This window comes from Odocoileus virginianus, chromosome 13, assembly GCF_023699985.2.
Source record: "Odocoileus virginianus isolate 20LAN1187 ecotype Illinois chromosome 13, Ovbor_1.2, whole genome shotgun sequence".
In the NCBI taxonomy this organism is placed as follows: Eukaryota; Metazoa; Chordata; class Mammalia; order Artiodactyla; family Cervidae; genus Odocoileus; species Odocoileus virginianus.
In genome coordinates this window covers 8188518-8332696 of record NC_069686.1, presented here as the reverse complement: position 1 = coordinate 8332696, position 144179 = coordinate 8188518, and the positions used below count along the sequence as shown (strand labels likewise).

The window sequence follows — 144179 nt, the reverse complement described above, 5'->3', positions numbered from 1 at the left end:
TTGTAGGTCCACAGTTTTCTCATTTTGCCCTACTTCTATTTTACCCTGCCCTTATTTCAGATAATCTCATAAATCTCTACTCTCTTTGCCTGCATGCTAAAAGAACATTTATTCTTCCAAAAACAAACTTCTACCTATCTCAAAAAATTTAAGTCCACATGAAAATTTTAAAAGGACACCATTCAAATTCAAGTTCAGTACAAACTGTCTTATCTGATACATCAGCATTTGTAACTGGTCAGTTAATCAAAATCAGTTGGTATAAACAGTTGAATCATTTAAAAATGTTACACACATGCTTTAAATATGTTACCTGAATTTAAAACATACAAATATACATTCATTTTCCAGTTTTCTTCATGTAGAGCAAAACTTCTGTATGTGCTCACAACTTGGGAATATATTGACTGGAGTTTTGTACGTTACCTTTCATGAACCAAACTCACAATGCTGTCTAGGATTTCTAGATTGCATTTTAGTTTTTTAATATAAAGAGAAATCTCAGGTATGTCTTTCAGAACAATCTGAATAAAAAATTTCTTTCATAGTGTATCATTTCTCTACTGGTGTCTCAACAATACTTAATCTGACAGAATTTTTTTAATGCTTTTTTAATATTCCTTTTTTAAAGTTTTTTCATTTATTTTTATTGAACTATATTTGAATTAAAATATGCCATTTACTGTTGTACAGCAAACTGACTCATTTATACATACATATACATTCTTTTTCATATTCTTTTTCATTATAGTTTATCACAGGATGTTGGATATAGTTCCCTGTGCTGTATAGTAGGACCTGATTGTTTATCTGTTCTATATACACCAACTTGTATCTGCTAATCCCAAATTCCACTCCTCCCCTCCCCATTGGCAACCACCAGTATATTTTCTATGTCCCTGATTTTGTTTCTGTTTCATAGATAAATTCATTTGGGTCACATTTTAGATTCCACATGTAAGTGATATCATATGGTATTTGCCTTTGTCTTTCTGACTTACTCTGTTTAGTATGAGAATCTCTAGGTCCATCCATGTTACTGTAAATAGCATAATTTTGTTCTTTTTTATGGCTGAGTAATACACTGGAAAAGATTGAAGGCAGGAGGAGAAGAAGACAACAGAAGATGAGATGGTTGGATGACATCACCAACTCGATGGACATGAGTTTGAGTAAGATCCAGGAGTTGGTGATGGACAGGGAAGCTTGGCTGCAGTCCATGGGGTCGCAAAGAGTTGGACACGACTAAGTGACTAAACTGACTGAATACGCCTTTGTATATATGTACTATATCTTTGTCCATTTATCTGTTGATGGACATTTAGGTTGTTTTCACATCTTGGCTATTGTGAATAGTACTACTATAAACATAGGGGGTGCATGTATCTTTTTGAATTATAATTTTGTCTGGATTTGTGCCCAGGAATGGGATTGTTGGATCATAAGGTATCTATTTTTAGTTTTCTGAGAAACCTCTGTCCTATTTTCTATATTGGCTGCACCAATTTACATTCCCACCCACAGTTTAGGAGGGTTCCCCTTTCTCCACACCCTCTCCAACATCTGTTATTTGTAGACCTTTTGTGATGGCCATTCCAACTTGCATGAGGTCGTGCTTCGTTGTAGTTTTGACTTGCATTTGTCCAATAATTAGTAATGTTGAGCATCTTTTCATGTGCCTATTGACCATGTATATTTCTCCTTTGGAGAAATGTCTGACAGAATTTTTAAGTGACCTTTCTGGTTGAGTTTTTCCAAAGCATTCAGTTTAGTTATCATGGAAACAACAACACTTTCTTTTCATTCTATATATTTATTAGTTTATAGAATATTTAATTGAAATTATTTTGTTGTGATTACAGTAAAACTGGCATTTTTTAAAATGTGGGAACAAGCTTCTTTTTTTGTGGCCATGCTACACAATCTGTGGGATCTGAGTTTCCTGACCAGGGATCAAACCTACATCCCCTCCAGTGGAAGCACAGTCTTAACCACTGTACCACCAGGGAAGTCGCCAAGTATCTTGATTTACATAAGTATGCAACTGCCCAAGGAGGAACAGAGTGCTTGAGAGCGCAGACCTCAGTCATTTGCGTTCAGCTTGCGCTGGTATGGCCATGTTGAACGGAGGGAATGTAGAGCCCCAGTTTAGTGGGCAAGCTAGATAAATCAAGGTGTGCTTAGAGAGCTTCTACTCAGCCAAGTGTGACCTCATAGACCAACATAACTCAGTAAAGCTTGAGCCAGACATGGGAAAATCCAGTTGTCCCAGGGTACTGTCTCTGCAGAAGAGATCAAAAAAGGAGGATGTATTATAACCATCCATCTCCAATATGTTTATAATACCAAGACACCAAGTATTGGAGGAAATGAAAATAGCTTCAGGAATGGGGTAGAATAAGAACACAAATGAAACAAAACAAGCAGTAGCAAGAGAACTCCTTTGCCAAAGGAGGGTTTCACACAAAGCTGATCCAATTACCATTTTCTGTGATGGTAAGGATTGCAGGTGTCACTATTATTCAGGAAATAATGTTATGCTTGCTTTGAATGCAAAATCCTCATCTCACATGGGTAGCATTTTGTGATCTTCAAAGAGAAAAACAACTTTCTAATGTCAGGACTAAAAGAAAAATAAGTCTGAAAGAATACTTGATGAAATGAGAATGAATTATTTTAATAGCAGTGGCAGATATTAGAGCAATCAAAATTCACACAGCATATATGGATGATTCATCTTTAGTAGGCCCTTAATTGCTACATTCATCCTAGTGATTGGAACCTGTTCCAGAAATATTGAAAACAGGTGCAAAATAAAAGAGAGTATAAAATGTCACTCTGTGTGAAAATAAACTGCAGTTGCAATTATTGTGAGTAATACCATGCAACTTATAGGATCTCAATAGCATAATTTGAATTTTAAAATCTAGAACAATAAATCAATTGGATACCCTTCATTATCAAAACCTCTCATTTTCAGCGAGGTTGACTACCTTTTTACATTTTTTAATTATTCATATTTTGTTATTTGTGAGCTATCTGTATTTTTTGCTCTCATATCTTAGGCTGTTGGTTTTTGGTTGAGCTCTAGGAGTTTTCTATATAATGGTAAGAGTCATTCTTTGCCTGTGATATGGATTGCAAAATTTTTGCAGGTTTGCAATTTGTCTTTTTACTTACCATGTGACATTTTTGTCATGAAGAAATTTTTTCTTTTCTGTAGTTCCAAATTCACTAACATTTTTTTTACAGATTTTGGTTTTTGCTTCATAGTTAGAAAAGTCTTCCTAATGAAAAGTAAATTTTCATCTAGTATTTTAATGGCTTCTTTTTTATATGTAAATGATTGATGCAACTGAAGTTCATCACAATAAATAATTGGGTCCAATGTGGATCCAGTTTTAGTCTTTCCAGAGAGCCACCCATCATCCCAGGACCATTTGTTTAATAATCCATTTTTACCCTCTAGTTTTGAGATAGCACCTTTGTAATATACTATATTTTCATGTATTTCTTTCTGGGTATTTCTTTATTTATATACTAGTTCTATGTTGAATTATTGAGACATGAAATGTTTTAATACCAGAAAATCTGGCCCCTACCACCATTTGCTCCTTTTCTCAGAGTTCTTTTCAATATTTTTGTCGGTAAGTTTTTTCTATATAAACTTTATAATCAATTTTTCTAGCTTAAAAACAGTTAGTACTCTTATTGGATCACTTTAAAGTTTACAAGTTATGAAGAATTGATAACTTTATGATTTTGAATCGTCCTGTCAAAATCTTGGTATATCTTACCATTATTTCAATTCTTGTTTTGTGCACTTCAGGAATATTCTAAAATTTTCTAGATATAGTTTTTCATATTACTTGATATATTTATTCCCAGATATTTTATGGAGTCATTTGTTTTATTATTTTATAGTTGTTCCTTACATAGCAAAAGCTACTGATTTCTCTAAATTAATTCTGTGTCCAAAAAAATTTAATTAATTAATTCTGTGTCCCTCAACTTTACTGAATGTTCTTATTTATAGCAGGTTTTCAACTGATTACCTGGGGAGGGATGAGGGTTAATATACAATCATATTATCCTCAAATAATACAAATATCTTCAAATATTTCTTTTCTAATAGTAGATAAAAAAGTAGATACAAAAGGATGACTTTATCCAAGCAAGGTCTGGAAAACTGCAGTAACAAGACTGGAAATGAGGACTTAAATACATGCAACTGTAGAACTGACACTGCCTATAAGTGAGCATAAGAGCAAAAAATCAGAATGTAAACTTTGTATGTTCTGAAAATGCATAAATGATAAACTAATAAAAACAGGTATCGAGTAAAGGAAAGGTAAAGAGTAAGTAAATAAATTTTCTGATTGTCTTGTCTGTAAGAGCTGGGAGTCAAAAATGTTATCTGAAACTGATAAATCAATTAATAGAAATATATGCATATTTAGCAATATAAGGGTAAATACTAAGAAAGATAATTTTATTCTATACTATTGGATGGTGAAATAAAAAGGAGAGAATAGGAAGGGAGAAGAAACATGTTTATTTCTCTTAGTAGGATTACTACTGTAGTCTTTACAGAGATATAAAGACAACCAAAGGGAGGTGGGAGAACCTGCTTAATTGTCAGAAGACATACAAAGAATAAGAAGCAAAGACAGCAGATTTCATAGTAAAAGTTTTCAAATCCATGTAAGAAAACACATGAATATAGTAAGTTTCTATACATATGTTTCCTTGTACATATATGAAGAAATTTTGGAAGGATATATAGGAATCTCAGTGCTGGAGACGTTAAGAGACTTAGCTTCAATCCCTGAGTTGAGAAGATCCCCTGGGGGAGGGCATGGAAATTCCCACTCCAGTATTATTGCCTGGAGAATCCCATGGACAGAGGAGCCAGGCAGGTTACAGTCCACGGGGTCGCAGAGGGTCGGACACGACTGAAATAACTTAGCACACACACACGGAAGTAAGGGATTGCCTATACAAGGGGAGCGGTGGGAAGAAGAATATAGAGGCGGAACTAGGCATATGGGGCAAAAAGATGGTTTAGATTTTCTGCTGAATTTAATTAATTTTACTCTTACCTAATCAAAAAATGAATTTAAATATAGTGTTAAAAATATATTCAGTCATTAGCAATTAGGCCCACTTTCTATCTGTTGTCGTATCATAGTTAAGTTATGCCCAATATTTTATACCTAATAGAAAATTAAAGTGATTATTAAATATTTCCCAATATCTTGGATACTTCAACATTCCTCACCCAAATATTTTAACCAAGAGCAAGCCTCTAATCAAAATGAGTTAATTAGGCTTATTCATTCAAGATTTTAAAAATTAATCATTATTATGAACAAGGAGAAGGAAATGAATTTATAATTAATAATTTATTATAGTTTTATATTCTAAGAGTACCAGTAGTCTTCTTTTACATCTTCATATAATGAGTTAATTTTACAACTATGATTAAAGAACTTTGCAAAGTTTTTCCAAGGTAAGAAAACCTTATTATTGTTTGCAAGTAACATTTTTATTGTTACTCTTCTTAAACAGACATGATAATCACTTGAAAAGTTTAGCACTTCAGTATAGCTCCTATTCATGGTATATGAGACAACATGTGTCTTCACAGTTAACAGTTTAAATAATCTTCAGTTGTCAAAAGACACATAAAAGAAAGACGATCTGTACGTTTTCCTAATTTACTCTGGCATACTTGAAGTCACTGTGGAAACTATTTCTTTACTGAGTGATTTCATTTAACCTAATTAATAAAAAACAAAGACCTGTATGAGAAAAAATTTTCACTATAAGCTTCATGGGACAAATTTATCTATCTGTTATTTCTAAAACTATAGCAAATATCTCAGCAGGGTCTTCATATGATAAGGAATCCTAGAATATTAAATTATTTTTAGAGAAAAATGTTTCTTTTATTTTTGTTCAGCTAGATTACAAACTATATAACATAGTGAGAAATATTTGGAGCTTAACACCATGGAACTGTTCCAACCAAAACACTTTCAGTATCAAGTGACAGAAAAAATGCGATTGAGAAGACCAAAAAGTGTATCTCCTGCTGAATCCAGGCATTTAAACAATTTCAGCAGAACTTTGTTTTCTTGCATCTTTTGAGTTTGATTCTGTTTGCCTCTGCTTTGCTTCAAATCACATGGGATTTATCTGTGTATCAGCAAAATGCTTTCAGGTATCCCTAAAACCATATGGATTGTAGAAGTTAGAAAGCTGGCAGTCTCTGAATCACCCATGTTGAGTCACATGCTGATCCCTGTATCAAGCACTGAAGTCAAGGGAACACAGTGCCTTGAGTGGTCAGACCTGAATCATAAGCCAAGGGGCATTGATAACATATGTACTGGTGAAGCCTACCTGTTATGAAATGAGAAAGGATGGGTCCCTCAAAGAGTCATGCTAAAGAGGTTTCTGTACTTTTCTCTTCTCTTATACCTGATGCGAAGACTTTGTCGTGGTTGTCGCTAAGTCATGTCTGACTCTTCACAACCTCAGGGACTGCAGGACAGCAGGCTCCTCAGTCCTTCACCATTTCCCAGAGTTTGCTCAAATTCATGTCAAGTGGATTGGTGATACTATCTAATCATCTCAGACTCTCCCACCCTCTTCTTCTTTTGCCTTTCATCTTTCTCAGAATCAAGGTCTTTTCCAATGAGTAGGGTTTTTGCATCAGGTGGCCAAAGTATTGGAGCTTCAGCTTCAGCATCAGTCCTTCCAATGAATATTAAGGGTTGATTTCCTATAGGATTGACTGGTTTGATATCCCTGAAGTCCAAGGAACCTCAATTCAAAAGCATCTATTCTTCAGCACTCAGTCTTCTTTATGGTGTAACTCTAACATTTGTTTATGACTACTGGAAAAATTATAGCTTTGACTATACAGACCTTTGTCAGAAAAGTAACATCTATGTTTTTAATATGCTGTCTAGGATGCTAAGATATCAAAACTAGTTAAATACGCTTTAAAAAGTTCTGAGTTTTGAAAAGGGTTTCTTTGAAGGCTTTCACACTCACTTTAGAATCCTGAGTTATTTCAGGAAACATGTCTGGTTTCCTCTTCTTTCTCAGTCCTATTTAAGACATAAGCAAGGCCAGTGAAACTCGCCAAAGTGTTTGAACATAAGTGGATTCTAAAATAAGGAAAATTATGTGAACACATATATTTGAAAGATAAATAATGCTATTAAGTTATTTCGATTTTCAAAAGCATAGCAATTTGAAATAGCATAAATCATTTCCTACATCCTCAGGCACACCCACATGTTCCACATTTTTTGCAACTGCTTTCTGTTATGGGTTGTTGTTTTAATGTAAGTATTCCTTTTTGCCTGATGAAATATTATTTCTTTGGGGTATTCTTTCTAATAAAATTGTCACTTATCATAAAATTATCACTGCCCATTTATTTCTTTTCACATTTTCCTCATCCATACAAAGCCACGGAAGCACGGCTAACATTTCATATTCAAAACACATCAATAATGTTGGGGGCAGGCTAACTTACCTTTTTTTCTGTCAGACTGAAGTCAACTGTAGTAATACTTGGAATATTAATGGAAAGCATGCCAGATATTCAAATAATAGTAGAACACTGTTAATCAATATCATTATGCTCAGGGAAAAAATTGGCCCAAAAATAGATATCTAAAGTAAATAAAACATGATCTTTTTTTTTTAGAATATCTTGTTTGTCTTTGATTCCTAATGAAAATAAATGTGGCCAATACTGAACAAAATATGCTAAATCCAAGAACAATATAGTTGGAATTATTAAGATGACAGATTGAAACAGTAAAAGTTATAATAGCTTCTTGTTCCATTGTTAAGAGAAATCCATGTTTCAAATACTTTCTCTCTCCTAATAAGGTAAATTATTATTCATCTTAGTGTCATCCAAAAGTAAAGAATTTTCTAAAATAAAGTTTCTGTTTTTCTAAATAGCTGAATTAGTGATCCACAGCTTTTCTATTATTTTTCAGTTGAAAATAGCTACTGAGAGTCTACTTAAGGATATAAAAGATACATAAATGAAAGTGTTAGTAGCGTTATCACTCAGGCATCTCCGACTCTTTGTGACCCTATGGACTGTAGCCCACCAGTCTGCTCGGTCCATGGAATCCTCCAGGCCAGAATGCTAGAGTGGGTTGCCATTTCCTTCTCCAATAAATGAAACGGTATAGTGTAAAAAGAAAAAGAAAAAAAGGTCTTTGGTCACTCTTCTGTATAATTAGGTCAATAAGAATACAGATCAGATTGGTCATGGATAATTACAGTAATAGTTAAACATATTGGATACTGGAGTGGGTTGCCATGCCCTCCTCTATTGTATCTTCCCAACCCAAGGGTTGAACCCAGGTCTCCCGCATTGCAGGTGGATTCTTTACCATCTGAGCCACCAGGAAAGCCCCAATAGTCAAACAAAGTCACCCCAAAAGGTATTAACTTCCAAGTCAATGAAATATAAATGTAATTCAATTAAAGCTTAAAATATAGCTGAAGAAATTATGACTTAATTAAAAGGTTAATACTGCAAAATCACAGTTGTTTACAAACACTGATAGTGCCTCCCCAAATTGTGTCAAGAAAAAAAATAGAAAATTTAGCCACACAAATAGCCACACTACATTCATTGTCATTTTTCTTGTGGGAATCTTTAGATATGTGATTTGTCTTTATAATGTGTCAGTGTTCTCTAGAATTTAACTTAAGCAGATAGCCTGGCAGCTTCTGCAAGGATGGCATAGGGTCATTTAAGGAAAAGCATGTCACCTTCTTCTGAGAAGAGGAGGAAAGAATGTAAGTCCAACACCACGTGGCTCCAAAACTCATTCATTAATATGAGCCTTTTAGAAATGCTGTGGCACAAATTATCTTGAATGGGTACATTTTCAGAATCATTTACTCCAATTCAATTCAGGACAAGGAGCATCTATAGATAGAATAACTTTCCAGATTCAAATTACACAGTAGGCTGATAAGCTATCAATGAAATTCTGTTGTTGACAGAGGAGCTAGGCAGAGGAGGAGGGAAAAAGAAAGATACTCAAATTCATCTAGTGAGGAAAGTAGTCACAGAAAAGGCAAGGAGCATGGACAGATTAATTTCACACCCTTCTAAGAGGCTCTGCTCTAAGAAGTTGATTTTCAAATTTGCGTGAGGATAACTGTCTACAACACTTGTTTTAAATTTCTCAGACCTCAGTTCAGACCTGCTAAGCTACAGCATGCCTGGGGAAGAAATCCAGTAACCTGGCAATCTGCACATATAAGAAGGCCACAGAGATTCTTCTCAGATAAGCTTGGAATATACTGTTTGAAAAGCAAATGTCAAGTTATTAGCTAAGAAGATGCCTTTATGGGCTTATTGTGAAATTCTGTGCCTTGGGAACAGTGGACCTAATTCTTAACAAGATCATAATCCAATTGTAGGAGTCAGAATAGGAAATCTGATTCTGATGAACAAAACAAAAATATCGAGGCCTCACAATGTGGGGTGAGAGCTTAAGCAGACTCTAGTTATTAAGTAACGCTAGTTATTAAGAAGTTCAGATAAGTTACAGTCTATTACCAGTTGCAGTTACTTTAAAGAAACAACCAAAGCAACCTGATATCTGCAATATGAAGACGTGGATGCAAATTTTGACTTTTTCAGTCACATTTTTATCATCTATACAAAGAAGTGATGATATCCAATTTGTAACACTTATTATTAGAGCTGATACAGTTAGTGAGTTAAATAATATGTTTTGAAAGTGCTACATAAATGTAAGGGATTATGACTACCAAGTAAAGAATATGAGGGCAAGTGTTGGGGAATTCAACAAGGTATGTCCTTAATGGTGGTTGAGGAAGTACCACAATGGGAATATAGATCAGAAGAACCGAACAATGCAGTTAAGCGGCAGCAGTTAACATCACAGTAATCTAAGTCTACGCCCCAAGCACTGAGGCTGAAGAAGCTGAGACTAACTAGTTCTACGAAGACCTACAACATCTTCTAGAACTAACACCAAAAAAAGAAAAGATGTCCTTTTCATCATAGGGAATTGGAATGCATAAGTCAGAAGTCAAGAGCTACCCAGAACAACAGACAGCTTTGGCCTTGGAGTACAAAATGAGGCAAGGCAAAGGCTAACAGTATTGTCAAGAGAACATTCTGGTCATAGCAAACACTCTTTTCCAACGACCCAACAGATGACTCTACACATAGGCATAACCAGATGGTCAATACCAAAATCAAATTGATTATGTTCTTGGCAGCCAAATATGGAAAAGTTCTACATGGTCAGTAAAAACAAGACCTGAAGCTGACTGTGGGTCAGATCATGAGCTTCTTACTGCAAAATTCAGGCTTAAATTGAAGAAAGTAGGAAAACCCACTAGGCCGTTCAGGTATGTCCTAAATCAGGTCCCTTATGATTATGCAGCTGAGGTGATAAATAGATTCAGGGGATTAGATCTGGCTGACAAAGTGCCTGAAGAACTATGGAATGAGGTTCACAGCCTTGCACAGGAAGTGGTGACCAAAACCACCCCAAAGAAAAAGAACTGCAAGAAGGCAAAGTGATTGTCTGAGGAGACTTTACAAATGGCTAGGGGAAGAAGAGAAGGGAAAGGCAAGGGGTAAAGGGAAAGATATACCCAATGAATGCAGATTTCCAGAGACTAGCAAGGAGAGATAAGAAGTCCTTCTTAAATGAATAATGCAAAGAAACGGGGAAACAATAGAAGGGAAAGACTAGAGATCTCCAAGAAAACTGGAGATACCAAGGGAATATCTCATGCAAGGATGGGCACAATAAAGGAGAGAAATGATGAAGACTTCACAGAAGCAGAAGAGATTAAGAAGAGGTGGCAAGAATCCACAAAGAACTATACAAAAATGGTCTTAATCACCTGGATATCCATATTGGTGTGGTCACTCACCTAGAGCCAGACACCTTGAAGTGTGAAGTCAAGTTCAGCCATAGGAAGCATTACTACAAACAAAGCTAGTAGAGGTGACAGAATTCTAGCTGAGTTATGTAAAACCCTTAAAATGATGCTATTAAAGTGCTGCACTCAATGTGCCAGCAAATTTGTGGGAAACTCAGCAGTAGGCACAGGACTAGAAAAGTTCAGTTTTCATTCTAAGCCCAAAGAAAGACAATGCCAAGAAAGCTCAAACTACCGTACAATTGTGCTCATTTCACCAGTTAGCAAAGTTCTGCCCAAAATCCTTCAAGTTAGGCTTCAGCCATACATGAACAGAGAACTTCCAGATACACCAGCTGAGTTTCGAAGATGCAGAGGAGCCAGAGATCAAATTGCCAACATTTATTGAATCATGAAGAAAGCAAGGGAGTTCCTGAAAAACATCTACTTCTGCTTCATTGACTATGCTAAAGCTTTGGACTGTGCAGATCACAACGAACTGGAAAATTCTTAAAGAGATAGGAATACCAGACTACCTTACCTGTCCTGAGAAACCTGTGTGCGAAGCAATAGTTGGAACCAGACATGGAACAATGAACTGGTTCCAAATTGGGAAAAGAGTACGTCAAGGCTGTATATTGTCACCCTGCTTATTTAACTTCTATACAGACTGCATCATGCAAAATACAAGGCTGGATGAGTCACAGGCTAGAACCAAAATTACTGGGGGAAATATCAACAATCTCAGACATGAAGACGATACCACTTTAATGGCAGAAAGTGAAGAAGAACTAAAGAGCCTCTTGATGAGGATGAAAGAGGAGTGAGAAAAATCTGACTTGAAATGCACATTTAAAAAAAAAACTAATATCATTGCATGCATACAGTCCCATCACTTACAGCAAATAGAAGGAAGGAAAACGGAAACAGTGACAGATTTTATTTTCTTGGGCTCCAAAATCACTGCAGACAGTGACTGCAGCCATGAAAATTAAAAGACACTTGCTCCTTGGAAGAAAAGCTATGACCAATCTAGACAACATATTAAAAAGCAGAAATATCATCTTGCTGACAAAGGTCCATATAGTCAAAGCTACAGTTTTTCCAGTAGTTGTTGACGGATGTGAGAGTTGGACCATAAAGAGGTCTGAGTGCCGAAGAACTGCTGTTTTCAAACTGTGGTGTTGGAGCAGACTCTTCAGATTCCCCTGGACTTCAGGGAGATCAAACCAGTCAATCCTAAAGGAAATCAATCCTGAATATTAATTGGAAGGAGTGATGCTGAAACTGAAGCTCTGATACTTTGGCCACCTGGCCACCTGATGTGAAGAGCCAACTCATTGAAAAAGACCCTGATGCTGGGAAAGATTGAAGGCAGGAGGAGAAGGGAGCAGCAGGGGATGAGATGGTTGGATGGCATCACTGACTCAGTGGACATGAGTTTGAGCAAACTCCAGGAGATAGTGGAAGATAGAGAAGCCTAAGGTGCTACACTCCATGGGGTTGCAAAGATTCAGACATGACTTAGGGACCAAATGAGATAACGTACCCCCCTCTAGTGGCCTGTAGTTTACCTGCAACTGCCATCTCCAGGTGCCACACTGTTTATATAGCAAGATTCATGTTACTTGGGGATGAATTGGGTAGCTGATAGGTTAGCAAGATAAGATTCAGAAATAAGGGGGGGTGTATTCAGAAATATGGGGGGGCATGGGTCAGGATGAGGCCCCAACAAAAGGCATAATAGGAGTAGGTTTATAAATAACATGTGAAGGCTGAAGCTGCCCACTTTCTGGAAATGGATGGAATTAATGATGGGAGCTTTGTGAAGCACAAGATATTAGCCCTGAAAGCAAAGTCAGAGTAGGAAAAACAAAAATGAGTTATTCCTAAAACTTCAGTTCTCCTTGGTCAAGTCTGGCAAAGTTAAGGGTACAAATGGAAATAAGATCTCAGCTTAAAAAATGGAGGGATTCAGGAAGCCAGAGATTTATACACAAGAGTCGATAGACCAAACTAAGGAGGCAGCATTTATTCACACAAAATGATGTTTAACAGAGACTTCTGCTACCAGCAAAAGATTCTGAATGTATCCAAGGGTTTTCAGAACACAGAACTGTTTAGATAGCAGGAAAGTAAGGTACAACAGTGAGGGAATGTGGCTACTGTTAGAATTTAGAATTCAATGGCTTAAATGCAGTCAGCTTCAAAGTTTTTATAACTTGTGTGCTCGGTCGCTCAGTGTCTGACTCTGTGTCACCCCCGTGGATTGTAGCCTGCCAGGCTCCTCTGGCTGTGGAATTTTCCAGGCAAGAATACTGGAGTGGGTGAGATTTCCTACTCCAGGGAGCTAAAGTAAACCCTGAGTGACGAGGATCTTACCATCACCAAATCCATGAATGGCCATTGGAAGGGGGCACAGACATAAATATCTTAACATTGAAAGATTTTTTTAACCTTCAGATTCAGATTTAAGAACATTCATTTAACACACAGTGTGGTCCAGGCACCGAATGAGCCCTTTCCATATATATTTAACGTGCATGTAATTAGGAAAGAACCAAGTGAGCGCTTTCCATATACATTTAATGTGCATGTAATTAGGGGAGGATCAAAGTAACATGATGACCTCACTGCCAGAAAAATCCCAAAATCCTGACAAAAGAATTTTAATAATAACAGTAACAATAGTATGTTAATACTAGTGATAACAATTAAGTAAAGAAATTAAACATAAGTAAGCAATGCAGGGAAAACAATTAGACCTATGCATGTTAGAATATTTAACTTTTAAAATTTTTTAAATATAGTTTTAAATATAGTTTTAAAATATTTTCCTGAGAACATCCTAACCATTAAAGAACATAAACTATCCCAAGTGAAAGCACATAAAATAAGACACAAAAGTTTGACTAACACATACTAATTTCAAGATCTTGCATAAGAATTTTAACCTTCTTTGGAAGTATTCACATTGAATTTTAGGCATACATTCATTGCTGCATTTGAAAGGAATTGTACTTCTTGAAAAGCACAGGAGCAGAGTGCCCTCTAGAGTCTTGCTTGTATTTTTAATGCCAAATCAAGGGGAAATTGTTTTGACCATTTCTGGCTACGTTCGTTAAAATTTAGAAATGTGGCAAATTTGTTTATTGCTTCTACCAAAAAAAAAAGTATGTATCTAATAAAAATTAGTATAATTATTTCCCCCCAACAGAAATCTTTGAATATTACTTATTTACATAGAATCAAAAAACTAAATTTTTTTTTTTAATGTAGCCTTTTTATTTTACTTTTGCTAGGTCTACACGTACAACTTTATTTGAAGCAAATCTAATGCCAGTAAGCTAGTTTCGTCCTTTATTTATACATGTTATTTGTTTATGCTGAGGCTGTCCAAATGCAGGTTGGAAAAGAATTTCCAGACACAGAGTAGTGCAGAAAGGAGTAGGTTTATTAAGAACAAAGAGCAGAGGGAATGTCGGCACTGTGAGCGCAGTGGGCCGACAACCTCTGACAGGCCCGGGAGGGTCAACAGTTTTCATGGGTTAGTAGCCAATTTTTATAAACTCATGACAAAGAAAACTCCTGCTGGGAGGTCAGCATTAGATGGTTGATTAGAGTGCTAAACAGCGGCCACCGGAGTGGATATCTCCACCTAATTTGGGTTCAGGAACACTGTTAGTGATGACAGGGGGAGCTTTTGGCAACAGTTACAAATGGGCTCGGTCAGCTTCAGAGGTGGCCTTTGTTCTGGGCTCCTCTTCTGTGGCTTTGGTACAAGACCTTGCACCCGTGACCTTGGGGCAGGACTCAACAGTTTATATTAAGTCCATTTCAGTCTGTAAGCTCCCAAAGTACTCTTTGTTAATGTAACATCTGAAGCCTCTACTTTATGCTGGAACAATGCATGAGAATAACTAATAAATACTTTTACAAATAAATGAATCAACCTACACTGATTAAAATAGAGTTGTGACTAGAATTGTCCTGTTTAAGACACACAAGTCAGAATGAGGGCACAAAAAAAGGCATGCTAGGAGCAGGTTTATAAACAACATGTGAAGGCTGAAGCTGCAGACTTTAAACCAGAAACTAAAATTCAAAGTCTAAAAGGATGAACAGCTTACTTCCTACAGTTTTACAAGAGGTAGGCTTTGCTTTAACATCCAGCTATTCACTTTTCATCAATAAAGTCAGGGTTCCAATTTTCTTATCTCTAAAATGGGGATAACTTTGAAATCTGAGCTTGCTTAATGTATTTTTATGGCTCAAACATGAAAATGTATAGAAGGACTTAAGAAATTATAAAGAACTGTGTGTGCGTACATGTGTGTGTGTTATTTCTGTTGTCTATATAAAATTGAGATTAGTGAGTTTGGCTAAGTAAGACCATCCTTAAAAGAAAACATTAAGCATTCTCCTGGTAGAATCACAAGCCACTTTTCAAGATTTTTGCCAGTTTTCCCTCTGCACACATATTAACTGTCCCTCAAATATAAATGTTCTACATATTCTTTAGGACATTTCCCCATGATCTTTCTGTTTTCACTTGAAATTCTTCCTATGGAAGCTCCTTCCCTCCAATGTCTTCCAATATTTTCTACAGTCTGACAACACTTCTAATTTAACTCTACAGACTGACTTCCTAGAATCTGGATCCAAATTTCAGGGGCTGATTTCATACCTCCTTTACGCATAATGTCTGAGAAGCCCTGAGCTTGAAATCAGAGACATGCAATGCATGTGAGGCAACCTGCTTTCAGTAAAAAGTGGGTCAAAAGCTGTGGTACTTATACATCATGGAATATTACTCAGCCATTAAAAAGAATTCATTTTAATCAGTTCTAATGAGATGGATGAAACTGGAGCCCATTATACAGAGTGAAGTAAACCAGAAAGATAAAGACCAATACAGTATACTAACACATATATATGGAATTTAGAAAGATGGTAATGATAACCCTATATGCAAAACAGAAAAAGAGACACAGATGTACAGAACAGACTTTTGGACTCTGTGGGAGAAGGCGAGGGTGGGATGTTTCGAAAGAACAGCATCGAAACATGTATATTATCTAGGGTGAAACAGATCACCAGCCCAGGCTGGATGCATGAGACAAATGCTCGGGCCTGGTGCACTGGAAAGACCCAGAGGAATCGGGTAGAGAGGGAGGTGGGAGGGGGGATTGGGATGGGGAATACATGTAAATTCATGGCTGATTCATGTCAATGTATGACAAAACCCACTACCCACTACAATATTGTAAAGTAATTAGCTTCCAACTAATAAAAATAAATGAAAAAAAAAAGATACTCGGAATTATCTTCTGCAGCCACAACTGGACTAGGAGAAATGACTAAGAGTGTGTAAGTATACCAGAGTCACCTTGATAAATCCACTCTGCTACAACTCAGATCAACTTGTGTGCTATTTTAAATACAATTCGTCACTAAATGGTCAAGGTGTTTGCTTCTCCAGAAAGCTTAGTACACAAGGGATAGAGGTGCAAGCCACAAATGCTACAACTGATACCCAAACCGAAATTTATGTTCATCATCTCACTTCTCTGTCACCCTTTATGTATTTTTCTCTCTGTTCTGTCTGCCAGGTTGCTCACTCCCTCCTCAGCTTATCCAAGTTGCTTGCCTAGTGGAATAATCCAGATCTTCAACCTGAGAATCTGAGATTTTATTTGCTTTGTTTTTATCATGCTATGGTCACTGCAACTGCTGGTTCATCAGTATCACCAGACTTGAAAGCATAACTAAAAATGTGTTAGTTGCTTAGTCATGTCCGACTCTTTACAACCCCATTGACTGTAGTCTGCTAGCCTCCTCTGTCCGTGGCATTCTCTAGACAAAAATAGTGAGTGGGTAGCCACTCTCTTCTCTGGGGGATCTTCCCAACCCAGGGATCAAACCAAATTCTCCTGAATTGCAGGCAGATTCTTTACCATCTGCACCACCAGGGAAGCCTGAAAACACCACTGTATCTCCTCAATTCCATTGTCTAACAGCAGTCCTAGATCTCCATGATCTTAAGGCTCATTTCCCCTATGAATACAATAATTCCTCTCCTTAGCTGCTGGTCCACTGCCATGAGGAGCTCATGATAAAATCAGGAGTTTCTACCTGAGAGACAGGCAGCTTGCACTGCAGCTTAGACTTGCTGCATAGCACCCTTTTGCTACGAGCCCCACTTGAAACTGGCCACCGTCAAAGTCATGCCACAAATGGGTCAAAGCAGTACTTTTGAATCACTCTGACTCTGTTGTCCATTGCTATAATTATATCTAATTATATGCCATCATTTTCTGAAATCAGAAGACGATTACTTCTTGGCAGGAAAGCAATGACAAACCTAGACAGAGTGTTGAAAAGCAGAGACATTACTTTGCTGACAAAGGTCCATATAAGTCAAGGCTCTGGTCTTCCCAGTGGTCACGTATGGTTGTCAGACCTGGACTGGAAAGAAGGCAGAACACCAAAGAATTGATGCCTTCAAATTATGGTGCTGGAGAAGACTCCTGAAAGTCTCTTAGACAGCAAGGAGATCAAACCAGTCAATCTTAAGGGAGATCAACCCTGAATATTCACTGGAAGGACTGATGCTGAAGCTGAATCTCCATTATTTTGGTCATCTGATGAGAACAGACAGCTCATTGGAAAAGTCTCTGATCTGGGAAAGATTGAGGGCAGAAGAAGAAGAAGGCGTCAGAGGATGAGATGGCTGGACGGCATCACCAATGCAATGAACATGAACTTGGGCAAATTCTGGGAGGTGGTGAGGGACAGAAAGGCCTGGTATGCTACAGTCCACGGGGTCCCAAAGAGTCAGACAGGGCTGGGTGACTGAATAAAAACAACAACGTATGCCATCATTAAGCTTCCCAGGTGACGATAGTGGTAAAGAACCCGCCTGCCTACGCAGGATATGTAAGAGACTCTGATTCGATCCCTGGGTCGGGAAGATCCCCTGGAGGAGGAAATGGTAACCCACTCCAGTATTCTTGCCTGGAGAATCTCATGGACAGAAGACCCTGGCAGGCTATAGTCCACAGGGTCACAAAAAGTTGGACACAACTGAAATGACTTTTAGCACATCCGCTGTCATCTGGCTTCAGATATGCTGGAAGCCTATCATTCCCATTTTGTTTAGGCCACCATAGATGGCAGGGTCCAACTGTCAACTGCAGCTTGAGAGGACAGCCATGACAGAACCTCTCGAAGATATCCATGTCTCCCTCAACAGCACATTCCATATTGCTTTAGTGAATGGCATGTTTCCTGGGCTGTCCAGGAAGCAGAGGCAGAGATGAGTTCTCTAGTCTCTCATAATAAATCTGCATGCCAATCTCCTTGAACTTATAACTCCATTCCTCACTATTCTGTCAAGGAAGACACCTGAAGGACATATTTATGTAGCAAAACAACATTTGTTACAATTAAAATCTCTGAAAATCTAAATGATTTGACTTGATCTTACTTTTATCAGCCAGCCAGCTTGAGGTTTATTTATAGTGCACATTCTATAACTTCATTTTGAAACCATTTTAATGTGTTTGAACTGAGAAAAACACAAGAAAATCATCATTTATCTATTTTGGGTGAGCCTGTGTCAGAGTTATAAACTGACAGCAAACGAAGTAAATCAGGCTCTTCTCTTCTCGTGCCCTAGGATGAGATGTTAACTTACACACAAAATGAAAACGATCCTTTAAAATGTCCTTTTACTTAGTCTTCAAAGAGTATCGACACCTAAAATATAAGACGTAACTAGCAGAAATTCAAATAATCTTTTAACTAAACTAGGCATGCCAAATAAAGTTTTCTACATCTGTTCCTAAATTAAATACTTTCATTATATTTAAAATTTGAAAATAGCTTTAAAACACATGTTAGTTTCATCCTATTTAATTTTTTTAAGTATTTATACAGTAAGTCCTGGAAATGTATACCAAAATATAGTGTTACTAGACCTAGGATGGTATGATTACAGCTAATGGTCATTTTCTTCTTTCATCTTATCTATGGTTTCTAAATACTTTGCAATGAAAATGTATTATGTGTAGTAAAAAAAAAAAAAAGTTATTTGCAACCAGATTTAGAATGCCAAAGAGTTGCTTGACACAAGTGATGTGTCATTTATATTCTACTACCCTTTACCTGGAATCAAGATTGCCAGGAGAAATATCAATAACCTCAGATATGCAGATGACACCACCCTTATGGCAGAAAGCAAAGAGGAACTAAAAAGCCTCTTGATGAAAGTGAAAGAGGAGAGTGAAAAAGTTGGCTTAAAGCTTAACATTCAGAAAACTAAGATCATGGCATCTGGTCCCATCACTTCATGGGAAATAGATGGGGAGACAGTGGAAACAGTATCGGACTTTAATTTGGGGGGCTCCAAAGTCACTGCAGATAGTGATTGTAGCCATAAAATTAAAAGACGCTTACTCTTTGGAAGGAAAGTTATGACCAACCTAGATAGCATATTAAAAAGCAGAGACATTACTTTGCCATCAAAGGTCTGTCTAGTCAAGGCTATGGTTTTTCCAGTGGTCATGTATGGATGTGAGAGTTGGACTGGGAAGAAAGCTGACCGCTGAAAAATTGATGCTTTTGAACTGTGGTGTTGGAGAAGACTCTTGAGAGTCCCTTGGACTGCAAGGAGATCCAACCAGTCCATCCTAAAGGAGATCAGTCCTGGGTATTCATTGGAAGGACTGATGCTGAGGCTGAAACTCCCAATACTTTGGCCACCTCATGCGAAGAGTTGACTCACTGGAAAAGACCATGATGCTGGGAGGGATTGGGGGCAGGAAGAGAGGGGGACGACAAAGGATGAAATGTCTGGATGGCACCACCGACTCAAAGGACATGAGTTTGGGTAAACTCCGGGAGCTGGTGATAGACAGGGAGGCCTGGCGTGCTGCAATTCATGGGGTCACAAAGAGTCAGACATGATTGAGTGACTGAACTGAACTGAACTGAACGCTTTACCTACCAAATATTCCCATTTAGCCCTCCTATTTCACACTATTACAAATATAAATCTCCAGTGATGACAGTGTCAGCTCTAACAACAAAACTGATTTGGAGAAAAGATATGTAAGAAATATTACCAAAACTCAGCAAAATTTTGAAGCGAAATTATTTTATGCTGCTACCCTCTTTCTTCATATTGTGTATCTTTCACTCTCCCACTCTAATCTTTATCACCAAGTAAACAATGTTCTTGAGCTCATAGATCTCCTATGACATCAGAAAAGAGAAAACTCTCTGATACATTTATATTTTCATAGGCATAATATGTTAATCCTTCTAGGATAATCACATTTTTTAAAGAAATATTAATTATGAAAAGAGTGAAATTTCAGGCATTAGTAGGAGACACAAATTTTGCTCCTAATGCTTCTATAATCAGACCATGTAGTGGGGGGCCCAGATGATAAAACCATTTTTAAGTTTAGCTGTCTTTTCTTATAAATGGGTGAGCATCAATAATAGTGTGATGCAATGGTTTCCTTATCAGAGAATATCTACTGTGTGACCTTGGAAAGATTAGTCAAGACTTATGAGCCTGAGTTTTTGCCTCTGTAAACAGGGATAATACTTATCTTGCAAGGCTATTATGAAAGGAACAGTAATGAGATAATATATGTATTACAGTGCCTAGCATATAAGTAGTGTCTCAGTGGGGAGAAAAGTTTTTTATGCCTTTCTTCCTGGTTAATTTCCTGGAGCTGCCATAACAAAATACCACAAATTTTGTAGCTTAAAACAACAGAAATTTACTAACAAATCCAGAAGACAACATGCTGGAGAACTTAGGTTTATTAAATTATACATGGTCACTTTGGGAATTGCTCAAGGAAATACTAATAGTAACAGTCTAAGCCCATAGGTATTATGAAAAGTACACCCATCTTGTAAAAATAATTGTCATTAATAAAGCCTTATTGCCAACTACAAAAAAAAAAAAAAACAGAAATTTATTCTCTTACATTTCTGGAACCAGAAGTCCACAATCAATGTGGCAACAAGGTTGATTACCTCTGGAGGTTCTGAAGGAGACACTGTTCAGTGCTTCTCTCCTCGACTCTGATGATCCCGAGCAATCATTGTCATTCCTTAGCTTGCAGCTGCATCACTCCATTTTTTAACTCCATCATCATATGGCTTTCTCCCTGTGTGTGGCCGTGTCTGCATGTTGCTTTCTAATAAGGACACTGGTCAGTGGGTTTAGAGCCTACCTTAATCCAGTATAATATCAGCTTAACTTGATTATATCTGCAAAGACCTTATTCCCAAGTATGATCACATTCCCCAGGTACCAGAATTTATCTTTTTGAGGTATACAATCCAACACATGACACCTCCTGGTTTCATAATGACATAAGATTCTTCCCTACCATAACTAAGAGATTAGTTCAAATGCAAATAACTGAAGGAATGGGACTCTGTTAACAAAGTGAGCAGGAACACTGTAGAAGCAGTTCAATAAAGTGATAAATGTTTGCTGTTGTTCAGTCAGTAAGTCGTGTGTGACTCTTTATGACGCCACAGACTCCAGCACGCCAGGCTGCTCTGTCCTCCACTATCTCCCGGAGTTTGCTCGGATTCACGTCCACTGAGTTGGTGAAGCTCTCTAATCATCTCGTCTCCTTCTGCCCCTTCTCCTTTTGCCTTCAGTCTTTTCCAGATCAGAGTCTTTTCCAATGAGGCAGCTCTTCGCATCAGGTGGCCAAAGTATTGGAGCTTCAGCTTCTGCATCAGTTGTTCCAATGAATATTCAGGGTTGATTTCCTTTAGGACTGACTGGTTTGATCTCCCTGCAGTCCAGGACCACAATTCAAAGCACCAATTCTTTGGCGCTCAGCCTTCTTTATGGTTCAACTCTCACATCCATATATAATTACTGGAAAGACCATAGCTTTAACTATACAGACATTTGTTGGCAAAGTGATGTCTCTGCTTTTAATATGCTGTCTAGGTTTGTCACAGCTTTCCTTGCAAGGAGGAAGTGTCTTTTAATTTCCTGGCTCAGTCATCGTCCACAGTGATATCGGAGCCCATGAAAATAAAGCCTGTCACTGCTTTCACTTTTCCCCCTTCTATTTGCCATGAAGGGATGGGACCAGATGCCATGATCTTAGTTTTCTGAATGTTGAGTTTCAAGCCAGTTTTTTCATTCCCCTCTTTCACCCTCCCAAAGAAGTTCTTTAGTCGCCCTTCAATTTCTGCCATTAGAGTGGTATCATCTGCATTTCTGAGGTTGTTGATCTTTCTCCTGGCAATCTTGATTCCAGCTTGTGACTCATCCAGCCTGGCATTTCACATGATGTGCTCTGCATAGAGGTTAAGTAAACAGGGTGACAATATACAGACTTGTCATAGTCCTTTCTCAGTTCGGAACCAGTCAGTTGTTTCCTGTCCAGTTCTAACTGTTGCTTCTTGGCCTGCATACAGGTATCTCTGGAGACAGGTAAGGAGGTCTGATACCCCTATCTCTTTAAGAATTTTTCAGTCTGGTGTGATCCACACAGTCAAAAACTTCCCAGGTGGCTAAAGAATCTGCCTGCAAATGCACGAGACATAAGAGATGCAGGTTTGATCCCTGGGTCGGGAAGATCCCCTGGAGGAGGGCATGGCAACCCACTCCAGTCTTCTTGCCTGGAGAATCCCATGGACAGAGGAGCCTGGTGGGCTACAGTCCAGAGGGTCACAAAGAGTCAGACAGAAATTAAGTGACTTAGCAGGCATGCAAGCAGGGTGACAATATACAGCGTTGTACTCCTTTCCCAGTTTGGAAACAGTCATTTGTTCCTTCTCTGGTTCTAACTATTGCTTCTTGATCTGCATCCAAGTTTCTCTTTGGACAGGTAAGGTGGTCTGATACTCAAGTCTCTTCAAGAATTTTCCAGAGTTTGTTGTGATCCACACAGTCAAAGGCTTTGGCATAGTCAATGAAGAAGTGGATGTTTTTCTGGAATTCCCTTGCTTTCTCCATGTTCGCTATGTTGTGCTAAATCCAAGAGTGCAAACCCTGGCATGTTCTCTTAGTCATTCAGCTTTGTGTCAGATTTAAGGGCAATATTGTTTTGGACATTGTATACCCAGAAGTTTTCTCTTTTTACTGCCATTTCCCTCTCATTCTTAACTCCTGATATACTTTCAAACATTAGCAAATCCCTTTTCCCATTTTGAAGAAGGACTAAACCTCTCCAAGTACTCACTGCAAGCCTCTAAAATATTGACAGGGTCTGAAACATGGGATCAGAAAAAGAACTCACTTCTCACTACTTATTCTTTTCATTTATTTGAATTTATCATGTATCTGACCCCCCTGGTGGCTCAGTGGTAAAGAATCCACATGCTAAAGCAGAAGACTGGGGTTTGATCCCTGGGTCGGGAAAATCCCCTGCAAAAGGAAATGACTTCCCACTCCAGTGTTCTTACCTGGAGAAGCCCATGGACCATTGGAGGCTGGTGGGCTACAGTCCATGGGGGTCACAAAAGAGTTGAACACAATTAAGCAACTAATGCTTAAACAATGACAACAATCATCTATCTATATTACTTATACAAAATAATTTTACTTTAAAAATCACCTGGTATCTACCAGTTTATACCATCTGTCATCATATTTGTAAGTCCCATCTACCTAGAAGAAGCTAGTTGCATAGTATAATAACCTCATATATTTCCTGGCCTTCTGAATATTTCCTTTGTGGTTACTCTTATCCTTCTTTTGTTAGAAAATTTGTCATCAGACAGTGAAATGTGGGCGATAAGGAATAGAGTCAGTGTGAAAGGTTGTGAAATCCTTGAGTAAATCTATTAACCGCCATGTTTTCCATTTGTTCCCTCTTTTAATTGAGACGATCTAGAGCTTCATAGAAATATAAGGACAGCCTGAAGCAGACAAGAAACATATGCCACATTATAAGTGCTAGCTCATAATATAAAATAAAACTAATTCAAAAACAATTTAATATGAACATAAATTGTAGGAAAATAACAGATTCACCCTTTGAAACCAGTTCAGAACTGCACAAAATAAGACTATATAAAAGAGCATCCCTTCAATTCCAGAAAGCTGTATTATTTAATGCAAATATAAGGGGTATGTTTATAAACTCTTTCTACTCATGGGGTAGTGAAGCAGCTATGTGAAAAACTCTATCTGAAGGCAAAAGTCTTGGGTTGAATTTTCAGTTCCGCCTAATCCCAATGCAGGCCTTACTTCCTCCCCTACAACAGTGTTGCTAAGCATAATGACATAAACACGTGCTGTGACACCTTATAAACTGTAAAATGCTAATAAAATATGTGTGTTGTATGTGTTAGTCACTCAGTTGTGCCCGACTCTTTGCGACCCCATAGACTATAGCCCACCAGGCTCCTCTGTCCATGAGATTTTCCAGGCAAGGATACTAGAGTGGGTTGCCATTTTCTTCTCCAGGGGATCTTCCCAACCCAGGGATTGAACCCGGGTCTCCTGCACTGCAGGCAGATTCTTTACTGACTGAGCTACAAGGGAACTGCTAATAATGTGCACATCTCCCAAAAGTAAGATAAAATACCTTTAAAATGATTTTTTCTGTCATTTCAGGATTCTCTAAGCCTCTCATCATTTTATTTATTTATTTTTGACTGTACTGGGTCTTCATTGCTGCATGAGTGTTTCCCTAGTTGCAGCAAGTGGGGGCTACTCTCTAGCTGAAGTTCATGAACTTCCCATCGTGGTGGCTTCTCTTGTTGTGGAGCACAGGCTCTGGGGTGCTTGGGCTTCAGTAGTTGTGGCATGTGGGTTCAGTAGTTGTGTCTCTCCAGCTCTAGAGCACAGGCTCAGAAGTTGTGGTGCATGGGCTTAGTTGCCCTGCAGCATGCAGGATCTTCCCTCACCGAAGGCGGAACCCATGTCTCCTACATTGGCAGACAGATTTCTTACCACTGAGCCACCAGGGAAGCCCTGTCACAATTTTTTAAAACATTCTATGTATTTAACCTGGAAGAGAGAAAAATTATGCCAGGGACCTATTACTGACTAACAGCAAGACTATATCAAAACTCTGGGACAAATCACGCTGAAATATTATGAATATGGCTATGTATGTGATGTGAATGTGTGTGTGTGTCCATATGGCTTTGAATATAGCTGGAAAAGAAGCCTAAAAGCAGTGAAACCCAGACGTTCTTGGGTTAAAATTCATCAATTATCCAAATACTATGAGGCACATGGGAAAGATAGCCCCAAGCTTACCCAAGAAATAAGGCTAAAATCAAACTATCAAGTTAAGGCACATGGAAGTTTTAAGGTATGTGCAAATATTTGGAAAAGAGAAAGATTTGTTGACACTCATAAAATGATGTTATAAAGCAAGAAAAAAAAAGTTTCTCTGAGACAATGGAAGAAGGAACGTGACGCTTTACATATGATTGTATAGTAGCTGTGATACAATGCTAAAATGATCCCCAGTGACCCCTTACTCTTGGTTACTCCTCTCCCTTGAGTGTGTGTAGAACCTGTGACTATGATGAGATATCATTCCAGTGATTACAGTACACTTTTTGGCAAAAAGAGTTTTTCAGATGTAATCAAGTTTCCAAATCAGAACATGAAGATTACTTTAGGTGATTCTAACCTAATTAGGTGATCCTTTAAAAGCAAAAATTTTCTCTGGTTGGTTTAGGATAGAAGAATCCATGTTGTGAATTGCCTACAGAAAAGAATGACTTTCAGTTCTTTAGAGTTGTCCTCTGTCAACAGCTAGCAAGAATATGAGTACCTCAATTCTGAAGCTGCAAGGAACTGAATTCTGTCAGTAACCTGAATGAGAACTGTGGCACAGCATCTTGATTGCAGCCCTTTGAGTTCTGAGTGGAAAATCCAGCTAACCTGTGCCCAGACTCCTGACCTACAGAAATTCTAAGATAATAAATTACTGTTGTTTTAAGCTGCTAAATTTATGAAAACTTTTTGCAGAGCAATTGAAAACTAATACAGAAGCGAAACTACAGAATTTGCCTTCCCTCTCCTAATGCCTAGTTTGAAGAACCATGGTTTATGAAGAAGGCAAGCACAAAAACATAGTGTCTGAATGAAATGTTTAACATTTGAATGCTTATGCCTGGTGGGTTGGTATTAACAGATGTTTAAAAATAGCAATTTTGTTATAAATCAATTCTCCTCAGTCATGGGGTAATTCCCTTATGTTTATCAAAGAGATTAGAAAGATTCTTTATTGTTTTAGAAAGATTCTTAAATATCAAGTTGACACCCACTCTGGATAATTTAAGATGTTACCATGCAAGCTGTAATCACTTTACACTTAAGCATATAATTTTCTAAGATTTTTTTATGCTTAACAGAAATGCTATTACCCAATACATGTCCATATACCAGACAGAATAATGAAAATTAAATCAACAATTATTTAATAAATATCTTCTATATACCAGATACAAGGTTAAGTTCTAGAATCAGACATTCCCAATCATTGTTTATATTTAGGAACTTCACAGTTAATGGTGAATAATTAGAAGCATTACCATTAAAATCAGAGACAAAATACTGCCTATCACTACACTGTCTGACATAGTACTAGACATTGTCCTTACTCATAAAGAAAGGCAAGAAGAAATAAAAGATGGAAGTATTGGAAAGAAGAGTGGGGAAAGTGGCATTATTATCAAACAATATTACTGTCTACATGAAAGTCCTCTAAGAGATTGATTAATCACTACAATTAATTAAATATAAGGTACCAAATGCATTCCTAAACACTACTAATAATTAGGTGAAACAGAATTTTAAGTGATATTATTTGCAATGTCACAAAAAATATCTAAGGTACCCAGAAATAAATCTGGCAGAGGATATGTAAGACACTATAAAGATTGTGAAAAAAAAGCTAAAAACACAAGGACAGAGACTCTTCCCAAATTAGTCAATAAAACTGTTACAATACCAACCAAAAATTCAGAGAATTTTTTATGAACTTAACAAGCTGGTTCTAAAAAGAATTTATGTGAAAAGCCAAAGATCATTTTGAAAACAAAATTGAACATGGGGAGGGCTTACTCTATCTAGTATCAAGGCTTATTATATAGTTTTAGATGGTGTGATATGCCCTAAAATGTACAAATAGAACAGAGTAGAGAACCAAGGAACAGATATGTCTTGGGAAACAATATTGCACAGTGAAGAAAAGTTAAAGTAGAAAAAAAAAAACACATAATACTGAAATAGTAGAAAAATAAATCCAATATAATTAAAAGCCTGCATATTAAAAGCAAAGATTTAAACTTTTTGAGGAAAAACACAAAAGAATTCAAGAAATTTTTAAAAACTTTTTACAAATTATCCATGAAATTTTTCACAGAACTAGAACAAATTATCCTAAAATTTATATGGAACCACCAAAGACCCAGAATTGCCCAGTCAGTTATGTGGGAAAAGAACAAGGCACAAAGCATCACCCTCTCGGGCTTTAGACAATACTACAAAGCTACAATAATCAAAACAGTGTGGTACTGGCACAGAAACAGACATATAGATCAATGGAACATAGTAGATAGCCCTGAAGTAAGCCCACACACCTATGGCCAATTAATATTCCACAAGGGAGGCAAAATGCACAATAGGGAAAAGACATTCTCTTCAACAAGTGGTGTCGGGAAAGTTGGACAGTCATGCAAATCAGTGAAGTTACAGCAGACCCTCACACCATACACAGAAATAAATCCAAAATAATTTAAAGACTTAGATATATATGACATGACACCACAAAACTCCTATAAGAGAGCAAAGGCAAAGCATTCTCTGACATAAATCACAGTAATGTTTCCTTAAGCCAGTCTCCCTAGCCAACAGAAATAAAAGCAAAAGTAAGCAAATAGGGCATAATCAAATGCATAAATTTTTGCACAGTAAAAAAAATAAATAAATAAAATTTTTAAAAAATAAAGAAAGAAAATGAAAAAGACAACCTACAGACTGGAAGAAAATATTCACAAATGCTATGACCAACAAGGGTTTAATTTCCAAACAGCTCATACAATTCAATAATGAAAAACAACCCAATTGGAAAATGGGGAGAAGACCTAAACAGACATTTTCCCAAAGACATACAAGTGGTCAATAATCACATGGAAAGATGCTCATCAGTGCTAGTTATTAGAGAAGTGCAAATCAAAACCACAGCGAGATACCACCTTATACCAGTCAGAATGGCCTTCATCAAAAAGTCTGTAAGTAATAAATGTTGGAGAGGGTTTGGAGGAAACAGGACCCTCTTACACTGTTGGGAGGAATATAAATTGGTGCAGCCATTATGGAAAACAGTTTGGAGGTTCCTCAAAAAACTAAAGTTGCCATATGATCCTGGTGTGCTGTAGTCCATGGGGCCACAAAGAGTTGGACATAACTGAACAACTGAACAACAACATGATCCAAAAATCTCTCTCTTAGGCACATATCCAGACAAAACTATAATTTGGAAAGATACATACATGCCTTTGTTCATAGCACCACTATTTATGATAGCCAAGGCGTAGAAACACCCTAAATGTCCATCAGTAATGAATGGATAAAGAAGATGTGGTATGTATATGATGGAATATTACTCAGCCATGAAAAAGAATGACATCATGTCATTTGCAGCAACATGGATAGACCTAGCAGTTATCATACTTAGCTAGGTAAGTCAGAAAGAGAAAGACAAATACCACATATCATTTATATGTGGAATCTAAAATACAATACAAACAAACATATCTATAGTACAGAAATGGACTCAAAGACATAGAAAACAGATTTAGAAACATAGAGAACAGATTTGTGATTGCCAAGGGGGGAAGGATGGAGAGGGAAGGATTTAGAAGTTTGGGATTAGCAGATGCAAACTATTATATGTAGGATGGATAAACAACAAGGTAACTACTGTATATAGCATGGGGAACTATATTCACTATCCTGTGATGAACCATGATGAAAAAATATATATATGTATAACTGAATCACTTCAGTGTACAACAGAAATTAACACAGCATTGTAAATCAACTATACTTCAATAAAATTAAGAAAAAACTCTAAATTAATTGACAATTTCCCCAAAGAAGCTATTCTAGACCAAAGACACTAAGTGATCTTTAATATGGAAAATCCTCCCACCCCAGCCCCACCATTTACAAAATCACAAAGAAAGATCAGTTTTCAAAATGAGAAGTTATTCGTTCTCAGTTGTGTTTTTAAGGCATAGCTTTTGTTATCATACAATGGACGAGTGGGCTCAGGTGCTCCTGTGCGATGGATTAAAGTGATGAGAGTTGTTTTGACAACATCTGAATCATTTTCCTAACCCACAGCACCTTTTGACAAATATTCCCATCAGCCAACCGATATGTGTTGAATTTTTTCCATAGTTTTAATGTTCAAAAAGAAAATTAAAGGATTGTTTTGGTTTGTTTTCTATTTTCAGTCTTTTCTCTAACTTCACTTTACATGTTAATTTCACCCTTTAAAACAACAAGGACCTTCACTAGACTATTATCCCTTTTTAGAAGCATGCTATTTCACTCTTTTTTTTTTTTCTTGGTTAAGAATTTTAAATGAAGTCACCCCATAACCATATTTTCTTTATCATTAATTCTCTCTACAGTCTCTTACATTTTAAGTTTTGTTCCCACCCCCTCATTGAAATAATACTCTAAAAAATCTTCATGATTTCCTCACCATCCAATCCAATAGTAATTTCTCAACACTCAGTTTTCTTGACCTCTCTACAGACTCTCTTGTTGTTACACCTACTTCTTACTAAGACTTTGTTTCAAAGACCTGATAATTCTTCCTTCTAAATATTTCTTCTCTCAAAATCTTCCTTTCCATTTTTACTGTTAGTGCCTCAGTAGAACAGTTCTCCATTGCACTATTATGAGTGATTTTCACACTGTTTATCTCTCTCTTTTTAATCTATTTTTTAATACCACCATGAAAATAATCTCCCACTTAGGTCCATCTCATAGGTAACTCTTCTGTTTTGAGAGAAATGTTCCTTTCATTTGTTTACACCTAACACTATTTAACTAAATTATAAGAAATAGTATGTCTTAATCCAGAGGATGAGATGGTTGGATGGCATCACTAACTCAATGAACATGAGTTGAGCAAACTTTGGGAGATGATGAAGGACAGGGAAGTCTGGCATGCTGCAGTCCATGAGGTCGCAAAGAGTTGGACACGACTGATCAAGTGAACAACAACAAATTTCTCAATCCTAAGTGCACAAGAAAGTCCCTGCAGAGCTTTAAAAATATATGGATTCCTCAGTTCCAGAGCAGTACAGGTAAATCAGACTTTCAGAGTGGAGCTCAGTGATCAGTATTTTAAAAGAGGTTGCCAACAGACTGCAATGTGCTGCCAAGGTTGAGAATCAGTGGACTGGAACTAGATCAAGTCAAAGTTGGAAGATACTGTCCTAGGCCTAGGGCAGTGGTGCACCACAATCACCTAGGGAAGCATGTTAACATTCCTGAATTTCAGGTTAGTGAATTATAATTTTTCAGTGGAGGTTTCTGAGGACTTCTATTTTTACCAAGCTTTCTAGGCATTATTATTTAGCCAAAACAGTCCTGGTTTAGTGACAAGCATTGGAAACCAATCACCTAGCAATGTTTCTCGGTCTTTAATGTGTGTATAAATCACATGAGAAATCTTGTAAAACTGTTGGTTTAATTCATTAAATGTAGGATACAATCTGAAATTCTGTATTTCTAATAAGCTCTAAGTTAATGGCTATACTGCTGGTCTATGATTCACAGTTTTGAGTACTGTTAAAGAAAAAATATATATTCAATGACATTTGTTAAAACACAATAAGGAAGACTTTATTCAAGGGCAGCAGGAGGAGATTATCAAGATGTGTACAGGGACTGCCAACATAGAATAATGAAGTGGGGGAGAGAGACTGGCTCAACTCTGTGTACAACTTGGGCAAGAGGGTGTTTATGGCCAAAGAGTTCGGTGGGAATCAGTGGATGGAAAATTACTGAAAGGAAGCATCAGAGATTAGGAATCTCTGATTAAACCAACTTAATAGGATTCTTGTTTAAGACAGGCTAAGTTGAGAGTCCCTTGGACTGCAAGGAGATCCAACCAGTCCATCCTATAAAGATCAGTCCTGGGTGTTCTTTGGAAGGACTGATGCTGAAGCTGAAACTCCAATACTTCGGCCGCTTCATGCGAAGAGTTGACTCATTGGGAAAGACCTGATGCTGGGAGGGATTGGGGGCAGGAGGAGAAGGGGACGACAGAGGATGAGATGGCTGGATGGCATCACCGACTCGATGGAGATGAGTTTGAGTAAACTCTGGGAGTTGGTGATGGACAGGGAGGCCTGGTGTGCTGCGATTTATGGGGTTGCAAAGAGTTGTACATGACTGAGCAACTGAACTGAACTGAAGGTGATCAGATATCATTTGAGGGGTGTTGGAGGATGAGAAACCCAGGCAGATATCTAGGGAGAGGAATACTGATTACAATTTGACTCAGCAGGAGGGATTTCCCTGGTGGTCCAGTGGTTAAGGCTGCACATCGAATGCAAGGGGCCTGGGTTCAATCCCTGACCAGGGAACTAGATCCCACATGCCACAACTAAGACCTAGCACAGCCAAATAAATAAATGTGTTTTTTTTTAATTGACTTAGCAGGATACTTGCTAAAATTGGACAATGAAGAGAACATGGAAGTCCAAAAGTCAGGCCTAGATGGAAAGGAGTTCAGAGGAGTGTGAGTAGAGTTTGGCCAATGAGAGAATCTTTGTCAATAGCCAGCATTCAGGCTATACAAACTCCATGTTTCCTGTATATGTATTTCTTCCATCTTCCTTACTAGCATCATTTGTCTCTTTGCTTTGGTTATTGTGACTTTACAAAATGTTCTTTACTTTCTTCATGACCACACACTCCACAATCCCTCCATCACTCCACCTCTGCCTGCTAAACCTCTCCTCTAAACTAGTAGAATGTTTGTCTAAACTGATCATTTTCATACTTAATAGAATAATTAGCAATTATTTAAACATTTTGTGTTCCTGACATCCCTGTCTTCAGAGACCATGCTAAGTAAATAAAAGACATTCTTAAAATACTGGCTCATTGATTAATGGTTATCATAAGAACCATTGTCTTCATTATTATCAGTTAATTGGGAAAATATGCAATTAAAATATCTGTAAATTTATTAATGTTTTATATAAACTGTTATTTAACAAAACATCACATATACACTTTAAAATAGTTTACACACAGGAAATATTATGAATTCAGATTGTGAACAAATAACTCAGAAACATTTAGTTAATATTCACACAAGAGATTTCTTTTCTGAGTAAGTCATTCAACACTTTTGAACAATAGCAGAAACAGAATCTATAAAACAAAGAGCAGATGAAGTATTTAAAAACACAGATTGTCTGAGACCAATGTGTTTGTTTTACTTTTCTTTGGGTAAGCTGATTGGCTGGAAACCATTAAAAAAAATAACAAGTCTGGGCAGTCTGCCCTGGAACAGGTTGGCTAGTTATTAGTAAAAACTATTTTAGTTACTTCTGGATTCTCTGAGAAACCTTAAGAGTTTAGCTGAGCAGAGTTCATGACAGGCTGCCTCTGCGTAAGGTCTGCCAGAATCCTTCTGTTAACATATCCACTTTAGTTAAACTAAACTTACACCACTTGCTCCCCGATAATTTCTCAATTCTCTAGACAATTCCTGATCTTCACTCTAACTTGTAATAATGATTTTATGGCCTCCAGATTGGGAATCCCCATTCTAAAGCATTGTCCATTTCTTCTTCATCCTCCTGGGTGCATACTCAGTCATGTCAGACTATGAGCTCATGGACTATAGCCCACTAAGCTCCTCTGTCCATGGAATTTTCCAGTTAAGAATACTGGAGGGGGTTGCCGTTTCCTTCTCCAGGGAATATTCCCAACCCAGGGACCGAACCCATGTCCCCTGCATTGACAGGCAAGTTCTTTACCAACTGAGCCACCAGGGAAGCCCTTATGTGTATGTGCTATATTCAGTGGTTATTAGCCAATCCAACAGAGTTGTCATTTGGCTATTGACATAGCCCCAGAACTGAATTTTAGAAAACATCAGAGTAACTTTTCCAGAGTGATAAGAGTGATAATAGGTCAGAAAAAGAAACATAACAGCTTCCATAATATTATCAGAATACAGTTGCTACCAAATATTAATGAAGATATACTATTTAATAATCAGCCACATACCATTTCAGTCATTATGGAAGCTTGTATAATTCTGATTATTCTAGATTAGGGATCAAAGTATGACAACATCTTCTGTCGGTAAGGTTTTGAAGAAATTTGTGATGAGAATGCAAAATACTATAACAGTATCTTTTAAAAATTATGTATAGTTCTTTGGCCCATTTTTTGATTGGGTCATTTATTTTTCTTGAATTGAGCTGCAGGAGTTGCTTGTATATTTTTGAGATTAATCCTTTGTCTGCTGCTTCGTTTGCTATTATTTTCTCCCAATCTGAGGGCTGTCTTTTCACCTTGCTTATAGTTTCCTTTGTTGTGCAAAAGCTTTTAAGTTTAATTAGGTCCCATTTGTTTATTTTTGCTTTTATTTCCAATATTCTCGGAGGTGGGTCATAGAGGATCCTGCTGTGATTTATGTCAAGTGCTCGGGCCTAGTGCACTGGGAAGACCCAAAGGAATCGGGTGGAGAGGGAGGTGGGAGGGGGGATCGGGATGGGGAATACATGTAAATCCATGGCTGATTCATGTCAGTGTATGAGAAAAACCACTACAATATTGTAAAGTAATTAGCCTCCAACTAATAAAAGTAAATGGGAAAAAAAAAAAATAAAAAAAAATTATGTATAAATGAAACACCCAAACTATTTCTAAAACTTCATTACAAGGAAAAAGTGGCAAAATATTAAGATAATTTGCTTGAATAACTCATATACAAAAATACATAATATAATTTTATATACTATATGTATTCTATATTTTTATTTTCTAGTTAATGTAGACTACTAATTACATATATGAGAAAAATAAGCTCCACACGCATTTAAGCTAAACAATTCTAACCAAGAAAAACTGACTGATTTATTTCCTAACCTGCTTTAAAGACAAAAACTCAACCTGCAAACCCTTATGTAGGTAATTTTATGTATATATAGATACATATATACATATATTTGCACACACATATACATATATATCTGGAGAGAGCATGGCAACCCACTCCAGTATTCTTGCCTGGAGAATCCCCACGGACAGAGGAGCCTGGAGGGCTATAGCCCATTGGATCGCAAAGAGTCAGACACAAGTGAGCATGCACGATACATATGTAACATGCATACATATATGCATATATCTATCTTTCAGAGAGAGGAAGAGGAAGAAAAAGATATACCTATCCCGAAAATAATTTTGTAAACCCTTGTAAAACCTCTATCAAAAAGAGACAGTTGGCTTGACTGGTTTTAATGCCTAATTAACATTAAATTAAATTTAATGCCTAAAGAAACAAAATAATTCTTACTGGCTGTTCTCCTATTATTTAACCAAAAAAAAAAGAACATTTTCTGCTTCTAAATCTCACTAAAATTTTTAATGAATCAGTTAATGAAATATTCGCATACTTTGCATAATATGTATATGTACTTCTCATCTTATATTCTCATTATTGAAGAAAATTGTATTGTTGAATATACTTTATGTCAGTAGAGAAGGAATAATGACTTTGATGTCACACAAACTTGAATTAAAATTTGGCTTAGCATTTTAAGATATTAACCTTCCTAAAATTGTTGCCTCATTTAAAAATTGTGATCATAGTACCTGCATTATTAAATACCTGTCAAAAGCTGTGACCGTGGGAAGTGTTAATACCTTGTGAATGCTAACCTTCTCTCCTGTCTGCCCTCCCTCTGAATCTGCCCTTCTCTTTCCAGATGAGGCCTCTGTGATTAAAGTATAGACATTTAGGGCTCACGCTAAGCCGAAGTGTTAGGGCAGTAAAATTGCTCTCCTGAAATACTTTTGCCTTCTTGATGCTGCGCCTTCCTCCCCATCTTAAGTATCCGATATATTTGTCCTCCTTTCCACTCTCCTAATGAAGTCTCCTTTGCTGTAATTGGCAAGTGGAGCTGAATACATTATCCCTGCTGAGATAATTTGCATTGTAATTAGACACAAAATCTATTCCATTAGTCATTAGAGAAATCTTAATCATCATATATCATATAATGATTCTATACTACATACCACAGTTTGATTTAAACCAATTTGAACTTATTTGGATGGCCTTAGCAACCTGCTCTTCCAGGGGAACTGAAAAAGATTTTCTATACACTTCCTTTTCTGATTCCACTATACAACTTTACCAACTGGAAAATGTTCTGGTTGCTCCAGAAGCTATCTGCAAACTGGGGTGAGAACTGAACTAAAATATACCTTCCAAATATGCCAGCAATACTGAAAAAAAATATATCAGTTAACACAATTACATGGTTTTTCTTATCTAATCTGTTAAGGTAATGTCTTATGTTAATAGATTTCCTGACATTAAATTATCTTTCAACCCTGAAAACTAAAAAAAAAATCACTTAATTATTGTCTATTACTCTCTAATACATTGCTGAATCTAACTCACTAATTTTTATGATATTTGTGTTTGTATTCACAAATATATTTGAACTGCTCTTACTAGTATTCAGTAATAAGGTTATCTTTGAAAAATTAATTATAGTCTTTTCCTGTGGTCTGAAATAGTAAATAATAGAGGAGTTATTTGTTCTTTGAAAGTTAGATTGAATTCAGGTGTAAAACAATCTGGACCTGGTAAATTTTTATTATTACCATAAAAACATTTTCCATTTCATACATAGTAATCAATGTAGATTACTGATTATTTTAGGATAATACTTCCTTCTTTGATCATTTTAGGAAATTTATGTTTCTGAATATCTGTGATTATGTCCAATTTAATCATCGATTACCTAATTTGTTGTTGTTTTTTTTTTAGAAATCCATTTTCCATTTTGATTGCCCTAAATATCTGGCAAATTTTCAGTCTTTATAATAATTCCCTGGAGTCCTGTTAAACTTTGCTTCAGCTTTCAAATATAAAAATCAATGAAATGTCTGGAGAACTCCATTTATCATCACCAACTTCAAAAGCTAACAGTTTTGGTCAATGTAGTCATTTACCCTACCCTGTATTATTTTGAAGCAAGTAAGAAATACAGTGTCATGTCATTGTTAATACTTGTATTATTCATCTACATGTAAGGAAATATTTGCTGTTGTTGTTCAGTTACTAAAACATATCCTACTCTTTGCAACCCCATGGACTATTGCACACCAGGCTCCCCTATCCCCTACTATCACCTAGAGTTTGCTCAGATTCCTGTCCATTGAGTAGGTGACATTATATAACCAACCCATCTGCTCACATCCCCTTATCCTTTGTCCTTCAGTCTTTCACAGCATCAGGGTCTTTTTCAATGAGTCAGCTCTTTGCATCAGGTAGACAAAGTATTGGAGCTTCAGCTTCAGCATCAGTCCTTCCAATGAATATTCAGGGTTGATTTCCTTTAGGATTGGCTGGTTTAATATCTTTGCAGTCCAAGGAACACTGAAGAGTCTTCTCCATCACCACAGTTCAAAAGCATCAGTTCTTCGGTGCTTAGCCTTCTTTGCAGTCCAACTTTCACATACATACTTGACTACTGGAAAACCATAGCTTTGACTATACGGACCGTTGTCAGTGAAGTGATGTCTCCACTCTTTAATATGCTGTCTAGATTTGTCATAGCTTTTCTTCCAAGGAGCAAACATCTTTTAATTCAGTGACTACAGTCACTGCCCACAGTGATTTTGAAGCCCAAGAAAATAAAGTCTATCACTGCTTCACTTTTCCCCTCTTATATGCCATTAAGTGATGGGACCAGATGCCATGATCTTAATTTTTTGAATGATAAGTTTCAAGCCAGATTTTACACTCTCCTCTTTCACCCTCATCAAGAGGCACTTTAGTTCCTCTTCTGCCATTAAAATGGTATCACCTGCATATCTGAAGTCATTGATATTTCTCCCGGAAATCTTGATTCCAGCTTGTGATTCATCCAGCCCAACGTTTTGCATGATGTACTCTGCATGTAAGTTAAAAAGCAGGGTGATAATACACAGCCTTGACATACTCCTTTCCCAATTTTGAACCAGTCCATTGTTCAATGTCAGGTTCTAATCACTGTTTCTTGACCCACATACAGGTTTCCCAGGAGACAGGTATGGTAGTCTGGTATTCTCATCTCTGTAGGAATTTTCCACAGTTTGTTGTGATCCACATCACCAGATAGTCAACACTGAAATCAGATTGATTATATTCTTTGCAGCCAAAGATGGAGAAGCTCTATACAGTCAGCAAAAACTAGACTGGGAGCTGACTGTGGCTCAGATCATGAACTCCTTATTGCAAAATTCAGACTTAAATTGAAGAAAGTAGGGAAAACCACTAGATCACTCAGGTATGACCTAATCAAATCCCTTACAATTATACAGCGAAAGTGAGAAATAGATTTAAGGGACTAGATCTGATAGACAGAGTACCTGATGAACTATGGATGGAGGTTCGTGACATTGTACAGGGGACAGGGAGCAAGACCATACCCATGGAGAAGAAATGCAAAAAAGCAAACTGGCTGTCTGAGGAGGGCTTACAAATAGCTGTGAAAAGAAGAGAAGCAAAAAACAAAGGAGAAAAGGAAAGATATACCCATTTGAATGCAGAGTTCCAAAGAATAGCAAGGAGAGATAAGAAAGCCTTCCTCAGTGATCAATGCAAAGAAATAGAGGAAAACAAGAGAATGGGAAAGACTAGAGCTCTCTTCAAGAAACTTAGAGACACCAAGAAAATATTTCATGCAAAGATGGGCATGAAATAAAGGACAAAAGTGGTATGGACCTAACAGAAGCAGAAGATATTGAGAAGAGGTGGCAAGAATACACAGAAGAACTGTACATAAAAGATCTTCACAACCCAGATAATCATGATGGTATGATCACTCACCTAGAGCCAGACATCCTGGAATGTGAAGTCAGGTGGGCCTTAGAGAGCATCACTATGAACAAAGCTAGGGGAAGTAATGGAATTCCAGTTGAGCTATTTCAAATCCTGAAAGATGATGCTGTGAAAGTGTTGCACTCAGTATGCCAGCCAATTTGGAAAACTCAGCAGTGGCCACAGGACTGGAAAAGGTCAGTTTTCATTCCAATCCCTAAGAAAGGCAATGCCAAAGAATTCTCAAACTACTGCACAATTGCACTCATCTCACACGCTAGTAAAGTAATGCTCAAAATTCTCCAAGTCAGGCTTCAACAGTATGTGAACCGTGAACTTCCAGATATTCAAGCTGGATTTAGAAGAGGTAGAGGAACCAGAGATAAAATTGACAGCTATGCTGGATCATCAAAAAAGCAAGAGAGTTTCCAGAAAAACATCTACTTCTGCTTTATTGACTATGCCAAAGCCTTTGACTGTGTGGATCACAATAAACTGTGGAAAATTATTCAAGAGATGGGAATACCAGACCACCTGACCTGCCTCTTGAGAAATCTGTATGCAGGTCAGCAAGCAACAGTTAGAACTGGACATGGAACAACAGACTGGTTCCAAATAGGAAAAGGTGTAAGTCAAGGCTGTATATTGTATATACCCTACTTATTTTATTTATCTTATATGCAGAGCACATCATGAGAAATGCTGGGCTAGATAAAGCACAAGCTGGAATCAAGATTACCAGGAGAAATATCAATAACCTCAGATATGCAAATGACACCACCCTTATGGCAGAAAGTGAAGAAGAGCTAAAGAGCCTCTTGATGAAAGTGAAAGAGGAGAGTGAAAATGTTGGCTTAAAGCTCAACATTCAGAAAACTAAGATCATGGCATCTGGTCCCATCACTTCATGGGAAATAGATGGGGAAACAGTGGTAGACTTTATTTTGGGGGGGCTCCTAAATCACTACAGATGGTGACTGCAGCCATGAAATTAAAAGATGCTTGTTCCTTGGGAAAAAAGTTATGACCAACCTAGACAGCATATTAAAAAGCAGAGTCACTACTTTGCCAGAAAGGTCCGTCTAGTCAAGGCTATGGTTTTTCCAGTAGTCACGCGTGGATATGAGAGTTGGACTATAACAAAAGCTGAGCACTGAAGAATTGATGCTTTAGAACTGTGGTGTTGTAGTAGACTCTTGAGAGTCCCTTGGACTGCAAGGAGATCCAACCAGTCCATCCTAAAGGAAATCAGTCCTGAATATTCATTGGAAGGACTGATGCTGAAGCTGAAACTCCAATACTTTGGCCACCTGATGTGAAGAGCTGACTCATTTGAAAAGACCCTGTTGCTGGGAAAGATTGCAGGCGGGAGAAGAAGGGGACAACAGAGGATGAGATGGCTGAATGGCATCACTGACTCAAAGGACATGGGTTTGGGTAGACTCCAGGAGTTGATGATGGACAAGGAGGCCTGGTGTGCTGCAGTCCATGGGATCCCGAAGAGTCAGACATGACTGCGTGACTGAACTGAAGTGACACAATCAAAGGCTTTAGCATAGTCAATAAAGCAGACATGCTGATATCCACATATAGAGTCATCTCTTGTGCTATTGTAAAAGTGTATTTGCTATGACCAGTGTGTGATGTTGGAAAAGTGTGTTCACTATGACTAGTGTATTCTCTTGGCAAAACTCTGTAGGTCTTTGTCCTGCTTCATTTTGTACTCCAAGACCAAACTTGCTTGTTACTCCAAGTATCTCTTGACTTCCTACTTTTGCAGTCCAATCCCCTATGATGAAAAGGCTTCCCAGGTGGCACTAATGATTAAGAACCCACCTGCCAATGCTGGAGATATAAGAGACATGTGTTCGGTCCCTGAGTCTGGAAGATCTCCTGGAGGAGGGCATGGCAACTCACTCCAGTACCCTTGCCTAGATAATTCCAAAAACAGAGGAACCTGGCGGGCTACAGTCCAAAGGGTCGCAAAGGGTCAGACATGGCTGAAGTGACTTAACACACACACATACGTGACGAAAAGGACATCTTTTTTGGTGTTAGTTCTAAAAGATCTTGTAGGTCTTCATAGAACCATTTGACTTCAGCTTCTTCAGCATTTGTGGTTGGAGTATAGGCTTGGATTACTGTGATGCTGAATGCTTTGCCTTAGAAACAAATGGTAATCTTTCTGTCATTTCTGAGACTGCAATCAAGTACTGCATTTCAGACTCTTGATGAGAGCTACTCCATTTCTTCTATAGGATTCTTGCCCACAGTAGTAGATATAATGGTCATCTGAATTAAAGTCACCCATTCCCATCCATTTTAGTTCACTGATTCCTACATGTCATTGTTCAGTCTTGCCATCCCCTGTTTGACCTCATTCAATTTACCTTGTTTCATGGACCTGACATTCCAGGTTCCTATGCAATATTCTTTATAGCATTGGACTTCAGTTTCATCAGCAGACACTTCCACAACTGAATGTCATTTCCACTTTGACCCAGATGCTTAATTCTTTCTGGAGCTATTAGTAATTGTCCTCTGACCCTCCCCAGTAGCATATTGTACACCTTCCAACCTGGGGAGCTCATCTTCCAGTGTCCTATCTTTTTGCCTTTTCATATATTTTGTGGGATTCTCACAGCAAGAATACTGAAGTGGTTTTCCATTTCGTCCTCCACTGGACCACATTTTGTCAGAACTCATCACTCTGACCTGTCCATCTTGGGTGGCCCTGCATGTCATGGCTCATATCTTCATTGAGTATGCGTATATATATATATATATATATATATATATATATATATATATATATAATTTTTCAGATTATTTTCATTTGTAGGCTGTTATTAATACAAGATATTGAATATGGTTCTCTGTGCTATGTAGTAGGAACTTAATTATCTATTTTATATAGAGTAGTGTGTATCTATCAACTCCAAACTCCTAATTTATCCCTCCCCTTATTCCCCTTCGGTAACCACAAGTTTGTTTTCTGTGTGTATGAGTCCACTTCTGTTTTGTATATAGATTCATTTGTATCACTTTTTTAGATTCAACATATAAATGACACCATACGATATTTGTCTTTCTTTGTCTGACTTACTTCACTTAGTATGATAGTCTCTGGGTCTATTCCTGTTGCTGCAAATAGCATTATTCCATTTTTTTTTTACATTCAAGTTATATATATATACATACCACATCTTCTTTATCCATCCATTGACTTACACTTAGGTTGCTTCCATGTCTTGAATATTGTAAATAGTGCTGCTATGAACATTGAGATACATGTATCTTTTCAAATTATCATTTTCATCTGGATATATTCCCAGGAGCAGGATTGCTGGGTCATATGGAAACTTTATTTTTAGTTTTTTAAGGAACTTCCATAGTGTTCTCCATAGTGGATATACCAATTTACATTCCCACCAACAGCATCGGAGGATTCCCTTTTCTCCATGCCATCTCCAGCATTTATTATTTGCAAACATTTTGATGATGGCCATTCTGATTGGTGTAAGGTGATGCTTCATTGTAGTTTTGATTTGCATTTCTCTAATATGTAGCCTGGACATTCTTGCCTGGACAGTCCCATGGACAGAGGAGCCTGGTGGGCTATAGTCCATAGGGTCGCAAAGAGTCGGACATGACTGAAGTGACTTAGCACACACTCATAATATGTAGCATGGTTTTAGGTATGGAAGTAAGATACTGTCAGCTTTGTTCTTTTTCAAGAGTATATTGGCAATTTGGGACTTTTGTGATTGTATACAAATTTTATGATTACTTGTTCTAGTTCTCTAAAAAAAAAAAAGCCATTGTTTTGATAGTTCAGTGGCTTGGTTGTGTCCAACTTTTGTTTGATAGGGTTGCATTAAATCCATAGATTGCTTTAGGTAGCATGGACATTTTAACAATATTAATTCTTCCAATCCACGAGCATGGTACTGGTTTTCTATTTCTTCCTGGTTCAGTCATGGAAGACTGAATATTCTAAGACACAAAAGTGCCCATGACCCTGAATTCCCACACACTCCCCTTCCTCCAGTGGTGACAGAGCCTTCAGCCAAGGAGACCCTGGACACAGTGGAGGCACCCACCATTCTGGTGCCCCAGACAATGACACCAATGACAGTATCAACACCACCAGCAGGAAGGCACCAGCAACCATAGAGAGACAAGCAGTGGAAAAAAAGAAAGACACAGTGGTAGCCAGGTACTGAGTGATACCGCTGGTAAATGTGGTAGGAGGTGAAAAGTACCGATTCTCGGATACAGCCAGACACAGCTCAGGTAAGAGAAACTACAAACCTGTGCTATAGAGCTTCCTTGTTGTTGTTCAGTCGCTAAGTCTTGTCCAACTCTGCAACCTGCTGTACTGAAGCACATATGTTTCAGACATGCTACTGGTAAAGTTGGATTGAAGGATGTAAAATGCCTCCTAATTTCTTCCAAGCCTAGACTTTGGAATCCATCTGTCTGTTATTGTCTATCTGCTTGCAAATGAAAAGTTGGAGTGGAGAAAGCAAGCCCTCTTGGTCTGCTTATCACATAAAGATTAAAAACACAGGTGCTAGCAACTTCCCTGATGGTCTAGTAGTTAAGAGTCTGCACTTCCCCTGCAGAGGGCCCAGCTTTGATCCCTGGTTGAGGAACAAAAATCCCACCATACAGCACAGCCAAAAGCAAAACACCTCAAAACACAGTTGTTCACTGTGCAGGAGAGCATACAGGCCCCAGAGGACAAGAGACAGTTTCCTGTCCACTTGGCAGTGTAGTGTCTTGCCTTCTGGTCAACATACACCAAAGGAGAACAGCTTCTCTGTAATAGATAAGTAACCTGAGGTTCAGATGTTAAGCAACTTACTGAGGTCACATAACTAAGTGGCAAGGGGCCAAGCCAACATTCAAACCTAGACCCCGAGGGTCGTGTTCTTTTCACTGTGCCAAAGAGCACTATCACCTGCATGAGACTCATATCTGCTTGGCACATTCTTATTTTAGTAGCGGCTTTCTGGGAACATAATATCTTAAGGGATAGGACTGACTCTAATGGTGGGATTTTCAGGCATCTTGGTAGACCAGGAGGATTGAGCTTTGGGACAATTTGACCTTTCAACATTTCTTGAATGATGAATCCATCTACAACTTTTGGAACAGCTGCACCATTCATCCTAACCAAGCTCAAAATAGAAAAAAGTGAGAGTGAAAAGTCAATGCTTAAAATTCAACACAACATTTTGTAATGAGAAATATTTGAAAATACATTTAGTTCAGTTCAGCTGCTCAGTCATGTTGACTCTTTGCGATCCCATGGACTGCAGCATGCCAGGCCTCCCTGTCCATCACCAACTCCCGGAGTTTACTCAAACTCATGTCCAATGTTGGTAATGCCATTCAACCATCTCATCCTCTTGTGTCCCCTTCTCCTGCCTTCAATCTTTCCCAGCATCAGGGCCTTTTTAAATGAGTCAGTTCTTCACAACAGGTGGCAAAATATTGGAGTTTCAGCTTCAGCATCAGTCATTCCAATGAATATTCAGGACTGATTCTCTTTAGGATAGACTGGTTGGATCTCCTTGCTGTCCAAGGGACTCTCAATAGTCTTCGCCAATACCACAGTTCAAAATCAGCTCAGCTCTCTTTATAATCCACCTCTCACATCCATACACGACTACTGGAAAAATCATGTCTTTGTCTAGATGGACCTTTGTTGGCAAAGTAATGTCTCTGCTTTTTAAGATGCTGTCTAGGTTAGTCATAACTTTTCTTCCGAGGAGCAAGCGTCTTTTAATTTCATGGCTGCAGTCACCATCTGCAGTGATTTTGGAGCCAAAAAAAATAAAATCTGTCACTGTTTCCATTGTTTCCCCATCTATTTCCCATGAAGTGATGGGACCAAATGCCATGATCTTAGTTTTCAAAATAATGAGTTTTAAGCCAACATTTTCACTCTCCCCTTTCACTTTCATCAAGAGGCTCTTTGGTTCTTTGCTTTCTGCCATAAGGGTGGTGTCTGAGGTTATCTGCATGTCTGAGGTTATTGATATTTCTCCCAGCAATCTTGATTCCAGCTTGTGCTTCTTGCAGTCTGGCATTTCTCATGATGTACTCTGCATATAAGTTAAATAAGCAGGGTGACAATATACAGCATTGAAGTACTCCTTTTCCTATTTGGAACCAGTCTTTTGGTCCATGTCCAGTTCTAACTGTTGCTTCTTGACCTGCATACAGGTTTCTCAGGAGGCAGGTCAGGTAGTCTGGTATTCCCAGTTCGAAGAATTTTCCACAGTTTGTTGTGATCCACATACTCAGAAGCTTTAGCGTAGTCAATGAAGCAGATGTTTTTCTGTAATTCTCTTGGTTTTTCAATGATCCATCAGATGTTGGCAATTTGATCTCTGCCTCCTTTGCCTTTTCTAAGTCCAGCTTGAATATTTGGAAGTTCTCGGTTCACATACTGTTAAACCTAGCTTGGAGAATTTTGAGCATTACTTTGCTAGCATGTGAAATGGGTGCCATTGTGTCATAGTTTGAACATTCTTTGGCATTGCCTTTCTTAGGGATTGGAATGAAAATTGACCTTTTCCAGTCTGTGGCCACTCCTGGGTTTTCCAAATTTGCTGGCATATTGAGTGCAACACTTTCACAGCATCATCTTTTAGGATTTGAAATAGCTCAACTGGAATTCCATCACCTCCACTAGTTTTGTTTAAGTGATGCTTTCTAAGGCCCACCTGACTTCACATTCCAGGATGTCTGGCTCTAGGTGAGTGATCATACCATCATGATTATCTGGGTTGTGTGTATTTCTAAAAGTACATTAGAAATGTTTAAAAAACTATACATGAATATTGTTGAGTTCTATGTGAAAGTGAAAGTCACTCAGTTGTGTCCTACTCTTTGCCATCCCACAGACTATAGCCCTCCAGGCTCCTCTGTCCATGGAATTCATCAAGCAAGAATACTGGAGTGGGTTGCCATTCCTTTCTCCAGGGGATCTTCCTGACCCAAGGATCGAACCCAAGTCTCCTGCACTGCAGGCAGATTCTTTACTGTCTGACTTATATGACTTAAATCATGACTATTGCAATGACCTATAAGAAATAGTATTGTTTCATGCTGCATATATTTCAGAAGATGTGCTTGGTCTTTAAATCATTTGAGGACTAAAATCCTAAAAGATACCTTTCAAAGAAAGAAATCCTTCATTAGTTACAGCTATTAAGTTCTTAAATCTTATAGTATGAATGTTTTCTTCAGATTTTAAAATTTGTCCATAACAGTGATTGCTTTCTACATTAGAAAAATAATCTGCTTTCAAAAATGGAAAGGTAAATGAAGTAAAGCAAGTCAATAATACCATAATTGTACACAATCACTTTTTAAATTTCTTTTGTATTTCTTGTCTTAAAAATTTTTGCTCATTTTTTCTTCTCTACATAAAATCAATAGTCTTTCATTTTCTCCTACTAGGGCTCCAGGTTCCATAATTTATCTTCTCAAGAGTTTCTCCATTAGTTATTCCTCCTATTCCTGAATCTTTATGCTTTCTTCTCTCTGGGTTATTTTTAAGCATATGAACAGGCTGTATTAGTTAAAGGTATATGTCCTTTATGTCAGCATTTGTCCTAACACAGACCCATCAGCCATTTCCAACTCTAAGCAGCCCTCCCCTTGTCAGGAAAGACAATCCTTCATGGATCTCTGATCTGCTGAATGTGCCAAAACTGCAATGTCCTAACTGTTCTTTCACATGGGTCATTTCTCAGGGTTGTTTGTGTATCTATTAAGAATATTTTAAGACATGAGTTACATCACCCTCTAGACAAAGAGTAGACTTAATTACTGCTTGCTGTAAAAGCCGTGAATTCTACAATCCCAATGTTCCTCAACACAAACACTTTAAATGCATGGTGTTCATCTAAGCTCATTGTATCATCTACATTGCATGGTATTAGCATAAAAATCAACATATATATCATTGGAATGGAATTGAGAGTCCAGAAATAAATCTATACATTTGTGACCAATTGAATTTCTACAAAGGTGCCAAAACATTTAATCAGGAAGGGGGTAGTCTAACCAACAAATGAAGCTAGGATAGCTGGATATCCACATGCAGAAGTATGAGTGGATTCCTACCTCACACCATCTACAACAATTAATTCCAAATGGATCAAGGACCTAAATGTAAAAGCTAGGATTATATAATATATAATCATATATGTTATATATATACATATAAAACATATATATAATCTGCCTTCCCTGGTGGCTCAGCAGTAAAGAATCCACCTGTGATGCAGGAGTCACAGGAGACGTGGGTTTGATCCCCGGGTCAGGAAGAGCTCCTGGAGAAATGAATGGCAACCCACTCCAGTATTCTTGCCTGGAGAATCTCATGGACAGAGGAGTCTGGCTGGCTACCGTCCATAGAGTTGCAGAGATGGACACAAATGAAGTGACTTAGCACATATAAAATGTACATGTAAATCATCATTACCTTGTATTAACAATAGTATTTTAGACATTTATATATAACACCCAAAGCAGAAGCAAGCCCCCCCCAGATAGACTTCACCAAAATTAAAGTTTTATGCTTAAGAGAACACTATTTTTAAAGTGAACACACAACGAACAGAATGGGATAAATATTTGAAAAAGTACATCTGATAAGGGTCTAGTATTCAGAATATATAAAGAACTCACCAACTCAACAATGAGATGACAAATAACCCAGTTAACAAATGAGCAAACATACTCCTCCAAAGAAGAGGTACAAATGAACTATGAGTACATTGAAACTGAAGTTATATTCAATATTATTAAATAAAATCAAAGAGGTATCACTTCTCACCCACTAGAATGGTTAGAATAAAAAAGACGTAATAAGTGTTAGCAAGGATGTAGAGAAATCAGAAACCTCATACATTACTGGTGGGAATATAAAATAATGCAGCTACTTTGTAATGATTTCTTAAAAGGTTAAACAGTGTTACCATGTACTCCTGTAATTCCACTCTTAGATATGTACCCCAAAGTGATGAAAATATATGTACATACAAAAACTCATACACAAATGTTCATAGCAGTATTAATCACAGTAGCCAAAAAGTATTAACAACCCCAAAGTATATTAACTGATGAATGGGTAAACAAAATGAGGTGTGTCCATATAATTGAATATTATTTGGCCATATAAAGTTCTGATATATGATACAACATTGATTTGCTTTGAAAACATTATGTTAAGTGAAAGAAACAGACACAAAAGAGCATATACTGTACAATTTCATTTTTTGAAATTTCCAGTACAGGCAAATCTATAGATTCAGAAATAAGTTAGGAATTGCTATGGGGTAGTGGCGGGGGGCAGGTGGAGAGTGACTTCTAATGAAATTTTGAGCTGATGAAAATGTCCTGAAATTATATAGTGATGATGGCTACAAATATCTTTGTGAATTTATTGTCCCATCACTTCATGGCAAATAGATGGGGGAAACAATGGAAATAGTGACAGACTTTATTTTCTTGGGTTCCAAAATCACTGCAGACGGTGACTGCAGCCATGAAACTAAAAGACACTTGGTCTTTGGAAGAAAAGTTGTGACAAACCTAGACAGTGTATTAAAAAGTAGAGACATTACTTTGCCAACAAAGGTCTGTATAGTCAAAGTTATGATTTTTCCAGTAGTCATGTATGGATGTGAGAATTGGACCATAAAGAAGGCTGAATGCTAAGGAATTGATGCTTTTGAACTGTGACTTTAGCAAAGACTCTTGAGAGTCCCTTGGACTGCAAGGAGATCAAACCAGTGAATCCTAACGGAAATCAGTCCTGAATATTCATTGAAAGGACTGATGCTGAAGCTGAAATTCCAATACTCTGGCCATCTGATGCAAAGACCCGACTCATTGGAAAAGACCCTGATGCTGGGAAAGATTGAGGGCAGCAGGAGAAGGGGGTGACAGAGGATGAGACAATTAGATGGCATCACTGACTCAACAGACATGAGTTTGAGCGAACTCTGGGAGATAGTGAAGGACAGGGAAGCCTGGAATGCTGCAGTCCATGGGGTCATGCAGTCAAATATAACTGAGCGAATGAACAACATGCATCAGAAGAGCAGCAAAGACAGTCAGCATCTTCCTCTGGTAACAGTGCTGCTAAATGGTTATTATCAGTGACAGAATGCAACTCCCATATACAAGTCTCATACACTCTATTACTGTTCTTAAAGTACAGCTCCTCAGGACAACTTTCAAGCACTGCGTTTTAGAAAGCTGATTAGGTTTTTATTAGGAAAAAATGGTTCCTTGCCCTCTACTCTAATGTCTTATGGGAATATACCTTAGACCCTGAATATACCTTAGACCCCAAATATACCTTTGAATTCTAAAATTCAACTCTTGAGATTCTAAGGGTAAGAAATCGAAAATGGCAAAGGTTTTATCCAGAGTGATACTTACATCAGCATTGTTTATCTTAGCAAAGGGAAATTTGGAAGCAGCTTTAAAAACTGGAAATAACCATGGGGTGAGTGTTTAAATAAATTATGCTAAACCCATTCGGTGAAATATTATAAACTACAGTATTGTTAAATATATTTATAAAGATCATGTTGTAATATTGAAAATATTTGTTAGGAATTTGAATAGAAAGAACAGAATAAATATTTTTACAGATCTGTAGAAACAGAATGAGACATAAAAAGCGCTAACAGTACAATAGTACTTTTATTTGAATGGTGGAAGATGAGTATCATCTTCCTTTTGTACTTCCTTTCGTGCCTATTCTTATTATAAAATATATATGTGTGTGTGTATATATATGTGTGTGTGTGTGTGTCTGTGTGTCTGTGTGTGTGTGTATATATATATATATACATATCTGTTTCTTTTTAAAGCCCAGAGACATTAGATACAGTGAGTGCCTAACATAGCCTATCACCAAGGCAAAGGGGTAAAACAACATGGCTATGAATTCATTTCCTCTTTAAGGCTGTTCCTAATGTTCATTTCAAGCTGATTTCATCTCTAAATATACTCATGTGGGAGAACCTGAGAAGACAGTGTGTTTGGCCCCGAGACGTCTGGTTCCCAAGAAATGTCTACAGACAGTTGGCAGCACTTGTCAACTAACAGGTGGATCAGGCGATAATGTATTTCAGTTATTCTTGAGTTTTGAAGACTGCATGACTTCCCCTGACATAGCCCTTATCAGTAATAATGTTCTTGTTTTGATTTCTCTTTGACTCAAATCTGGGTGATTATTCTCTTTTGATCATAACTCAGGGAGAAGGGATAAGTGGTCATACTAAGGCCTCAGCCCACACCCCAAATCTTCATAAAGGAAATCAGGCTAGAAATTACACTCATCAAGATAACTCATGCTTCTAGACAAAGCTCTGTATGAAATAGCTGACTATCCACTCTCAGGAGGCAATTTACTCAATTTATTCCTTGTAAAGAAATGAGCATGACCTGCCGATTATTTCAGGTTCACAGGTGTTGTATTTTGGTTAATGTACCAAACCTCAGGATCAAATTTTTCTTACTTTTCAGTTTCTAAAAGCTGATATTATCACTTCGCTGAGGAGATAATAAAGCACCATAATTTTGATATACACAATATACTTTACAAGAAACATTTAAAGTCAAGAATGCAGATATGTGATTTTACACTGTAAGATAATTATCTCACTTGATTCATTTTCAAAAATAATGGAATATAGGAAGTTACTTAGAGTATGTAGAATTTTAGATAATGTTACAAACTTTTAAGAAATATTTCCAGTAAGCTTAAACAGCCTGATGAAATACTATTTTCTGCTATAAGGCTATTCCTGTAGAAAGAACAAGTTTGTTTGCTTTTTCCTTGTACATTACCATTTGTGAATGCTTATCACATACCAGGCTTTTTAAAGATGTGGTCTTTTATAATTCTCAAAACAGTCTTGTGAGGTCATCATTATGACTACTTTACAGAAAAGGATAAAAGAGGTTAACTGATTTGTCCAAGGCTGAAACGGCATATTGGGATTCAAACCCAGGTCTTTCTCATCATCCTGTGATCTTTGCTCTTGATCATAGTACTGAGGCTGCTGTCAGAGCTACTAGTCATCAAGCCCTGTTTCTCTCCCAAAGAAAACTGACCAAGACCTTATTCTCCAGTGAAAGGTACACTAGGTTGTATGGGATGCTCATCATAAAATATGCGCACTGAATTTTCAGATGGAGTCAGAGAAAATAGAGACTTGTCTTACTTTTTGTAACTATAAAAGCTATAAAAATCTTTTCTGAATAAGGAAATTTATGTTATTAATATTAAATGACAGCAATAATTTTAAAACTATTTTCTTAATTATTTAGGTTACTATTTATCAAAGGCCACATTAAAAAATTTTGCTTTCAGTTAATCTAAATTTACTAGCAAAGTAACTGGTGTTGCACCCTCAGCATGCTATGGCTGTGACTAGTGTAAATTCGAGTCTTTTCCTGTTAGAAATAAAATGAGTAAATAGGTGGCAATCAAAATATGTCAGTTTGGATTTTTGTGAATTTTTCGTTCTCTTCCTTGTGATCTTTCAGACAGGTAAATCACACAACGTACTTTCTAAACATAACCATTACTTTTTAAGATTTCAAGTCATAACGACAGTGATGAAAGTTACTGATATGAAAGTGTATTTGCAGTTGATTGTTAAAAGTGAAACAGAACCAACCAAATGGTTCAAATGACTAACAAAAGTAAGATGAAATTTCTTTTCAGGAGTCAGTATGGGAAAGCATTTCAATATATATATATATTCCATGTTCTATAAAAAACCCTACCTGGGATTTGATTTTACTTCTAATATATGCTTCAGTCCCCAGTGGCAAGTTATTTTTCAATCTCTCTTCAGTTCAGTTCAGTTCAGTCGCTCGGTCGAGTCTGACTCTTTGCGACCCCATGAATTGCAGCACACCAGGCCTCCCTGTCCATCACCAACTCCCAGAGTTTACCCAAACTCATGTCCATCAAGTTGGTGATGCCATCCAGCCATCTCATCCTCTGTTGTCCCCTTCTCCTCCTGCCCCCAATCCCTCCCAGCATTAGGGTCTTTTCCAATGAGTCAACTCTTCGCATGAGGTGGCCAAAGTACTGGAGTTTCAGCCTCAGCATCAGTCCTTCCGATGAACACCCAGGGCTGATCTCCTTTGGGATGGACTGGTTGGATCTCCTTGCAGTCCAAGGGACTCTCAAGTGTCTTCTCCAACACCACAGTTCAAAAGCATCAATTTTTCAGTGCTCAGCTTTCTTCCCAGTCCAACTCTCACATCCATACATGACCACTGGAAAAACTATAGCCTTGACTAGATGGACCTTTGTTGGCAAAAGTAATGTCTCTGCTTTTTAATATGTCAGTTTCTCTTAGACTCTCTAATTTACATTCTAGAAGAAACAGGGCTATCTTCCACTCATTAATTTTCACAGCCCTTGAAAAGTCGGTGACTTCCCTGCTAAAAGGTCTCTGGTTAAAATGCTTTTCTGAGCAGAGGAAACAGTTGGAAATTCTGATTCTGACCAGGGGGCTGGAATGATCTGAAAGAAAACAGAAATAATTTTAACAAGGTTTTGCAGGACTCCTCTTCAGTTGGGTCAAATGTATGCCTTCATTCTACAAAAATTATTTATTAAATATCTATTATGGTGCAGACCTCTCAATATAATACCTAAAGAAAAAGAGACTATACAATAAATTGAAAGGCATCTCTTGCACACGTGGCCTGGGAGGCTAACCAGGCCAGGCTGGGAACTCCAACTCTACCAATTAACTGTGTCGTCTTGAACAAATCATTTTGCTTTCCTGAATTACATCTCCTCATCCATGAAATGAGTCAGTTATGAATACCTCCAAAGAAACCCGAGGACCAAAAATGATGAAAGACCTTAAGTAGCAGTAGAATGCCATAATACAAACTGTTTGTAAGTATCTAGCTCTGGTCAAGTCTCATTACCTTGGTTATGTGAATGTGGGGATTATAGGAGAAATATTAATACTACCAGTCATAAAACTTCATTTCTTTGATGCTCACCATCCCTACTCTTACATCTTCATACCTCTCCAATCAATTTTGCCTTTCAGTCATCAAGTTGCTTCAGGTATTCAGACTTCTGTAAAATTTAAGAATTTTACACTAGGGACTGAAGAGTAATTAGAAGTAAAATCAAATCCCAGGTAGGATTTTTTATATAACATGAAATATATATATATGTATTGAAATGCTTTCCCATACTGCCTCCTGGAAAGAAATTTCATCTTGCTTTTATTAGTCTTTTGAACAATTTGGTCAGTTCTGTGCCACTTTAACAACTGAAAATACACTTTCATATCATTAACTTTTATCACTGTTGTTATGACTTGAAATCTTAATAAGTAAAGGCTACTTTTAGAAAGTACTTTGTGTGATTTACCTGTCTGAAAGATCACAGGGTAATTGATCTGGCAGTAAATCTAGAGCTGGAGCAAAAGATGGGAGAACATAGGATACATGAACTAAAAACGGAGTTGAGGTCATTCATATGAGTAAGGTTATTAGGTAAATATTCAAGTATACAATTCTCGGGATAAAGTGGGAAAATTAGGAAGTCTTCTTGGCACTCAGATTGTCAGTGATTTGCAAACTCTTGCCTCAGGATCCTTTCGCATGTTAAGAATTGAGAACTTCAAAGAGCTTTTGTTTGTCTGTTGTGTCTATTGATATTTACCATATTAGAAGTTAAACTGAGGAATTTAAAATCTTTTGTTAATTCATTTTAAAAATAACAAATCTTTACATATTAAAATACATGTTTATGAAAAATCCCCTCCAAAATTAATGATGATGACAGTATTTAAAGTTTCTATAAATCTCTTTAATGTCTAGCTTTACCCAAGAGGACTAGATTTTCATATCTGTCTCGGTATTCAATCTACTGCAATATGACTTATCATATAGACTCTGGAAAATTTCAATGTATACTTGTGACAGAATGAGAATGAGCAAAACACAGTATCTCATTATGAAAATGACTTTGACCTCATGAATAACTGGAAAGATGCTGGAGTCTGGAATTCCCAGGAGTCCCTAGCTCATACTTCCTGTCCTAATGATTGATTGAAGCATTCAAGGTTTGTCACCCCCACCCCCCGCCCCGCCCCAGATATGTCCAGGAGAATGTGGCAAACTATAGCCTGTGGCTTTCTTTTCTTTCTTTCTTTCTTTCTTTCTTTTTTTTTTTTTTTTTTTGCAACTGACAAATTGATCAAGTAGAAACAAAATCAAATAAAACTTTTAGGCTTTACCTTTAAGAATATAGAAAACCTCCAGGTATCCTGCAGGACCACATATCATGGTTTTTTTTTGTTGTTGTTTTTTGTTTTTTTTTTTTTAATTTTTATTAGTTGGAGGCTAATTACTTTACATCATTACAGTAGTTTTTGTCATACATTGAAATGAATTAGCCATGGATTTACATGTGTTCCCCATCCCGGTCCCCCCTCCCACCTCCCTCTCCACCCCATCCCTCTGGGTCTTCCCAGTGCACCAGGCCCGAGCACTTGCCTCATGCACCCAACCTGGGCTGGTGATCTGTTTCACCCTAGATAATATACATGTTTCAATGCTGTTCTCTTGAAACATCCCACCCTCGCCTTCTCCCAGAGTGATCATGTACAATAATTCCTCTAGCTAAAATTCTATACAAAGGGAAGTTTTGAGCAATAGAAAGACAGTTTCTTCCCCAGTATACTTTGGCAGTTCATCTTACCTAATTAATAGTGAGTGGCACTTGGCTGCCTCAGGGGTGTCTTTATGAATTGAACAAAAACAATAATAATGGATATAGGAGGAGCTAGCATAGTGACAATATGTTTGCTGCCATCAACTTGGTGGCCATCTGCCCCTTAGTTTTGTAAAGTAAAAAGTTATTCAGCTAATTAACATTGCTAATGAATAAAGGAAAAGCCACTGAAGGGCACATTTTTACAAGAAGCAGATTAGATCTTTGGGAATGTAAATTGACCTTGATAAAGACTAACTCTTCAAATGAAAACTTGATGACAACAGAATTAAACAATACTATTTAACTGCAGAATATTGCTGATTTCGCTATAAAATTTTCTTATAAATGGAATAACTGCATTAAAGTATCCACCGCAATTGAGAGGAAACTTAACAGATTTTCATGGTCAGCTTTGCTAAACAAATTGTTCAGCCTAACACTAAACATCTGTTGAAAAGTCTGACTATTGTAGAAACTAAAACCTTTCGATGGGGAACAGGATAGAAGCCTGTTTCAATATGTGAGAGGCTGCTGTTATGTGATATTGCTGTTATGCAATATGTGAGAGGTAGAGTCCAAAAGGTGTCATCAACCAGGTCAGGCACTTGTATCAGGACAGATAGGAACAGTGGTTCAATGTTTAAAAATCTCAGAGCCTTTCATCGTCTACTCCCTTCTCTGAAATCCTATTCCCTCATTTAGAGGTAGAGAATGCTTCTCCTTTTTATTTAGCAACTCCATTCAACATCAAGGAGTCGTCTTTCTGTATTAGTATACAACTGAAATTTTAACAGTTTTATTTAATCTTAGTTCTGAGTATATTAATTCGGGGAAAAGGCACACTCAGTTTTATTTGATGTTTTAAAATGTTAAGGAGGGAAACATGAATAACCCCTGGAAACAACATTCAGTAAAGAAGTTCCTTTAGAAATAAATTCACCAAGAAGCAAAGAGTAATATAACTTGAAGCTGGTTACAATGAGTAATATATTCCAACACTGCCAAAGTAAACTTTTCTGATGGAAAAAGGCTATCAAAGAAGTAACAAGATTTCTTTTTAAAACACCACACCCATATTCTTTTGTTTGTTTTCTTGTTCTGACCACAAAATTTTAAAGGGCACATGGCTGCTAAAGCAAGCAGAAGTTGTACAAAACAAATAATGGTTTTCTCTTACCCACAAAACATCTGGTTAATTAGAGATCAATTATATGTTAGCAATGTAAGAAAGCCTGGGCCCTCAAAGCATTTTGATTTTACACTGGTAGCAACAAAATGAGTATGAAATAGAGGGCAGTGGTTTTAAATGGGTTTATAGTATCAGAGATAAGAGAAAATGCAGGTTTTCCCTTAAAGCAGAATGTGGAAAGGTAAATTTGACAATGAAAATAATAGCTTATATAACACTTCTACAATGATTCATTTACTTTTTCACAACAATTATTTGAAGTAAGCACTAGTTCATTCCCCTTGTTACATCTAAATGTCAGGTTGGTTTAATTCTCTTCCTCCGTTCTTGTCTCTGCAACAAAAGTTTGGAACAGTGGGCAACAGACAAGTTACAGCTTAGTTCAGCTCAAGCAGATAGATCTTTTATAGCAGACACTTCCAAGACATGGGAGCAGGCTGACCCTAAAGGAGTTGTCCTTCTCACCCCTCTTGGCTTCTCCCTTTTTAAACTTCCTGTCTCCTCCTTTCGGTTGTGCCCTGTGCAAAATAGGGCTTGTACCCACCACCAATCAATGAAAAGGAATGCAAATGTTCTCAAAGCCAATTCCAATTGCGAGTTATATCACAGCAGGCTCTGTTGTGTAGGCCTTCCCATAATTCAATCTGTCATTATCAGATATATATGTGTATAGAATATTTATGAATCCTTAATGGGCTTCTGGCTGCCTAAAGTTACTTGGAGAAAACCCTGTGGTTAGTCTGTATCCATTGTGTGCCTAGGGTGCATGTGCAAGAGTTGGAAAAGTCTCTGTGGTTATTTTTATAGCATATCTGTGAGTTCTCCTGGGTACCTCCAGGATAGGGTTTAGAGATCAGCTTGCATCCTTTTCAGCTAGGCCACCCCTCATTGCTCATGGCTAACTTCCTACCTAACATAAATAACCCAAGGGCCAAATAAGAATTATAAGGGAAATTAAAAATATTTTTAACTGGATAAGAATAAAACACAAGTGCCACTCAATTGATACTTAGAAAGAACTTGATAGCAGGGGAGGGACCACAATGGGGACATAGGAGTCTCCTGAACTTCCCTCCTTCCACAGATACACCAAATGTAAAGTAATTCAAGTAACCATAGCTGGAATTCACAGACTCATTCCTCGCTCCCAGAATGAATCAGCTCCCAAAAACAGAGTCCTTCAACTGAGATAGATGCCTGCAACAGGACAACAGAAATACACTGTGATTTTTCCCCTTGGGCCTTCCCCAGGAGATCCAGAGCGCTTTTGCCAGACTGACACTACCTTTGTGAAAGGGAAGTAGCCATATATTCTGAGAGTTTTCAGACACTAGTTCTGAGTTTTTGCTGATTCCTGGAAACTCAACATATCACCATGATCTACTAAGCAAGGTACAACGCATGGAGTTTTGGGCTGAATCTAATAGTAAGCCCAAGAGAATGTGAACCCATTCTGTGGTTGTTTTCCCAGTCCTAAAACATATAGTATAAACTGATATGCTAAGTAACTGGCAGAATCCCAAGAACTGGTTCCTTGACGGGACGTGGGGATTTTATGATAGAAAGGGCCAAATGGAAGCATCTGAACTGTTGCTCACAGACACACAGTAAGCAAGCCAAAAGCAGGATCACATCTCTGGGTGAATTTCAAACATTAACATCACCGTTAAAGACCTGAGAAAGGCAGGGTTAGTAGTTCCTAACATATCCTCATTTAACTTGCCTTTTTAACTGGGTCAAAAATCATTGACTCTCAGAGAATAAAATGGTGATGCCAAAGGAAGTTACATTTGCAAATATGTTTCCTTAGCTGAAAAAACGTAGCTGTCTTTGGCATATGGTGTGTAGCTGTTTAAATGTTGGTTTTTTTTTTCACTTGGATAAGAGAAAGCAGAAGCAATTTGCATTTACCTGGCACCAGCAACAATATCGGTTCAGTTCAGTTCAGTCTCTCAATTATGTCCGACTCTTTCCAACCCCATGGACTGCAGCACACCAGGCCTCCCTGTCCATCACCAACTCCCAGAGCTTGCTCAAACTCATGACCATCAAATAGGTGATGCCCTCCATCCATCTCATCCTCTGTCATCCCCTTCTCCTCCTGCCTTCAATCTTTCCCAGCATCAAGATCTTTTCCAATGAGTCAGTTCTTTGCATCAGGTGGCCAAAGTATTGGAGTTCCAGCTTCAGCATCAGTATAGCTTCAGTCAGTTTCAGCAACAATATAGTTTTACCTTATTTCAGAACTATGGCAAAACTCTTATTGTCATATTGTGGTTTGCTGCTGCTGCTGCTGCTGCTGCTGAATCACTTCAGTCATGTCCGACTCTGTGCAACCCCATAGACGGCAGGCCGCCAGGCTCCACCGTCCCCGGGATTCTCAAGGCAAGAACACTGGAGTGGGTTGCCATTTCCTTCTCCATTGCATGAAAGTGAAGTCACTCAGTCGTGTCCGACTCTTCACGACCATGTGGACTGTGGCCCACCAGGCTCCTCTGCCCATGAGATTTTCCAAGCAAGAGTACTGGAGTGGGGTGCATTGCCTTCTCCATTGTGGTTTGGAAGGTCCTTAATCATTCTGATATTCTAAAGTCTATCATATTGACCCACTTTATTAATGTAGAACAGATAAGTAGAATGTACCAAGCCTTACTAAGTCATAAATATGCCAGAGAATAGGAGACAGATTTCAGGATCTGCTACACTTGTAAAATTTCTAGAGGTCCAGTGATCTAGGACATGGTGAAATATTTTTTTTTAAGTAGTATAAAAGTATGAGTTTATATAAATTATAATGGCATAAGTGGTATAATGATGTGAGTTGCTGCACCTATTGTGAAGGAAGAAGTTAAACGTTTGGCGGCTTCTTGAATTTTGAAGGAAATGTTAATAACATTTGAATGTGTTACTCCAACTCATTTACCAATTAATTTATGAGACTGGACAATTTCAGACAGACCTTGATTAAGAAAGGGTCTCAAGTAAATATTGGGTTGGCCAAAAGCTTTGTTCAGGTTTTTCTATAGGATGTAATGAATCTTTTGGCCAACCCAACAGATCTAAACTGTGATGCAAATGGTCCTGTCACTTGGGACTTATGACCAGCAGACTAACAATACTGAAAGTGCCTTTGGCAGACAGAGATACTATAAGGTGCTTCTGATATGTCTCAATAGAAGACTCACAGCCTAGGCCTCTAGAGTTTTGTTATATGTCAATGATATCCTCTGGCAACGAATATTGTCCATGTGAATTAGTTTTCTCCTAGACTCGAGTACCAAATGCCCGACCCTGGCCTATCAAGTAAACTGAATCATAAACTGAGTGTTACCTGATCCGTCAAACCATAAATCAATTTCTCCGAGATCTAGAACTTCCCCTGTTGCCACCACACTCTCCCACCTTTTATACAGCTAAGAATGAGTGCATGTGTAACGAGAACGATAAGTGTAGCATCCTCACAGCAGACTGTCTGTGCCCAGAAGTGCAGTATTATAAGGGTCATTGTAAAGGATGATCGTGGCCCTGGGGGTGTGGCTACAACAGTGGGCCAGGAGAAGACAGTGTCTCCAGGCTGGTGTTCATCCACCCACTGGCACAGGATGCAGTCTAGGATTCCTAATTGATTGATCAAGTCAGGGAGGAGGAAAGAGAGAGATTATGGGAACTCATATCTAGGCTTGTGTCTTGCCCTGTATTTGTTCTACTCCAGAAGATTCCATGCCTCCTTCTGGATCAGTAGATGATAACTGAAAAGTGCAAGTGTTGGTCACTCAGTCATGTCCGACTCTTTACAACCCCATGGACTATAACGACGTCCAGGCTCCTCTTTTCACGGAATTCTCCAGGCGGGAATACTGGAGTGGATTGCCATTCCCTTCGCCAGACGATCTTCCCAACCCAGGGATTGAACCTGGGTCTCCTGCCTTGCAGGCAGATTCTTTACCATCTGAGCCACCAGGGAAGCCCAGAAGATAGCTAAAAACAAACTCTTGGAGAGATAAACCTAAAGGAGATACAGCATTAGGCATTCAGTCTAATGGGCATTCAGTGACCCATTCAGTCTACCAATGGGATTATGAACAGCAGACTGATAAAATGTGTCCTTTTCAGTGACCCTTCCAGCATTTTACTTCCACACAGTCTGCAGGTGATATATGCATGGAGTAGCCTATGCTAGGATGCCCAACTTAATATTTCCTGACCCATGAAGTATAATCTAGCATCTGATTGGAGGGTCTCTGGACAACTCAAGAGTCGACAGCATCAGTGTTCCAATGATGTGTATGAGTATCTGCAACTGGACAGTCAGTGCTTCTGCTTCACTCTGGGGTCATGATGGGTTAGCAACTAACCAGAGGACACATACTTTATCAGAAAAACTATCGTATTATTTAAATGTCATGTGAAGTGAAAGTTGCTTAGTCATGTCTGACTCTTTGCAACCCCATAGAATATACAGTCCATGGAATTCTCCAGGACAGAGTACTGGAGTGGGTAGACGTTCCCTTCTCCAGAGGAGCTTCCCAACCCATGGATCGAACCCAGGTCTCCCACATTGCATGCAGATTCTTTACCAGCTGAGCCACGAGGGGAGCCCAAATGTCATATGAGGGGACATAAGTTTTGGTTCCTCCTTGTTCTCATCTTCTAGATGGTATGGGCCTTCCCCTAACATTCGCTTTATCTCACACACTAAGCACTCAGTCTGGTTTTTACAAGAAGGGATCCCTAAACCCTAATTTCTCTCATATAACATAGTTGGGGACACTTTCTGAGTTTTTCTATTTGGACCCTTTATTCAGATGCCATAACTACATAGTCCTCCAAGAGGCAGCCTCAGAGTGGAGGTCCACCCAGCAGCTCTGTCAGTTCATGTGGTCAGATTTAAAGTTATCTCTTCCATGGAAGCAGGCAGTGTGGATGACCATAAGGGTCACACACTTTATGCATTCCCCTGCCCTCTTCTAGCTCCACATACTGCCCTAACAACATTCTGTCTCACATGACCTAATCTTGACAGGACACATGACGCCTAATCTTGACATGGTTTCATGACAACCTACATTGCTTTAATTACAGAAAGTGGATTAGGGAAATAATTCATTTATTTCTTCTTACATTATCTGAAATTCTTTGCCATTCCACCCATCAGAATATTCAACTAGTAGTTTCACCTCCAGTTCCAGTCCACCCTTCCTCTTCTGTTTCACCTCCTGTATAACTCCTGCTCAGGCCTTAATAACAGCCATGGAATATTGAAAATATCTGTTTCTGTATCCCCCCAGGTCTTGACCTTCTTAGCAAATTTATTGTTTAAGAAACTTGGGACTTCAAAGGACTATTTCCTGCAATGAGTTGGTAATTATCCATCACAGTCCTTGAAGCAAGTCATGCTACCCTATTTGGGCTTTTACCACTTCCAGAGAAAGGTCTTTAATCTCAGTATGTTGGGCAGATGCCCTACTTTTGGGGCCAATTGTTAGTTAGCAAACAACCCCAAACACTCCAGGCCTGCATAAAATTCCTACGAAAGAAGTAGTAGGTATGCAACTCCTCCATCGCCTAGCTCGACCTGGGCTAGGCCCCCAGGCGTCTGGAAGGGCAGACTCTAGACTCAGAAAGCGCATCCTGGCCTGGGTGCTGTGGGGATTTGACTGGGAAGACACTAATCCTCCCTGTCACAATCAGGGTTCTGGATTTAAACCTTGTAGTTACAGATGTTGGACCAGTTGTTTGACCTATCACCAGAGAATTCCACCAGCACTGAGATCCTTAAACACTCAGCTATGACTTATTCCAGTGGAAATCATGGAAAAACAAAAGGTTAAGTCTTTTCTGAGAAGAGAATCTGCAGGAAATAAGTCTCAAACAAACTTATTCTAACCTTGCACCCTTCTTTATTCTTTTGTGTATTTTCAACCTACATACTTAAAGTCTTTTTTGTAATGCTTAGATTTCCCATTTCCTCTTGTGTAAGATCTTCCACCTTTTTAAAATCTAACTGGCTCTTTCATAGAAAAAAGCATCTGACTGCAACAAAATGTAAAAGTTATTTCTGTCACAACAGAGTAAGTATCATATTATGATGTAGAACAGTGTTGGTTCCTTTCATTTACCATATCTTCACCTTTTATTTTAAATTAGGTTTTTTAGAAGAAGAAACAAATCCATTTCATACGTCTCTTAAGGCTGATGTCTTTATTATACATGCACCAGGTTTACAATTCTTGATCAGAGCTCATCTTTCTTGGAAGTTTTCTCCCTCATTTGCCCCTTCTTCTAGTACTATTTCATATCTGTATATGCCCCAAAACCTGCTCTCCATTCATAGATTAGTGCCTCCCAGGGCTCCTGTCCTATATGCATGGTACAATTCTGAGTCCTACTCCAGAAATGTGGCATCTTTCCCTTCTTAGTCTTATGCAGTTAGCTCTGCTGACATTGCCACCAGAAATTAGGAAGCTGGTTAATCACTGTACATTTGAGGAAGGAATGTAAATCCATTTGCTCCTGAGCAGGTAATGCAGTCCCATCTCTTGGTTTTGTGATAAGAGTTTCAGCAACAGAAAATCTCAGTAATTGTTGGTGGAAATGCATATTGGTACAGCCACTTTGGAAAACTGTTTGCTAGTTTCTTTAAAAAATAAACATACATTTACCATACAACCCAGCAATCACACTCCTGGGAATTTATTCTAGAGAAATTAAGATTTATATTCATGCATACACACAAAAACTACACACAAATATTCATGGCAGCTAGAAACAACCAAAATGTTCTACAATCGATGAATGATTAAGCATATCATAGAATACTGTTCAGAAATAAAATCAATGGAACAAACTATTAACACAACAACTTGAATAAATGTCAAGGGTTTAAGGCTAAGAGTAAATCAAATCTCAAAATGTCACACACTGATTTCTGTAGCATTTTCAAAATGGCAAAATTATAAAGGTGGAAATATGTTATTAGGGGTTAGAGGTGATAGGATGTTGGGGGAGATGCTGGTAATCTTGTGACTAAATGGGTAACATAAAGGAGACCTCTATGACATGGAATAGTTCTATGTCTTGAGTGACAACAATGGTACAGAACTATGCAAATGTTATATCAATGTCAATTTACTTGTTTTGATATTGTACTAAAATCACATAAAATATAACCATCAAAGAAAATTGAAAGAAGTCTTCACAGGACATCTTTGTATTTTCTTTTTAAATTTCTCATTAATCTATCATGATTTTAAAATAAAAAGTTAAAAAATAAATAAATAAATAAACTTAAGAGCTCTATATCTATTTTTTTAATTGAGTTAAAAGTTAAATACCTTTCCACAGATAACATGGACTTCCCCAGTGGTTCAGATAATAAAGAATCTGCCTGTAATGTGGGAGACCCAGGTTCAATCCCTGGGTTGGGAAGATCCCCTGGAGAAGAGAATGGCAATCTACTCCAGTATTCTTGCCTGGAGAAGTCCATGGACAGAGGAGGCTGGCAGTCTACAGTTCATGGGATCACAAAGAGTTGGTCACGACTGAGCCATGTTCATTCACTCACAAATAAAGTCCTAGACTCAGATGGCTTCTTTGGTAAATTATACCGAATATTTAAGGAAGAAATACCAATTCTACATAAACTCTTCCATAAAATTGAAAAGGGGTGAATACATATGTCCTAATGCATTCTATCAGCCCAACATTATAATGATGCCAAAACCAAACTAAGATGTTGCAAGAACAGAAAACTGCCAACTAATATTTCTCATAGAAAGAGAAGCAAAAATCCTAAACAAATTTCAGAAAATTAAGCCCAATATTATATTAAGAAGAACTGTATTATGACCAAGTGTATTTATCCAAGGAATGCAAGGACAGTTTAGCATCAAAAATCAGTCAGCTTAATTCACCAAGTTAACAAACTGGAGAGAAAGAAAAAATGATCTTCTTAATAAATAGAAACAATTCATTTGAGAAAATACAACTTCCATTCCTAATAAAGTGTAAGTGAAAGTCCTTCAATCGTGTTCAACTCTTTGCAACCCAATGGACTATAGAGTCCATGAAATTCTCCAGGCCAGAATACTGGAGTGGGTAGCCTTTCCCTTCTCCAGGGTATCTTCCTAACCCAGGGATCAAACCCAGGTCTCCCACATCTCAGGCGGATTCTTTACCAGCTGAACCACCAGAGAAGCCCATTTCTAATAAAGCCTCTCATCAAATTAGGAAGAGAAAGGAATTTTCTCAACTTGGTAAAAGTCATCTACCAAAAAAACTACAGCTAACATCATGCCTAACTATGAAACACTGAATGCTTTCCCCCATGGTTAAAAAAAATCTCTTCAACACTTCTATTCAGCTTGTACTGAAGTTCTAGTCAGTACAATAAAGCAAGAAAAAGGCATAAAAAGCATTCGTTGGAAAGAAGAAATAAAACTGTCTTACTGCATAAACAACATATTTTTTAAAGAAAATTCAATGTAACCTACAAAAAAAGCTACCAAATTTCATTAATTTAATGATGGTGCAGAATTCAAGTAAAAATAATTGTTTTACTGTATACTCACAGTGAACAAAATATACTAAAAATGTAAATTATAAAATTTATAACAGCATCAAAAAATAAAGTTCAGCATCATTTTCCCTCAGAATTTTGAGAAAATGTCTTCTTGTATTTAGTTTGCCTTTAATCTGAAAATCACGTGTGCTTTTTTTCTTTGGAAGCCTTTAACACTTTATTCCTTCCATTGAGGCTTTGGTCTTATCACAAAATATGTTTTTCATTCATCCTGTTCAGTAGTGTGTCCTATTAATCTGAGAAGTTGAGACTCCCACTGTAGGAAACATGTCTTTGAAACTTCTTACACTGCATTTGTGCTCTCACCTCTTCTTGAAAGTGAAAGTTGATCAATCATGTCTAACTCTGAATTCTCCAGACCAGAATATTGGAATGGGTAGCCCTTCCCTTCTCCAGGGGATCTTCCCAACCCAGGGATTGAACTCAGGTATCCCACATCGCAGGTGGATTCTTTACCAGCTGAGCCACAAGAGAAGCCCAAGAATACTGGAGTGGGTAGCCTGTCCCTTCTCCAGGGGATCTTCCCAACCCAGGAATCAAACTGGAGTCTCCTGCACTGCAGGTGGATTCTTTGCCCACGGAGCTCTCAGGGAAGCCCTTCTTGGAATCTCTGTTAAGTTCCCAGCTTCTCAAATCAATGGGTCCATCTTTGTGTCCTACAGTCCTAGAGAGTTCCCCATTTGATCTTCTAGCTTGCTGGTTTTGTGTGACCATTGCTCTACCTAGTCCATCTTTGAGATTTTTATTTTAATAATTATACTTTTCGTTTGTATTTGCAATGAATTCACTTCTTTTTCATAACAACCTGTCCTGGTCTCCAGTTTTGGTTGTTTTGGTTTTTTTTTTTTTCCATTTATTTTTATTAGTTGGAGGCTAATTACTTTACAATATTGTAGTGGTTTTTGTCATACATCGACATGAATTAGCCATGGATTTACATGTATTCCCCATCCCGATCCCCCCTCCCACCTCCCTCTCTACACGATCCCTCTGGGTCTTCCCAGTGCACCAGGTCCGAGCACTTGTCTCATGCATCCAACCTGGGCTGGTGATCTGTTTCACCCTAGATAATATACATGTTTCGATGCTGTTCTCTTGAAACATCCCACCCTCGCCTTCTCCCACAGAGTCCAAAAGTCTGTTCTGTACATCTGTGTCTCTTTTTCTGTTTTGCATATAGGGTTATCATTACCATCTTTCTAAATTCCATATATATGTGTTAGTATACTATAATGGTCCTTTATCTTTCTGGCTTACTTCACTTTGTTTTTTTTAAGGGGCAGGGCAGACAAGAATGAGGGTTGTCCTTTTACCAGTATATTTCTTTATAAATGCTGTAACATTGCTGCTCTTAATTCACATATTAAATGTATCCATCTATCCCTTCAACAAATACTAAAATCTACTCTTTAACAGATACCTCTTGAATATATAGGGAATGCAGACTATATTCCTTGACTCTGATTAGCTGACATTTTAGTAAAATAAGTAAAGTTGGATTTTTTATAATTATTTTTTTTAAATAAAGAGTTAAAAAGTTTCCTCCCTACCCCCAAAAGATTACCTGTGTGTCTCCTGGGATTCATGTAGCTCTCTGTATGCACTATTAATTCTTGTTAGTTCTATTTTTATTTGTTTTGTTTTTTGTTTCTTAGTTTTGTGCCTTTTTTGTTGAGTTGATCCTCAACTTTTGGTGATTCCTAGGTAGGCTATCTTTGTTTTTGCAACTCTTTTGGATAGCCTATATATATATATGCTCTTCTGTGGACTGCAAGGAGATCCAACCAGTCCATCCTAAAGGAGATCAGTCCTGGGTGTTCATTGGAAGGACTGATGCTGAAGCTGAAACTCCAATACTTTGGCCGCCTCATGCGAAGAGTTGACTCATTGGAAAAGACCCTGATGCTGGGAGAGATTGGGGGCAGGAGGAGAAGGGGACAACAGAGGATGAGATGGCTGGATGGCATCACTGACTCGAGGGACATGAGTTTGGGTAAACTCCGGGAGTTGGTGATGGACAGGGAGGCCTGGCGTGCTGCGATTCATGGGATCGCAAAAAGTCGGACACAACTGAGCAACTGAACTGAGCTGAACTGAGCCGTATGATAGGATCTCCTAAGAAAGAGAAAATGTGCTGCTAAGATGAATGTGCCATTCATTCATTTTCTGAGTAAGTCATCTTTTCCCCCTCCTAGCAAAGCCAGGACCTTTCCTTGACACCTTGAAAAATATCACGTCCTCAGTGTACCTGTCTGGCAGCAGATGCCTCTACAGTATGCTGCTGGACTGGTTGGAGGAGAATAATTAGAGGACACTGTGCAAAAACGAGTTAACATAGCAAACCTGAAACTGCAATCCTTGGAGATTCTTGCTGGGAAGCTGGTCTTTGTCTGAGGTCTGGAAACTTGGCAGGTAAGCAATTTCCTGATACAAAACTTTCCTTAAATGACAAAATTACTTACTGTACCTAAACTCTAAAACAATGTGGGTTGTGCTGAACATTTATTTTCCTTCTGAGTGCCAAGTCGCTTCAGTCATGTCTGACTGTTTGTGACCCCATGGACTGTAGTCTGCCAGGCTCTTCTGTCCATGTGGTTCTCCAGGCAAGAATATTAGAGTGGGTTGCCATGCCTTTCTCCAAGGCATCTTCCCAACCCAGGAATCGAACCACGTCTCTTATGTCTCCTGCATTGGCAGGCAAGTTCTTTACGACTGGCAGCACCTGGGAAGCCCAGGGCCACCTGGATGTGCACCAGCCCACTGCCATTCCCTTCTCCAGGGGATCTTCTGACCCAGGGACTGAACACAGGTCTCCTGCATTATAGGCAGATTCTTTACCATCTGAGCCACCAGGGGAGCCCCATTTTCCTTCTAGGGGTGTACAATTGTGGCACCTACTCAGCAGAGGATGGCTACATGCTGGTTGCCAATAAAAACCTTAGCCAGTCTCTCATGAACTTCCATGCACACAGCCCTTTGCACATGTTATCACAACTCACTGCTGAAGCTGTGCAGACTGTGTGACTACTGGAAGAGAATTCTTCGAAGCTTCCACTGGTTTCCTCCAAACTCTACTCATGTATTTTTCCCCTTAATTATTTGTGCTTTGTAATTTTTCCCTGTAGTAAATCTTTGCCATGTGTGCCATAATATTCTTAGTCAGATGGGTCATTCTAATGAATCATCAAACTTGGGGATTGTCTTGAAGATGCCCAATACAGGGGCCCGCCTACACAGCCACCCTCAATTCAGTGCCTCAACCAACTGATATCTCCAAGTTCCTTCATTCTCATGTGATTTTCTTCTTAATAATATCCAGAGCCATTCTCAGATTTTGTAACATTCTTCTCCTTGTGCTTTGCTCAGTGATTTCCTCTGTCAATTCAGCACCTTCTGTGTTCCACATTTCAAGGATCCCTCAAAATTTCTGGTCCAGAGAACAAGATGGCAGTGGAGTAGGTAGATGTGGAGTAGATGTATCTCCCCACGGATACATCAGGAATACACCTTCAGACACAGAGGTGAAGTCAGAACACCAGCTGAGAGTGGACGGGAGTACCTGACCAGCAGAAAAGAACATATAGAACCACTCAAAACTCAGTAGGATGAAGGAATGAGAGGAAAACAGGAGTGTTAGTAGGACTGGACCTGCCCTTGGCAGGTGGGGGAAGCAGGGGTCCAATCCCCACAGTGGGGCAACTGTCTGAGTCAGAGGAGAAGCATTTAAGGCTGAGAGTGAAACAGCTGATCTGTGGCAGCCTAAATGGAATGAGCATCAGATAGTCCTTGCTGCAGCCGTACGTACCCCAGACAGGGACGCGGGTCCCCTGGAAGGTGCAGCGGGTGGGAGCTGGAGCTTAGGAATCATGGAGCAATCCCAGGGCAAGGGCTGCCGTTGACTGTGAAGAGACAGACTGAGGGGATGTGAGGGAGGAGATTGTGGTGGGATATTCCTGTGGAGGAAAGCCAGGCAGCTACGGAAGCAAGGTGATACTGCTGAGTCACGCGTGGCAGCTGGAGCCATCACCATCCCTCTCTCTCCCCGCACAACAGCATCAGCAGCTGAACAATACAGAGGCTGGTCCATCAAGCGACTGACTCACCGCCCTACAGAGCAGGACCCCACCCAGGGTGCTCCTTTAAGTGACTGATTCACCGAACTACAGAGAGGGCCCCAGCCAGGGGCGCCCCTCTAGGCGCCCGACACGCGGAACAACAGAGGACCCCAGGCAAGGGAGCCCTCCAAGTGCCTGAACGGCAGGGCTATGCAGAAAGACTGGCCAAAGAGACTTCGATCGCCAGCTACCAGAGGCTCGAAAAAAGACCCTGATGGGGCTGTAACTCCTGCGGCTGAGGCAGTCCGGGTCCCTGCACACTTGGTACTGGCAGGGTCCCCTCAACCCAAGCAACTGCGCCACCTCGCTAAAGCAGAGCTGCCACAGGCAAAAAAAAAAAAAAAGTCTCACGTCTATGCACGTGAAGTAACCTCAGTTGTGTCCAAATTTTTGCAACCCTATGGACTGTGGCCTGCCAGGCTTCTCTGTCAGAGCGGTTCTCCAGGCAAGAATACTGGAGCGTATTGGCCAATACTGGTTGCCATACCCTCTGGAGCAACATAATTCCTGCTGCCCCAGCCGCCAACTCCCCTGAGTACCTGGCGCTGCCAGAACCCCTGTGACCCAAGCAGCTGCACCACCTCCACACCTGGCCCTCACAGGGGCAAACCCAAGGCCTCCAAGGCAGCCTCAGGAGCAAACCCCAGTGGAGACCCACATGCAGAGGTGGAAGTAAAACCACAATTGAAACCCAGGGGCAGTGTGGCTAAGGGAGAAGACCAAAACCTTCCCACCAGTTGGGCAAGCTTTAGATTAAATCCACATGATCAACGAGGCAGACTCTGTGTCTACAAAATATATAAAAAGATATTGAGAGCTCCCACAAATGAAAACGCACTAGTTCTGATAGCTATGAACATTGGAGGCAAGGACACACAGGAGTAGGACCAGATTAGAATCTGAGCTGCCCCAGCAGCAGGTCCAGAGACCAGCACAGTGTTAGCATCCTAGGGAGGGGAGGGGGACTGTGACTCCCAGCGAGGGAAAGGACCCAGACCACAGTGACTCAAGAAAGACATTTATTATTCTTATGTTTTGACTTGTTCAGTAGTTTCTTTTGGATTTCTTTCTTTCTTTCTTTCTTTTTCATTTTCCCCTCTCTGTTGTAGTTGTTCATTTTATTGGCACTATGAAATCTAATTAAGCTTTGGAGCTTTTTTTCAATCACACTTTTTATTGTTGCTATAAACCTCTGCTTCTCTGGAGTTCTCCTTTTTTTCTTTTTCTCTTTTCTCTTCCCTTTAATTTTTTTTTCTCTTCTCTTCTTTTTAATTTTTTAAAACCTATTATTATTTTTTCTACATTTATTCCTTTGTTTGCTTTTCCTACTATTCTTTTTCCCTTGCAGTTTATCTCTAATGCATATAAAACTTCTTTATCTACCCCTATTTAACTTTGCATATCTATTCTTTCTTTCTTTTCCTCTCAACATATTTGTTAGTTTAGTTTTCATTGCTTTATTCCCCACTTGGCAGCTTGCTTGAGCTTTGTTTTCCAGTTTGTGCTTTAGTTCGTTTTGTTCTTAACTGGTAGATACAATTTTTGGTTTCCTTTGTTAACGGGGTCAATATACTATACATTATTTTGGTTGGACTGTTTTGATTTTGATTATGGATGTGTATGTATATATGCCACTATTTTAATATTTGCCTGATTTTGTGACTGCCATTTGTCTGGGGCTCACCTTTGGTTTCTCGTTTTTGGGTATCTGTTTTAATCTCACTTAAGGCCAAAACAAACCACTTGTGGAGTCTTTGTTCCTGACCAGGGATCAAGCCCTGAGCCTTTGGAGTGGGGGAACTGACTCCAAGACCCTAGCCTACCAGAGAATTAACTCTAAGGAGTATCGAACAGTGAGAACTCCCATGAAGGAAATCACTTGAATACAAGACCAGGCATCACCCAGCCACCAGTAGCACCCTTTGCAGGACACCTCATCCAAACAACAAACAACAAAAGTGCAAACCCAATCATCAACAGACAGGACTACCACCTCACTCAGCTTTGCCCATCAGAGGAAAAACAAGCAAACAAACAAAAACTCAGCATAAATCTCACCCTACACGAAGTTTACACAAACCACTGCACCAGCCTTGGGGACAGAAATGAAAAGAAAGAAAGAATTCAGCCTTGAAGCATGGAAAAGGGAGACCTCAAACACAATAAGTTTAAAAACAAATAATGAAAAGGCAGAGAAACACTGCACAAATGAAGGAACAAACTAGAAACACAGAAGTCCAAATAAATGTAGAGGAAATAGGGAAACTACCTGATAAAGAATTCAGAATAATGATAGTGAAGATGATCAAAGACCTTGAAAACAAAATGGAGAAAATGCAAGAATCAATTAACAAAGACCTAGAAAAATTAAAAAATAAACATACGAAGACAAACAACACAATTACTGAAATTAGAAATACTCTAGAAGGATTCAATAGTAGTAATATCTGAGAAGAGGAATGAATCAGTGAACTGGAAGATAAGATGGTGGAAACAACTTCAGAAGAGCAGAAAAAAGTAAAAAGAAAGAAAATAACTGAGGATAGTCAGTTATTATAGTCAGTTATTATAGGGGTCCCTATAATTCAAAGAAGAAGAAGAGAAAAAGAAAGGGTATGAGAAAATTTTTGAATAGATTATAGTTGAAAATTTCCCCAACATGGAAAAGGAAATAGTCAGTCAAGTCCAAGAGGCAGAAAGAGTCCCACACCAGATAAACCCAAGGAGAAACACACCAAGACACATACTAATCAAACTAACAAAGATTAAATACAAAGAAAGAATATTGAAAGCAGCAAGGGAAAAGCAACAAGTGACATACTAGGGAAACTCCATATGTTTAACAACTAATCTTTCAGCAGAAACTCTGCAGGCCAGAAGGGAATGGCAGGATATAAAGATCTGAAAGGGAAAAATCTACAACCAAGATCACTCTACCCAGCAAGGGTTTCATTCAGAATTTATGGAGAAATCAAAAGCTTTTCAGACAAGCAAAAATTAAGGGAATTCAGTACCACCAAACCAGTTTTACAACAAATGGTAAATGGAATTATATAGGCAAGAAATACAAGAGAAGTAAAAGATCTACAAAATCAACCTCAAACAATTAAGAAAATGGCAATAGAAACATAAATATCAGTAATTACTTTAAATGTAAGCACATTAAATGCTCCAACCAAAAGACACAGATTGGCTTAATGGATACAAAAAACAAGACCCATATGTATGCTGTCTACAAGAAACCCACTTCAGACCTAAAGACACATATAGACTGAAAGCAAGAGAATGGAAAAATGTATTCCATGCAAATGGAAAGCAAAAGAAAGCTGGAGTAGCAATCTTCATATCAGACAAAATAGACCTTAAAGAATATTACAAGAGATAAGGAAGGATACTACATAATGATCAAGGGATCAATCCAAGAGGAAGACAGAACAATAGCAATCTGTGCAGCCAGCAGAGGAACACCTCAATACATAAGACAAACACTGCTGCTGCTGCTGTGTCGTTTCAGCCGTGTCCGACTCTGTGCTGCCCCATAGACGGCAGCCCACCAGGCTCCCCCATCCCTGGGATTCTCCAGGCAAGAACACTGGAGTGGGTTGCCATTTCCTTCTCCAATGCATGAAAGTGAAAAGTGAAAGTGAAGTCGCTCAGTCGTGTCCGACTCCCAGCGGCCCCATGGACCGCAGCCCACCAGGCTCCTCCGTCCATGGGATTTTCCAGGCAAGAGTACTGGAGGGGGTGCCATTGCCTTCTCTGAAGACAAACACTAACAGACATAAAAGGAGAAATTGACAGTAATACAATAATAGTAGGAGACTTTAACACCCCACTCACACCAGTGGACAGATTATCACAACAAAAAATTAATAAGGAAACACAAGTCTTAATGATACATTAGATGAAATGAATCTCATTGATATCTTCAGGACATTCCATCCAAATGCAGAAGAATACACTTTCTCAAGTGCACATGGAACATTCTCCAGGATAGACCCAGTCTTGGGTCACAAATCAAACATCAGTAAAGTTAAGAAAATTGAAAACATATCAAGTATCTTTCCTGACCATAATGCTATGAGACTAGATATCAATTATAAGAAAAAAACCTGTAAAAAAACACAAACACATGGAGATTAAACAGTACATTTCTAAATAACCAACAGGTTACTGAAGAAATCTAAAAGGAAATCAAAAAATTTCTAGAAACAAATGACAATGAAAAAAATGACAACTCAAAACCTATGGGATGCAGCAAAAGCAGTTCTAAGAAGAAAGTTTATAGCAATACAATCCTACCTCTAGAAATAAGAAAAATATCAAATGACAACCTAACTTTACACCTAAAACAACTGGAAAAAGAAGAACAAAAAAAAATTAGCAGAAGAAAAGAAACCATAAAGATCTGAGCAGAAATAAATGAAAAAGAAACAAAAGAAACAATAGTAAAGATTAATAAAACTTAAATCTGGTTCTTTGAGAAGATAAACAAAATTGACAAGCCTTTAGCCAGACTCATCAAGGAAAAAAGAGAAAAGAATCAAATCAACAAAATTAGAAATGAAAAAGGAGAGGTTACAACAGACAATGCAGAAATACAAAGGATTATAAGAGGCTATTATGAATAACTATATGGCAATAAAATGGATAACCTGGAAGAAATGGACAGATTCTTAGAAAAGAACAATCTTCTTAAGACTGAACCAGGAAGAATTAGAAATTATGAACAACCCAATCACAAGCATTGAAATCAAAGCTGTGATCAAAAATCTCCCAAAAAACAAAAGTCTAGGACCAGATGCTTCACAGAAGAATTCTATCAAACATTTAGAGAAGAGCTAATGCCTATCCTTCTAAAACTCTTTCCAAAGATTGCAGAGGAAGGAACACTTCCAAACTCATTCTACGAGGCCACCATCACCCTGATACCAAAACCGGACAAAGATGACACAAAAAAGGAAAACTACAGGTCAATATCACTGATGAACATAGATGCAAAAATCCACAACAAAATTTTAGCAAACAGAATTGAACAACACATTAAAAAGCTCATACACCATCATCAAGTTGGGTTTATTCCAGGGATGCAAGGATTCTTTAATATATACAAATCAATCAATGTGATACACCACATTAACAAATTGAAAGATAAAAACCGAGAGCTTGAGGCGCTCAGGGCCGGAGACGCCGCAGACCCGGGACTTGGAGCAGCTCAGAGGAGGTGAATAATAGCTCTTCAAGTCTGCAATAAAAAATGGCCTCCAATAAAACTACATTGCAAAAAATGGGAAAGAAACAAAATGGAAAGAGTAAAAAAGTTGAAGAGGCAGAACCTGAAGAATTTGTGGTAGAAAAAGTACTGGATCGCTGTGTAGTGAATGGGAAGGTGGAGTATTTCCTGAAGTGGAAGGGATTTACAGATGCAGACAATACTTGGGAACCTGAAGAAAATTTAGATTGTCCAGAGTTAATTGAAGCATTTCTTAATTCTCAAAAAGCTGGTAAAGAAAAAGATGGAACAAAAAGAAAATCTTTGTCTGACAGTGAATCTGATGATAGCAAATCAAAGAAGAAAAGAGATGCTGCTGATAAGCCGAGAGGTTTTGCCAGAGGTCTTGATCCAGAACGAATAATTGGTGCCACAGACAGCAGTGGAGAATTAATATTCCGATGAGGTGGACTTGGTACTGGCAAAAGAGGCAAATATGAAGTGTCCTCAAATTGTAATTGCTTTTTATGAAGAGAGACTAACTTGGCATTCTTGTCCAGAAAATGAGGCTCAATAATTGTTTGCATTGCCTTTTATATATATTTATATATATATATAAAATGTGGGTCTTGGTTTTTTGATTTATTAGTGTGAAGAAATAACTACATTCTAATGAAAATCAGGTTTGATATGTTTGTTTTGAAGTAATATTGGGGAAGTTACACTGGGTTTTTTGTTTTTTTTTTTCCATCTGTAGCACCGGTTACTTTGAACAAATAAAAGCTTTCTGTAGTTTCTTCCTTCAGTAGGAAAGAATTTGATACCATGGTATATTATTTCCTTAGCATTAGAGAACAGTTTTTCTAAATGTTCGAGGAAATATCCATAGTCATTACTCAATCAGAATTTAGCATTTAACTCCTATATGCCTGAGGAGCATTCTAAGTTTTTTGTATGTGTATACATAAAAGACACATGTAAATGGTTGGGAGTTAATTTTTTGTTGTGGTTTTTGTTTTGGTAAATATATTCAAACAACAGCCTTTCATAACGATGGATAAGCCCATGTTCTGGAATTACATCATTTTGAGCAATATAAGAAATAACTTCAACTTAGATTGAAAATTTAAGTCTGAACCTTTCAAATTAAATAATTTTGTAATTAGACAAATTAAGCAGTTTAAATTGGGTAATTTTTTAAAGCATCCCTATCAGAATCTGCATCCATATCTGCATATAAATGTAGTTTTATATGCAGAACCCTGGAAGGAAAATTTTTATCACCATCAACAACCTTCCCAACCAAATGAAAAAAGTAGAAAAATTCTGGTATGCTTTAATATAGCAAAGCAAAACTTAGTTAAATGGACACTTGATGGTTTTTTTTGGTGAACCATTGTTTTACAAGAAATTGAAGTCTTTGTGCTATATTTAGGAAAGGTTGTGATACATGGGATGTCTCAGATTTGTTCATGGAAACTTAATCAGATAAATATTGGCAATTTACAATCTACAAGAATAAATGAGTAAACAAACTTTTCTAAAAAAAAAAGAAAGAAAGATAAAAACCATATGATAATATCAATAAATGCAGAAAAAGTCTTTGACAAAATTCAGCACCCATTTACAATTAAAACTCTTCAAAAAATTGGCACAGATGGAACCTACCTTAACATAGTAAAGGCCGTATATGATAAGCCTACAGCAAACATTATCCTTGATGGTGAAAAACCGAAAGCATTCCCCCTAAGATCAGGGACAAGACAAGGGTGCCCACTTTCACCACTATTATTCAATATAGTTCTGGAAGTCCTAGCTACAGCAATCCCAGAAGGAAAAGAAATAAAAGGAATTCAGATTGGAAAAGAAGTAAAGCTCTCACTGTTTGCAGATGACGATCCTGTACATAGAAATCCCTAAAGATACTATCAGAAAATTACTAGAGTTAATCTGTGAATTTAGCAAAGTCACAGGATAAAAAATCAATACACAGAAATCATTTGCATTTCTATATACTAACAATGAAAAATCAGAAAGAGAAATTAAAGAATTAATCCCTTTCAACATTGCAACAAAAAGAATAAAATATCTAGGAATAAACTTTCCAAGGGAGACAAAAGAACTGTACACAGCAAATTATAAGACACTGATGAAAGAAATCAAAGATGACTTAAACAGATGGAGAGATATTCCATGTTCCTGGGTAGGAAGAGTCAATGTTGTGAAAATGACTATATTACCACATGCAATCTACAGATTCAGTGCAAACCATATCAAATTACCAATGGCATTTTTCACAAAACTAGAACAAAAAATTTCACAATTCATATGGAAACACAAAAAACCTCGAATAGCCAAAAACAATCTTGAGAAAGAAGATGGAGCTGGAGGAATCAACGTCCCCGACCTCAGATTATACTACAAAGCTATAGTCATCAAGACAGTATGGTACAGGCACAAAAACAGAAATATACACCAATGGAACAAGACAGAAAACCCAGAAATAAATCCATGCACTTAAGGGTACCTTATTTTTGACAAAGGAGGCAATAATATACAATGGGGCAAAGACAGCCTCTTCGGTAAGTGGTGCTGAGAAAACTGACAGCTATATGTAAAAGAATGAAATTAGAACACTTCTTAACACCATCTGCTGCTGATGCTGCTAAGTCGCTTCAGACGTGTCCGACTCTGTGTGACCCCACAGACGGCAGCCCACCAGGCTCCGCCATCCCTGGGATTCTCCAGGCAAGAACACTGGCATGGGTTGCCATTTCCTTCTCCAATGCGTGAAAGTGAAGTCGCTCAGTTGTGTCCAACTCTTTGCGACCCCATGGACTGCAGCCTACCAGGCTCCTCCGTCCATGGGATTTTCCAGGCAAGAATACTGGAGTGGGTTGCCATTGCCTTCTCCTCCTAACACCGTACACAAAGATAAATTCCAAATGGATTAAAGACCTAAATGTAAGACCAGAAACTATAAAACTCTTAGAGGAAAACATAGGCAGAACACTCGATGACATAAATCAAAGCAAGATGACCCATCTCCTAGAGTAACGGAAATAAAAACAAAAGTAAACAAGTGGGACCTGATTAAACTTAAAAGCTTTTGCACAGCAAAGGAAACTATAAGCAAGGTGAAAAGACAATTCTCAGCATGGGAGAAAATAATAGCAAATGAAACAACTGACAAAGGTTTAATTCCAAAATATACAAGCAGCTCATACAGCTCAATACCAGAAAATAAAACAACCCAATCAAAAAGTGGGGAAAAGACCTAAACAGACATTTCTCCAAAGAAGACATACAGACATACAGATGTCTAACATCTGTATGATGTTAGATGGCTAACAAACACATGAAAAGATGCTCAACATTGCTCATTATTAGAGAAATGCAAATCAAAACTACAATGAGATATCACCTCACTCCAGTCAGAATGGCCATCATCGAAAAGTCTACAAACAATAAATTCTGGAAAGGGTGTGGAGAAAAGGAAATGCTCTTGCACTGTTGGTGGAAATGTAAATTAATACAGCTGCTATAAAAGACGGTATGGAGATTCCTTAAAAACCTAAGAATATAATCATCATATGACCCAGCAATCCCACTCCTAGTCGTGTACCCCAAAGAACCAAAATTGAAAAAGACACATGTATCCCATTGTTCATAACAGCACTATTTACAACAGCTAGAACATGGAAGCAACCTAGATGTCCATCGACAGATGAATGGATAAAGAAGTTGTGGTATATATACACCATGGAATATTACTCAGCCATAAAAAAGAATGCATTCGAGTCAGTTCTGATGACATGGATGAACATAGAGCCTATTACACAGAGTGAAGTAAGTCAGAAAAAGAAAGATAAGTATCGAATTCTAATGCATATATACAGAATCTAGAAAATTGGCACTGAAGAATTTATTTACAGGGCATCGGTGGAGAAACAGACATAGAGAACAAACTTATGGACATGGGGAGAGGGGAGGAGAGGGTGAGGTGTATGGAGAGAGTAACATGGAAACTTACATTGCTGTATGTAAAATTAATAGCCAGCTGGAATTTGCTGCATGGCTCAGGAAACTCAAACACCAGCTCCATATTAATCTAGAGGGGTGGGATGGGGCAGGAGGTGGGAGGGAGTTTCAAAGGCGGGGGGCGAGGAATATATGTATACCTATGGCTGATTCATGTTGAGGTTTGACAGAAAACAACAAAATTATCTAAAGCAAGTATCCTTCAATTAAAAAATAAATAAATTTTAAAATAAAGAAATAGGAAAAAATCAATTACCAAAAACAAAGTTAAGAAAAATAAAAAATTTCTAAGTTTAAAACAAAAAAAGAAGAAAACCTTCTGGTCCAGTGAGAGCACTTGTTTTGCAACAATGATTTGGATTAAAAAAAAAAAAACCTTCTCTATCATCTCTAAGTACTTGGGATGTGCTTTCAAGTCAACTTAGCAATTATGTATATAGGAATTAGTGCCAAGAAATATTAATACAAAATATATATATACAGTAATGTGTATATACACATATGTATATTTATGTATTATACATTTTGTGTATGCTTTATTGTGACTTTTTTATTTCATTACCACATAACTTTTTTTAACACTAGTGTTAGTCACTCAGTCAATGTTTGACTCTTTGTGACCCCATGACCCATGGACTGTAGCCCACCAGGCTTCCCTGTCCATAGAATTCTCTGGGCAAGAATACTGGAGTGAGTAAACTACTCCCTTCTCCAGGGGATCTTCCTAAACCAGGTATCAAACCTGCATCTCCTGCATTACAGGTAAAATCTTGACCACTAAACCTGTAAAAAAAAAAAAATGGGATATAGGAAAATAAGTATAAAAGAAAGATCAGTTATAGCTAAAAGTACACCTGTTTATTGGAGATTAAAATGTGAAATTACAATTACCATAGAAATAAAAGCAGCTGCAAATTCAACTGAATTCAACACATATAATGAACTGCCTCTTGAGAAACCTATATGAAGGTCAAGAAGCAACAGTCAGAACTGGATATGGAACAACAGACTGGTTCCAATTAGGAAAAGGAGTACGTCAAGGCTGTATATTGTTACCCTGCTTGTTTAACTTATATGCAGAGTACATCATGAGAAATGCTGGGCTGGAAGAAGCACAAGCTGGAATCAAGATTGCTGGGAGAAATATCAGTAACCTCAGATATGCAGATGACACCACCCTTATGGCAGAAAGTGACGAGGAACTAAAAAAACCTCTTGATGAAAGTGAAAGAAGAGAGTGAGAAACTTGGCTTAAAGCTCAACATTCAGAAAACTAAGATCATGGCATCTGGTCCCATCACTTCATGGCAAATAGATGGGTAAACAGTGGAAACAGTGGCTGACTTTATTTTTCTGGGCTCCAAAATCACTGCAGACAGTGATTGCAGCCATGAAATTAAAAGACGCTTACTCCTTGGAAGGAAAGTTATCACCAACCTAGACAGCATATTAAAAAGTCCACCTAGTCAAGGCTATGGTTTTTCCAGTGGTAATGTATGGATGTGAGAGTTGGACTGTGGAGAAAGCTGAGCACTGAAAAATTGATGCTTTTGAACTGTGGTGTTGGAGAAGACTCTTGAGAGTCCCTTGGTCTGCAAGGAGATCCAACCAGTCCATCCTAAAGGAGATCGGTCCTGGGTGTTCATTGGAAGGACTGATGTTGAAGCTGAAACTCCAATACTTTAGCCACCTGATTCGAAGAACTGACTCATTTGAAAAGACCCCGATGCTGGGAGGAATTAAGGGCAGGAGGAGAAGGGGACAACAGAGGAAGAGATGATTGGATGGCATCACCAACTTGATGGACATGGGTTTGGGCAGACTCAGGGAGTTGGTGATGGACAGGGAGGCCTGGCATGCTGCAGTTCATGGGGTCGCAAAGAGTCGGACACGACTGAGCGACTGAACTGAACTGAATGAATGTCAATTCTATCAGTAGGTTCTATAAGTGATTTTAAGATGTCAACCAATTGGTCTTTACAAATTAAGTCTGATCTAATAGAGTATTACAATACCCCAAAAGTCAACCACTAATGATAGGTTATTATGGAAAGAAAGGAAAGAAAATAACACCTTATTAAATAAATGCTGTCAAAAATGTTTTAATTAATGAACTGATTATGGACTCCAAATCAAGGCTGCCCAAGTTTGAATCCAACTTCTGTCACTCACTGGACAACACTGGGCAGGGCTGCATCACTCTGCGCAACACTGGGCAAGTAGCTTCACCTCTCTTAGCCTCAGTGTGATTATCCACAAAACTGACACAATGATTGCATTTACCTCAGAGAGTTAGTAGGACAATTAACTGTGTTACTATAAGTAAAGTGCTTGATATAGTGCCTGGGACATAAGATGCATATTAAGTTTCAGTTATTATGATTATGTCTATCATTTCATACTGACTAGGAAATCAGGAAACACAGGTTGTAGTCCTATTTCATTCATTCATGCTTGAATAATGGGCCTTTTGACTCATTTGAGTCTTTATACAAGTCGCTCATCAACCTTCCTGGGCCTGTTTCCTCCCCTATGAATTTGAGGAATAAACTTCAAAGATTCTACCTACTTCTAAAATTCCAAATTTATTTAAGAATTTTTCTTTTTAATTTGGAAACACCCATACTGTCCTCTCATTCTACTCTGTACAAATATGTGTGTTTAAGTCACTTCAGTCATGTTGGATTCTTTGTGACCCTGTGGACTGTATCCCTCCAGGCTCCTCTGTCCATGGGATCCTCCAGGCAAGAATACCGGAGTGGGTTGCCATGTCCTCCTCCAGGTAATCTTCCTGACCAAGGGATCGAACTTGAGTCTCTTATGTCTCCTGCATTGGCAGGCAGGTTCTTTACCACTAGCGCCACCTGGGAAGCCTGGGAATGTCCTCTCATTCTATTCTGTTCACTTGAGCCCCAAACTGAATCCCTATGGAATACATTGTTTATATCATTCATCCAATCTTTACTACATTTCTACAAGTGACTGTGTGTTCCTCATACTGTCCTCCCAGGACAGACAATAATGACTTTAGAGACAAAGGGCCATTCTTCCCTCTTTGCACATGATAAATATTGATTCTTCATTCCATCATAATGCATGTATTGAGTAAGTGCCAAGAACTGTTTCAGCTAGACATTGAGGGAAAAAGTAAATATTATCTGATTCCTGATCTCAAAGAATTCATTATGGTAGACCAACCAATGAAATGTAATTACAATATGGTGTGGTAAATGGAATAAAGGATGGAGTGATCAAATATGCTTGAATGGCTCACAGAAAATTAATGTCTAAAAGAAACGTGAACTGGATCTTAAAAGATGAATAGCAGTTCCTTAGATGGAACTCAAAATTGAATAAAACAGTCCCCTCATTATAATATATCTCATGCATATATGATACAGTGATTGTATCAACTTTTGATGTAGTATTATACTGAAGCTGGCAAAGCTTTGGTTTCCCTGAAGCAAGTGGGCACCAATTATCTGAAGTAGAGATCTGTCTTCAGATATCTTTTTCTTTCCCACCATGACCAAGTCATCAAAAGCATGTATCATGATTAGCACCAAGATCTTGCTATCTAACTACCACTCTCCTAAAGAATCAGGACTTTATAGAAATGACTGGTATCAGGGCTGAGGCAGGAAAAGTACTGGATAAGTCTAGAATGTCTTCCTGTGCATTAAAATAAGCAAACTTAAAAAATAATGAGGATTGTCAAAAAAACATGAAAGTCAGCTTGAAACAATTCCAAATGGTCAAATCCATAACAACTTAGGCATCTAAATAATTTGTCAGGCATTAAAAATCCATAGTAATATATTTTAACCCTTTAAACAAAATAGGAATCCATGAATCCATAACATAAATTAATGAATAAACTGAAAGTTTGATGAGGAATAGTGTCATTGGACCATAAAGAAGGCTGAATGCCAAAGAATTGATGCTTTCAAATTTTGGTGCTGGAGAAGACTCTTGAGAGTCCCTTGGACTGCAGAGAGATCAAAACCAGTCAATCCTAAAGGAAATCAACCCTGAACATTCACTGGAAGGACTGATGCTGAAGCTGAAGCTCCGATACTCTGGCCACCTGATGCAAAGAGCCGACTCATGGGAGAAGACCCTGATGCTGGGAAAGATTGAGAGCAGGAGGAGAAGCATGAGATGGTTGGATGACATCACCAACTCAATGGACATGAGTTTGAGCAAACTCTGGGAGATAGTGAAGGACAGGGAAGCCTGGCGTGCTGCAGTCCATGGGGGTCACAAAGAGTCAGACATGACTTAGTGACTGAAAAAAAAGGGTATTCAGAGAGTGGCACAACTTAATTACAAAAAGGAAAAATGTAACTTTACAGTGGAAAGGAAAGGCTTCACAGATAACCTCTTTTATCAAATGATCCAGTTTAACCTACCAGCAATGGAACAAATTAAGATTTGGGACCACGTGATAGCATGCAATGAAAACAGCATAATATTACTTCTATTATATTCCCGACAAAGATGTATAACCCAAATCTAGTCATGAGGAAACATCAGACAAGCCAAAAAAGGGAGACATCTATAAAATAACTGGCTTGTATTCTTCACAAGCATCAAAGTATTGAAAGTCAAGGAAAAACTGAAGAACGATTCCCAACTGAAGGAGTCTAAGGAGTTATGACAACTCAATTAAACAAGCAGTTCTGTGCTGGATCCTGCAAAGTCACTATTAGAACAATTGGCAAAGCCTACAAGGATATGAGGATTAGGCAGTAGATTAGATGGGGATAACCCATGCCAGTGTTAGTTCTCTGACTTTGATGACTGTATTGTGGGTATATAGGAGATTGCCCTTGTGTGTAAAAAATACATACCACAGTTTTGGGAAATAATGGGAAAACATCAGCAACTTACTCTCAAATTGTTGAAGAAAACAAAGCTATTTGCATTATATTCTTACTTCCCTGGTAGCTCAGACGGTCAAGTGTCTGCTTACAATACAGGAGACCGAGATTCAATCCCTGGGTTGGGAAGATCTCCTGGAGAAGGAAATGGCAACCCACTCCAGTATTCTTGCCTGGAAAATCCCATAGACAGAGGAGCCTGGTGGGCTGCAGTCCATGGGGTCGCAAAGAGTAGGACACGACTTCGCTTTCACTTTCACTTTGAATTGTTTTGGAAGTCTAAGCTTGTTCAAATTTTTTTAATAAAATAATAACAATAACAATGATGATTATGATGGTGTTCTACAGTCTATAACTTATCTTTTTCTTGCTCTTAGGAAAAACAATAAGAATCCTTAAAGTGAACTATAAGCCTTTACATGATCATCCTGTCACCTGTTGACTCTTCATTAGGCTCACTGCATTCTCTTCTTTTTGTTCCTCAAACAACCCATGGACTTTTGAGGTACAAGTTCATGCTCTTGTCTTCCCTCTGCCTAAAACATTCTCTAATTCATTGCCCATATACATTAAATTTCTTTTTTTAATCTTATTTATTTTGGTAATACCATTACAAACTTTTGCCTCTCCAAGGTCAGTTTTCCCTGAATTATTCTCACAGCGCTGTGTATTTTCCCTTCATAATTACAGATTTCCTTGAATATAAGATTAATGTGTCCTCCATTATCCTACCTCTCTGGGGTAGAGTTTTACCTTTGTTCATCATGTTATCCCAACGACCAAGCCCAGAGGACAATAAACAATACTAGTGAATAAATGAACTGTTTGAGATCAATCCATTCATTTGGGCCCTTGACTCTCCTATGTATCAGCCTTCCTCTTTTTTGGCCCCTAACCAGATTTAAACATGTTCAAGTCTTTTCAAACCTACAGCATTTCCTCTCTTGAATCCACATCCTCCTTGAATTGCAGTAAGTTTACCTGTTTCTCTCTTCACTCAAACTTGCAGTAGATTCCTGTAGACTTACAATTTCCATTTCTTCAGCTCCCATCCAATCTCCCGCCCACTGCAACCTGATTTCCACCCTATCACCCACTAAAATTGTGCTTTCTGTGGTGGCTATAACCTCCAAACTACTAGACTCAATTAACAAGTTTTAGTTACTATCTTACCTTAATTTTTCTCACTAACTTCCTTGTTGTTTAGTTCACATCTCTAATTATCTCATTTTTGACTCTTTGATGAGGTCTTCTTTTTCAGATTACTCTGCAAATTAATTTGTTTATTAAAAAATATATTTATTTAGTACCTACCATAGGCCAGGAACAACTGTGGATACAATACTAATTAAACAAAAATCCCTTTCTTTGAGGAACTACATTCTTCTGTTTTTTTAATTAAGGTAGAAATTCACTTGCAGTATTATATTAGTTTCAGGTGTATAACATAAGGACTTCCCAGATGACACAGTGGTTAAAAAAAAAAAAACCACCTGCTCATGCAGGAGACATAGGAGATCTGGGTTCGTTCCCTGGGTCAAGGATATCCCCTGGAGGAGAAAATAGCAACCTACTCCAGTATTCTTTTTGCCAGAAAAATCCCATGGACAGAGGAGCCTGGCGGGCTATAGTCCATGGGGTTGCAAAGCATCAGTAGCAACTGAGCACACACATCTATGCGACATAACATTTGATAATTGTATATATTGTGAAATCATCACCGTAATAAGAATTTTATAGAATTTGATCCTTGTGATAAGAACTTTTAAGATCTACTCTTTTAGCGACTTTCAAATATGCAAAACAGTGTTATTCACTATAGTCACCCTGCTGTACTTAACATCCCTAGAACTTATTTCATAACTGGAGGTTTGTAACCTTTTGCCCCTTTCCCCCATTCCCCCACTCCTCCCCTCAGCCTCAGGCAACCACAAATTTATTCTCTATATCTATGAGCTTGGTCTTTTGTTTTGGGTTTTTTTTAGAATGCACATATAAGTGAAATAACACTCTACAAGCTCATTACTCTTAGCATAATACCCTTAAAGATCATTCATTTGTCTCAAATGGCAATATCTCATTCTTTTTATGGCTGAATAATATTCCACTACATATATATATATATATATTTTTTTTTTTTTTTTTTTTTCTTATCTACTCACCCTTCAGTGAACATTTAGGCTGTCTCCATATCTCTGCTAAGGTAAATAATGTCGCAGTGAACATATTGCTGCATATTTATTTATAATTAGTGTTTCCATCTTCTTTTGATAAATACCCAGAGGTAGACTTGCTAGATATTGTGATAGTTCTACTTTTAGCTTCTTGAGGCACCTCCATACTGATTTCCACAGTGGCTACACCTATCTACACTGATTCTCACAGTGCACAAAGGCTCCCTTTTCTCCACGTCCACTCCAGCATTTATCTCTGTAACAACAGCCATTCTAACAGGTATGAAGTGGTATCTCATTGTGGTTTTGATTTGCATCTCCCTGATGAGTCAAGGCTATGGTTTTTCCAGTGGTCATGTATGGATGTGAGAGTTGGACTGTGAGGAAAGCTGAGCGCCGAAAAATTGATGCTTTTGAACTATGGTATTGGAGAAAACTCTTGAGAGTCCTTTGGACTGCAAGGAGATCCAACCAGTCCATCCTAAAGGAGATCAGTCCTGGGTGTTCATTGGAAGGACTGATGCTGAAGCTGAAACTCCAATACTTTGGCCATCTCACGTGAAGAGTTGACTCATTGGAAAAGACCCTGATGCTGGGAGGGATTGGGGGAGGAGGAAAAGGGGACGACAGAGGATGAGATGGCTGGATGGCATCACCTACTCGACGGACATGAGTTTGAGTAAACTCCAGGAGTTGGTGATGGACAGGGAGGCCTGGTGTGCTGCGATTCATGGGGTCACAAAGAGTGGGATATGACTGAGCAACTGAACTTAAGTGAACTGAACTGATGATTATGTAATAGGGAAGAAACTTTGTATTCTATTACAAGTTAATCACTAAAGGGATGGTGCCTATAAGCTTAAATTATTCATAATATCCATCTCTGGGAACCCAGCCTCCCAAATAATGAGCATTAAGCTACAATTCCTTTGTATAGCTCACAGGAAACAACCTGACCAGGCCCACCGGTGAATGTCTACAGGCAGGACAAAATTAACACAACCCCTCTGGAGGTTGACCTGAACCAGGAAACATTTGACTTTACTCCTTCCACTTTTAGTATAAAAGAAGCCTAAATTCTAACTCATGCAAGATGGTTTTTTAGGACACCAATCTGCCATCTTCTCAGTCTGATGGTTTTCTGAATAAAGTTGCTAAAAAGCTGGTCTCTCCATTTATTGGAATGCTGTGCAGGAAGCAGTGAGTATGACCCTGGACTCAGTAACAATTAGTGAGTCTGAGCATCTTTTCATGTACCTATTGGACATCTGTACTTAGGAAAAAAATGTCTATTCAGATCCTCTGCCCATATTTTAATTGGATATTTTTAAAATTTGTTTTGTGAGTTTTTTTGCTATTCAGTTTTATGAGTTTTTCATATATTTTGAATACAGATGTTTTATCAGATATGTGATTTACAAACATTTTCTCTCATTCCATAGATTGTCTTATAATTTTGTTGATGTTTCATTGACTATAAGACATTCTTAATGTTAGAGTTTCCCAAGATTTTATCCTTGGTCCACAACTTTTCTTATTCTGCATACTTTTTCTGAGTAATCTTATTCATGCTCATGGGTCCAACTACCACAGGATAATCTCCTGTTTTCTTCTCTAGTCTAGACACTTTCCATGAATATTATACTCTGTGTCTTTATTTCGACATGATCTAGGAAATGTGAAATAGATATATCCAAATCAGAAGCCTTTATCTTTTCCCTAAATAGATCTTCATTCAGTGAGTGGTACTCAGCCACCTAAACCAGAAGTTAACCTTAGGTCCTTTCTTTATCTCCCACATCCAACTATTACCATTTCTTGCCAAATTTACTTTTCTGTTTTCCATTTCTCCAGTCATGGCCCCTTTGTATTCACTCTCCAGTAGCTACCAGAATGATCCAAAATACAATCTCAGTCCCTTACTTAAAAGCTTTAAATAGCTTTCTTATTATCTGAAAGGTAGTCTTCATCATGGCATAAAACCCACTGTAATGTGGTCCCTTCTTGATTCTCCAGTTTTCCTTTTTGCTTTTCAATTTACTCTAAAGATTTTGGTGGCTCACAGTGTGGCATAATGATTAACATTACAGTCTCTGGAGCCAAGCTGCTCAGGTATGAACCCCAGCTCTATCATATATTTACCTTGTTTTCCTCAACTGTGAAATGGATATAATAATAGTCCCTATCATATAAGAGAACTTGGAGGACTGAATTACATGTGTACTTAGACCAGTTCATGGCACTCCTTAGCTACATGAGGCTACTTCTAATATTTCTGCCTGCTCTGGCTACTTTCTCTTCTTTCCGGTCAGGTATTAGTTTAGCTATGGATCCTACATGCTCATCATTTTTTAACAAGATGACACTTGATTTACTACACGTGAAATTGTTACCAATTACCACTTATATTAAGGTTGCTGTCATACGTAGGCATTCTTTTCATTAGGATGTTTTTTCTTTTCATGGTTGCAAATGCATCTACCTCAACTGTTCTAGTTATATTGTGTGCGCGCTCAGTGTTCTCAGGCATGTCCAATTCTTTGTGACCCCATGGACTGTAGCTCGCCAGGCTCTTCTGTCCATGGGATTTACCACTCAAGAATACTGGAGTGGGTCGCCATTTTTTACTCCATGGGATCTTCCCCACCCAGGGATTGAACCTCTGTCTGTTACCTCTCCTGCACTGGCAGGCTGATTTACCCTTCCGGGAAGCCTAGTTATAATGCTGCAGATCAAAATGCAGTTTCTATACCATATTATTTAGATATAAACGTGGGAGAGAGGAGTATGCACAACTCCCCAGTTTCCAGCTTGAATGACCAGGAAGTCGGACAAAACAGTAGAACACTCACGTTTGTCGCCTACACACACACTCATAAATATTTTTATTTCTTCCAAATTTCCTACTGCCTCTTCACTCTAGACTGACACTGCTGTCAATGTCACTTCAGGTAATCCCTTTTCCTTCAAAATTTCCCCTTGCTGCCCCACTCACCCACCAGACAAGTACTGTAATGGTTCTGCCTTTCCCTTTAAGAACAGGGTCAACGAGAAATTGCACGCCTAAACCAGCCCTCGGAATAGTTGCCGTAACCAGAGCAACGGGAGCAGGAAGGGGCGGGATACGTCGTCCTGCGTCCGGCCCGCGGCCCGCGCCAGCCGCAGTGGTGCGGGTGCGGGGGCTTCGTGGTTACAGCGTGTTCTTCAGCTCCGGGTTGAAGCCGGAGCCGGAGCCGGATTCCGCGCCGAGGGCCACGTCAACCTAAACCTACACCGCCCTCCCCACCCTGTTGGGCCCGCAGGTCCTTAGGCGAATCCTCCCAAGCTGCGGCCTCCCCACCTTTCCCACAATGCCCCGCGCCAGGCCCCGCCCCGCCTCGCCTAGGAGACCGCCGCGCGAGGCGCAGACCGGAGCCGGCCGCGCTGCTAGCTGCCGGTGTGGCTGGTCCAGCCCCATCCCGGGCGCGGCGGCCCAGCGGTCCGCGAGTACGTGCTTCCTTCCGAAACGCATAGGTTGTGTTTGGCCGTGTGGGGTCCGCCCCCGGGGATTGAGGATGGGGAAGTAGCTGCAGGAGACGACCCCGCAACACCGAGGTGGGCTTGGACCCGGGGCCGGGGCTTTGCTGGAGCTGGTGGCGGCCTGGGCTCTCCGGGAAGGGAGGGCGGAAATGGCCTCTGCGCTGGAATCTTCCCCCGCGCTCTTCTCTCCTGTGGCTGGATTTTAGTGTTCTCGCTCCCAGTCGTCTTTCCCCCTGCTAGCCACACCATCCTTTCTTCAGTGGTTCCGCGCCTTTAGTGTCTCCCTTTAGCCTCAGTTATCCAGATTCCTGGCACACTAGCCCGGTCTGAAGTCTCACACACCAGCACCCCTTGGCTCCCAATGTCTACATCTTTCCCCAGTCGCCGCAACCCATTCTGAAGTGGTGGCTGCAAGGAGTTTGTGCTGCATTTACCTGCAGCTTCTACCTGTCCCCGCACCTCGGCGCGCAGCTAGTCCGGCACGCCCACGCTGACTTTGAGAACCACCGCTGCGCAGGGAACAAGTAGCACTTGTCAAATGGTGTTTGCTAATATGATCTCTGTTTTATTCTAAATGTCTTCTAGTCTGGATGTTTATTAATCTCCATCGCTCTATTTTACAAAGGTTTTTTTGGTGACGTGAAAAGGAAGGATTAGAAATGAATCGAAAACCGTCCACAGGTGAGAAAAAAGTTACAATAGGCATTTAAGATTAAAGGACGAAAGGAGGAACTGAGAATGCTCGGGAAGTTGGGTTTTTCGAAACATTATGAGATCTTTGAAACTAAAGTATATACAAATTTGCATGTGATTTTATTTTATTTTTATCCTGCCCAGGTTGGCGTGTCTGAATAACTGATTGCTGCTTTTCTGTTTTTCTATTTTTATTTATGCCAAATGTAAACTTTGTAATGAAATTACAGTTAACTTGCAGTTATTATTCTGCTGGTTATATAAAATAGTAACTGCTTAGATAGAACAAAAGCACCTTCTGAGAAAATTCAGAAGAAAAAACGGGGACTTTGTACGTTGTCTGTTACAGTGATAGAAATTCACTGCCGTTCTACTTGCATCGGTTTTATGAAAAATACAGACTCTTTGGAAGGATCTGGTGCTTCTTTCTTGTACCCCCAAAAGATATTTCCTACAAGTGAAATTTGATTGAAATGAAAACTGGATAGGCGTAAATGGGTGGAGAAATAACCAAAAAGGAAGCAGATCAAAAGGGCCAGTCTTAAGCTGGGTAGAAGAAGGAAGGAAGTAGCTCTTCACCTCCTGTTCACCACCCCCCTCCCCTGTTGTGATGCTGAGAGAGCGAATTGCTGCATTTGTTTCTAAAACGTTCTAGATAGCTGCAGCCACACCAGCTCCCTTTTCTTTTTTTTTTTTTTACCTTTATCTGCTGTCTTGACACAAATGATCGCATGCACCTGGCTACCTAGATAATGGAAGAATGAAGCAGGCCCCCAAAGAACAGGGCCTGAGGCACTCACCCTGATTTGCCATTTACTGGAGATTATATTACTGGTCATGTTATTTAATAAATAGTGCTGTTGATGGGTTGGGGTTTTTTTTTGTTGTTGGTTTTTAATGTATTTTACCTGATTTTTTCTCTTTAGATTAACATTTGGGGAGACAATTTATGATGCCTGTTTCACTTTTGGAGTAATGTGGACAGAAGTTCTCAAATTTGCATATTACATCAACTGGAACCAGTGGCCTTATCTTAATGTTTATTTAAATCAGAACTTGTACAAGAAAAACAATGGGAATCTGGTTAAATAAAGATGACTATGTCAGAGACTTGAAAAGGGTCATGCTCTTTTTTCTAATAATGTATATGGCCATTTTAGTGGGTACAGATCAGGATTTTTACAGTTTACTTGGAGTATCCAAAACTGCAAGCAGTAGAGAAATAAGACAAGCTTTCAAGAAATTGGCATTGAAGCTACATCCTGATAAAAACCCGGTAGGTAAAAATTTCTTTTTAACCATTTCTGATTAATGTGTTTTAAATTAGTGCTCAGAATTCTTAAGAACAACCACTACTAGTCAAAAATCACAGTTAAACATCTGTGCTAAAAACAGGAAGCTAAATAGTCTAAGTTTAGAGGAGTTAAAGGAATGTCAATATCAAAATGCAGTTCTCTCAATTTGAAAACTAATTTCCAGCAGTTCTATTACAGATGTTAATCACAGAGTAGAAGTAGTTTTCTTTGTAAAGCAGGTTAAAATGAAGTATTTTAGAACATTAAGAAAAATTATTTGCTTAGAACATAGAGGGTGTGTCTTGCTAAAAACAGCAGCAAGAGCTGTTAACAGCATGCTTCAACTTTTTTCTGCTATGTACAAATCTAAAACCAGAATCAGAAAGTATTACAAATTAAAACTTGGCAGCCAAATCCAGTTAATGCCGATCATAAATATTTGGTTATGTATTCCATAATGTAATCTTTCAAAACTGTTTGAATTCTTAACATATTTTTATTATTTATCTCATTTCATTTTTTTTCTTAATGAGATTTGATATTCATCATTAAGAAAGAATTAACTATAATTTTCTAGGTAAAGTTTTTATTGTTAACTTCAATAACTATTTTTTAAATTATTTTTACTTATTTTTATTTTTGGCCACACCACTCTGCTTGCTGGATCTTCCCTGACCAGGGGTTGAACCCAGGCCACTGCAATGAAAGGAATCCTAACCGCTAGGCCACCAGGGAAGTCCCTAGATAGAATTTTAAGTAGAATTATTTTATTTCCATCACATAAACCCGAGCAATAGAATTGGTATTTCTCTAAAACTCTTGTTAATTGGTAATCTTTTCCTGAGATCAATATTTTGTTGTGTTTAGGATTTTCATTTTTACAAATTTTTCTTTAAATTTTCAAACGTCATTTCTTTTAAGTTTCTGTATGAAAGATGGTAGACCCACCTAAGTACTTAATTCAGCAGTCCCCAACCCCTAGATGCTAATTCTTGAAAATTTAAAGTGGAGCTGATGTAATAATAGAAATAAATACACAATAAATGTAGTGTGCATAAGTCATTCCGAAACCACACCCCACGCCCCATCCCATCTGTGGAAAAATTGTCTTCTTTGAGAGGGTCCCTGGTGCCAAAATGGTTGGGGCTTGCTGATTTAAATGAAAGCATTCTTCAAAAAGCAATTCTATGAAACACTGACAAATAAAACATATCAGTCCAGTTTTGAGTTATTACTCTGGTATTAGTTCTTATGTCATTATAATCTATTGGGTTACATACTTTTTTTTTATTTTGCCTCAAAATTTGCCTAAAATTTTCTGTGATTGTTTTAGAGGTCACACATGATATTTACCATATTGTTTCCAAGGATTCATTAGTCCGGTTTCTCTGTTGTATCTATTAGAGGTCGTATTTTATGACCACCTCTGTCAACCTCTTGAGGCATTCTCATTTCTCTGTTACTTTTCTTATTTTTTTAAGATTGTAGTTTTTTAAAAATACTTTTTTACTTTTTTATTTCAATGTGTGATGCCCATTTCATATTGTACTACTCCTCCTTGTCTTGGTATCTACTCAAAGAATTCTCAGAATTAAATCAGTTAATTGTGTATCTGAAACAAATATTATATCTAATATTTTTAATAGAATAACCCAAATGCACATAGTGATTTTTTGAAAATAAATAGAGCATATGAAGTACTCAAAGATGAAGATCTGCGGAAAAAATACGACAAATATGGAGAAAAGGGACTTGCAGATAATCAAGGAGGCCAGTATGAAAGCTGGAATTACTACCGTTATGATTTTGGTAAGATGATAGATATTCCTTATGAAGTTATTGTTTATTCAAGTAAATTTAGAAAATTAATTTTGTTTCACCAGTTAGCTTATTTATGTAATTAATGTGCATCACCCTAGATCCTCTTTTTAATGCAACATGGGAGTGGAATTCAAGAGGAAAATGAAGTAGTATGTAGATACCTGAGTAAATATGGAGGTGTTTTGGTCATAATCTTGTTAAATACTTAGAACAATTGTATTTAATTTTTTAAAATATTTGTATTAGAAGTTAAATATTGAAGCCTTCTAGTATTTTTAGAGTATCATATTTTCCAGGAAAGATTGAAGTTTCCTTTAATAGTGGTCACTTCAGTAGAAATACCATCCTTCTTAATTAGTAATGAGTAATGGCTTAAGGTGTGACAGGAATGAGAAGGCAAGAGCAGAGAGAGTCAACAAGTGAAAGAGATCGAGGGAGGGGAGAGTAAACACAGGTGTCACGCGAAGAGGGAGCCTGCTGATAGCAGTGGTCATGTACTGGCCTCAAATGCAGGCTGAGAAGCGAAGTATGCGTTTATCTTAGAATCAATAAAATATTTTCAGTTTACATCTGGAGTACTTATTTCTCCAGACTGACTTTTCAATATAGTATTTTCAGGTATATTCACTATCGTTTGATAATCTATAACAAGTGTCAGTAGTCAACTATTTCACAGGCTAAGTCTGGCCTGCCACCTGGTTTTGTAAAGTTTTATTGGAATACAGTTTTGCTCATCTGTGTACATATTATTTTTCACACTTCAGGGCAGAGTTGCATAGTTGTGACAAATCGTATGTCTCACAAAATCAAATACTAACGTCTGCATATGTCTATCACTTAATATTTACTCATTGATATTTTATATACTAATGAGAAGCTTTCCTACATTGGTGTTATTATAAGAAATAAATTTTATATTTAAGTTTGCCTCTGCTTCTGCAAATACTCTAATTATATAAGACATTTAGTGATACAGAACATTTTTAAATGATAGCACATTAAAAAGAAAAACATGCAGTCTGAAAGTAGCATACTATTGCCAATTTCCTGGTTTGGATATTGTACTAAAATTACATAGTATGTCACCATTGGGGGAAGCTGGGTAAATGGAAGTCTGAGCTATTTTCACAACTTAATAAAAGTCTATAATTATTTTCAAATAAAAGCTTTTTCAAAAAAAACAATAAAAATTTTCTGTGGAGGTGAAATTGTGTGCCTGTTAGGAGCTACACCCCCAACACAAATACCTGTGACAGTACATATCAGGAAATGTCTTTTGATCACTCTTTAAATGTATCACCACTGTTACTATTTATTCTTTGCTTTACCCCTAGAAAAATAGATTCTTAGTGTTGCATATTCTTCAACTTGAGATTTAGAATAATTTTTGATGATTGAAAGAAAATGACATTTTAATGTGTTTATTTTTATGATGAAGTTTTAATTTTATAATTTTATTTACTTCTAAAATTAAGGTATTTATGATGATGATCCTGAAATCATAACATTGGATAGAAGAGAATTTGGTAAGTTTGTGCATTTATGATTTTCCAAAACTAGTTTAAGACCAGTCTCTTTAACTAAAATTCCCTCAAAGACAAATGTATTTAGAATTTAGAAATTTTTCTAATTTTAGCAAGATAAATGGTATATATTGTATTTTAAATAATGTTTTATAATCACCATCGAGATTTTAACAGTTTCTTTTATTGTAGATTTTAGCGTATCATCAACTTTCCTTCTATTATGTTAGTGAACTTTTCTAACATTCCTGTGTATTAATACTTTATTCCTCTTATTTGGCAGTTGAGGAAACCATAGAAGTGCTAGCAACATCCTCAACATTCTATACCTGTGTGTTTGTGTATAATTGACACATTTGAGATAATGAACCAATATCTATTCTATTTCTCTATATTTTTTCACATTTAAAAAATTGTATATTTAAGAGTATGTTATATGAAAAAAAGCCTAATACAAAAATGTATATGCAGTATAATACAGATCATACAAGTGGTGTACATATATATGCATAGAGCATAAAACCTGGATGGGAACAAAATTAAAATATCAGCACTGATTAAAAACAAAGTTCTTAACAGAATGTGGGGCAGTATACTATTTTTTTTTTTAGTATACTATTTTTAAAAAATATTTATGCAGTGAAATGCCTCAGTATGTATACTAAATGAAGTAAACATTATACATAGCCCCCCCATATCAGTTCAGGATAAGTTTGTATGCCATGTGAGCTTCCTGCAAACTTGCAGAAATACTTCTAGTTTTGTGTTTCAGAGTTTTAAATAAGTATGTGGTCATTTTTGCAAGTAGATTTACTTTGATCTCTGTGAAAATGGATATAAAAATATACTTCTGTACTTTGCAGTGTACTTTAGAAAACGTTCATTATTCTTACACTTTCAAACTAGTACACTTTTAATAAAATATTCTACTTTAAAACTATATTTTACCTTAAATCATATTTCAATTTTATTTTGCTTTGTTACAGTTTCATTTAATTAACTAAAATAACTTACTAGGTGCAAAACATATATAGTTTCTCATTTTAATAAACAATGTGTTACAACCAGTGAGTTTTTTACAGTTCCTTGTAAGCAAAAGTTGCATCATATTCATATTTTCTACAACATAGTGAGTTCAGGTCTGCAAGGTAGCTCTTCAGTACATTATTTTGTTTAAAGTCTTGTAGTGAATACCTGAATAAGTTCTAAGGAACATTAATTAATATCTTTATAAAAGAAATGGAAGAAAATTTTATTTGTTTGTTATTATTGGTAGACAGAATTGATACTCATGTCACAGGCTGGCAGAATCATGACTTACTGGCAGGTAGTTATATGAACCTATTGCTTTTTATGTCATTATTGTCTCATCTGCTAGTCTATCAGTAAGTATTTTGTGGTCCTATGGTACAGAAAACTTTGGAATTAGAGATTGAGAAACTGAGCAAAACCTGCAAGCTGATTAATCCATGAACCTACCCAGAATGAAAGACTTTCTTGATGGCTGTATTGCACATGGGTTCAGACTTTTTCCAGATTAGTCATTACAGAGAAAAGGTTAAATTAAGAACTGCTAATAGTTCGTGGAGAACTCCAAATAGTAGTTAAAAATAGATTACAGTCACAAAATCTTAGAGACAGTTATTTAGAAATAATTAAATGACGTCGACAGGTCCAGTGCAAAGTGGCCAGTATTCCATTTGAACTCTGATACGACCCTGTGTGTGACTGGACTAAGGCAGGGTGATCCCAGAGTTTCAGTTGAAGAAGCCGAGCGAGGAGGCCTAGGATGGATAGTCCTTACCCGTTTGTGCTTATGTAAATATCACATCCGCCTACTTGGTGTGGGTCTCTTCCTGTTACCAGTAGTTTCTACTTTTGGGGTTACTTAACTTGTCTTTTGTGTAACTAATAAGTAATTATGAAGTTATTTTTAAGGTGTGCTGTGTTCTTTTGCTCTAGAGAGAAATTATGTTTTCTTTTGACTAGAGTCACTAACAACCTTAGATCAGTTTTTTCCAGGGATTGAAATGATTCAAAAGCTGAGCTTTGGACTTGGACAATACCAGCCTCTTTTCAGTTCACCTTTATATATAGAACCCTCTCTACGTGTGCCCTGAACTTCATTTTTGTGTCTCTTGTCTCATGAATCTATTGAAAGCTCTGCTTAGTTTCTTGCCTATCGAGAGGTGGCAAACATTGGCCCCCTGATTTCTACCTCCTCCCGTTCTTAGGGGTCCCGTAATTCTTCAACCGCATTGGTAACTCTGACGCTTTCAAGGCAAGTCTTTTGTATTTTGTCCAATTCTTCAGTTGTGGTGGGAGAGTTAATCCAAATTACATCAGTTCAATTCAGTTCAATCGCTCAGTCGTGTCCAACTCTTTGCAACCCCATGGACTGCAGCATACCAGGCCTCCTTGTCCATCACCAACTCCCAGAGTTTATTCAAACTCATGTCCATTGAGTCGGTGATGTCATCCAGCCATTCTTATCCTCTGTTGTCCCCTTCTCCTCCCGCCTTCCATCTTTCCCAGCATCAGGGTCTTTTCAAATGAGTCATTTCTTCACATCAGGTGGCCAAAGTATTGGAGTTTCAGCTTCAGCATCAGTCCTTCCACTGAACACCCAGGACTGATCTCCTTTAGGATGGACTGGTTGGATCTCCTTGCAGTCCAAGGGACTCTCAAAAGTCTTCTCCAACACCACAGTTCAAAAGCATCAATTCTTCGGATTACATAGTTCACTTTTATCAGGAGTAGAATTCAACTGTGATACAAAAGAGAAAATGTGATTAATACACTTCACTTTGAAGTTCTTATCCTTCCCATTAAACATGATTTGTATTATCTTTTTAAAAGTTACAGAAAAGTATTACATCGTTACTAAAAACAAGTTCTAGATAGTATCTGCAAAACCAGAACATCCTGCACTTAACACTAGTCATTTGGAGTAGTACCCACACAATACATGAAGACAAACTCAAGAAATGAAAGAGGAACTCAAAGCACTTTAGCTTTTTTTTTTAAACATTTTTCTGGGGCTAACAGAAGCTGCTAGCTATAATTGTAGAAATATTAACAAACATTAGCTGTATTGTTTAGAAATTGAAAGTCACATTTTGAAATATACTTGTTCTTTTCTGGGTCACTGAGTTGTACAAAAACATCTCATTGAGCTTTGATAATAGTTTTACAAATATTGTCAACAGTAGTGGGAACTGGGCAGATGAGAAGTACTCTATGAAAACAAAGTACCAAGGTGGAAAACAGTTTTCTTTTCATTCTCATATGGAGGCAAATTTAAATAGAAAAAAATTTTCTTATAATGAGAATGCTCAGGATTTTTTTTTAACAACTTTTATATATAATATACAGCATTGTTGATTATAGTGTTGTACATTACATCCGTAGTAGTTTTTTGTCTTGTAACTAAAAGTTTCTTCCTTTTGACCACCTTCATCCAATTACCCCTTTCCCCCACCTGTGCCTCTGCCAACTGCAAATCTGATCTCTTTTTCTGGGAGGTTGTTTTTGAAGTGTAATGACCTACAACACTGTATTAGCTCCTGTTACACAGCATAGAGATTTGTCATTTGTGTGCATTTCAAAATGATTGCTACAGTAAGTCTAATTACAATATGTCACCATACACAGAAACTGTATAGTTACTGAGGATATTCCTCACACTACATAGCAGTCTGTAAGTTGCTGATCTCATAGGTTCAAACTCATTATAACAACCCTACATTTTACTCCCCCCACCACCACATTCACAGATTTTAACATCATATTTTATATATTTTTGTATGTTTCTTAATTACTTCTTGCAGGTATAAATGATTTTTCTATTTTGTCTTTTAACCTTCCTACTAGCTTTATACATGACAGATTTACTACCTTCTCTGTATATTTGGCTTTAACTGTGATATTTTTTTCCTTCCATAATTTTCATCTTTGTAGTTGTGGCCTTTTCTTTTTTCACTTAGGTAAGTCCCTTGTGGCTGACTCATGGTAGTATATGGCAGAGGCCAACACCATATTGTAAAGCAATTATCCTCCAATAAAAGAAAAGTTAAAAAAATAATAAAATTTTAAGAAAAGAAGTCCCTATAACTTCTTTTGTAAATATGGTTTCATGGTGATGAACTCTTAGCTTTTGCTTCTCTCTAAAACTTTGAATCTGTCCTTCAAATCTTAATGACAGCCTTGCTGGGTAGAGTATTCCTAGCTGTAGGTTTTCCCTTTCATCACTTTAAAGATGTTCAGAGAACTTAGGAGAAGATTGAATAAACAGAGTGAGAAGTTAGAAGTTTTTGAACAAACAGAAAACAAAGAGCAACTAAACAGAGGTGAGGAATGCAATAACTTAAGTAAAAAATACGCTAGAAGAAGTCAACAAGTAGATTATATGATGCAGATGAAGACAGTGGAAATCACTGAAATGGAACAGAAAAACAAAAACAGTATAGAAATGAGGACAGTTTACGAAACCTCTGGAAAAAAAAAAAAAAAGAAACCTCTGGGACGTCATCATCCATACTAACACTTGCATGATAGAGGTCCCAGAAGAATGGGGCAGAGAACGTGTAAGATTTTACCTCAGTTCCTACCAGTTGGTGGTCCATGGCAGCATGGCAGTTATTTTGACAACCTGGATAGAGTGGTCTGTTCATCAGACTTTCTAAACTTTGCCAGAGAACAGCCAACAAAATCCTAATGTACACACTTGGCCTGTAATTTTTCCCACAGATCCATGTGTCTTGGCATTGAAATGTAGGTGAACATTACTGCAGACATTACTAATTAACCTGAATCAGTTATATGTATTTCAAATAGTATGCATGTTTTGATGTCTTAGTATAATTTATTATGACTTTTGGAAATTTTCTTTCAAAATTGCTGATTTTAGTGTGGAATTATATGGAAACTCTTTAGCCAAAAGCAAATTGTCTTAAACTTTTTGTCTTGAATGTTAGAGCACATCCGTACAATCATAAAATTTTTAAATGAATGGATTTTGTTTGTATCAGGTCCTTTATAAGTTAGATTATAACGTGTAATATAATTGTTGAGTAAATATTATGTAGTGTTTGGGTCTATTATTTTAGCAAATATGTATTCATGTTTTGAATTGTTAAAAACCTTGATCTAATACTTCAGATAGCGCAGTTTTCCAAAGAAAATGTCTTATTAAGAGCAAAAAGTGAAAGTGAAGGTCGCTGAGTCATGTCTGACTCTTTGCAACCCCATGGACTATACAGTCCGTGGAATTCTCCAGGCCAGAATATTGGAGTAGGTGGCCTTTCACTTCTCCAGGGGATCTTCCCAACCCAGGGATGGAACCCAGGTCTCCTGCATTGCAGGCTGATTCTTTGTCAGCTGAGTCACAAGAGAAGCCCCTACTAAGAGCAAAGGTTAGGTTTAATCTGCACAGCCCTTACTGTCACATAGGTCGCTGACTGCATTCTTCTGTAATCTGGAGCAGCCGTCAGAGTTTGACTGTGTGCTAAACCGGTGCTGCAGATGGTAGAAGAGCCTGAAATCCCAGTCTCTCTGGTCATTTCTCCATTTCTGTCATCCATAAAACCTCTGTGAGGTTTGACTGTTGCTTCCTTATGTTGCTTCCTTTACTTGTACAGCTTCTTAGTGACATAGATCATGCTGTTCAAGATTGCATCTTATTGAGATAGAGCTTGGAAGAGGTTTTTTGTTGTTGTTTTGTTTAAAGGTATTGTTTGACAGTTGAAATAGTATGTTTTCTTCTTATAGAAAAGAAAATGTATAGAAAATGATAAAGGCAGTATGAAAGATGTATGACTATTTTTTTCATTTTGATCTCAAGGAAAATTTTGAACTAAAACATGTACAAACCTTTAGTAAATAATCATAAGTTGTTCGGTTTATGTATTTTTAGATGCTGCTGTTAATTCTGGAGAACTGTGGTTTGTGAACTTTTACTCCCCAGGGTGTTCACACTGCCATGATTTAGCTCCCACAGTGAGTATTTCTACATCCTGATTATTAAAGTTTTACTATTTACCGTTTATCTATTATTTGAGTGTTTTTAAAAATATGTTAGGATTTGACTATCAGAAATAGCTATCATATTTTTTCACATGTTTATGGTTTTATCTCATGAATATATTCTCTTTTAAGGAAGTGCAGTTTGAAGAATGTTCAAGGAAACGTAAATTATTTTATCAGAGAACTACTTTTTTTTCTTCATAGTGGAGAGACTTTGCAAAAGAAGTAGATGGATTGCTTCGAATTGGAGCAGTTAACTGTGGCGATGATAGAATGCTTTGCCGAATGAAAGGAGTCAACAGTTATCCCAGCCTCTTCATTTTTAGGTCTGGAATGGTAAGATATAAAATTGGCTTTTTTTTTTTTTTTATTTGATGGAACACTATAACAAGAGGAATACTAGAGAAAACACAATATGTGAATTTGTAGAATCTTTTGATTTTTCTTATTTTAGGTGCTATCTAACTATGCTATAGTCATAATAAACACTTTTTATTATACTGTAAATACTTTGAGATGATATTACTTTAACAAAATGTTTGCCAATTTCAGTTTCCATCTTAAGGGATATAATGATAACCAATATGTGTGCTGTACTTTATAATTTACAAAGTATTTTACAGGTATTTTCTCTCATTGAATATGAAGTTCTAATTTCCCTTTCTTTCCCCAGTGTTAAGCGATAAAACTGAAACTAAAATAATTAAAAGTAATATTATTAAAATGTCTGATAGGGAATCCGTGCAATCAAGATTATTAGCATGTCATTTAGAAAAACACTTTACCATTGAAAGACATATTTTACTTATTCAGAATAATGGAGAATCAAGGTATTTGTTTGAGTCTTAAAAAGTAAAAGATGTTTCTCTTTTTATAAATGAAAATATAGGCTGCAGTGAAGTACCATGGTGACAGATCAAAAGAAAGTTTAATGAATTTCGCCATGCAGCATGTTACAAGCACAGTGACAGAATTATGGACAGGTAATTTTGTCTTCATAATTTGCTTGATTTTCAAGGATACTTTGAATTGGTATTTCAGATTTTTCAGTAGTAATATTAATGTTCTGGTCATATTATCTTTTCCATGCTTCTTAGAAAGGAATTATGTCATTTGTTCTGAGCTCTGCTCAATAGTAGGCCTTTAATAAATTTAATTTATACAGAAATGAAAACAAGTTTGATGTAGGATATGGATATGAGATGGGGCTAGGTGAAAAGGCAACTTTGAAAGTACAACTGAATATTTAGTAAAACAAGTGTTTTCTTTCTTCCATAAGTATACTATATCAGGTGTAAATTTATGCCTATTCAATTTAATTTTGAAGTTTAAGAACTCTTCTAATCTCAGGCATTTAATTCATCAGGTGTCTTTAGGGGAGTTATGTAATTACTCTATACTACCCATGAAATGATAGTATTTACTTCTAAAGGGATGCTTATATCATTTAATGAATCTAGTTATGTCTCCAAAGCTGTTAAGTACTAGGGCTGCAGCCATAAACTGTATAATCTTTGCCTTCTGGGACCCCGTTATTAAACCTTTAAAATACAGAGTAGTGACTATTATGATAGAGGTAAGCTTAGGGAAGCTTGAAGGATATGAAAGAATTCAGGTGGGGAAAGGAGGAAGGGTTAGGAAATTCTTCCTTAATGAAATCAGATCCAATCTGTCGTGAAAGTGAAGAGGAATCCTTAAAAGGTCACTGTATTGGGAATCTGCAATATTTCATGAATCTAACAAAAGATGGGTGATGAGTAGAGTGGTTTGGGGCAGGAATAACCAACTGAACGGGTAGGCAAAGCTCAGATCACAAGGGGCCTAACTTGCCAATTTGAGTTTCTTTCTTAATAATAAATTTAGATTTTATATGATTGAAAAAGTCAGGGTAGGAATTTGACATGCTCAATAGGAATCCTGAAAACTGCTCAAGAGTAGATTGGAAATGGATGAGATTAGATGGGAAAACCCATATAGAAAATGGTTTCCATTGTGGAATAGTAAATGATCAGAAATTTTCTTTATTTTCTCTTAAGGAAATTTTGTTAACTCCATACAAACTGCATTTGCTGCTGGTATTGGCTGGCTGATCACTTTTTGTTCCGAAGGAAGCGGTAATATTATTTGTTGTTTTGTTATGATGAAGAGACCATGACATTTGATTTTTAGGTGACAGTCTTTTTTTCCATAGTTTTATTGAGATATAATTGACATAGAACATTCTGTAACTTTAAAGTGTACAATTTGAAAAAAAATAAATAAATATAAATAAAGTGTACAATTTGTTGACCTGAAACACTTATATATTAGAAAATGATAGTAACTAACACCTCTATCCTGTCACATAATTACCATTTCTTTCTGGACATGAGAACATTTAAGATCTACTCTTTGAACAAGTTTCAAGGATTTAATACAGTATTATTAGATATAATCACTATATCCTGTATATTAGGTCCTCAGAAGTTGCTAGTCTTATAACTGGAAGTAGGTGACTAGGTAAAAATCTTAAGTATGCTACTATAATTGATTATTTTCTATTTTCAAAGTACAATTTATACTTTTTAATTTAATGTTATAATTTTAATTTAATGAATATTTATCTTTTATTATTTTACACATAAGGCTATAAAATTATTAATTGCTTGTTTTAAGTTGAAGTATATATTTGCAATATTATGTTGGTTTCAGGTGTATAGCATTCAGTTTGAATTTTTGTGGGATACCTTCCATTATAGGTTGTTACACAATACTGGGTAAAATGCTCTGTACTATACAGTAAATCCTTCATATAAATTTTATGTGTAGTAGTTTGTATCCATTAATCCCACATCCCACACTCCCTAATCTGCCCCTGCCTTCGTCTCTCTCCCTTCTGGTGACCGTTAGTTTTCTGTGTCTGTTTTGTATATAGATTGATTTGTATTATTTTTTAGATTTCACATATAAATATCATATTTGTCTGACTTCACCAAGTATAATATTCTCTACGTGCATTCATGTTTCTGCAGATAGCAACATCTCATTCTTTTTATGGCCAAGTACTACTCCTTGTATCCACACCACATCTTCTTAAGCGAGTTGTCTGTTGATGGACACTTGAGTTATTTCTCGTTTTTGGCTATTGTAAATAGTTCTGCTTGAACATACAGGTGCATATATCTTTTCAAATTAAGAGTTTTTGTCTTTTCTGGATATATACCCAAGAGTGGAATTGCTGGATCATACAGTAGATCTATTTTTAGTTTTTTTGAGCAACTGCCATACTCTTTTCCATTGTGACTGTACCAATTTATATTCCCACCAACAGTTTGGTGGGGTTCCTTTTCTCCACACTCTTTCCAGCATTTATTTGTAGACTTTTTGATAATAGCCATACTTACTGGTGTCAGATGATCCCTCATTGTGGTTTTGATGTGCATTTCTGTAATAAGTAGCCACATTGAGCATCTTTTCATGTGCTTGTTGGCTGTCTATATATTTGTCCTCTTTGGAGAAATGTCTGCTTAGGTCTTATGCCTTTTTTTTTTTTTTTTTTTTTTTGGCTGCACGACACAGCATGTGGGATCTTAGTTCCCCAACCAGGGATCGAACTCATGACCCCTGCATTGTAAGTGTGGATTCTTAACCACTAGACAGTCAGGGAAGTCCCTGCCCATTCTTTGATTGGGTTGTTTGTTTTTTTGTTATTTCTGTCATGTGAGCTATTTACTATTTTAGTTATTAACCCCTTTTGGTCACATCATTTGCAAATATTTTCTCCTGTTTCCTAAGTTGTCTTTTCATTTTATTGATGACTTCTTTACTGTGCATACTTACAAAACCAAGCTTGTAAGTTTGCTTAGGTCCCAGTTGTTCACTTCTGCTTTTTTATTGTGTTTGCCCTGAGAAACTGATCTAAGAAAATATTGCTACAATGTATGTCTGAGAATGTTTTGCCTGTGTTTTCTTCTGGGAGTTTTATGAGGTCATGTCTTATATTTAGGTCTTTAAAGATTTATTTTTTTTTTTAATTGAAGTATAGTCGTTTTACAGAGTTCTGTTAACTACTGCTGTAGTTAAGTGGTTGAGTTATGCATGTGTATGCATCCTTTTTTTTCTGTTCCTTTCCGTTGTGGTTTATCGTAGGAGATTGAATGTAGTTCTCTGTGCTGTACACTGGCACCTTGTTTATTCATTCTGTGCAACCCCAACCTCCTCCTCTGTCCCTCCTCCCAAACCCTCTCCTGGCAACCACCCGTATGTTCTCTGTATCTGTGACTGTGTTTCATAGATAGATTCATTTGTGTCATAGCTTAGATTTCACATATAAGCCATATCATATGATGTCTTCCTCTTTCTTCTGACTTACTTCACTTAGTATGATAACCTCTAATTCCATCCATGTTACTGCACATGGCATCATGTTGTTGTTTTTTATGGCTGAATGGTATTCCATTGTATATATGTACCACGTCTTTATACATTAACTTGCTAATGGACATTTAGGTTGATTTCGTATCTTGGCTGTTGTGAATAGTGCTGCTCTGAGCATAGGGCTGCATGTATCTTTTTGGATTGGAATTTTGTCTGGATATATAAAGCATCTGCCTATAATGCGGGAGACTGGAGTTCAATCCCCAGGTCATGAAGATCCCCTGGAGAAGGAAATGGCAACCCACTCCAGTACTCTTGCCTGGAAAATCCCATGGATGGAGAAGTCTGGTAGGCTACAGTCCATGGGGTTGGGAAGAGTCAGACACAACTGAGTGACTTCACTTTCACTTTCTCGCCTAGGGATGGGATTACTGGATCGTATGGTAATACTAGTTTTAGTTCTTTGAGGAAGCTCCATAATGTTCTCTATAATGGCAGTACCAGCTGACATTCCACCAGTAATGTCAGAGGGTTCCCTTTAATCCACACCCTTTCCAGCATTTGTTATTTGTAGACTTTTTAATGATGGTCACTCTGACTGGAAGTGGTACCACACTGCAGTTATCATTTGCATTTCTCTAATAGTTAACAACATTGAGCATCTTTTCATGTGTCTATTGGCCATCAGTATTTCTTCTTTGAAGAAATGTCTATTTTATGTCTTCTGGTCATTTCTTGATTGGGTTGACTTTTTGCTGTTGGATTTTATGAACTATTTGTACATTTTGGAAATTAAGCCCTGGTTGGCTGCACTGTTTCCAGATATTTTCTCCCATTCTGTAGGTTGTCTTTCTGTTTTGTTTGTGGTTTCTTTTGCTATGCAAAAGCTTTTAAATTTGATTAGGTCCCATTTGTTTACTTTTGTTTTTATTCTTATTCTCTTGGGAGACTGACCTAAGAAAACATTGGTATGATTTATGTCAGAGAATGTTTTGCCTGTGATTTCTTCTAGGAAGTTTATGGTGTTACATCTTCTATTTGAGTCTTGAAGCTAGTTTGAGTTGATTTCCCTATGGTGACAGAGTGTGTTCCAGCTTCGTTGATTTACCTGTGGCTCTCTTAACATTTCCAGCACCACTTGCTGAAGAGATCATCCTTCCCCATTGTATATTCTTGCCTCCTTTGTTGAAAGTTAATTGACCATAGGTGTGTGAGTTTATTTCTGGGCTTTCTATTCAGTCCCATTGATCCATATATCTGTTTTTGTGCCAATACCTCACTCTTTTGATTAATGTAGCTTTATAGCATTGTCTGAAGTTTGATAGGATGATGCCTCCTGCTTTATTTTTCTTTAGGATTGCTCTGAACAATTCCTTGTCTGATTGCTGTGGCTAGGACCTCCAATACTTGAATAGAAGCGATGAGAGTGGGCATCCTCATCTTGTTCCTGAATTTAGAGGGAAGGCTTTCAGTTTTTCACTGTTGAGTATTGTTTTTGCCTGTGGCTTTGTTGTAAGTGACCTTTTCTTATGTTGTAATATGTTCCCTGTACAACCACTTTTATGAAAGTTTTTATCATGAATGGCTGTTGAATTTTGTGAAACGATTTTTCTGCGTCTGTTGAGATGATCATGTGATTTTTTTGTTGTTGTTGTTAATATCACATTGATTGATTTGCACATGTGGAAACATTCTTGTGACCCTGAAATGAATCCAGCTTGATCATGGTATATGATCCTTTTTCAGTGTTGGTGGATTCAGTTTGCTAATCTTTTGTTGAGGATTTTTGCACCTATATTCAGCAAAGATGAGCTCAGTTCAGTTCAGTCGCTCAGTCTTGTCCAACTCTTTGCAACCCCGTGAACCGCAGCACGCCAGGTCTCCCTGTCCATCACCAACTCCCGGAGTTTACCCAAATTCATGTCCATTGACTCAGTGATGCCATCCAACTATCTCATCCTCTGTCGTCCCCTTCTCCTCCCATCCCCAATCTTTCCCATCATCAGGGTCTTTTCAGAAGAGTCAGCTCTTCGCATCAGGTGGCCAAAGTATTGGAGTTTCAGCTTCAGCATCAGTCCTTCCAATGAACATCCAGGACTGATTTCCTTTAGGATGGACTGGTTGGATCTCCTTGCAGTCCAAGGGACTCTCAAGAGTCTTCTCCAACACCACAGTTCAAAAACATCAATTCATCAGTGCTCAGCTTTCTTTATAGTCCAACTCTCACATCCAGACATGACTACTGGAAAAACCATAGCCTTGACTAGACGGACCTTTGTTGACAAAGTAATGTGTCTGCTTTTTAATATGCTGTCTAGGTTGGTCATACCTTTCCTTCCAAGGAGCAAGCGTCTTTTAATTTCATGGCTGCAGTCACCATCTGCAGGGATTTTTGGAGCCCCAAAAAAAGTCAGCCACTGTTTCCCCATCTATTTGCCATGAAGTGATGGGACCGGATGCCATGATCTTAGTTTTCTGAATGTTGAGCTTTAAGCCAACTTTTTCACTCTCCTCTTTCACTTTCATCAAGAGGCTCTTAAGTTCTTCTTCACTTTCTGCCATAAGGGTGGTGTCATCTGCATACCTGAGGTTACTGATATTTCTCCTGGCAATCTCAATTCCAGCTTGTGCTTCCTCCAGCCCAGCGTTTCTCATGATGTACTCTGCATATAAGTTAAATAAGCAGGGTAACAATATACAGCCTTGATGTACTCCTTTTCCTATTTGGATCCAGTCTGTTGTTCCATGTCCAGTTCTAACTGTTGCTTCCTGACCTGCATACAGATTTCTCAAGAAGCAGTTCAGGTGGTCTAGTATTCCCATCTCTTTCAGAATTTTCCTCAGCAAAGATACTAACCTGTAATTTTCTTCTTTCTAGTGTCTTTGTCTAATGAATTTGGGACTGTTCCCTTTTCTTGAGTTTTTTTAAACTTGTTTTGTGTTTTGATTTGTGGTTACCATGGAATTCATGTATGTTGACCCATATCTCTTACCAATTAATACTTTATTTAAACTGATAGTCATTCAAGTTTAAACATTTTAAAAGATGTACATTTTTACTCCCCGCCTTACTATTTTGCAGTTTTGATACCCTGTCTTACATCCTATGCTTGTAGTTACAGTCACTTTAGTCTGCATCCTAGCTTATATAAGTTGATCTTCAATCATTACTGTGTATTTGCATTGCCCATTTTGAGTTCCTTCTTGCTCCTTTTCAGTTTAGAGAAGACCCTTCAGTATTTCTTTTAGGGTAGGTTTAATATTACTGAATCCTTTCAGTTTCTTCTTGTCAGAGAAATTTTTTTATCTCCCCTTCTGAATGGTAATTTTGCTGTATAGAGTATCCTTGGTTGCAGGTTTTTCCCTTTCAAGACTTTAGTAGATTATGCCACTGCCTTCTGGCCTGCAGATCAGTTGATAGCCTTATGCGGGTTCCCTTGTAATTTATTCTTCATTTTTCTCTTGCTACCTTTAGAATTCTCTTTTTATGTTTAAGTTTTGCCATCTTAATTATGATGTTTTGTTGTGGGTCTGTTTGGGTCATCATCTTTGGGAACCTCTGCGCTTCTTGTACCTGGTTGGTTATCTCTTTTTCTTTAGACTTGAGAAGTTTTCAGCCATAGTTTCTTCAAATAAATTTTCGATGTCTTTCTCTCTTCTTCTGGAACCCCTGTTACACATGCTGCTGCTGCTGCTAAATCACTTCAGTCGTGTCCGACTTTGTGCAACCCCATAGACGTTAGACCACCAGGCTCCCCTGTCTCTGGGATTCTCCGGGCAAGAACACTGGAGTGGGTTGCCATTTCCTTCTCCAGTGCATGAAAGTGAAAAGTGAAAGTGAAGTCGCTCAGTTGTGTCCGACTCCTAGCAACCCTATGGACTGCAGCCCACCAGGCTCCTCCATCCATGGGATTTTCCAGACAAGAGTACTGGAGTGGGAAGCCATTGCCTTCTCCTCCTGTTATGCATAGGTTGGCATATTAACATTATCCCTTATATCTTGTATGTTTCTTTCAGGTTTTTTCCCATTTGTCTTTCTGTTCTTCTAATTGGGTGATTTCTATTATGTCTTCTAGATTATTTATTCTTCTGTGTCATTTAGTTAGCTGTTCATTGCTTCTAGATTGCTTTTTATCTTAAAAATTGAATTATCTGTTTCTGATTGGTTCATCTTTATAGTTTCTAGTTCTTGTTACAGTGATCTGCATTTATATTGATCTTTCTTAATTCATTTAGCATTTTTATTGCCACTTTTTTGAGCTTGGGGTCAGCTAGACTAGTGAGCTCTATTTCATTATTTGTTTCAGTGGATTTTTCTTAGTCTCTCAATTGAAAATATTTCCTCTGCCTTTTCATTTTACTTTCTCTGTCTCTGAATTTAGGAGAAATGATTATCTATTATGGTCTTAGAGGGGTGTTTTTATATGGGAGCATCCCTATGTAGACCATATGTACAGTGTCTGGTGCGAGAGTTAGTTTTGATATGGACACCAGTCACATCTTTCTTCAGGTCCTTACATTTTGCCACTGGTTGTTATCACCTTACTGGGGGGCGTTGGTTGGTTTGGGAAGTCTGAAGCCTGGGCAGAGTGAGGTGGGACTTTTCTCTTTGCTCCATGGCTGCTGCCACCCTGACAGGGATGAGGTCTGCTCCCCAGTTGTCAGAGTAGCTGCCCTGAGGGTCAGGGTGAACCAGGCTGCATTCTCCTTGAATGGTGCCCTGCCCCTTGAGGAGGCGGCTACTGAAGCAAGTGAGGCCTGTGTGCTCACAGGACCAGTGTAGGTGTCTGAGGCTCTACTCAGATGCAGCCCAAGGTCTCATCCTTTCTTCTGTTGTGTTCACACCAGATCTAGTGCACGGCTGTGGTTTGGAGTGGGTGGGGCTAGAGCATCTGCCAGGCTGGGGGCCGCGGCATTGTGGCTCTCGGACTTGGGGTGGCTCTGCCACCACCCAGAGAGCAGGGCTGCCTCAGTGCCAGTCCTCTCCCAGGACCTGTGTCCCCCAACCCCAAGGCCAGGGCGCGCCCCCACTGGGAGGCAAGCTGCAGGGGGCCCCGTAGCACTGCCCAAGCGAGTGCTGACATGACCACCTCCGCTGCATCCAGACCACATCCCGGGGCCCCAGTCTGTCTCTGCCTAGCTAGGCTGAGTCTTCCCAGGACCTGCTCGGCCCAGATCTAATATATCAGGCTGTGGTGTGGAGTGAGAAGGGCCAGATACTCAAGCTACTCATGTTGGAGAGTGTGGTGAGGTGGTGACCGCCCCTCCAAAGCTGTGCCCCTGATCATTGGTAAGCCAGCACGTGTGTTTGCCTCCTGAGTCGTCTCGGCTTCTCTAGGCCTTCTGTCTGTCCCAGCAGTTCTCCAGGAGCCAAGGGTCTTGTCTCCTCCTCGCAGGACCCCCATGACAGCATTGCCCAGTCTGTGACTCGGCCCGCTTGCTCCCCACGGTGAGGGTCTCCTTGTGGCAACCTTCTTTTCTTTCAGATCCCTTTCAGGCAGGTGTCCCAACCCTCTGCCTTTTCCATCCTATCTGGTTGTGGGAACATCTTTTTTGCAGCCTTGGTTGTACAGGAGTCGTTCTGCCGTTTTCCAGTTAGTTTTCCATGAGAATTGTTCCACATACTTTTTTATTTTTTTTTTTAATGTTTGTCGGGGGTGGTGAACTCCATGTCCTCCTACTCTACCATCTCGATCTCTCTTCTACAGTTATTAATTTCTTAAAGTATTGTGGTTTATGTTCAGTGGGCAGATTTTTCAGCTTAATTGTACTCATAGGAAATTATACTGTAAGATACTAATGTTTTGGTCACTTTGCAAAAATAATTGTTGATAGATATAACTCTCCCAAAATGATTTCTTCCCTCATACTTATTTCAAAAATGTATATGTTTGCCTCATTAAAGTATACATTTCAAGATGATAAATTTCCAATTCTAGGACCTTTTACCTTAGTAAATTAAGTTGAAAGTTCAATACCCTACACAAACTGTAAACTATATTTAAGCAATAAGATTGGTTAAAAATTAGTCCTAGTGTTAGAAAATATCCCAATTAATACACTCCTCTTTGTTTAACTCCAACAAGGGTCTTTTCCCTATACTTCATCTCTCAGCCTTTAAGCCGCTGTGTTGAAAAGCTATTGCTTTGCAGCTAAAATCAACCACTTATCCCATCTTAGGAAGGTATTGCCTTGCAGCAAAAATCACTTAATCACCCTTAGTCTGTCATTGAGGGATTTTATCTCATTTTGACCTAATGCACAAATTTCTGTCCTTTCCACACATGAAGAAAACTTTAAAACTTTCTCACATTATCTTACTTCTATAACAGGTAGGTTGATTTTGCCTATCTCTGTAAGGTCCATGATGCTGTATCTCCCTTATAAATCTATCTCATTGTATCCTAGCATTCATATTTATAGAACTTTCATAAAAGAGTTCAGTTCAGTTGTTCAGTTGTGTCTGACTCTTTGTGACCCCATGGACTGCAGCACACCAGGCTTTCCTGTCCATCACCAACTCCCAAACCTTGCTCAAACTCATGTTCAATTGAGTCGGTGATGCCATCTAACCATCTCATCCTCTGTCGTCCCCTTCTCCTCCTGCCTTCAATCTTTCCCAGCATCAGGTTCTTTTCTAATGAGTCAGTTCTTCACATCAGGTTGCCAAAGTACTAGAGCTTCAGCATGAGTCCTTCCAATGAACACCCAGGACTGATCTCCTTTAGGATGGACTGGTTGGATCTCCTTGCAGCCCAAGAGACTCTCAAGAGTCTTCTCCAACACCACAGTTCAAAAGCATCAATTCTTCAGCGCTCAGCTTTCTTTATAGCCCAACTCTCATATCCATACATGACCACTGGAAAAACCATAGCTTTGACTAGACAGACCTTTGTTGGCAAAGTAAAGTCTCTGCTTTTTAATATACTATCTAGGTTGGTCATAGCTTTTCTTCCAAGGAGGAAGCGTCTTTTAATTTCATGGATGCAGTCACCATCTACAGTGATTTTGGAACACAAGAAAATAAAAGTCCTCACTGTTTCCATTCTTTCCTCATCTATTTGCCATGAAGTGATGGGACTGGATCCATGATCTTAGTTTTCTCAGTGTTGAGTTTTAAGCCAGCTTTTTCACTCTCCTCTTTCACTTTTTATCAAGAGGCTCTTCAGTTCCTCTTCGCTTTCTGCCATAAGGGTGAAGAAAGAGTGAAGAAGCTATTTAAGATTGTACTGTATTTTAAGAATGTGTTGTATATGTTAATCAGATAGGTCCATAACATTTTATTACCCCAAATTATGAGATCCTTGGTTCAAGGGGACTGTTGATAGGAGGAAATATTTTAGAATAATATCTTAAAGAGGTGCTTGAGAGGGAATGCCTTCTTTTTTCTTTGGCTCGAAATCCTGAGAAACTCGGAAGAGAACAGGAGAGGGAGGGAAGAGAGGGGAAAGAGGTCAGAAGGAGGGAGAAGAATGAGACATTGACCTCTGTGTCTACCTAGTAAACAACAGTCTCAGTATTTACCAGCACAGCCCAGTTAATTGCCTTAGAATCAACATCATGGTTTGCAGCAAATGAAAGTATAGATTTAATACTTAAGAGCTGAAATTTCCTCATAAGTTTCTTTTTTCCTCCCAGATTGTTTGACCTCACAGACACGTCTCAGGTTAAGTGGTATGTTGGTAAGCATCAATTATTTTGCAAAACTATATCACCATGTTAAGAAACACATTTAAAAACTGATTCCAGATAGATTCTTTGCTGGTTTCGTGAACATTTAACTCACTTGTTTGTAATCTTCCTTGTTTTCTGATCTATGTATTCATAGTTATAAGCGTCTTTCTAACTGATTGGCTGTGTTCAATATATTTTAACATGTAGTGCTTTCATTCACTCCTAAATATTCCATAATTTAATGATGAGTTCCTCTTTAACCAGAGTTAGTGTTTTTGTCATTTCCAAACGACAATTTTTTGTTGTTTTGTTATTTTACTTACTTAGCTTTCATCATATTATGGTCAGGGAGTACAGTTTATGTGTTGATACTTTAACACTATAAAAACTGTCGTTGTGGGTTGGGAGTTGGCCAAGATTTGGTTTGTTTTACAAAGATTGTTAGTGTTCTATGTATGCTTTAAAATGTTTCCTATGTGAAGTGTAATTTTTATATCTATTTGATCAAATTTATTAATCATGTTATTCAAATCTGCATCATTTTTCATGTTCTTTTTAAAAGTTTAATTTTTATGGTAGTGAAGTTATATTTTTGCTAAATATAAATCCTTTTAACTTTTTTCAACTTACAATATTATTTTTTCTTTTTAGGATGGTCTTGTTAATGTAGGATGGGTGGACTGTGCCACCCAGGACAACCTTTGTAAGAGTTTGGATATTACAACAAGTACTACTGCCTATTTTCCTCCTGGAGCCACTTTAAATAACAAAGAGAAAAACGGTATTTTGGTATGAATCCCTTTAATTTCTTTACATATAGATACATAACACATGCATTCAAATGTATCATTTTGTAAACAATGAGCAAAAAAAAAAAGTGAACCAGTTTCTATCACCTGATTATGGAACACTTAGTTTATTTAGAACAAATACTTAATATTTGGGATTCTGTTTAATACTTCAGTTTATAAAGTTACACTGTAAGGATTATTTTTAAACTGCACTTTTAACAATCCCAAAGGTAAGGAATACATTATTAGGTTAAATGGATATTTATTGGTTTCCATTTATTTCTATATTTTCTAATGTTAAAATATAGATTATTGGTAGGTTTAGCTGGAATCTGGTGTCTGTTTTTTTTAAAGCCTCGTGTTTGACTCTGATATAAACTTAGTTTGGTGATCTACTGGTCTGGTTCACCTTCCTAATTTTATGAATGAAGAAGCTGAATCAAGATAGCTGTCAAGGAGCTGAAACAAATACTGGGATATCAGATAGGTCTCCAGAGAACCCACAAAAAAAGATTGTAATATAAGACAAACTACCTGTAGTTTTCTGTTTTTATTTTTCTTTTTTTGATATTGATATAGATTACATGTATTCATTATAGAAATTCATATTTGATTTATAAATGTGTAAAGAAAGATTTGAAATTTGTTAAAACTAAATCACCCATTGGCAAGCACCATCAAATCTTGGTACATACCCTTCCAGATCTCTGCTTATATGTGTATGAAATTATGACTTCATGCAGACAACTCACCAGCTTTGCCTTTGGCCCAGACCTCTGCCCTCCACTACAGACATGGTTATTCTCCAGCCTGTTCAGTATCTCCCCTGGGATATTAATTGATGTTTCAAACCTAGGTGTCTGTAACTACACTCCTGATATTTCCCCATACATCTGTTCTACCTAGTTTTTCCCCATCTCAGTTAATGAAAGCTTCATCTTTTATGATTAAGGCCAAGTACCTTGGAGTCATTCTTGACCCCTCTTTTTCTCATACCTTATAACCTATACCCTATTCATCAGGAAAATAGTTGGATCTCTTTACAATCTTTCATAATCCACCTCATTGTACCTTATATATTATATTCTTTCACCTTATATACTATATTTATTCTCTTGCAGTAAATTTTGAGTTTGAATTTTTCACTGACATATCCTAAGGGCGTAGAAGAGTATCTGGCACATAAGTACTATATGTAGTTCCAGAATCCTGGAGTGGGTAGCCTTTCCATTCTCCCGGGGATCTTCCCAACCCAGGGATCGAACCCAGGTCTCCCACATTGCAGGCGAATCCTTTACCAGCTGAGCCACAGGGGAAGCCCATTTAGCGCCTGCTTAAGTGCTTTATACTGTGTGTGCGTGTGTCCCTGAGTAGTAGTATATATGATAATTCCTGTGAATGTGTGCATCAACAATTCCTAGAAACTAATTAATTGACTAAACGTAACACAATGAGTTTAACCAGTCCTCTCTGGATAGATATTTAAATTTCTACTTTTTCATGATAACAAGGAGTGTTATAATGAACTGTCTTGTTCACCTTTGTGTAGTTCTCCCATTATCTATTTAGAATGAGATGGCTGTAGCAGTTGCAAATTCAATTCATGTTGCCAGATTTCCCAGAAAACCTGGGTTTCTTTTACACTGTGCCATTAGCTCGTGAGGATTTCCTGTGCTCTAGTCAACACTAAACACAGGCTCTTACCTTCAGTACAACAGTCTCATTTTTCAGTGAGATCTTGGGACTTTTTGGTTAAAACAGCAAGCTCAGATACGATCTCAGGAAACATAGATAAGTGATATTAGAAGTGTGATAACACAGGGTGATGAATTAAAGTCCTTGTCCCTCCTAAAGCATTCAAGTTTTTTAAAAATGTAAAATAATATGCTAGCTAAATACGTTTGGCAGGTGAAATTTAGAGGCTGCACAATACCCTTGTAAATAAAACTACCAAATTTTACTCTAAAACAGATTTATAATGAAGTTCTAGTGAATTTATAAATTACATAAAATTTTTGATGACTGTGAGTAAAGTGAATGAGCTTTATAGTATTGAAACAGGAAAGCTTTCTGTTTTGACCTTTTAAGCCCTTTGGTAACAAATTATTTCGTAGGTTTTTGAGAGTATGCAGAAAAACCGAGTTTTCTGTTCTTATAGACATTGTTTCTATCCATTTGATTGTGTTCTCATGTTGAACATAATTAAACTGAATACAGTAATAGTTTCTACAGGTTTTTAATAGAGTTTTATATCTTTGAGGTGATATTTGAATTGTCAAGAAAATAGTTTAAAGATAGACAGTAAACTGATCAACCCCTGTATACGTTTTCTTGATGTAACTGTTGCTACACTTTTGGTAACAGCAGCTGCTTCCATGAGAATTAGACTGGCAAAGGGAGTTCCATGAAAAAAAAACATGCTGAGGATAAAATATGGACAGAAATAGACAGTTGTTAGAATTGAGATGTGTCTATTTCAGTTGTTTGCATTTTAAATAACAGACCCAGATCTAAAGTGTATTTAATTTAAAATACATATTTTACGTATATACATTTTACCCTGCAAAACTCCTCAGTGGTTTGGTTCAGGGACTTTATTTCTATAAACCTCTATAATAAACAAGGTCCATTCCAGTTTTCCCATAAGTTTTTCTTAATTCCTTCAATTCAGTTCAGTTGTCACCAGTCATGTCTGACACTTTGTGACCCCATGGACCACAGCATGCCAGGCCTCCCTGTCCATCACCAACTCCTGGAGTTTGCCCAAACCTATGTCCATTGAGTCGGTGATGCCATCCAACCATCTCATCCTCTGCTGTCCCCTTCTCCTCCTGCCCTCAATCTTTCACAGCATCAGGGTCTTTTCCAGTGAGTCAGCTCTTCTCATCAGGTGGCCAAAGTATTGGAGTTTCAGCTTCAGCATCAGTCCTTCCAATGAACACCCAGGACTGATCTCCTTTAGGATGGACTGGTTGGATCTCCTTGCAGTCCAAGGGACTCTCAAGAGTCTTCTCCAACACCACAGTTCAAAAGCATCAATTCTTTGGTGCTCAGCTTTCTTTATAGTCCAACTCTCACATCCATACATGACCACTGGAAAAACCACAGCCTTGACTAGACAGACCTTTGTTGACAAAGTAATGTGTCTGCTTTTTAATATGCTATCTAGGTTGGTCATAACTTTCCTTCCAAGGAGCAAGCCTCTTTTAATTTCATGGCTACAGTCACCATCTGCAGTCATTTCAGAGCTCCCAAAAAAGTCAGCCACTGTTTCCCATGAAGTGATGGGACCGGATGCCATGGTCTTAGTTTTCTGAATGTTGAGCTTTAAGCCACCTTTTACACTCTCCTCTTTCACTTTCATCAAGAGGCTCTTCAGTTCCTCTGCACTCTCAGCCAGTATTAATTGGAATATGAAGCTCTTGTCTTGCTGCTGCTGCTGTTGCTTACTTGCTTCAGTCATGTCCAGCTCTGTGCGACCCTGTGGACTGTAGCCCGCCAGGCTCCTCTGTCCATGGAATTCTCCAGGCAAAAGTACTGCAGTGGGTTGCTTTGCCCTCCTCCAGGGGATCTTCCCAACCCAGGGATCGAACCCTGGTCTCCTGCATTGCAGGCAGATTCTTTACCACTGAGCCACCAGGGAAGCCCATAAAGCATCGTATTAGATCGTCAAATATTCTGTTGTTTTAACAATTTTTAGAAAATTTGTAAAGCACTGGCATTCTGTAAAACATGGTGAGTATTAAAATTAGATTGAATATGATACAGCTTTTCCCGCCAGTGAGCCAGAGGTCACTCAAGGTTATTTTGAGGATTATCATAGAATACAGAAAATTCCAGGTAATAAAACACCTAATAATGAAATTTATTTTGCATCACTATTTTTAAAGAAACGACCCAGTTATATAACTCTTTAATAATTGCCAAAATATGATATACGGTCTTTTTTTTTTTTTAAAAGGAAACATTTAGGATAAATAGCTTGAAAACTGGGTTACTTCTGTGGTTTTTTCTTAAAAGTTCTTTCTCTGAAAACTGAAAAACTAAGATACTGAAATACTCAAATGTTGATTTAAAAAATAACAATATGATTCTCTTATTTTAGTTTCTTAATTCATTGGATGCTAAAGAAATTTATTTGGAAATAATGCATAATCTTCCAGATTTTGAACTCCTTTCAGCAAATACACTACAGGTAATTTTTTTTTAATAATAAATTGTAACAAATATTGATAACATTTCAGGTCTTAATATTATCAGTTGATTCCAGGTTAAATTCTAATGCCAGGTTTGCTGGGATTGCAACTTGAGGGTGGACCCATAGCTTTGTGTAACTAGTCCTGAAGGCAAGTTGAGGAAGAGCACCAGAAAAGACAAGATACTGATCACAAAGCAACTTTGAATCTGATCTGGAGCTCTCTGTTCCTCCTACAGAACAATTTGTGTTGTTCACTGGGAATTACAGAGCAGCTTTAGAAACATTCAGTTTGTAGTAGAATCAATTAATTTCTTCTGCTTATTGATCCCAGAGTTTTCTAAGTCTATATCCCTATGAAACTTTATGTTAAACCTGAAAAAAATCTGACTTCCTCACCTTTCAGCATTTTAGTTGTGTCATTAAAACTGTGTTTTTTCTTAGCACAGTCCTCTACCTTAAGATATTATGATTTAGTGGCTGTTTTCTTTCTATAGTACTATATAATTGGTTTATATATAAACTACAAAATAAGAATATGACTGGGTCTGAATTTTAGACAGTATTTTGAAGTAATAGGTAGGATAGTTAAAGAAATACAGATTAGAACTCTTAGGATTTCTCATCTCTTGTTTCTTTCCCTTTATCACTTTCTTTTTAAATCACTTTTAAGGATCGTTTAGCTCATCATCGGTGGCTCTTATTTTTTCACTTTGGACAAAATGAAAATTCAAATGATCCTGAGTTGAAGAAACTAAAAACTCTACTTAAAAATGAACATATTCAAGTAAGAAAAATGTATTCTGCCTACCCTTCTGCTTTTGTGCTGTCTTAATTTAGTACATAAAGTTATGTTTTAAATAACATTAAGATGTTTAGTTAAATTCTAAATTTAGAAACCCCTAAATGCTTTTGTTCTTCTATTTTGTTTTTTTTTTTGTACTGCAAATTAAAATGATATCTGAAAAAGTTTAACCTTCATTACTCTTGAGCAGTTGGTATGTGATAAATCTATATGATATAGTTTTTCTGGAATGCAGAAAACTATACCCTTTTTTAAGTACTTGTTTCTTTATATAAGTAATTCATGTTCATTATTTTAAATTAAGATATTATAAATAAGTACAAAAATGAGTTAGATCTAAAAATTATCCGTATTTTCACCATTGTTAAGAATTTTCTGTTAATAACTGTTGAGGCTTTTTAAACATGGGTTTGTGTTAGCATGTGCACATATGTATATATGTGCACCTATATGCATATTGTAATGGCCATAGTAACAGACATACACATGTAAATTTATATGTATGCTTTTATTCTCTTCTGTAAAATTTTCCATTTAGTGATTAGAAACCTTTCTACATACCAGTGTAATATATATTGATGTGTATATTTTTGTGTATGTATGTGTATCAGTCATCATCTAGAGACTGAGTAGTATCTCACTGTATGGCTGCACTATAATTGTTTAACCTGTTCTGTCTTACTGGTAACTTTCAGTTGTTTCCATTTCTATGTCAGACAGATACACTGGAAAAATGCACTATGAGGAATTTCTTGAGCCAAGGTTATATTTTCTTAAGTGTTTTGTCCTTGTTATCAGAGCCTGCCTTCTTACTGACAGTGTGGGAGTGACCACTTCCCTACACCAGTGCCAGGCCTGGTGTTACACTTTTATAAGCAGCACTGCTTGGATAGGCCAGAAGGGAGATGTTAATAATACTCATTTTTATTTTTTGCTTTCTACTCTATTTTCTATGTATGTCTCTGCCCCAGTTTCTTTCTCTTGATGGGATGTTTATCTTTTATTTCTTAATAGAAATCCTCTATCTTAAATGCTGCAAATATTTTTTCTTGGTTTATCATTTGCCTACTAGCTTTCTCCCTACACTATATGAAAATGTCACCCTTTTTATTATTTCTGCTTCTGCAGTTTTAGGTTCTTTCTCTCCCCCTTGTCAAGATAATATAAATATCCTCTAAGTTTTTAGAAAGATGGGCTTCATAAACAACTTAGTATTTTCTTGGTAATTTCCTCTCAGGTTTTTGAGATCTCCAAGAGGCATTATTTAAACTAAACGTAGTTTCAGTGTTAAATGTAAATTAATGATTCCTGTTTCTTATTTTCATGGTCCACTAACTTGTTTAGAAGCTGTGTTGTTTTTATAGCAATGTCATTTTCGGATTATCCTTATGAATATTTTATTGAATGGATAAGATTTTATTTTCAACATATTGAACTTTCTCTCTTCCTTTAGGTTGGCAAGTTTGACTGTTCCTCTGCACCAGACGTCTGTAGTAACTTCTATGTTTTTCAGCCATGTCTCGCAGTATTTAAAGGACAGGGAACCAAAGAATTTGAAATTCATCATGGTAAGAAGGAAAAAATGATTTTAAAATTTCTTCATTTTTAATTTTACTTTTTACCTTGTTTTATATGGACATGATTATTTTAAAATAACTTTGCTTTCATTTATTAGTAAATGTTTCTTAAAGGGAAAGATATATTTAATTATATATAGTTATTTTCTCTTCTTTATTCTTTTTAAAATAAATCCCTTTCTTCTACCTAATATTTTGATCAGTGTTTCAGTAAGAACTCTGGTGACTTGTCAGGCTAGTAAAGAATTTAAGGGTCTTACTGGTTGACAAAAGTAAGCAACACCTATCGTTTCCATTTCAGTGTACCTAATGTAGCATCTCAACCATAATGGGCAATTTCTAGATAGTCTATTAGATGTTTTTCCAACACTTGATGACCAAACATCTTCGTTAACTGCTTTGTTAGCATTCTTGAATTTTGATTTTGTATTTCTGCATTTCAGCTTGTTCAGGACATTAGCCCTGCATCATGTAGATGCAGTTCCAGTTCCTGAGGTTTGGTATAGATCATTGTCTCTGTCCTGAAAAAAGCCAAGTGTAGGAAAAGATAGACACAAACTACTCACATTGACAGTAAATAACAGATATTGATACCATGCCTGTAATGTGAGAAGCATTCTTACAGGTGTTAGGAATGCAAAATTGTAAGATATGGACTCTGCTCTCAGGAAGTTTAAAATATCATCTAGTGGCAGGGGGGTGAGAAGAGGGAGGTTTTTAAGAAAATATGAAGGACATTGTAATAGTCATTATAAATTACAAGATCAAATAAAGAGACTTTTGCATCAGGAGGTGATATTTGAATTAAGGTGACATTTGAACAGTTTCCCCAGGCAAATACAAGAAAACAAGTGAGGTCCCCTAGACTGAAGGAACTATGTGAGCAAAGACAACAAGATAAATTTAACAGTGACTACTGTTTATTCAGTGTTTTTTATAAATGAGATGTTTTCCTAAACCTATTTGCATATTGTGCATGTCCATTTATATCTTCACAGCAAGACAGAAAACTTAGGCTCAGAAAGATAAAATAACTGGTGAAGGTAGATTTTGTATCCAAATATGTCTGACTCTGAAGCCTAGACTTAGAGCTGCGCTAAACTATGCCACCTCGTAAAAGTGCTGGAAATGACCTAAGGTTTCATAGTGTTCTGTTCTTTTCCGCCTCTGAAATATTTCTCAGATTCCTTCTCTAGTCTATGCTTGCTGCCTTATTTCAGATCCATCATCTCCATCTTGTCTAATATCCTCCAGTATAATTATCTGCCTCATAACATTTTTTCTTTACAATTAATTGTTTTCTTTGCAGATTTACTACCATAGAATACCTGGAACCTTCATATGTCTCTTCTGCCTTGAGTCTTCTGATCTCCTTAAGAATAAACTTCAGATTCCCTAGCATAGGAGCAATGACTTTGTCTTGGTCACCACTGTATTTCCAGCACCTAGCATGGTGGTGCATAACAGGAATCCAGTAAATAGTTGCTAAGTTAATCTGCCTCTGCCTGGTTTTCCAACCTCATCTCCCACCTCTGCCCCTGCAAATAATTTTAGCTCTAGCTACTTGTGAGTACTTTGGCCACCTGATGTGAAGAGTTGACTCACTGGAAAAGACCCTGATGCCGGGAGGGGTTGGGGGCATGAGGAGAAGGGGACGACAGAGGATGAGATGGCTGGATGGCATCACCGACTCGATGGACATGAGTTTGAGTAAACTCCGGGAGTTTGTGATGGACAGGGAGGCCTGGCGTGCTGCGATTCATGGGGTCGCAAAGAGTCAGACACGACTGAGCAACTGAACTGAACTGATACAGGGTCATCGTTACCATCTTTGTAAATTCCATATATATGCATTAGTATACTGTATTGGTGTTTTTCTTTCTGACTTACTTCACTCTGTATTCAAATGCATTCTTTTTAATGGCTGAGTAATATTCCATTGCATATATGTACCACAGTTTTCTTATCCATTCGTCTGCTGATGGGCATCTAGGTTGCTTCCATGTCCTGGCTATTGTAAACAGTGGTGCTGTGATGAACATTGGGGTGCACGTGTCTCTTTCAATTCTGGTTTCCTCAGTGTGTATGCCCAGCAGTGGGATCACTGGGTCATATGGCGGTTCTATTTCCAGTTTTTTAAGAAATCTCCACACTGTTCTCCATAGTGGCTGTACTAGTTTGCATTCCCACCAACAGTGTAAGAGGGTTCCCTTTTCTCCACACACTCTCCAGGATTTATTGTTTGTAGACTTTTGGATAGCAGCCATTCTGACCAGCATGAGATAGTACCTCATTGTGGTTTTGATTTGCATTTTTCTGATAATGAGTGATGTTGAGCATCTATCTTTTCATGTGTTTGTTAGCCATCTGTATGGCTTCTTTGGAGAAATGTCTGTTTAGTTCTTTGGCCCATTTTTTGATTGGGTCATTTATTTTTCTGGAATTGAGCTGTAGGAGCTGTTTGTATATTTTTGAGAGAAATTCTTTGTCAGTTGCTTCATATGCTACTATCTTCTCCCATTCTAAAGGCTGTCTTTTCACCTTATAGTTTCCTTTGTTGTGCAAAAGCTTTTAAGTTTAATTAGGTCCCATTTGTTTATTTTTGCTTTTATATCCATTACTCTGGGAGGCGGGTCATAGAGGATTCTGCTGTGATTTATGTCAGGAAGTGTTTTGCCTGTTTTCCTCTAGGAGTTTTATAGTTTCTGGTCTTATGTTTAGATCTTTAATCCATTTTGAGTTTATTTTTGTGTATGGTGTTAGAAAGTGTTCTAGTTTCATTCTTTTACAAGTGGTTGACCAGTTTTCCCAACACCACTTGTTAAACAGATTGTGTTTTCTCCATTGTATAAACTTAGCAGTTTAAAACAATGACCCTTTATTAACTCAGCACAGTTTCTAGTGTTCAGGAAGCTGAGAACAGCTTAGCTAAGTGGTTCTGTCTCAGGTTTTCTCATGAGGTTGCAGTCATGGTGGGTAAAGACTGTAGTTGTCTGAGGATTAGACTGTGGCCGGCAGATCTGGCTCCAGACTGACTCATGGCATCGCCAAGAGGCCTCCGTTCCTCACAGGATGGACCTCTCTGGGGGGCTGCTTCCTTATCCCAGAAGGGATGATGGAGAGACACACATGCACAGAAGCAGTCGTATATTTTATAATCTGATCTCAGACAGTATAAACCAGCGCACTCACCATATTCTATTGATTATATATACCAACCCCGGTACAACCGTGGTGTGAGTCCTTGAGACAGGGGTCACTGAAGGCTACCTTGCAGATATCTCCCCTGAGATGAGTATGGGTTACACTTAGGAAGAATACAGAGATGGAGTAATTTTCTGAGGTTAGAGAAAGCAGTCTGTTCACTGAGATCTAAGTAGAAGTAATGGTTATACAAATAAAGAGGTGTTAAATATATTCCAAGCACAGGAACCAGTAAGTGTATTCTTGGACTCTGAAATAAGAGCGAGCCTTATTCATTCTCAGAAGGCAAGAATTTTAGGATAACTGGAATGTGGAGTGAGGAAAGGTCTGAGACTTAAGGCTGGAAATGGCACCAGGGTCCCAATTGTGTGTTTCATCTGTCAGGTAATAAATTAGTTTGGACTCTACCCTGGAGACAGAGCGAAGACTCATGGATTTAAGCAGCGATGTGACTTAACTAGTTCTACATTTTAGGAAGTTAACTGGCTGCCCAGAACTGGAGGGAGGGAAGCAAGTAGAAGTCTGATGAAGTCGTTTATGTAAGATGAGGTTGGTAATGTAGATGAAGAGAACCAGACAATTTTTAAATGAATGCAAAATCAGTGTAACTTGATGATTGTGTTTAAACGTAGGGAGATAAGAAAAGGAAGCTCAAGTTTCTGACTTGGCAACTCAGTGATTGCGCCATTCTGTAAGAAAGAGGACACTGGGGGAAGAGGTGACATGAAGTACACACCCCCGGTTCACAGTTGAATATAGGCCTGGTCTCAGGAGAAGAGTTTGTGCTAAAACTCTTTCTTTGGTAATTGAAGCCTTAGGTGAGGATGACCTTGTCCAAAGGTGAGTACAGAGACAAGATTGGGACCCTGTGAATCATTTTTAAAAGATTGTCAAAGATAGAAGAATTTATGAAGCAATTCAAGCAGCAGTAGCTAAAGAGTGGGGAACAAGCAGGAGAATGTGGTGTCATTTATCACTGTTTAAATATTTATGAAATGTTTCTTTTCTGTTGGCCTATGAACTCCTTAAGGAGAAAGTGTGTATCTTTTATTTTGCATGCGCTGTGGCATTTAAAACGACCTGACACATAATAGGTGCTTTACTTAACATTAACTACTGAGTGAATAAATCAGAGGGCACATGGGAAAATGGATTATGTCCTGGTCCTAAGAAAGCTAGTATTTGCAAAGCCAAGGGGTATATTCTTTAAGCAGTGGCCTTTAAGCAAGGGGACCACACAATCAGATTGATGTTTTTGTAACTTGCCTCTGGTAGCAATGTAGAAAATGAATTAGTTAAGGAACGCAGAATAGAAAGACCAGTTTGGTTACTTCAGTAGGCTAGACTAAATTTAGGCAGTGGCCTAAGTAGGGGTTGGAGATGGTAAGAGATAGAATGGTTGGCACTGTGATACACAGGCAAAGAGAGAAGGCAAGAATCACTCTAGGAAATCTGATTTACCACCTAGTGGATGATGACGCTATTGTCAAGGTAGGAAAGGTGAGAAAAGGAGCAGGTTTAGGGAACAATAGCTCAACTTGATTTAATGTATATTTTGTTTGAAATGTTCATATGACATCCAGGTAAATATTTCCACTGGGTAACTCAGGTCTTGAATTCATAAGAGAAGTCTAGGTTGAAGAAACAGACTTAGTCTAGGTTGAAGAAACAGACTTAAGAGTTAGGCCATAACAGTAGTTCAGGCAAGCAAAAAGAATTCCAAGAACATTGGGAGGCAATAATTCTCCCTCTGAGGATGAAGGAACTTTTCAAAGAGGTCTTGACGTTTTATCTGATCTGCAAGAAGCAGAGTGTAAAGCAGAGGTTTCTCTGGTAGAGCAAACTTAAATAGTACACAGAACACTAAAACCTCCACCAAATCAATTTGTTCATAAGTTTATCTTCTTTTCAATATTTCAAGTATAAAAGCTTTGCAATGTTTCTGTGGATAAAAAGACAAAATGTAGATTTTAATTTTTCTGTTTTTTCTCTATTTCAAAGGAAAGAAGATTCTATATGACATACTTGCCTTTGCCAAGGAAAGTGTCAATTCTCATGTTACCACACTCGGACCTCAGAATTTTCCTGCCAATGACAAAGAACCATGGCTAGTTGATTTTTTTGCCCCTGTAAGTTATGTTTATCTCACATATTTCAACATTTTCAGGTTTTCTCTTGTTATGACAAAAAAAAAAAAAAATTTTCTAGGTAACCTTGAACAATGAATACTAGAGTCATGTTACTCAATTTGGCTACTGTCACATACTGTTTTTAAGAAAGGCTGACATACTTGCCCTTCCAAGGACTAAGTATATAAATGCTTAAGATTTGTAACTGTAATAAATATTGTTTATCTTAGCATATTGCTTGTTGCAAAAAAATATGTGGTTTTTTGGTTTCATTTGGCTTGGTGCTTATGAATATTTTTCCTTCAATAGTGGTGTCCACCATGTCGCGCTTTATTGCCAGAGCTGCGAAAAGCATCAAAGCATCTTTATGGTCAGCTTAAGTTCGGTACATTAGATTGTACAGTTCACGAAGGACTCTGTAACATGGTAAGGCAAAGAATAAATACTTATTCTAATGTTTTTGCAAAATGTTTCAGCAGCCTCACATTAAAGCAATAAAATAACTTTCAAAAGTACATGTAACATTTAGAGTAGTAACATATTACTTAAATAATTTCATCAAAATGATATAAAATTATGAAAATTATGATTGGATTAAACAAATATTTAAGGTGGTTTTTTTTTTAATTTAATATTATCTTTTTGCAACCTATGGGCGTGTCTGGTCGCTCAGATGGTAAAGAATCTGCCTGCAATGCAGGAGACCCAGGTTTGAACCCTGGGTTGGGAAGATGCCCTAAAGAAGGGAGTGGCTACCCATTTCCAGTATTCTTACCTGCGGACAGAGGAGCCTGGCGGACTACAGTCCATGGGGTTGCAAAGAGTGGACTGGACTGAGCAATTGACACTTTCACTACGCTTTCTTTCTGGCAACCTATAGTTTTTATTCTTTGTCTTCTAAGTGTAGTTAATAGAAATTAAGCAGGCTTTTTTAAACCTTTATTTACATAACATACTTTCTTAGGTTAATATTTACTCTTCAGTTTAGGAAGAAATAGAAATTATAAAATATTCTTGGGGGGGAATCCTAAATCAGATCAAGCCTACAGATATTAGTGTGTAGGAAATCCAGTGACAGAGGACATATTAAGTGATATGGGGGTATGCATACAATCTTCAAATCCCAGCATGTAGAGAACTTTTTAGGACAAATAGCAGTTTATTGAACATACACATGAAAAGAAGGAAAAAAGATATTAAAAAGACTGATAAGATGTATCATTCAAATACAGTGTTCAGGCCTTATATTCAAACAGACCAACTCAAAAAAAGATAATTGAAGAAACTTGAACACTGAATTTCTGATGGTTTTCAGTAATTATTATTATGAAGGTATACAGATAGCCAACAGGCCTATGGAAGGTTGTTCAACTCTGGTTTTTAGAGAAGTATAAATAAGACAGCATCACCTCACGTTAGTTAGAATGGCTGTCACCCAAAGTCTACAAACAGTAAACCCTGAAGACGGTATAGGGGGAAACAAGCCTTCCCACACTGCTGATGGGAACATAAATCGGTACAGCCACTGAGGAGAATATGAAGGTTCCTTAAAATACTAAAAATAGGACTACCGTATAATCCAGTCCTAACCCTGGGTACGTGTCCAAAAAAAACAAACTCTAATTTGAAGAGATACAGTTCATAGAAGCAGTATTTACAATAGCCATGATATGGCAACAACCCAAGTGGCTATCAGCAGACAGTCGGCTTAAGATGTGGGGGGTTTGTGGCCAGAGAATATTATACTTAGTGAAGTAAGTCAGACAGAGAAAGCCAAATATTATATGATATCACTTATATGTGGAATCTTAAAAACTATACAAATCAGCTTGTATACAGAACAGAGACATGCTCACAAACAGAGAAAACAAACCTTGTTACCGAAGCCTGAGGTGACAGGTTACAGTCACTAGATTAACAGATACACACTCCTACACATAAAATAAGCTACAGAGGCAGTGTACTGCACAGGGCGTTATATTCAGTATGTGGTGATAACCTATTGTAGAAAATAATCTGAAATATACATATAAAACACTAAATCATTTTGCTGTAGAACTGAAGTCTAACCAGTGTTGTAAATCAACTATACTTCAATTTTTTTAGAAAGCAATGTGTTTTAAAAGCAAAGTAGAAGTAAACATAGGGTGAAATCTTTATGCATCTCTCTGAGGAATAATTTCACTCCACAGAGACGCTCATGCCTGCCATTGCACACACAGACTGAGGATAAAAGTTACCAGTGATTTTAGTTTCATTGAATGTTAAAACTGTTGCCAAAAAAAGAGACATTGTAAAGTCAAAACAAACAACAGACTGAGGAAATACTTGCAGCACATACAACTGACAAAGCCTTACTGTCCAGAATGTTTAAAGACTACAGATCAGTTTTTTAAAATAGAAAAGAATGAGGAGGTTTAGACATTTTATAAAGGCAGAAATTCGATAAATGTGAAAAATGTTCAACTTTACTGGCCCTCAATAAAGTACAAGTTATTTCAGTGGTCATATACCCTTCCTCCATCAAATTAAAAAAACTTAGCTGACCAGTAGTAACAAATACAGGAATAAATTATCCAGTCACATGTAGAATAATCATAGAGGATTTAAAACTAGATCTGTCTTTACCAGCATGTTTGGTAAATCTCAAGACTATAATGAAAAAAGCAGGTTGTAGAATAGTATACAGAGTGTGATAAAATTATAGAAAGTTTGTAAGTGCTCAGACATTACAGTATACTGTTTAGGAATACACATGCATGTAGCAAAAGTGTAAAACGTCAGTGGATTGGATACATGCTTATTTCAGGATATTGGTTACTCCTAGCATCAGGAAGGGAAGGAAATGGGATCAAAAAGGAGAACCTCCAAAGATCTGCCAGAACGGCAGAAAAGTTAATCATCCCTAAATGTAGTGGTAGAGATGTGTATTTGTTAAATGAGTCTCTCCTTATGTCATGTTTGAAATTTCATTACAATAAGTTTAAAAAAATGAAATAAATAAGGCCTTTGGTTTTAAATGTCTTATATGGGACTTTGAAAAGTTGCTAAGCAAAAATGAAGAATTGTGTTCAACAGTAATTTGAATTCCTATAGTTTTTCTACTTTTCATCTCAGTTTTCAATTTTCTATAGATAATTAAGCAGAATGTAGATATTTAAAGCTGTTGTAACAATTCACCTGGAATAGAGGCCAGGATTCCTTACTAACTAATTGGTTAATCTCCACCAAGTCACTGCGCCTCTCAGTACCTCAGTTTCCTCATCTGTAAAGTTGATTCAGTGATTTTAGCTTCCAAATAGAATTGTTTTGAGGAACAGATAAGAAACTACATTTCAGTGCTAAAAAACATGCTCAACACATAGTAAGGACTTGTCAAATGTTAGATAAATGGTTTTTTCCATCTAATGGGTTATTTGTGCTCATTTTCAAAAGTTTAATAAATATTTCCATCGCTTTTTCTGAAGTTATTTTTGAAGTTCATTTTGCTAATGAGTGCTTGTCAGCTTTGAGGATGCATAGTTCAGCTACAGCAAATTTAGAGATGGGGATCTGTTTATAACCTTTAAAAAAAAAAAACTTGAGAAATGCTTCCTGAATTAGTGCTCATGTTAATTCTGAGGAAGGAAATTATAGTGGGTTTATATATATACACACACACACCATAAAAGCTGTTTTGAGCAAACAGTAAAAAGTGGCCTCATTTTTAGCACATGATTCATAATTCTCTAATCTAAAAATGGCTGTGTGCACGTGGATTATTAGTTTATTTCCTTATACTTGCTATTTTTATGTCCTTGATTTTCTTCTATTTCTGAACAAATTTGGAGTGTTTATTATGGTTTAATAAAAATAATCGAACACTCAAGCCAGAGCTCAGTCTGCTCTTAGCCCATCCACCTGGCTCAGGAGAGCAGGAGAGGACTGCACTCAGAAATGCCCATCTCCCTCCTCAGTGTTCGGTGCCTATGGATTTTGTGGCTAATGGAGTAACTATACGTAAGAATCAGCTGCTCAGGATACAGCAGTAGATCTCTATTTCCTTTGTTAAATGTGGCTAGGCTAAAATTTTTCAGTCATCAGTTAAGCATTGAGTCTTTTAAAATGTTGTTACTTAAGGCACACTGGTTATAAATTTGAAGCAAATAGGTAAAATATATAGAATCTTATGTTTAATTTGTATTTTCATTCCTAACAGTATAACATTCAGGCTTATCCAACAACAGTGGTATTCAACCAGTCCAACATTCATGAATATGAAGGACATCACTCTGCTGAACAGATCTTGGAGTTCGTAGAGGTATTTTAAGTTATAACCTATATAGCTATAAATCCTTCCATGTATGTATATACTTCATATGAGCATTTAATAATGTTTAATAATAGGATTTGTCAAATTTGCTACTCTTCTATTAATAGACTTATTCTCAGAGTTCATACTAGTGTGTTTTGTTTGTTACCTAGTATGGTGCCTTGTGCATGTATTATTGAATACATGAAATTAAAACTTGTACATAAAGCCTTGTCACCCTTCTCCCCGCCCCTGTTTTCTCTAGTTTTCTCTAATCTACCACAGATTATTTCTTTCTGGTCCCATATAGATTAGATAGCAGTGAATCCCATTCTTGATAGTTCCAAGAAATATGTGGCTGAGGACAGGCTTACCTCAGCCACCAGTGGAATGCTTCTTCACACCTCAACAGCTTATGCCAAGCCTGCTGTGTTATTAGCCCAGAAGTGCTCTACTAGAGCATCCCCCCCGCTTTTTTTTAATCACTACTAATCTTAATTGACTAGAATAGTTAACAGGGGACTTCTAACAGAAAGACGAACAATTATAGCTTATTATCTATGCAGTTGCCCTCCCAGCCTCTGTCCTACTCTTCTCTTCCTCCTCCTGAAAAATAATAGCTTTTTGTTTTGTGTTGTCTGTCTCCCCAGGGAAGCTAACATGATTAGTATTACCCAGTCATGATAGACTGATGCTCGTTATTAACAAAACAGCATTTGGGGCAAGTGATCTGAGGTTGTGCAATATCTCAAGTGGGAATGTCAGGAAAATAGGATAGTAGGCTTTCCATTAATAATTAAAGGGTCCTTTCCAAACCAATTATTGGTTCCAAAAAGAACTACGTGGCCTACGTAGACATCTGGGCAGCTCTTGAAACTCTTGCCTCATCTACCCACAACCTTACTTCAAGTTGCCACTTTTCTCTGCCTAAGATGGTTTTAGTGATACACAGAAATAAGAAAATATTCCTTGATTTAATAAGACTGATGAGCAGAATCCAAACTTAAAAAGTAAATTAAGGATCATTTCTTCAAATAATCCACTATAGATTCTCTTTAAATATCCTAATGTATCCTTTGATTATTCAAAAGCAGAAACTTTTCTAAGTGACATATACCAACAGTTTGCCCAAGAATATGTGAACTGCTCTTTATTATATCTGTTGCAATAAATGCTATATTCTCTTCAGGATCTTATGAATCCTTCTGTGATCTCTTTGACACCTACCACTTTCAACGAACTGGTTAAACAAAGAAAGCATGATGAAGTCTGGATGGTTGATTTCTATTCTCCATGGTGTCATCCATGTCAAGTCTTAATGCCAGAATGGAAAAGAATGGCCCGGGTATAGTAAAATAATTTATTGTCCGAGTATAGTAAAATAATATATTTTAAGTCTTAACATTTACTAAGAATGTTCATTTAGCAATCACTTTGAAACTGAGATGAATGAACCTACCTCTAGATTGTCACTTAATAAGAGTTTTGATCAACTCTACTTCTGTCTGGTATTTAGTAGTATATAATAATGACCCTTTTTTCTGTGTCACTTGGTTTGACCAAATTTCTGCCAACATCAACACAAAGATCCTCTTTATTTTCTATTAATATTTTTTTCTGCTTCTTCATGTTTAGAGCTTAGAAATAAAGTTTCTTCAAACTATAGTAAGATGATAAAGAAAAAATGGCCTTGATCAATGAAATAGTTAGATTTTTAAATTTCCTACAGAGCATTATAAATCAGGAAAGCTTGGAAACAAATTATTTAAATACCAGAATGGAAAATGCAATTACTATTTTATTTATTTATAAGGTGAAAAATGAATAAACCTAAGAGTTAAAATTATTTCTAGTATTTAAATTCATAATAATATAATTTTCTACTCTTTTCAATGAAATTTTTAAATTCAGGCATGACTCAGTATGCTATCTGCAATCCACATTTCCATTTTAAAAAGTAATTTTGACATACTGTTGGAAAGAAATTCATTCTTGGTTTCTGACACGTCAAATTTTAGATATACATAATTTTTCCCATGTAATAGATGAATAAAGTCAATTATTTAATCTATGATAATTTTAGTAAGGTTTTGACTACAAAATTAGATTTCTAATTCATTATTGTAAATGTTCTATTATGTTTTAGGCCCTTACCCATTTGTATTTGTCAAAAATCACTGGTAAATAATATAATAACCATCTCACAGTAACTACTTCTCTATTGTACACATAAAAAATTGTTATGGAGGTAATTTAATTCTAATTACTTTCATCTATTCATCTTTTTTTTTATAGACATTAATTGGACTGATCAATGTGGGCAGTATAGACTGCCAACAATATCATTCTTTTTGTGCCCAAGAAAATGTTCGGAGATACCCTGAGATAAGATTTTTTCCCCAAAAATCAAATAAAGCTTATGAATATCAGTAAGTATTCTCTAAAATTTGAAGGCACTTATATAATCATTTATTTTTATACAGTTAAAATTTTAAAGTTATCCTAACTAAATAAAAGTTAAACCACCCAGTATTTTGGGAGAGCCCACACCTTACTTAAAATAGTGTGGGAATGAGGAATTTACAAAGCGAAAAGTGAACTGAATGGACCCACTGATTGTGAAGCTGACGATCTAGTAAAGAGGAAAATGAGAGGAAGAACATTTATTAAGCCCCTCTTGGGTTTCAGATACTGTACTAGAGACTTTTTGCTCATATTACTTCCACTTGTCTTCACACATACTCTTGAGAAGTAAGAATTATTACCCTTCCTACTATTAGAGATAACTTTCCCGAGTCACACAGCTGCTACGGTTTCAGGCTGGGGTTTGAACTCAGATCGGTGTCACCCGTGCTGTTTTGACAACACCATATGACATTTCAAGCAGGAAACTCAAAACAAGACAGAATATAATAAAGATTGTTAAAAAGTAAAAATGAACCACGGATTTCAGAGAAAAGGATCTTAGCCATGCGAGGAAATCATGAGGCTGCATTTATGCTGTGCCTTTTTTTTTCCCCCCACTTGCCTGGAACTCAAGAGTCCAGTGCTTTTATATTTTTATTTTAATTTTTTTAATATAAATGTATTTATTTTAATTGGAGGCTAATTACTTTACAATATTGTAGTGGTTTTGCCATACATTGACATGAATCCACCAGGGGTGTACATGTGTTCCTCATCCTGAACCCCCCTCCTACCTCCCTCCCCATCCCATCCCTCTGGGTCATCCCAGTGCACCAGCCCCAAGCACCCTGTCTCATGCATCAAACCTGGACTTGTGATGCATTTCGCATATGATAATATACATGTTTCAATGCCATTCTCCCAAACCATCCCACCCTCGCCCTCTCCCAAAGTCCAAAAGACTGTTGTATATATCTGTGTCTCTTTTGCTGTCTTATACACAGGATTATCATTATCATCTTTCTAAATTCCATATATATGTGTTAGTATATTGTACTGGTGTTTTCTTTCCTGCTTACTTCACTCTGTATAATAGGCTCCAGATTCATCTACCTCATTAGAACTGATTCAAATATATTTCTTTTTAATGGCTGAGTAATATTCCATTGTGTATATGTACCACAGCTTTCTTATCCATTCGTCTGCTGATGGGCATCTAGGTTGCTTCCATGTCCTGGCTATTTTTACAATAGCTGCTATTTTACAGTGCTGTGATGAACATTGGGGTACACGTGTCTCTTTCAGATCTGGTTTCCTTGGTGTGTATACCCAGCAGTGGGATCACTGGGACATATGGCAGTTCTATTTCCAGTTTTTTGAGGAATCTCCACACTGTTCTCCATAGTGGCTGTACTAGTTTGCATTCCCACCAACAGTGTAAGGGGGTTCCCTTTTCTCCACACCCTCTCCAGCATTTATTGCTTGTAGACTTTTGGATAGCAGCCATTCTGACTGGCATGAAATGGTACTTCACTGTGTTTGATTTGCATTTCTCTGATAATGAGTAATGTTGAGGATTTTTTCATGTGTGTGTTAGCCATCTGTATGTCTTTGGAGAAATGAATGGTATTTTTCACAGAACTAGAACAAATAATTTCACAATTTGTATGGAAATACAAAAAACCTCGAATAGCCAAGACAGTCTTGAGAAAGAAGAATGGAACTGGAGGAATCAACCTGCCTGACTTCAGGCTCTACTACAAAGCCACAGTCATCAAGACAGTATGGTACTGGCACAAAGACAGAAATATAGATCAACGGAACAAAATAGAAAGCCCAGAGATAAATCCACACACCTGTGGACACCTTATCTTCGACAAAGGAGGCAAGAATATACAATGGAGAAAAGATAAATCTCTTTAACAAGTGGTGCTGGGAAAACTGGTCAACCATTTGTAAGCGAATGAAACTAGAACACTTGCTAACACCATACACAAAATAAACTCGACATGGATTAAAGATATAAATGTAAGACCAGAAACCATAAAACTCCTAGAGGAAAAAATAGGCAAAACACTCTCCGACATAAATCACAGCAAGATCCTCTATGACCCACCTCCCAGAATATTGGAAATACAAGCATAAATAAATAAATGGAACCCAATTAAAATTAAAAGCTTTTGCACAACAAGGGAAACTATCAGCAAGGTGAAAAGACAGCCCTCAGAATGGGAGAAAATAATAGCAAATGAAGCAACTGACAATCTCAAAAATATACAAGCAACTCCTGCAGCTCAATTCCAGAAAAATAAATGACCCAATCAAAAAATGGGCGAAAGAACTACGCTGTGCCTTTTGACATGTGTCTTAAAAAGTGGATAGGAATTTGACGGACTGTAATAACCGGGGTAAAGGTTTCAGAGCTAAAGCTTTGGAGATTTTGAGTTTTGCCATTACCATAGGTCTGTGGGAGATGTCCAGCAGACATCTAAACATTTAGGTCTGTTTTGAGCACACACGCACACACACACCAAAAAAAACGTCGAGACTAGAGAAAAATACGCTTGGAAAGCCATGTAAGCTTAGTATTTGCAGCTAAGGTTTATCTGAGAAAAGAGATGCTAAATGAAGTCAGTCAGCTAAACTTTTAAATTGCTACAAAGGGATTGTTTTCTGAACATACGCAATAATAGAAATAACTGTTTACAACTTACATATTTTTTCTTCTTTTAGTAGTTACAATGGTTGGAATAGAGATGCTTATTCCCTAAGAATCTGGGGTCTAGGGTGAGTAATTAAATTATGTATAATTGTATAAATTATATTCAATGCTCTTTACCTTCTTCTTATGTATGTGGCTAAATTTACTCAGTTAATGTTCTAGCACTTTAAAGTAACATGGTTCTAGCACTTTAAAGTAACACTTACTTAGGAAACTTCTAGCACTTAGGAAAGAATATAATTTACCAAGATAAGGTTATGCTTTATTATACTGTCATTCTTTGAAGTCTTTTTTTAACTTATAAAGATTTGCAATAGTCTATTTTTAGATGTTTGCTTTGACTTTGTATAATAAATAATTTTGATCCCTTGTCACAGATTTTTACCTCAAGCATCTATAGATCTAACACCTCAGACTTTCAATGAAAAGGTTTTACAGGGGAAAAACCACTGGGTGGTTGATTTCTACGCTCCTTGGTGTGGACCTTGCCAGAACTTTGCTCCAGAGTTTGAGCTCTTGGCTAGGGTAAGTTATATATCTACTTAAATAAGTTGTAGTCACACTCATGTTTTAATAATTAGATAAGATTTTGTAAATAATAATTTTTTCCTTAAAAGTTTCCTCTGAATTTAAAAACTCTTTTCCATTTCTGTGATTTTAATCTTTGCAGTAGATTCTTTGCTTCTTCACTAAAGCTTGTAACTAGCTACCTATCTTGATTGAAAACATCTACTTAAGCAAAATAGCCAGAAACCTCACTTCTTCCCTGGTTCTTTATTTTCTTCACGGTGCCCTCTAGGCAGTCACTAGATCCTGTCAGTTCAGTTACTTCTTTGAAACCTGTCGTCCCTCTGCTGGCCTTTTGCTCACGCCTTCACCATCTAGACTTAGTTATATGAGCCTCTTAACTAGTCTCATACTGCCAGCCTGCCTTCTTCAGTTGCACCCTAATGATCTTTCTGAAATATTGCCTTCTCTAGCTTTCTGTTAGCCACGTCTCTTGACATGCATTCAATGACATTTCTTGATGACAACTCTCTAATCTGACCCCTTTAGCTTTTTCCCTCTCCCTGACCTTATACTCCAGGCACAGCAAAGTGCTCCAGGTTCTCTGAACAGGTCCATGCTGTTCCCTCTCTAAAATGCGTTTTCCTTACTTTGGTCATCTGGATTATTTTTTGTCCCTAATCTACAAAACCCAGCTCCATTGGGATTTCTGTATTCTCTCCCCTTCCCAGTACTCCTTCAGTATGCTTATACATTGTATGTTAACTATACCTGCCTCCTCTATAAACTATGAGCTTCTTGAAAGCAGTATATGTCTTACCTATCTGTATATCCCATGTCTTAACTTGATAAACACTTAGAAAATTAAAGTAAATGCAGTTTATTTTGGTATTTCTGTTATAAATCCTATTAATGGCCTCAGCCAAATTGCTAGCTTCCCCACCTCTGTACTCAAGGAATTTTGCCTTGGCTACAAAACGTTCATTAGAATGCTAAAGCCAGCACTAGTTCCACCAGTCTGAAACAAAAGCTGAGCATCCCAGGCAGGAGCAATTTTTTTTTTTAAGCAAAGAGATTTCAAAACTCCTGTGGAGCTATAAGAGATTGTTTCAGTTATTGACTGGTTTTGAAATAAAAGGTTATTCATTTTTTTTCCTACTTACCGTATCTTTTTTGCTCCTGTGCTTCTTTTTCTCCAATAATCCTAACAAAAATGTTTTATTCCCTTATCTCTTAAGTACTGAAAAACTTAATTTAGCATATTTTGTAATGCAGCTGTATCTTGAATATAGCAGAAAAGTATTTAAAGGGTCATTCAGCAAATCCTGAGCACCAAATAAAAAGCACTATGCCAAACATTAGGGCTGAAAAAAATGGAAAGATGAAAATTGCATGTTTTTTAAATGAGATTTTAATCTAGTGGGAAGGTAAAATGCAAAGACATATAAATCAGTAGGATCTTTACTATGGTGAAATCAGAGCGAAACGAAAGCATGGGGAGCAGGTCAGAGTCATACCAGGAGGCCGGAGGCTCCACGGGAAAGGGTGCTGGCGGTGGGAATCGCAGTATGGCTAGGACTGTGGCACTTGGAAGGGTTGACTCAGGAGTCCTCTAAACACAGGAGACAGAATTTGCAGAGATGCAGGACACACAGACCGCAGAGCAAGTTCAGGCTCTTCCTCTGTTGGTCCAGTGTCACCAGAGGATAAAGACAAACGGGGTGTGGCCAAAAGAGGCTCTTAGCGAGGCAAGGAGGAGGTGGTGTGGTCAGCTTGCCTGCACTCTTCACACTGGACGCTTCGCCTCACCGCTCTCACGCTGTTCAGAATGTATTCTGTAGAAGATGGGAGGAGAACTGTTGGATCGGTCAGGATCCTTTTCTATTGTAGAAGGATCACACTGAATGGACTGAACCTGGGCCGTCAAGACAAGAGAAAGATCAGAGCTCCAAAAGCAGTGTAGTGTCCTTCTGTAACTGAGAGTACAAGCCAGCTCGCATTCTCTGACCTTCAGTATGAGAGAGGGAGTGTGTGCACGTGTGTGTGCGAATGCATGTGTGCGTGCTTCTGCATGCAGCCTTGCTGCTGCCCTGGCACAAGTTAGTTTGCCTTTATTACCCCAACCTTGGGGACAAAATTAGAGGTAGCAAGGATGTTTTAATTGTCCTGAAGTGAGAGGTGATAACCTGAACCAGGATTATGGCAGTGGTCATACAAAGAATTAAACAAATACGAGAGATAAGAATGACTAGGATTTGAAGAAGTAGTGAAGTCGCTCAGTCGTGTCTGGCTCTCTGCGACCCCATGGACTGTAGCCTACCATGCTCCTCCGTCCATGGGATTTTGCAGGCAAGATACTGGAGTGGGTTGCCATCTCCTTCTCCAGGGGATCTTCCCGACCCTGGGATCGATCCCAGGTCTCGCGCATTGCGGGCAGACACTTTACCGTCTAAGCCACCAAGGAAGCCCAGTAGTGCCTTTGGCCATACCAAAGAGGAGCCCCTCCAGAGTCCCTCAGTTGCACCCACTGCCGCCCACCTGTTCATGGGGGGTTCAAGGAAACAAGAAACGAGAGATTGTAAAGGAATTAGACTAGGGTTTAGTTCATGTTTATTTGTGATAAGTGTAGGGAAAAAGGAGTCTAGCATGGCCCTAGTCTCTGGCCTGAATTAAGTGAATAGTAGGACAGAAGGGATAGTAGGTTAAGGGGGAAAGGAGTCATTTTAGAAATGGTATCTTTAAGGTGCTTTAGGTAATACAGGCCAGTACATAGTTGACTGAAATCAAGGGAACGTTGGGGTTCAGCAGCATATAGGTATATAAAATCTCCCTGGGAGATTGTTCACAGTGAAAAAAATTGCTGATGAAATACAGAACTGTGGTTGAACATTTCGAGGGGCAGGTGTAGGAGGAGTTCCCCTTGCTAGAAATGAAGAACAATAACCAGAGGAATAGGGTTAGCCAAGAGAATAGTGGTAAGTGCCAAGAAAGAAAAGAGGAAAGAAAGGAGTGGTCAGTCATGTCAGACACTGATTAAGAAGACTGAAAAGTGTTCACTGAGTTTGGTCAAATAGAAGTCACTGATGAACTTAGAGCAGTTTCAACGGAGGGAACCGTCTGAGAACAGAAGCTAGCTAAAATGTGTTGATCATAAGTAGATGATGGGGACGTGGTCAAGGAATAAACTCAGAAAAAAGCAGCAGGTGGCAGAGGAATCGGCGCCATTAAGGAGGGGACTCTTTTGATCACATGTGTATGTGCTAAGCAACACCGGCAGAATATGCTAACAAGCGGGTAAGAACTCTGGCGGGGGGCGGCCAGAGAATGTTGGCATAGCCAGCCATGGGAGGAAGTTGCCCGCCTCAGCAGACGAGAACAGAGCTTAGAGGCACAGAAAGACAGAGCCTCAAGACGCTTGTGGTGTGACAGATGCGTTGTGGGCGACAGGAAGAAGGCGAGACCCTTCAGGGTGAAGCTTCTCAGTTTCCTTGATAAGGCAAAGGAGAGTTTATTTGCTCTTGGAGGGGCCATGCTAGGTAAATAAGAGTTCAGAGCTAGTAAGAATTTGGAAGCAATCTTGCTTAAATGGAAAAGATTAAAACTATGTTGTTTTGGTTTGGGCTTTTTTAAAGTAACAGATCCTTGCATTTATAAATATCTAGAATGTTTAGTATCATATTGCTCTGTGGTTGCCAGAGTAGTAGATACCAAAGAGAATAATAGCAAAGCATATTTTTCTTTTTCAGACGATTAAAGGAAAAGTGAAAGCTGGAAAAGTAGACTGTCAGGCTTATGCTCAAACCTGCCAGAAAGCTGGTATCAGAGCCTATCCGACTGTGAGACTGTATCCTTATGAGAGGACAAAGGTATGTACACACCTCCTCTGTGTCACTTTTCTTTAGCAGGTAACACTTGTTTTCTAGTTTCTTTCCTTTTGTCATTTCTCACTACGTTGCATGCCACTGAAACAGCTGCTTTTCACATGTACACGAAGTAATTTTAAAATTTTTTTCTGCCTCGCGGTTGATACGATGGTCTCCAGTGCCTTAAAATTTCTGTACTCATGAATAGGGAACTACTAAATAGACATACCAAAACACTAATAGTGGTTTTGTGTGGGTGGTAGAATTTAAGGTAATTGTTTTCTGTGAAGTTTTGTGTTTCCTATTTTTATAGAATTAACATATATTACCTTTATGATGAGTTCTTCCAGGAAAGAAAAAGAAAAAGAGAATACTGTCATAATACTTCTGAAATAGCCTTAGTACCTGAAAATTTATCTTGAAGAATATGCATTAATGGTTTAGACTATTAAAGTTAGGATTTTGTGATTCATTCATAATTTCTTTTTTGGGCCACTTTCTTTTTAAAGACAGTTTAACCCATTAGACCTGGGTCTTTATGGTCATCAATACAAAAGTGTATACCTTTCAGCCAGTATAACTGCTCACTGAAAGGATTCATGACCTTTGCTATCTTCCCAAGTAAAAGACTAAGACATTTTTGACAATAAAGCTGTGACGGACAGGTATTAGTTATGCATACATATTTTCAGGTAAAACATTGAGATAAATAATTTCAAATGTTTTAATACGTACCTTTTGAGAAAGTATATCAGATTAAGATCTTTTTATTTGTGATTATAATACATTTTGAAATAGAGCTAAAGAAACTAGATGAATTTCAGAATTCTAGACTTGTCAAACAACCCACATTTTTCAGTGAAGGATTCTGATACGTGAGGAAGGTATCTCTGTCTTAACAACATTCCGGGGGTAAGCAGAACTCAGAGTAAAGGAACTTTATACCAGAGCCTGAATCTTCATTCCTCTGGCTTCCGAGTTCTCAGACACCTTGAGAATTAGATACGTAAATAGGTGTCTTATTCAGGTAGAAAGATGTTAGGGAAATATCAGTATAATAAGCAGTCACAGAATTAACCGGCCATACAGAGAACTGTTTGAAAGCATGACGTCACCATATGTCCAGATGGAAAGGCAGGGGTAGAATCCAGAAGTCCAGCAGACAAGACCGTAGCAGAGTCAAGATCGAAGTGTGAAGCTCCACCAGGAAGGGAACTGGCGACTCCAGATCCTAAACAGACAGACCCGGATGCATTGACCTGACCCTTCCCCCTGCTTTTCAGCCACCTTCCTGCCATAGGCGGATGAGAACCAGGAGATACATGGCTTTGCGTTGTTGTAATTGGTCCAAGTTTTGTCTGTGCCAACCAGTGACTTTAGATTAGAATGTTTTGAGTCCTCTGGGACATCTTTTCTTATACAGTTTAGATGTTTTGAGGCATTTGGAGTTAGCAGTGCATTTTAACCAATTAATTAATTTACATGTTTCCATAACAGTATTGTTAGTATTTATTTCTGGTAAGTTATTGTTTGATTGCTTTTGCCAGCAGCATTTCCTTGAAGAAGTTTAAGTTTTAAGCATTTAATCAAGTTTCTCAGGTGGAAATGCCATGTTTTAATTAGATACTTAAAAGATTATAAGAAGAGTATTTTCAATTTTAGAGAAATACTTGGGGAGAGCAAATAGATTCCAGAGATGCAAAAGAGATTGCTACCTTAATATATGAAAAATTGGAAAAGCTCCAAAATCATGAAAAGAGAGATAAGGTAAGGACTCAAATCTAAAACTGACTTTGACAAACATTATTTAAATGTATTCTTACTGTACAGTATATGTATCAAACAGTAAAACAAAGCTTCAAGAAACAGTCAAGTGATTAGAAACTTTTCCTTTGGAAACTGACAATCAGAATGTAGCTTCTGAAATGCTTAGAAATTTGGACAAGTAAAACCGTTTAACAGAAAAATAGTAACTATGATCATAATTTGTTCAGATGTAAAAACATTTAATTGAGCCTCAAAACACCTTTGGGAGAGCAAGTTTTCTTTTGTTCTTGATATAGTCAGGATATATTAGAATCCGTGTTCATCTTGACCTGTCTCACCCCCTTGAATTACTCATCTATCAAGAAGCAGTACAACCTCTTTCTTGCTCTTCTAAAGAGGGCTATTCATGTTTTCCTTTTTTAAAATCAGTATCATTGTAAGACATACTTTGAAACAGACCAACCAGTTTACAAATGCTAGAGTGCTTTCTGAATGGAATTTAACACATTCACATATAAGGTTTCTTGGATTCTTTACCCTGTAAGGTGAAAGGACAAAAGAATAACACAGCTGCTAGATGGCTAGAGAATCTGGCTTTATAGAGCCGTGTTAGAACTATAGACCCTCACTTACGAAGCTTTACAGCCTACTTCAAGAATTCTATTTTATCCAAATCTAAAAGATAGAGATAAAAGTATTGTTTCCATTTTTGTGAACAAAAATTTTTTCTGACATTTTGGTTTCGTTAGTTTTCTCACTTTTTTTTATCTTTAGAATTCTGACTTTTAGCTCAAGTTAGACATTTGAAATCAAACATTATTAGTCAAAAGTAGAATAACTGAAATGAAGTTAAAGAGCATGCCAAAGGGTGACTTTGAAAGTGTGGTAAGTTATAATAATTGTATTACATGCCATGGGCAAGAGAGAATTGTGAGATACCCTTTCCCACGGTTAGACAAGGTATACTTCCATGTGATCTATAAAACAAGATTATTATTTTTGAAAAAGTAAAACTTAGGTCAGTTAATTATTTTTACCTTTTAACATTAGATGTTTAAGAGAAAGGAATTAAATCACTTCTACATTATTATTGTAGGACGAACTTTAATGATGAAAATGAAGAAAAACTTGAAAAGAAATCGACAGATGACATCAGAAGATACCTTTTCAGAAAGTTACTTATATTCATGATGGGAATAAATGAAACTTATCTTGGACTTGTAATTGCACTGCCTGAATTCTGTACAACATTGATATAAATGAAAGGTCTGCAGACTTTTTCTATAAAGGGCCGGATCATAAATATTTTAGGCTCTGTAGACCATATATGGTTCTTTGTTACATATTCTCTGGTTTGGTTTTGTTTACAACCCTTTAAAAAATGTAAAAACCATTCTCGACTCAGGGCTGTGTACCAATAGGCCACAAGCCACACTCAGCCTATGGGCCACAGGTTACTGACTCCCAGAACGGTGTTTAGGCTAGCTGGCCTAAGTGATTAAAGTGTATTTTATCACTTAATGTTTTGTAGCTGACCTGTAAAGAGAACTTGGTTTTCAGTCACCTGTTCTAAAAAAAATCTCTGAGATTGATGTTCTGACCATGTATTATTTAAAAAAACATTCAAAATGTGGGAAAACCATCTTTCTAAAGGTTGAAGAATTGGTTGTAATTTTTCACATATAAGAAAAAAACTTTCTAACAGTAAGTAAACAAATCCTGTTGACTTACACAGTATTCATAAATACCTGAGGGGGAAAATATATATATATATATAGTAATTAACTAGGCATTGTAAACTGGGCATTGTAAACTATCTCAAGTATTTCTATGTTTTAAAGATAAGTGTTCATTTATTTTTTGAGCTTCTTTCATAATAGTTTTTCCCTGTGATGGTAATTGATTTTTTGAAGCATCTTTCTAATAATTCATTTTTAGCTTCTGGGCTTTGATGTGTGTCCTTTATTTACATTTGCCTTTTTTCCTTCATAGTTGTTTTTCACTCTTCCAAACTTTATTAGTCAAGAAGGAAAAATTTTGTTCGTTTCACTATAGCTCATAATGATACTGTGGTTATTTCAATTATTTACTGTTGGAGGCTGCCATTTTCAGGTAAATATTGGCATAATAACTGAAGTTATTTCTGTAAGAAAATCAAGTATAAAAATATAAGAATGGGATCTTTTCATTTCTTAGTTCAGACTGAAAGAATCCAGTTATTTTTTTCTTACACATTAACAAAACATTGTAACATGTAGTTATTTAGTTATATTGCAGAGGATATGAAATGGTAAAAATCCCAGTTAATCAAGAGTTCAACAAATTATTTAAAAAACTTAAAATTTCCCCAAAACCTATTTGAATTATGCTTTATTATATTGGGAGAGTTTTTGGTGTTTTTCTTAATAGCACTTCACCCCATTCCCCAAAATGTCCTCATAAAGGTTTAATTTACAATTGCAACTTATCCAAAAAGTGGTCAGTTTTTTTTTTTTCATTGTCAGGTCTAACCTTATTCTTCATATTCTCTCCCTTATTGTTTCAACTCCACTTTATACATGTGAGCACATATAGAACAGTCACCACTTCTAACCTTAATCTTACATCATCTTTTTTTTTAACTTATGATTAGTAATGGCAAGTGCATTTCAATTATTAAATTTACAAACAGCAGAAGATTTTCCAAATTGACTTGATTTTACAAGAATTCCAAAATGGAATGCCTAGAGAGGTCCTGGTAATATTTACTGAACTCATACAAGTGCCATGCTGGACACTGAGGGGTGTGCAGAAGTAAACTAAACACAAGCCTTAGCCCTGTCTCCTTGGTGTCTGTATGCTCACAGTTCTGACACAGAATCCGTAAACAAGCTTACAGGTACCTGTACTGTTATCTGTATAAAGAATTCCAGACTCACTTGTTGAGAAACATCTTTTAGGCAGTAAGTGAAATAGTAATTATTATCTATCCCATAACTAGGCCTAAGTAAGTGCCTATGGAATTAGCTCAAAAGCCAGGGCTACCTGGGAGACATAGTAAGTAATATGTATCATAAAAGTGACATACATCAGAATTTTCTGCAATGATACCAGTGTCATTGGGTATTTAAAGACAGCCGGCAGAATTAAAGGTTTTAATGGCAACTGCACAACAGTGACATGCAAATTCATATTTTTGGGCTTCCCAAGTGGCACTAGTGGTAAAGAATCCACCTGCCAGTGCAGGAGATGTAAGAGACACAGGTTCGATCCCTGGGTTGGGAAGAGCCCCTGGAGAAGGAAATGACAGCCCACTCCAGTATTCTTGCTTGGAGAATCCCATGGAAGAGGAACCTGGCAGGCTACAGTCCGTAGGGTCACGCCCTAAGTCACCACTGAGGTGACTTAGCATGAAGTCGTGTAGGTCAGCCACCATGCTAAGTATAAATTATTGATCATATATAAAAACAGTGATTTACTGACTTGAGTCTTTATATATATATATATATATATTTAACAAGTCGATTTGCATTTAGGTCATGAAGAGTCAGACATGACGAGGTGACTCAACAACTCAATAACACAGGTTCAGTCACATGCAGATCTTATCCAATAAAGAGGTTCTACAGTACATAATCCATGGTTGGCTGAATCCACAAATGCAGAATTTCAGATATATAGTGCCAACTCTGTGAAATTATACATGGGTGTTTAACTCTGCTCGAGGTTGGCACCCCTCACCTCCACATTATTCAAGAGACGGCTGTACTGTCATCCAGTCTGCTTGATGGGTATATTTTGTAAGCAGTAACTCACCAGAATAATGGATGGAGGCTGATGTCAAACAGGGCCATATCAATAATGAATCCTGAAATATGGTGTCTAGATCATTTGGCTGCATTATCTTGTCACTGGAGTGGATTATTTAGCAGCCAGCTCTGAAAATTAGTAATCATATTTGAAAAGGCCTGTTCTGCTCTAAATTTGTTTGCCTAAGATTCAAAAGTGGATAAGTAAAATAGCCCAGTAGAAAAAAGTAAGTCCAACAGAAGGGTCCTGGTGTGTCGAGAAACTTGTTCCATCAAGGGCTCCTGAGACAACTGCACGTTTAACAGTCTGAACTGAACTGAACTGAAGGACTGGTTGTCATGACCAGACATCATAGGAGAGAGGAAAACCCAGGAACGTGCTCTCCGTCAGTCCACCCTCTGGGCCAAAAGTCTGTTCAGAGTCTGTGCTAATGTTCACCAAAATTATTGTTATATGTTAATTAACTACTGATGAACAATTCATTAAATAACTGCTATTCCAAACATTTTGAGGACGTAAAGAATTTTTTTTTTAATTAGTAGGTTGCAGGACAAGATGACTCCCAAATTCACCTCCTCCCACGGACAAATTAAATAAGAGCTGCATACAGAACATTCTCTGAAAGAAATCCAGAACCTAACTGAGTAACTTTACATATCAGGTGGATGAGAAAAAGCCCACATTGGAATGGGCAGGAGAGGCTGAAGACGCGCTCACCATAACCCCACCTGACACAGTGACCCCGCCAGGGGGGATCTCAGGGCTACAAGTTTCTCCTAAGGATCGAAAGGTTTGGACTCCACAGCTGGTGCTGCAACTTCTAAGACTTGGAGAGATGGGCTCCTAAAACATGGAGCTTTGAAAGCCAGCAAGGGCTTGCATCTTTCAGACTCAAGAGCTAGTGCAGTCTGAGAAGCAGTTCCTCACAGGCTTGTGTGGACTCACAGTGGTTAATCCCCCAAGGCTTAGCCGAAAGGGAATATCCTGAAGCTGCCCAGTCTTAATGTAAAACAGGCCCTTTTGCTTATCTTAAATGCTTTAGCCTGAGGAACAGGCTTCTTGGGGCTCACTTCGTTCCTCTCCAGAGACCACGGAGGCGTGCAGGCGTGCGCTATCCCTCTGCCTCACACCAGAT

The 144179-nt window shown here is 37.7% G+C and overlaps 1 protein-coding gene and 1 pseudogene across 2 annotated transcripts; both read left to right on the top strand.

Annotated features, from left to right (window-relative positions):
- The first annotated feature begins 72964 nt into the window (after positions 1 to 72964).
- Positions 72965 to 73816, top strand: LOC139037989 (chromobox protein homolog 3 pseudogene; annotated as a pseudogene).
- Positions 73817 to 87231: 13415 nt separating this feature from the next.
- DNAJC10 (DnaJ heat shock protein family (Hsp40) member C10) lies at positions 87232 to 140473 on the top strand. 2 transcript variants are annotated; one of them, XM_070475917.1, is made up of 24 exons: positions 87232 to 87579; positions 88238 to 88293; positions 89232 to 89581; positions 91247 to 91409; positions 92897 to 92947; positions 98859 to 98941; positions 99173 to 99304; positions 99858 to 99951; positions 101005 to 101082; positions 110963 to 111006; positions 111650 to 111787; positions 115895 to 115984; positions 116658 to 116771; positions 118243 to 118357; positions 123572 to 123699; positions 124009 to 124125; positions 127898 to 127999; positions 129180 to 129335; positions 130286 to 130419; positions 133130 to 133183; positions 133496 to 133643; positions 137372 to 137491; positions 139151 to 139255; positions 140352 to 140473. In XM_070475917.1, the coding sequence occupies exons 3-24, from the start codon at positions 89378 to 89380 to the stop codon at positions 140361 to 140363; spliced, it is 2382 nt and encodes a 793-aa protein (XP_070332018.1). In that variant the 5' UTR covers positions 87232 to 87579; positions 88238 to 88293; positions 89232 to 89377; the 3' UTR covers positions 140364 to 140473. The 2 variants fall into 2 exon arrangements, with proteins under 2 accessions (XP_070332018.1, XP_070332017.1); XM_070475916.1 differs by having other exon boundaries at positions 87232 to 87687.
- Positions 140474 to 144179: the final 3706 nt, after the last annotated feature.

Excerpts from the sequence above, each read along its gene's own strand:
- DNAJC10 (XM_070475917.1), top strand. The coding sequence starts at position 89,378 with ATGGGAATCTGGTTAAATAAAGATGACTATGTCAGAGACTTGAAAAGG. Across the intron at positions 118,358-123,571 it reads AGAATTTGAAATTCATCATG|GAAAGAAGATTCTATATGAC; the intron begins GTAAGAAGGAAA and ends TCTATTTCAAAG. Across the intron at positions 129,336-130,285 it reads AATGGAAAAGAATGGCCCGG|ACATTAATTGGACTGATCAA; the intron begins GTATAGTAAAAT and ends TTTTTTTTATAG.